Source organism: Osmerus eperlanus, chromosome 5, assembly GCF_963692335.1.
Source record: "Osmerus eperlanus chromosome 5, fOsmEpe2.1, whole genome shotgun sequence".
In the NCBI taxonomy this organism is placed as follows: Eukaryota; Metazoa; Chordata; class Actinopteri; order Osmeriformes; family Osmeridae; genus Osmerus; species Osmerus eperlanus.
In genome coordinates, this window is record NC_085022.1 from 17630272 (window position 1) to 17768162 (window position 137891).

Here is a 137891-nt window from a genome sequence, read left to right on the forward strand (position 1 = left end):
ACAGCTGTACGCTGCATGTCAAACATTCCATTGAATCCATTCCATTGTATATGGAAATGAAAATGGGGTGAATAGAGGAGTGGGATTCACAAAAACTGCTTGCTAGGTGGATTCCACCAGCTTGAGATCTTTATGATACATGAACACTGACTGTGCATCCCAATACCCATACCATATATGTATGTATTTACAAAATGTACTAAATAGTATGGTAGTTTGGGTATTGGGATGTACTGAGAATCTGTACAAGCTGACTAAGACTTAAAACTGCAATGAAACAGACTTAATGAATCAAACCTTTCTGGTATCATGGAGTATTAAAAATATGTAAGTAAATTCAGCTATATGTGGCCAAACATAGCAGGTTAACTCGAGTGTGCGTCTAGTAAGATGTAATTCACTTGATATTAAAACCCCACAACAGATGCTGTTTATATCTATTTATATCAGACCCCAAAAGTGTTTGTGTCAGATACAATACAGCTGAATCTACAGTTAAATCCTAAACACACACAACAATAAAAACGTAAAAAATATTTCAAATTACAAGCTCCATAGGGCATGAATAAATTACATTGCTGGGTCAGTTTAAGGCATACAAAACATTTACACAATAATTCTGAGGTTAATAATGTTGTAAATAACAATCAGTGCAACAATGGCATAAAATATAAGCCCTGTTTTGAGGTACACAAGTTGAAAATATGAACTTGGGCAACAACAACAAAAAACTAAACATATGTTGCATTGCAACCAATCCAAAGTTCTCAGTAGAAAAAGTATTCCATTCAGAGTGTAGCAGATATTGATTTGCTGTCCAAATAAGTCCGAATCATCTCTCTGTGTGACTGACTGAGACAGTACCCAATGACATCGTCCACTTCCTGGATCCGTCTTTGGAAGCGATCCCGGTCTCGGGCCAGCTCTTCCCAATGTCCTTTACGTGAGGCCTTTCGAGCAAAGAGCCAGGTACGCAACACATGGACTTGGACAAGAGGCGAGAACTGCACCTAGAAGTTACAAATAAGGACACACTTTAGTGATGGTAAAGCTTCCTTTATGCCACTCTTACATTTTAATGTGAGATTAGCAGTCAGGTAACACAAAATTCTCAGGAATTTGAAAACTGGACAATATCAAATCATAAAACTAACAAATAAGGAAGTAAAAATGCCTACAATCCTTTGTCATTAATTTGGTCGAGCTTTGCAGGCTTGCATCACATATTTGTAATTATCTGCAACACCATCCCAATTAGTCAATGTGGGGGTGAATACTGTTGACTCTAGTGTCACATGATGGGATTAGTCATGAGTCATGACAACCTCTGTTGTTGCTAGCCAACCCCAAACAAGCACATGAGCCATGGAAGTGTAGGGTTCTGAGGGAGTGCTGTGACATAAATAGTCCTGACTTCACTCTATAATATGTAGTTATAAAAATAAATAAAAATAAACTACTTTTGAAAACAAAATAATGGACACTAAACAGCCCTTATAAAATGATGTTCAATAAAGCAATGGTATTGTGTACAATTAATAGTAAATGTTGTATAAAACTTTGTTCTAACCTTTTTCTTTGGTGGCTTGTCATTGCCCTCTATTCTTTTTGTGACTTTGGATGCGTCTGGCCGTCTCCATGGCACCACTACAGTAGCAGGGTGGCAGTGCTTCTTCAGCTGTCTCTTAGGCCATGTGGGATTGGTGGGCTTAGTTTTCTGGGGGATGCGGGCTATAATCTCCTCCTTTGAAGCCTGGGTGAGTGGACTCTGTTTGGAGTTGTAAGGTCGGGTAGAGTTGTCTGTGTTGCCTGCAGGTTCAAAGGTGGGTGGGTCTGTGATTGTGGTAGAACTCTGGAAGCAGGCACTAAAATTGAGTGGGTGGTAGGGGTCGTTTTTGGGGGAAAGGGACATCCAGAGCTGCTCCTCTTCATCCCCTTTCAGGGACAAAGGTCCCGTGCCATTATCTTTGTCTTTTATGCCAGATTTAGAGCAAGGAGCTGGAACTGCAGCCTTCACAGTCTTCTGTGATTTCATTGGGGATTTGTCTTGATGCTGGGTTGCCGTGACAGCACTCGCTGTAAAGCACATGGGGTTGTAAGGGTCTTCAGGGCTTGAGAAGAGCTCCCAGAGCCTCTCGCTTTCTTCCTTGTCGAGATCTGCACATGAGCCATCTGAACTGCCCCAACTGCTAGAACTGCTTTCGCTATCGGAACGGCTGGACCAAAACTTCAACACTTGAGGCTCCTGGAAGTATTCAGTAACCCTGGAGGTGGAGTTGTGTTCAGGGTCACTGCTATTCTCCATCTTATGTTTGCCCATATCTGTCGTGCTTGACATGTAAGTTGAGAAAAAAGAGAGGTTACTGGATCTGGAAAGGGACTCCTGTAGGGCTTCAGTATTCTCCCTGCAAAACTCTTCAGTGGCTTGGTCAACATCTTTGCTCTGGTTATTTTCTTTATGTTTGGATTCTAAAACTTTCTTAGTGCTCTTGTAGCATGCTTCATCCGTACCCGAGCTGTCAGAGCTTGTCAAAAATATGTTCCAGTCGCCAGGAAAGCCCAGTTTCCAGCTTGGGTGGTGTCCAAGGCAGAGTCCATCGTCGTTATTGGGGAAACAGTCCGCAGCTCGAGAGACAAAGTCGTCCACTAACCCACAGCACAGATCCTCAGCACGTAGACTGGACAGCAGTGCTCCCGCTTGTGAACTCCCGGGGAAGGAGTCGCCGCCGTCGGCGCAGAAATTTGATAGAGGATTTGAGCCACCGACCATGACGCTATTTTCACCATCAAACAATGACGAAAAGATAAAAGACTCGGATGTATTTGTAGTTGAGCTCATGTGCCCCGTCTCGTCCGTGATCCTTAGGTGTACTTCAAATCGGAACATCTGGAAAACTGATAAAGAAATGTATTTTATATTCTCTAGCATCCTAAGTACAAACGCAATATTATAGAACCATGGTTTAAAATTATGACTACAATCCAGGCCATGCTCCACATTCGAACTGTAGAGCGTGCTGACATTTTGTGACGGCTCGCCTCAAGTAGCAATAATTTAAAAAAGAACACAAACAAAATAGGCTACGATGTTGACTCATCGTTCTCACAGCCAAACATGTTGTCTAGAAACTAGTAATTTATCAAATTACCTGATAAGAAGCTGTAGTAAATAACATGGACCAACAACCGAAGTTGTTCCCACAGTACAAAGAGTATCTGCTTAGTCCACGGCAGGAGCGCCATTCCACCTTCGCTAAACCGCTCCATTGTTGATCGGTCAGAACCTCTCGGACCAACAGTTGCCATCTCAAGATTTCCTTGCAATTTCTCACGTATTCGGATATTCTTCGTCAAAAACAAACTGATTACTCTGCTTTATCAGTCGTCTGACATTATGTATAGGCTTCATTTTTTCTGATGTGTCTCTCTCGACCTAACAAGTCTCCAAAACGTAGACTATAGTCTTCATATTCTCAAGTTGTTATGTCGTTGTCGTAGTAGAAATTAGTGAATGTCTAACGATTACAACACGACTCTAAATAAACAGGGATTCTTCGTCAAAGCGCTCCTATTGGCCACGAGAAATGCCGCTCACGATGGTGCCTCCCTTTCATGTAAGCACGCCTTGCAATACGTAGTGACTGATGACGCATGGAAACTGCCCGTAAATTCCCCAAGACACCCGTATCTAAACCAAATGTAGCAATGACAATACCATAATAAAAGATGACCAGATTATTTTTAAATTAAAAAATACAAAAAAAACACGTAAAACTTCCTCAAACTCAATAAAAAGACATGCTTAGTTTAAATTCTTTTTTATTTATCGAAAAAGTGATGATTTCTATGCCACCAGAGCAGAAGCTGTAGAGGACTCACTGTGGATCAGAAACAGAAAGGACATGGTAAGTAATTGGTAAACACCCAGGAACAGAAAGAACTCATTTCCATTTCCTAATCAAATACTCCCTGATAGTTTGTGAAAGTTTTGCATGTGAGGAATCCAGTGACTTGTTTAGGTGAGGTAATGGGCCAGAAGAGACTACATTGCTTCCAGATTCAATACAACCCTATATTTTATTTGCGCTACTGTGTGAAGGGGACTGGCAAAGTTGGCACAGTACAGCCACTCTGTTAATTTACCTTCAGCATTCATCTGGCACAAAAGAAATATCTAAACTCTTACAGGGGAAGAGCAAGACAATGAATTGTGCATTTAGCTACATGTATATAAAAAACAACCTTGGTCTCTGATCTTCTGATTCGAGCATGGTGTTCCAAAGATATGGATTTGAAATATCTTTGCCATTTTAATAGAAAACAACCAACAGTACTTATTTACATTTTCAATACAAATGACAAGATCTAAGCCCCAAAATGCTGCAATTATTAAAAATTCTGGATACATACTACTTCCAGTTGGGGGCCAGTACTCTCTTGGTCTTGTAGTAACGGGCCAGCCTGTGGATCCTACTCTCAGTGAGAATAAGGCGGAACTTGGCATCCTTGTCCTGTGAATGTCATGTAACAAGTATGAGGAAAGGTTGCAAGGAACCGATCAATTATCCTAATTAGTTCTGATGACATACTGTAACATTTCTTGCATTGGCGCCTGACGAATACACACAATTCTTTAAAAAACACGAGTCATATAGGGTGGAAACAGGCACATGTCTATGTCAGCCATGGGGAACATCCCTTTTGCATACACAAGATGGATAAGTTTGTCAAGATAGACTGAATTCAGTCTATTCACCAGGATCACATCCAAAAGCATTCTGGGATCAGGGGCTTTATTGAGTACTGACTATTTAAAATTAGTAGTGAAGTAAAGCAATTACAGCAGACTACAAAGCCCATCCAACTCCTAAAAGCATGCGTCTTGACCCTGTCACTTCACCTTTCTGTTCCTCTCCAGATGCTTTCTGACAGCCACAGCCTTCTTGATGAGGTGATACAGGTCCTCAGGCAGGTCAGGGGCCAGGCCTTTGGTCTTGAGGATTCTCAGGATCTTATTGCCAGTGACAAAACGCACCTGGGCCACACCATGGGAGTCCCTCAGAATAACGCCTGAACAAAAGAAGATGGACCGAAAACATTAGTTCTGCTGTTAACACTTGTTCTGGGAAAAAGTGAAATCCAGGGCAAATGGGCTCAAGATACATGATTTTGGCAAGTATGGGTATGATATGACATCAGACCCTCTTGCAGCCATTATATGGCAATACCAGTAAGATATATCCTATGATAGTTGGTTGACAGAAGCATGTCTGTCCACTTTCAATTAAGATGGGAGGCCCATCAATGAGTTAATGAAGTCGAGGTAAACTTTCGCTCAATCTTGATACTCTTTGCAATATACAGCTTCATCATATCTATACTGCTGAAATGTACTAGTTAGATGCACTAACCAATCTGGGAAGGAGTCAGACCCTTCTTGGCCAGCTTGAAGATCTGGTCTTTGACATCATCAGACGCGAGTTTCAGCCACTGCAAATCAAAACACCGAATTACAAATATGACAATATGGTAGCCATATACTTGTTTAATCATGATACCTGTTGCCACGTCTAGGCAAGCAATATTGGTGAACTAACCTAGTCAAAGATTCAGGATATCATTACTTACGGTGGGGACACTGCGTCTGTATGGCAGAGCGGACTGGGACAAGCCCTTCCTGCAATACAGACGACAAGTATTTGAATAATGTCAACTGGCTTGGCATTAAGAGAAACCATCACCGATATCTGTAAATTACACAGTGCACGTGCAAATACACAATACAGCGTCAACGGACAGTGGCAAGTAGGCTAATAATTCGTTTTGGGAGACCCACTGAAGTTTCTAGATACGTTTCTATACATAAACCCTAAATGTAGGTAAAACGCAAATTAATTCGCTTGGTTTGCTCGTTGCTGCTCCAAGATTGACAAACGAGCTGGGTGGATGTCATGCTAGCTAGCTACACAGCTACTGTAACTTAGCGTACTCGGTGCCAGGTGGTTCGAGAAAATGCAGGGTCTTTACGTTAAGTTTGGGAATGATGTAGACGTATATTTTCAGATGTCGGGGGTATATAACGGCTTCACATACTGTAAGGTAGGTTTGAAAATGAATTTCTTGCTCGTAAAAACACTTTTTACAAACAATTTAGCTCTTACCCGGGAGCGTGCATGCGACCCATGATGGCGGTAGAGGAAGAAAGGCCGCACACGCGACCGGAAAGCCTATTTTGCGAGTGCGGCGGAAGTGACGTTGCTACACGTCTGAAAGGCACCGATTTCTGATTATTTTTGTATTTTTTTTCGATGAGAGTCTATAAATCTTAGATGTACCTAATAAACGACTTTGCATATGTTTACACTTCAGGAATCAAATCATTCCAGTCCATCCTTGTCCATTGGGTCAGAAAGTGCATGAATGTGACATGTATAGACTGGTTTAGCTATATTAATTTCTATTTATGCCTGTTTTTGCAACATTATTATAAAACAGCACACAGAGACACAAAAACCTTGTTCAAAAAAACATTTAATTCGCTTGAGGAAAAGTATTACAGTACACACTGATCCATTCAGGTTAAGTCACCAATTAAGAATAAATAACTGGTCAGGTTATTACGAACTCAGATTGTTTGTCTTTTTACAGTCACTAAAACAGTGGATCAAGTCACTATTCATAATGTGTGAGTGATGCATATCATTGTCCTTCTTGACATTCTCTTTAAAACCCATACAAATTCTTTCTTTATTTAGATTGATAGTTAGCCGAGAAGCAGTAGCACATCTCTGGAGTTCATTCCCTTTTTTGTTGACAGCTTGAGATCATGAAGTTCTCAGATCAGCTTGCTGTATCCCACAGTCACTGAACTGATTTGTAGTTATTACCAGGTAGAGTTAAGACCAGTATTAAAAGGCAACTTTGTCATATGCTATGAAATTCACAGGCAAGAGTGTAGGTGATACAAATCTCTAAAAAGTGTGCTGTGAAAAGACTCAAGTAGAATAACATTGAAAAAACTTGGTAGTGTGCACTAGTTCACCATTCTACAACACCTCATTCTGGTCCACTATCAGACTTGTACTGGAAGAACAGCTGACATCTCTTCACATAATATCAATTTTCATTTGAGTTGGGATATCCCAAAATTCATAAACTATATTGCAATACTAAGTGGAGCAAAGATGGATGTGAGCCCAAACAAGGCTCCCTATTCAGTTCTTCTGATGGGACAGTGGTTTGCCACCATGTTTTGGCACATGATTGGGAAACTTAAGGTCAGGTATTTTTTTCTTTTCATAGGTGGTTTTCAGAACACTCACTGCTATCTTGACTTCCTGGTTTAGTAGTAAACCCAGAAGCTTTCTATGTTTCTAAGTAGAAAAAGTAAAATGTAAAAAAAAATTAGCCCCTTTTTAAAAAATAAACTTGTCAGTCTGTATATACTCTTCTGAAAGTAAGCCATTTTGGTCCTCTAATTTCAAAATGTACAAAACATTACAGCTCTCTGTTATAGTTTAAGAACAGAAAAATAAGTGGAGACTGTTTTACACAGAAACAACCTTGATTAGTGAAACGGACAGAGAGAGAGAAGGAGGGAGACTGTGAGGATTAAGGTGAGGCTAGAAGGGAGTGGAGTTTTGAAGCTCATCTGGCCAGATCCGTTGTCCACATACGGGTGTGCTGGGAGTGCTCAGAGACACAATAGCCGTAGATGTTCCCAAGTGGAGTCTAGAAGTAGGGGACGGCGGTCAGCTTGTACCACTTGACCGTCTCCTTGGTGAGGTCAAAGTCTTTGACTTTGAGCGTGACGCCGCCCAGGTAGCAGTTCTCTCTCAGAGACTCTGCACTGAGCACGCTCAGTTGGAGCTCCCGCAGACCCAGCGACTCCTTGCTGTAGCCGCTGTACACCAGCTGCGGAGGAGAAAGTAAGCATCAGCAACTAGAGAGACACAGACACAATCAGCACACCTACCTACTTATGTACCCACATACGTTCTCTTACTTACCATTTCATTGAAGGTGGGATTCCTTGTCTTTCTGGAGATCTTTGTCTTGCGTTTGGAAGTCTTGTGTGGGTCTGGAAGCAGGTAGGTCTTCACATAGGGGTTAGGGTCCGTTCCATCTTCAGCGACCTAGGTGAAGATGGACAGAAGAACATATCAACGTAGTAAATGGAGTGGGGTTTAATACAATCGGGTAGTGATGAGGGACTGACGACAGGGGTAGCCCTTCTCACCAGGTCTTTAATGTGCATGACCATGATGAAGAGAGTGCTGTTCCTGTAGGACACGGACAGCTTCACCTCCCCTTCCACTCTCCCTGAGGTGGGACTCAATGGTGGTGGCTCTATTGGAAAAGATACATAAAAGACTAAGATAAGTACAAGGGATGAGACAAATTAAACAAGGATTTCCCTTATAGTTTGGTGGGGATTCAAACCGATGAGCGAGTGACTTGCCTAGTGCTTTGGGCGTGGCTTCGAACCCTTCCGTTTTGTCATCTCTCGCAATGGGATGAAAGAATGTGTATATGAGGTCACACTGGAAGGGAAGAATGAGGTTCAAAGTGAGATGTCAACATTGCTGAGATTTATGGCCTGTGTGTGTGTGTGTGTTAATTATTGGTCACCTGGGTGACCTCTGTGGAGCTCCTCATTAGGTTGTGGACATAGCTGTTGAGTTCCACCTTCCTCTTGGAAGCCACATCCTTGATATGAGTGCGGCCCAGCACCATCTTATTCGGGAACCTGCAAAAGACAGGGTTGGGGAGGACTTGTAACCAAGAAAGGTTGACTTTCTTAAATAAACATTACTACTTGTTATTTCAAAGTTAAGAATTGTAATGACATTTAAGAATACTGTATGTGCAGTCAGAGTGTACATTATATTTAAATTTCCTCGAGACCAAAACAGTATTTGCCGACGTAATGGAGTATTTTGAGATTTCACTGTTGGGAGTTCCCACAGAGAACCACGACAGAGGCAGAGAGATGTGAACCAGAGACGGTTGGGTCGTACCCTGGCAGCTTCCAAAGAGGGAAGAGGATGGACAGCTTGTTGTGGAGCTCCTGGAACTCGTCGAAAGTGCGGAAGACGAACTGGGGCTCACCCTGGCCCTCCCTCAAGATCCTCACCACATAGGTCTGAAGCAGGAGGACAGGAACGCAGCATGAGTGGAGAGGGCAAAGAGGCGAGGGGTGGGGGGGAAAAACCACCCCAAACATATTTGAAGCCATAAAAATCCATTAACCAGCCTCATACAGTATATGGGCTTATTATCTTTTCAGAACCCTGCCCTCCTGCAAGTTTGTTTACTTCCAGAATTTAATTAGGTTGTTTGGTATTTGAACACAGTGACATCAGTGTTATGTCTCATGAAACATAATTAACCTACAAGAATAATTGGTGATGTTTTCCACATAATAAGGACACGTTGTTAGCCTAGCTAGCCCTTGTTCTACATGTACAATTGAAAGCACAAGCTGAGGTGTGAGCACTGACGTAATGCTTGTCAGGGTTGTATCTCTTCTGAAAGGAGAAGATGCAGGCGTCACGGATGCGCCCTTCCTGCTTGAGAGTGTAGGTCTTAGGCGAGAAGGATAGTATGGGCTCGTCATTGGACGGCAGTCCAGAAAAACGCAGCTGGGCCAGGTTGTGGATGAAGAAGTTGAACTTTGTGGCCATGCTGCCCAAACTGGACTCTATCAACCTGGGGATTGGGGGAATGGAGAGAAGAAAAATGAGAGAGATAGGGGGAGAAGAGCAAGTAATAAAGATGGATGTAGAGATGAGAATGCCAAGAAAACAAAGTTGTATGGTTCAGTACCTCAGCAGTTTGGCACAGTGCAAAACACTGGCTGTTGACCAGACTTTCAAACAATATGTTGTACTTATTCTGAAAACAAGCCCTTAGCAGACTATCAAATGACAACTTTGTTGTTGTAACATGATATACTGTCTCTCTGCTTTCTTTTTTCCATAGTTTTTCTGCCCCCTGTTGGTGACTGAGGTAGTACCTTGTGAAGAAGATAGTGGCTTCGGCATCTGTGGTCTGTGGCTGAAGAGCGTCATACACGTACTTGAGGTCCTGAGAGCCTGTCAGCTCTGGTAGGCCTGACTGTGTCATCTGATATGCACAGACAGACACATTATCAACAGATACTGCATATAGGTTGATATTATCAACCTCACAGCACTTACTAGTTTATGATGTAGAACATATTTTCAGGAAATACAAACCTAGTTCGTAGCCCACCCCATACAACAGCTATGTGTGTACTCGGAAAGTGTCTGACAGTAAAATTGGGCCATAAACCTGAATGATTTAAGGAGCTGTACACACTGCTAGAGTAAGCTCAAGGAACCCCTCGGCATACAGAGAGGCCATTTACTATCATGGCTCAACAAAAGGACATTTCCAGGGCAACACCAAAGCATCTGCTATCCTGGTTATTTAAATGTAACTGAATAAGGGGCTTTACTGGGCCACAATCATCAGGCAGAACATGAGAACACTGTACAGCTGGATGCCAGACAGCAGTCTTTATTCAATCTCTTTTTCTTTTTTTTTACTTCTTCCATTATGGCAGTACAACATGTTGTGTTAAAATACCACCACACAAGGAAACTCTGTGGGGTCACAGAGTGATAGGTAGGATGTAAGATAGAGAGAAAGACAGACATAGGACGAAAGACTGAGTCATAAAAGAAAATGGAGGGAAAATGGGAGAAGATGGAAGGAGGAAGGAGGAAGGCATTGACTGGGGTCTCACCAGAGAGAGGAGGTTGAGGAAGAGGCCCGAGTGTTTCCTGATAAGATTGTAGGCCTGGGAGCACAAGTCTATGAACAGCTGGAAGCGGCTGGTAGGCCTCTCCCCCCCGTTAATGACGTACGCCATGTCTGAGGTCAGCACGAAAGGAGCGCGGTCCCTGGGAGCAAGAGAACAACGGCAAGAGAAAAGGGAGAAAAAGGTGTCACCTTGTTTCGCCAAAGCATGTAACAGTTGAAGACTTGCTCACACAACACGCACGCACACACGCGCACGCTCGCTCACACAACTCCCCCAACCCCACATCCATACGCGGAGACAGAAAACGCACCTCTTGAAACTGCCGAACATCTGGGCGTGTCCCAGGAACTTGCCAAAGTCGATGTGGAACATGTGGCCGGTGGATCGCAGCATGATGTTGTCGTTGTGGCGGTCGCAGATGCCCAGCACATAGGTGGCCACACAGCAGCCTGCGCAAGAGTAGATGAAGTTCTCGGACGCCTGGTGGGACCAGAGAGAAAGGGCAGGTTTGTCGTTCAGTACCATACTCAGTCTTCCAGAGGCTGTGCTCACTGTCGTCTGGTCCTAAAGGCTTCACGCTGGCACCTTTTCGTACTCGTCCTCGGCAGGGTTGTATTTGCGGAGCCACTCGGCCAGAGGCTTGTCTTTGAAGGAGCCTGTCACGCCGTACTCCACCTGAATCTTTCTAAGCGTGTCTGATGACGGCACCAGCTCCACCATACCTGAAACACACACACAAATAAAGGAATACTTGAAGAATATAAGTCCTATATTTTGGTGTGATGCGAGTGTGTGGGTGTGAGTCAGTGTATGGGTCACCTTTGTCTTTGCCAGTGGAGATGCATTTGAAGTTGACAATGCGGAGGTCCAGTCCTTCCTGTAGCCATATACGGTCCATGATCTTTATCATCTGCAGGGCCAGCATGTCTTGTCTCAGGTCTTCTCCCACCTGATAAGACACATACAAATGATATTTGTAATTTATTAACAGCCCTCTGCTGCATTTGTCAACCGCCATGATTAATTTGTGCCACTTGGTGGCGCAGTATAAATTTGGAGACCCAAAGCAAACCATAAACAGATGTAGGCTATGCAACCCCAATGATTATATCAATTGAGACATGACACATGATGAAAGACAGCTCCTTCAACAAAAGACTGCCACAAAAACAAATCAGATCACAAATAACCAATTGTATAACTAGTAAACTAGTTCTATCCACACACACAGTCTGTCTGGCTAAGTTCTGGGGTGTGTCTTTCCCAAGACGCCCACCTTGAACATGACGTTGATCTCCTCTCCCAGGGGGTCAGCGTTCACCAGTGCCAACCTCAGGGGCACGGCGTTGGAGTTGAAGAAGGAGCAGGACTGTTTACACACGCGCGTGCGCGCACACACACACACACACGCAGAGGGGGTGAGAGAAAGCTTGTGGTTAGTTACACAAGTCTTAGCCCTGGAGTACTGGCCTGCTTTTGAGAGACAAAGGCAGGATTCTAGTGATTGGGCCAAGAGAGCCTGATCTTGAGAGATCGGGGTCAGATCCACATACACACGCACGCACACACACACACACACACACAGCTGGAGGAAACATTGCGGAACTGTGCTGATGGAGCAGAATGCTCCCACAGAAAGAGACAGGAGGAAAAGTTGCAAGCCAGGACAGGGAGGAACATTTCCACATTCCTACACATTCTTCCAAGGTAAACCTGTCCAACTGTAAATGCACCAGTCCTCTAGGTGGAGGGGATTTGTACTTGACTATACTTGGTACATCACTACAACACCTGAGGTTGTTTTATGGAGTTTAATGGTACAATCTCTTCATACAACTTAAAATGGGGCAGAATATTTTTTATATTTTGAGTGTTTTGTAACAAAAGTCTACGATGTGGTGGGATTCCTGATTATTACAAAGATAGAAGTTCTACACAGTCAGCTTAATTTCAGCCATCGGCCATATTAGCTTCCAGTGTAAAACCACAGTTGTGTGCAACAGTGATATGGCTTTAGTGTTCGGGCCGAGGATGAATTGTGGTCGTTTATGGTTGACTCAAGTGTGTGGGTTGTTGATGGAGGCCCACCTTCATGTTGAGCTCTTTGGCCACCAGGCTGGGGCTGAGGGGCAGTCTGCAACTGTTCCTCTGGAAGAACGACTGGACCCTCTCCAGACCCTCCTGGAGCACCACCTGAACACCCATTTTGATAGGTACTTCAGAAGGTGCCCACGTATGGCAAACACAATAAATACACATATATTCCTCCACCTTCTCCTCCCCACATCCCTCCGCACCTGTCGCGCTGACCCCCCAGCCTGCCGGACCTTCTCGGCCAGCGCCCCTAACAAGGTGACCAGGCTGGTCTGCTTGTTCAGCTCCTCCCTGAGCCCCGCCCCGCACAGGTTCAGCAGCGCCCCCAGCACCTGGTCGTAGCGCCGGCCGAAGGCAGGGTCTTGCACTGCGTCCCTAAGCAGCCTGGAGGAGAACCAGGAGAATTAACAAGACCAGTTCAAGCTCTGCCGTACATCAGCTTGTGAGCTACAGAGACGTACCAGTAGAGATAGTGGGCAATGTTGATGTTGCCTTGGGCCCGGGACAGCAGGAACAGCACCAGGGCGTTGTTCAGGTGACACTCAAACTTTAATGCCTGCAGACCAATAACAAGAGGTAAAAGAGGGTCCTTATAGGTGACTCAAGTTTGGGGCACTGCAGGTGAGTGTTAAGTGTGTTTCAAGGTTCTTGATGTTTCAGTCGTGATACAACCTCGGATGTGTATGTGTGTGGATTGTTTACCTGCACTAACTGAGGGAGGTAGTCGGCTAGTTCATCATCACTGCTGGACTCAATCCAACTGACCGCTACTCTCCGCACCTCAGTGTCGGCAAACCTACAGGTGAAGGAGGAAAGGGTACAGTGTTATGTACAGTGTGTTTGTGTGTGTGTGCAGGGCTCGAAATTAACGTTGTCCCGTCGTCCCGGGGAAGATGAAGAAGATGTCTGGGACAGTTCAACACAGACTAGATGTCTGGGACACTGGGACAGTTCAACACAGACTAGATGTCTGGGACACTGGGACAGTTCAACACAGACTAGATGTCTGGGACACTGGGACAGTTCAACACAGACTAGATGTCTGGGACACTGGGACAATTCAACACAGACTAGATGTCTGGGACACTGGGATAATTCAACACAGACTAGATGTCTGGAACAGTTCAACACAGACTAGATGTCTGGGACAGTTCAACACAGACTAGATGTCTGAGACAGTTCAACACAGACTAACTGTCTGGGACAGTTCAACACAGACTAAATTTCTGGGACAGTTCAACACAAACTAGATGTCTGGGACAGTTCAACACAGACTAAATGTCACAAAATGACACTTTTTTCCAACCTTTCGAAAAATATCTTTCAAACCTTTAAAAACATTTCGAAACCTTTTTCAAACCTTTAGAAACGTTTTTTTCCCCTCACACATTGAAAGTAGAGGAGAGAGGAGAGGGGAGAGGATAACAGAGAAGCCTAAAACAAAGTAGAGTAAAGCAGAGCACAATAGCGTTTAGTAGAGTCCTCATCAAGTACTCATCAATGATTAGAAATGTTTTTTTCTAAACATTTTTAAAACCTTTAGAAACGTTTTTACAACAACCACAACAAGAATTGGGTTAGCCCCACCATGAAACAAGCAAGAAATGTGTGTATTATATTGTGTATGTATTCACATTGATATAAACACATTGATTTGAGCCCCACAACTGTATGGATTACTTAAATAGTGTTGCAAATAACCTAGACCCATGTCAGAATGTCAAAACCACAATAATGTACATTTTGGGACAGGTCAAGTTCAGTTTGGGATGGTTAATTTTGCACTTTGGTATGGTACTGGGACAGTGAGGAAAACCTGACATAAGGCAGTGGTGTTCCCTACATATGATCAAAACTGAGTAATGATTTACTTTTTAGAGAGTTCAATAGGTTTATGCTTGGTAAACGATGTCAAGTATAATATGGTATATTATATTGGGTACAGCCCAGAACACGTGACAACTTCCAACAACCAATCTCTCACTGCCACTGCTAACCCTGTTCTCTCTTATACACAGCTGTGCTCTGTCCACACACCCCAACAGCCCAGGACATCTACATCATCTAGCTTCAGAACATAGTTCTATTCAAGGGCCAAATACTGACCTATGTTACGTGAGCCTGTGCACGCTCTGTGTGTGTGTGTGTGTGTGTGTGTGTGTGTGTGTGTGTTTGAACATACTTGGAGTCAAGCAGCTCCAGAGCAGAGACTGGGGTCAGGGGAGGCCAGTGGTGCAGGAGAGAGTGGATCTCTGTCATGCTGCCCCAGTCCCAGCTGGGGGCGCTAGCCAGCACCTTGGGCAGACTGGATATGTACTTCCCACAGTGGAGCCGCTGGTCCCACAGGAGCTGGCGGTCCGCTCGTGTCAACCTAGGAGCGGAGGAGGAGGAGAGGGAGGTGGAAGTAGGGGGAGGGGGAGCAGGAAAAGGAGGAAGCGGAGAGAGGAGATAGAGAGAGGTCTCATATGATAAGGCTGTTGGAATGCAACATTCAAAACAGTCCAAATACATGTACATTTAGCTCAGCTTGATGGAGTATGTTGCTTGGGAAACTATGATTGTGGATTTATCTCCCAAAATACTCAACAAACAATCAACTAATTACACTAGTAACTATGCACTTAACCTAACCAGAACCAGAGGTATTCAACAAGACTTGAACTTGGGGTTTATTGATTGCTTGATGTCTGAAAAGCACCTAGGTCCTTTAAATAGAAGAGTGGTTGTTGACATTAAACAGAAAGTTGGATGTACTAATGTTTGTGACTGCTGGTGGTATGGTGAAGCTGATAATCTTCCACTGAACTCCACCTGTGCTTTGATAAGTAAACATCAGTGGTAGAATGTTGACCTAACTACGTCATGTTACTTTCTGTCCTGAGTCAGAGCATTGAGCAGGTTTTGGGATGAAATGCTTGACTTCCACATGGTTAATAAGGTTGCACTGCGGTTAAGATACCATTATTATTCTTTCATCGACTTGAACCACCAAAATACCATTACCGATTAAACTATACACTTCTGATACTTCTGATATCCCATCCACTACCAGGTGCCATGATAACGAGATAATCAGTGTTATTCACTTCACCTGTCGGTGGTCATAATGTTATGGTTAATCGGTGTATATGCGTGTGCTTGCGTGTCGTACCCAAAGGTCGAGGCTCGGCTGCAGAGCTTCTCAATTTTGCGCCGCAGGTCAGGGTCCAACTCCTCCAGGGTGTCCAGGTCTGGACAGGGGGTCTCTGGAGGCCCCACGTACAGCACATCCACCACCGGGCTAGGAAAGTCCACCTGAGGAGGAGTGGGAAGTGGGGAAGAACCAGTAACGCTGAGAAGTAGAAACATGTTGAGGTGGGGGATATTTGACATTTACCTCTCCTACTGTAAAACTGCAAATTCCCCCGGAAATCAATAAAGTGCTACTCACTCGACTCTCTAGAAAGCTCTGGCTTAGCTGTACACAGCATCTACCTGCAGTATGATCCTCTCAGCCAGGTTCTTCCTCCTGCCTGTGCTGGCTGCAGAAGAGCTCTCTGGAGACGTCCACAGACACAGCAGCTTAGTTCCCCTCGCCAGCACACTGGAACACATACAAACAAAGAATGTTGAACAACATTTTGCAGACATAGCTTACATCACTTACGTTCAAAAGGCACTAATGTGGCTTTTACAATCCACAGGCATTCACACACAGACCGACACTCATGCGCGAGCACTTACACAGACAAACCACCAACATTTATTAAGGCTGCAGTTACGCAATTAACAGACAACTAACAGACATAAACAACACAAACACACAGTAAAATGTGGTGTCCATTACCGTCTGAAATCAAACAGAGGCATGGAGACTCTGGCCAGCAGCTCTGGACCCTTGCGCTGCTTGTTGGAGTCGGGGGAGCTGCTGGCATTCTGGTTGAGGACCCCAAACAGGGAGAGACTCAGCATGGACTCCAAGGGCAGCAAGGCCACCGCAATGGGGAAGTTGATCCTACAGGAGACGGGGGAAGAGGGAGAGTGTGGCCGGGTGAGAGGATGGCGGGAGAGATACAGGGAAGGACAAAAAGTATCGCCTGAACTTGAGGTATAGTGTGATAAAGGAGCACGTGTGGTTCTCTTACAGTTCATCCCATTTGATGTGGTAGAAGAAACTTTTGTAGGTGCCCACTTTCTTGGATTGGACTGGTTTGAACAGGTTCCTGCCATTGTGTGTGAGGGCACACATCAGGTAGTACTTCTCATAGCTGCAGGAGAAAAGAGAGATCTATTGGAGCCCATGAAACTGAATTCCAAAGCAGGTTATGTTCAGTCGAATGAGCTCTCCCTAATTGCAAAGATTCAAATGCAATATGAGAGAAAGGACGTGGAAATGATGACAATGTCATTCAAAAAGATTTCACATTGATCAATACCAGCTGTTTGTATGGCACGCAGACGGAAATAAGTGCCGACAGTGACACACTGTCAACATAACTTCCAGTCAGTGTGATAGCCCGAACAGAGGACAGCACTGAAACCATGAGTCGGTGGACGATTACAGCCAGGCAGTATTTTTGGAAGCCAGTCTGGTTGTTGATTGAGGAACTGTTTTGGGAATTGCGAGAGACAAAATATTTTTTCGGAAGCTCTCTTTTTGGTACGGAAAACGTTCCGGTTGGCAAAAAATAGCTCTTGGCTGAAGCCCCCGCTTGGCAGGATCATAGGAAATAGTCTGTCAGTAACCAGTTCCTTGCTGGGTTCTTTAAGGGTCTACTAGGTCAACCATAAAATAACCATGAGTTCTGTCATGCACCACGGATGGGTACAAGACTGCGTCACTCCCCGGTCTCCCTTATGGGGCGAACGGTGTTCTGTGAGTGGAAACATTGGCAAGCTTATACTGCAGACACAGGAGATGATGTCTGGGGGTGGAAGTTGATACCGTGACGGACACGAGGAACAACACTGGAGACGCTCAAAAGGTTCAAGACAGTGGTGGAGAATCAGTGATTTGAGGAGTTGATGTCTACTTTCACCTCCCTCTAAATAAAGACTCCATCCTTTAAAACCGAATCCCTTTAACGTGTACTACAACCATACTAGAATCAATAGCAATAAAGTGTCAGAGTTCAAGGATGATACAGGAACAATTCAGGACCTACCACTAAAAAGGAGGTCACTTTTAAAAAGTTGTGGTGTAAACAAAGAGCTGACTGGATGAAATCTGGCAGAGTAACCTGACAGATAGCATAGACTGACACTCCAGTATTCTGGAACATTTCAGAACGGAGCTTTGTAAACTGCATATATAATGACAGCTAATTTGTACTACCTTTCCTTTTTGGACCACAAAGAATATATTGAAATGTCGAGAGAAGTGGGAGTAATGGGTAAAGTGGTCAACTCTAACAAATACAATTGAAAGATTCATTAGGAGAATTGTCGTTTAGCTAACAATACTACCATGCCAGAGCAGTGTGTGTGTGTGTGTGTGGGGGGGGGGCACTAGATGCTCACCTGCTGACCCAGTTGGTGGGTATGCCATGCATGGCGAACAGCGTGAACTGCAGGTGGTCCGTGGTTCCCGACGCCTCCTTACTGCTCCGCTCTCCTGCTTGCTCCTTTGCCTCAGTGTTCTGGGTGGGGGAGGAGCTCACGGAGGAGGAGGGAGGGCAGAAGGAGCGCAGGTAGAGATTGGAGACGTCGTAGACGGCCTCGGTCAGCATGGCCATGCTCTCTTCTATGGGACTTAGGTGACCTGTAGGGGGGGGGGGGGGGGGGGGGGGGTGGGGGGGGGGGGGGGGGGGGGGGTTAAAGTAAACCAATACATTTCAAAAAGACAGTGGGTCTGTATGTGTGAACGTGCAATAGGTGTCGTATTTAAATAGTTCTTGTAGCAACTACCATTTGCAGAACCGCTTGTGGAGCCAGTCTGCAAGAGGGACATAAACAATTGTTCCATGAATCAGATCACTTCCCTTGGCAACTTTGATGAAAAAAAAAAAAAAGGAAATGTTGTTTCAAATTGAGCGAGACACAAAGAGAGCCATGTTATCCACCTCAGGAGAGCGAGTCCTGGGGAGGTTGACCGAGCGCTTGACTCTCTTGGCGGCCTCGGTGATGGCCTGGGTCTCCACCTCATCAAGGGCGCAGCACACGTTCTTCACCGTCTGCACCACCCTCTCCACGCTCTTATACTGAGCACTCTGAGGGGCACAGGGAGGTGTTTGAGTGTGTGTCCGTTTAAAGCACATGACCCTTTTTTTTGTTGTTGATCAGACTCCAGATTGTGTTAGAGGATGGAACAATGCCAGGCATTATGCACATGTGTCATTATTAGAGAGCATTTCTTCCAAGACTCTCAAGGTTTGCTACTATGTGTGAACCAAAACCCAACCAGCGGCACACATCTTAATGGTCTGGGATAATGCATCAAAGAGGACTGAGCTCCAAAACTTACCTCGTTCTGCAGACAGATGTTAACTTGATTGTGATAGCCTTCCAGATAGTCAGACAGACCTTGTCTGGAGAAGAGAGAGGAATTAAGAACATCAAGTTAAATCTAACCAATGAAGGCCGTCCCAACGACCACATTGGGTTCCAAAAAACTGGGGTTCTAGGAGGAGGGAGACGTGTTCCTACCTGGTGACGTTCTCCTTAAAGGGCCTCTCCACCTGGCCCAGGTACTTCTCCAGGTCCACAGCCGAGCTGTCGTCCTCCGCCTGGGTGTACAGAACACCAATGAGGTACTCTATGAGTCTGGTGTAGTATGATTGGGGTGAGGTATGTGTGGTCTATACTGTGGAATGGTAAATGCTCTAACTAGGCCATGTCCGTATCCCAGTGGCATATAACTGTAACATTTCCCTATATTGTGTGCAGCAGCAGTAGTGCTTCCATTCAAAATGCCCCAGAATGCACAAACAAGGTTTATTCCAGTAGACAGCTACCGGAATTACATCAATTACCTTTTACATCACTGTAGCCATGTGGGTCTACTGTAATTCAAGCATTGAATTTACCCCATGAAATATGATTACTTATTGACCCAGGTGTGTAGGACAAAATGGACAACTTCTCATCCAACAAATCCATACTATTGCTACTCAGAACATAAGATAATACCGTTTTGTAGGAATGGCTGTAAAATCTGTATTTCAACTAAATGAAGGATGTGTGTGTGTGATGGGGGGGTGTTACCGAGCGTGCCAGGTCCCTTCTCATGGTGCTCCGGGAGAGCAGCTGCAGTTTGATCTCAGTCTCCCACTTTCTGCAGTTCTGGACGTACTCGTGACTGCCCAGGCTGTGCTTACTGTAGGGAACAACAGGGGGCCACAGTCACAACAGGACAACTGGCGTACCAGGGCTTATCGAAAACATGAAGGTGCCAAAATCTGTGACTGTGTTCTACTGAATAGAAGTGGGTATTGGTGGTGGTGGTGCTATGCAGCATGTGTATGTGTCTTGAACTTACTTTTGCATGGCCTCCTCCTGGCCACAGACCTTGAGAACGTAGGTGCCTATGTCCACCTGGCTGAGGTCATCGTGGACCCAACACAGGGCCTGCATGATGAGCAGCTCCACCGGAGAACTCACTAGGGAAAGGGTGGAGGGACGGGTGGGGTTGTATAGGGATAGAAACATGTGCTAAATCAAGCCAACAGGCACACATACTGTACACACATAATTGCCCTTCCATACGGATTTGTGGCATGTGTCACAATGACACTTTCACAATTAAATGTTTTATTGTTATGCATCCACTAGCAATCCCTTTTCATAGTGATTAAAACTTTCACTCAGAACGCCTTCTCATAAGGACTTGTTTAATATATTTTTATCATCTGTCATGTTCCAGTTACAGATCTGGACTACACACAAATTCGTAGGGAATGTCAAGGATGACTAAATCTTTGTTAAATTCCTATACTGCGATAGAGACAAGAACACAACCACATGCCCAGATGTCAATTCAGCCTGAATTAGATTTACTGGATGTTTTTCATGGGGCTAAAAAGAGGGAATAAATTGGTCAATTAAAACTTATCAGGCCAGACACAGCTCAACTTGCCACAGAGCAACTAAACAAGTAATCTAATACTGATTTAATGTGGAAGAACTGAAATTTCGCTTTTTATTCTTTGCGTCATGAGATGAGGACATCAGAAACTTTATACTTTGGTTAAGACCTCTTATATTACAACATTTATTTTCTATATAATTACCATAATCACATTAAAATGGTTCACTACCAGATTTTATGGGGAATCTTGACCAAGGGTAGTACAATATTGTTTTGAGGATAGGGGAAATGTTTAGATATTTATGTAAATGTGAAACATTTCCTGTTAAGGCAATATTTGGCAATGATTGAAACCTGACACAAAACAGACTGTTTTGCAGGGGTCCTTGGCGGGGGCCCAACACACACACACACTTTCTCTAAAAGAGACCACCCCAAAATTCAGTAATAACAATCTCACAACTCACAGTGGAATGGACATTTATACTTGGTGCTAAGAGACATGGATGTAACCCCACACCTAAAAAGCTGTACATGTAGGCAAGTGTGTTTTTAACCTGGTTTTGACCCTGGCCCATTAGTAGGTGCTGTATACAACATGATAGGATGACCTTTTTAAGGATGCGAGCCCCCCCCCCCCCCCTATGTCCACCCCCCCCCCCAAAAAGAACAAATTCACACAAGGAACAGGAATGTTCTTAGGGTTCCGTCACACACAATCACACTGACACATACAGAGACACACAAACACAGTCGGGAAGTCTAAAAGCATAATGTCTATGAGTCGAATATTGGACTACATCTAGCAAAACAATGAGGCTAGGCAACATAGTACTGGAATACCGGTCAATGAGTGACACCGATACAAGGCTCACGTCCAACCAGCTGCCAGAAAGGTGCATGGTCCGGGCCGACCCTGGCAGGGTAAAGCAGAGCCCTCAGGTTATTGTTGAAATAGGAACAACAAAGGAGGAACGGGAAGTATTTACTTGCACAATTTCAATGCTTGTAAACCATTTCTGCTTTGCTGCTGCATGTCTATCAAGGGATCATCAGGACAGGGAGAGAAGGTGAAAACAAGAGACTTAGCAAAAAAAATCAAGCAGGAAAAAGACACACAAAAGGGAAGACAAAGTAAGAACATATTCAAGACTGATTTTTGTTTCATTTGATAGCAGAGGCCTTCCCAACTTAGTAGGTCCATGCCCGGGTCCTCCTCCATCACTCCCACAGCTACTTCCTGATGCCTGCTGCCAATAACCAGGATCTCCTCTCACTCCACACTAAGGTATGCTAGGAATCAGCTACCTCAAATTTGTGGCCCATTATGACGGGAAAAACTAGCAAAGAGCGAAAAAGAAAGGGAGGGAGGGAGAAAAGGGAGAGCAGGATATGGAAGCCAGCGGATTTCTGGTCTGGCTGTTAAGCAAGTCTGAGAGTAGATTAGTGTTGGCCGCCTGGAAGTGCATTCCCGTGTCATTTTTTTCCACACGTCACTGAGAGGAAGCAGAAACGCCGGTGGATGTGGGCCTGAGCGAGGCAGGGTGACATATTACAGGAGAGAGGGAAACGGAAATTGAATGAAGAACACAAAAAGAGACCATCAGAGTAAGAGAGAGTGAACTTCAATCTGGCCTTTCTCTCTCTCTCGTTCCATTTTTTGAGGAGAACTGAGGTTCATTGTTCCTGTGTGCAGATATACGACCTTGGCTTCTCCATTGTGGCCAATCTGGAGATCTAAACACAACAATCTAGGTCAGCAGAGCTGGGTAGAGACAAAGAAGTGAACCTGCAGGACACACAAGCCTGACTGCAGAGGAAAGTGGAGTGGAGAGTGACATTATTAATAAAAAGATGTGCGTATCTCTCAGTAAAAATGTACCTTGGCTTGACAAGAAAGTAGTATTTAAACCACTTTTTAATACTGTACGTATATTTATTTCATGTTTGAAATGGAAGAAATACAATGACTTTAAAAAGCATTACTGTGCTAGCATGACCACAGTCCCACAGCTAGAGCCCTCTGCAGGATTTTTAGGACCCAAAATGAGTGGTAGGGAAAAGCCATCTGAAGTTGGTCACAGTTTGGAAAATTGCACACAAAAGTTTGGTTGAGATAAGCTACAAGAACAGAGACTTAAGTCCAGAAGCCAGTAAAAAAAATGTGGTCACAAGGGGATGGGTGGACCAGAGGCCAAGAAAAAACATGGTCACAAACGGGAGGGTAGAGCCAGGGTCAGACAGACTGGCATTGGAGGGGCAACCCATGGAGGCGGGGCTTTGAGCCAGGGGTCAGCCAATAACAGTGTCCCCAGGGAGATGTCTGTGCAGAATTGGCCAATGGGGGACAAAAAACAGAGGACCTCTTTGCCCAAAACCACACACCCAGGGTTGGGGCACAACCTTCTTTTGTGAAGAGGGAACGTGGCATTCTTCCCACACCAACAAAAAAAAAAGGAAGAGGAGGGGGGGGGGCAGGCAATTCAGATATTTGTTCCCCTGTTGTCTCTTATCTGCAATCTCAACCAGTCTCAGAGGGGAAACGCCTGTCGTTTTTTCCAACTTCTCTACAGAGAAAGTGTAGATGCCAGAGACACATTCATTTTGATTATGAGCCAGATATGTTGGTAGCCTGGCTCTGCCCTCCTACGTACTTCCGCTCAATTTTGATTTTGCTTCTGTACTGCGTCTGGGCTTGAGGTATGTAAGTCAGATGTCTCCGGTTAACTTTCTACCTGTCCAATCAGCGAACGGAGGGAGTGGCTGAGAACGATGACGTTGATGTCATGCGCTAGTTTGTGTTGTAGTTCCGTAATGGCGGCGGAGAAAGATGCGAGCGAAGCCATCCGGTCCGTTGTGGCAACGCTGCCGAATATCCAGAAGTTAAAGCCGGAGCAAGAACAATCTTTGATCCCCACGGGGTTCGTTTTATTTTCCAGCTAGCTCCGTTAGTCGTGAAGGAGTTGGCTAAGGGGAACGCTAGCGATTGGTTATGGCAGATCCAGAGTGGCTCTGGGCAGATCCAATAGTTTTAAACTTCAACAGAGTGCCCGCCTTCAAGGACGTTAACGCTTGTCAATGGAGCGAGCCCAGACTCTCTGTACAAATGAAATGTACGAGATTGTGGTTAGGACCAGGCTAATATGTTGGTGGTGCCTGTAAAACATACACTTATATCCAGGAGGCTTGCCATTTTGATTCTTTAAGAGATGCTGGATAACGAAGGAGGGTTAGTAAGAACGTAGCACAACGTTCTCACGCGCACGCACAACATCCACATCCACCCGCACACACACTCCCACCCGGTCCTTACCGTCGCAGGTGAAGGTGACAGGCTCCTGGGAGTCGGAGATCTCGATGCAGACCTTGACGCTGCAGCCGTTGTCTCCGCCCCCATCTCTCTGGGGGATGACGGCGCTCAGCACGTACCCTGGGTTTGTCACCGGGTCGTCGTGAGGGAACCTGGACCTAAGTCTGGGAAGCAGCAACAGTACTGTCAGTTTGGACTCGATCCATATCAACCAACAGGCGGAATTCCTTTTACATACAAGTTTAGAACTGAGAAGATGGGACAGGTTTAAGCAAATGACTCTTTGTCCAACTAAACAGAGGGCATTGCTTAGGCCTGTCAAGTCCCCTCAGATCTTAGTCACATGGGGTTAAGGTTTTGTCAGTCTGCTTATGTCGTCATGTTTTCCCTCTTTGTCATTTCCGTGACTAGAATATCTGGTAATACGAGATAATTACAGTAATTACTATCGAAAATGATTACATCATAGGCAGTAGTAAACGAATCCTATAATATAATCATATAATTATCCAGGCATTTCCTTATGGGTTCCAATGTTCCACTATCATCCAAACATTTAGTTTTCTTTTGGAATACACTCAATCAGCCAATGCCTGCCTCTATGACTAAATAATATATATTCAGTCAAATGAAATGACAGATGGTAAGCCCTCTCTCTTCCATGCTTTATCAGAGTTTCTAGGTTATTAGTAGTCATGCTCTGTGAGGTTAAATTCTTTAGCATGCCAGAGTGTGACAGATAGGGTGGATCTGAGGCTCTCTGTCGCGGTTTATCATGCTATCCTGTCGGGGATAGATTCCCAGATTCCTCTAACAGCTTTATCATGCTCCACCCAAAGGGACAAAGCACAGACAGGGAACAACTCAACAGGCCATTTCAACATGTATGACTGTGCACAAACAACCGTATAGTTACAGACGCACTCATGATACTGTCGTATCACACATATGTACACACACTCTTACATTGCTACGTCTTCACAGAAGGCTACAACTTCAAGGTTTTGGGCTTCCTTTTCTTCCAGGGCGGTGCACTTGGTGAGTACTTTGTCAATTCCCTTATTGTGCTGGAAAACAATTGAGAAATGGTGAGCAGGCATGAACAGATCAGAGCAACAGGTCACGCAAAACATTCTCAAAGAAGAATTTCAGAAGTTGTCCAGAACATCCTTGATATTTAAAGTCAACATTTTACATGCTGAATGAGATTAATTAAGTTTTTGTTTTCCTACTTAAAGTTTGAATGGCTGAAGTGTTATGTTCTCAAGATGCATGCAAAAATTTGCTTTTTTATATAAAGACCTTAGAGCCATAACTCCTGCTAAGTGAATAAACATGTCAGTAAGGGCAAAGACTAGGGCCGATGTAACTCACACACCGGCACACTAGGACATGCCCCTGGGAACTGTGGATTCCTGGAGGCAGTGCACAAGCTGCCAGGAACTGACAGGAACACCTCACATTCTTCTAGGGTCTGACTACTGGGTCTAACAACGTGTTTCCTGTCCAATAGGAAATGACAAGTAAAAGTCCACTTCCTGATTCACACCGGGTCTGCAAAACTGCTCATTCATCCATTGGAACACAGCAACATCACTCAAAAGATAGATTTTGATTAGAATCTGTGGGAAACGGAGGGAAAAATGTCTGGTATGTTCTTATAAAAGGTCCGTCTACAAGTCCACAAAAGAAGTTTGTTATCTTCCATGTGATATCAGAAAAGCATCAGCTACTAGTGTCACAGTTCACAGATTTTCAGTCATTCAAACGTACACCAAGTCATTGAACCTTGACCTGGTACCTTGTGACTTCTGAGCTATGTTTGTATGAAAAATCATATATTTCTGGGCATTTTAATGTGTCATCTGAATTTGGAGCTGTCAACAATTTTAGATCATGGAGATGTATTTATGGGGGATAAACAGGTTTTGGCCTTGTAACATTAAGAGATCCAAATCTACCAATCAGCATGCAGTACAGGCTTGGCCAGAAGAAAGATCAGTCTCTCCGATAGGCCACCTGCATAACGCAACACAATGTCTTGGCAGGGTGAGACATCGAGCGTATTAGCTGCGTTTGTGTTCAATTCATGATGTTTGCTTTTGAAGAAACAATGAGGCGCTAATCCAAGAGAAAGATTGCTGACACACACGCAGTCCTAAAAGCAGTTTCACACACGCACAGTCACAGATTCAGCACACACACACAGTCCACAAGTCCAGACACCGGGCTGTACAGTTGGACAGTCCAGCCTTTGTTTCGTGTCCTGGGTCCTGACTGGTCCTTATTGGGCTAGAGTGTTACTGGTCCCTGAAGGGACGGGGCTGGCCCATGTGACCGGCTCACACACACCAACTAAATCATTCATCCTCTCTGCTACCATTTTATCAGCCTACTGTTCCGACTCTGATCTTTTCTTTAAAAGAGTCTCTGTCCATTACTGAGTTGGTCGCTAATGTCTCCCCGTACTGCACTGAAGTCAAAATTTGAAACCTAAGTAAAACTGTTATTCAAAGTTTCTCAATGATGTTGTGCATCACTTTACTTGAGTGTGTGCCCTTTTGACTAGATCTTGGCGATTATGCAGTATTAAGATTTAAGTTTGCTCTGATACCAGCTGGGACTAATGACTGTGAAAAATGTAACCCCCATGCAATCCCCACTTCCTATTTATAAACAAGAAGTTATTATTTCTCTACAGATTATAACTTCCACCAGGAACTTTGAACATTGTTATGAAGGTTTGTGGAACATTCTAGGTCTGGGAGGCCTCTAGATAAGAAATATCTAGGACTTCAAACAGTCAAGTCACATGCTCTCTACAGGACACTGCAAGTTATGGCCACTCCTCTTCCCATCTTCCCACAATACCCTTTCAGTTTGTTGTGACTAAACGTGGCAAGCGGCGAGACAAACACAGCTGTTTTAACAGGTGAGTCACTGAGTTTGCACAAGCACTGCATCGCCTATGTGCCCGCCTCTGCCACTTTGCAGCTTCCCTCTCATAAAAAGCACGGTCGGACACGTGGTTATAATTACGCCTTATAATTATCAGATGATTGCACTTAATGACCGTGATTTTCTGAAGTCTGCAGAGGTGTGAAAAGCTTGTTGAATTGTTGAGTGGAATGTGGAAAAGGTTGTCTCCAGCTCGGAGATCTCAGCTCTTTATGTGTGTGTGTGTTGAATATAGTGTGTGTGTGTGTGTGTAGGCTATATATAATATTATAGCCTATATATAATAATAGAAACTGTATACACACATACACCTTTCACATGGGCCTACATATGCTCATTTTAATACACTGACTCCCTGCCCAAAGACTGTGCAAAAATGTAGGCCATCTACAACAGGCATGCATAATGCCTGGCTGCACACAAAGACACATAACAAGTGTGCAAAACAGCGACAATGCATGCACGATGACAGGGCATAAAAATGTGACGATTTCTGAGAAGCGGTCCTCACTGCAGAGCAGATGCTGCTGTCCCTGGAGTCTGGGTCTAAGCCCGCTCCATGCTGGGTACTGGGTAGCCCTTTCAGCTTTTTGACGCAGACTGCTTGGGGAGTTGGCCTGACAAAATGTTGTGCTGTGAGGCATGACTGCTGGAGCAGAAAATGTTGTTTGTTTGACTATGATTATTTACAGGCCAACCGTGGTATTAGCTTGCGTAGGTAGTCACGCTTGACAGAACTGGACAGGAACATAGAGGAAAGAGGAAGAGAAAAGTTCCCTGAAAAAAAGCAGAGATATTTCAAAGTTCAAGATAATTTGTTTGGGTTTTATACGAAGGCTCAAATCCACCCTCTTTCGAAAACCCAATGCCAAGTGTTGGCAACAGTGGGTTTACCTACATCCGACCACTGAACATTCAGACTGTTAATCTCTGGGGTAGTGACAAAAACAAACAGCACTCTGGTTTGAGTGGTGTGGGTGGCACCGGATGGTGTCGATACGCTAGGGCTAGATGACATAAGGCAGGGACTAGGAGTGTCTGATGTCGGAGTCTGTACAGTAACTCTACACCGGCTTTGGGCCCTGCTGGTTAGGGGTGCTGGTTGGCCCGCTCACACATACACACACGCATAAGCCAGGCCTACGTGAGAACCATGTTGTCATGGCAACGTGAGTGGTGGCGCTGAGCCAGTCTGGGGCTTGTTAGATGAGTTGCTGGGGGGCACCAGGGAGTTGCATGGGCTTGCTCCTGCTTATACCAACCCTGCTCCTGGCAATCGGTCTGTTCAACTGGCAGGCAGGAAGCAGGCAGATAGTGTAGACAAAATAAACACGCTGATAAAAACCAGTTTGAGAATAGACTTACACTACTTACACATCTGCGATGTGTAGTGTATCTCCCTAGGCAGATTATATGCAACACAGTAGCCAGACCAGAACACACACATAACAGTCAGCCATCTATGCACAAAGATGACGCTTTTCCAGTCTTATAGGTACACGGGTATTTTAAGAGCCATTTGATACACATCGACGGTAGACACACATACCACAAACCAAGCGGTGACTACAAAGAATCCTGCTATAACCCTTTTGGTCTAGCGCAGCATTCAGCACTCCTCTCTCCACATCCCCAGGGCTTCCTAACGCGCACATAAATAACTGTGCGTTATTTAATGATGAAGACGTGAATCATCTAACTCCTCATCCTTCAGTCTGATTTGTGATGATACTGCATGGCCTTAATTAAGCCTGTGCTAGCTTAAAATGTAGAAACTCCTCTTTAAATCTTTAAAGGTGGAGAAACTGAAATGGACTGATCTGTCCCTGTGTTTTTCTGAGCCAAGGCTGATTGTTGTTTTGCTTCCTATTCAAGATTGTAGACAAACCGATGGTGTAAAAACCTTGTCTTGTGCATTCAAAATATTTTCAGCCTTCTGTGAGAAAAGGCTACATGGATTCTGGTCTGACACGAAGCTACATGATGAGACAGGCAGGATTTCTGCAATGTCACATGAGCACCCAATTACTAAAAGTAAAGCTGCATAGAGTCATGGCTGCATAGAGTCATGGCTGTATAGAGTCATGGCTGTATAGAGTCATGGCTGCATAGAGTTATTGTGCATTACATTAAGATACTGTAGTTTCCGATAAACTCTGCTCAGTACAGATGGATGCTTGGAGGCAACATGACAGTTATGGTATTCTGTGCCCTATCACAAATACAAGAAGGATGAGAACTCTTTAGTGAGAGTAACTTCTGTATCTTTTGCATCTGTCTTCTTCAAAGATAAAGCATTTCATAATTTAACACTAAGGTACGTTTTTATTGGGATCAGTACATATTTTATTACTATTGTATATGGTTTTATTGCACAAGAACAACCATAACTAGTGGTTTGGGCTATACTGACTTAGATGTGATGGTTAGGGTTAAGTTTTGCGTTCTGTGTCAGGACGTTTGTAAAACAAACGTTAGGAGAACTGTTTGATAAAGACATAGTGACCAATGATGTACAGTACCTGATTGTGTGGCTTGTGCTGGGATGACGTCCCTGGGATGTTGAGCGAGTGGCTCCTGGTGACGGCGGCCCCTGTCGATGCCCTCCGAGGCTGAGCGCGTGCCATGAGCTGCCCTTTCACCTCAGTGGGGGGGCTGCTGTTACCTACATTCTCAGGCTCGTCGAGCAGCACCGCATCCCAGGGGTCACTAGCGGGCCCTCCCACTTTTGTCACTGCACCCGCTGAGGCCTGAAGAGTTTCCTCACTCTCGGCCCTGCGCTTGTTGAGGGGGTCAAGATCCAGCCACTCAAATCGGTTGGTGCTCGGTAGATCGGTAGGTGGCGGGGGCGGGTTGGGTGCGAGGGAAACAGTGTTGGCGGGTGCCGAATCCAGGTCTGTGCTGGCCGACCTCCCGTTCTTCAAGTATTCCGAAGTGCTGGCGATCTTGTCAAAGAGTTTGGCCATCTCTGGTGTGACCGTGGGCTGCTGGAAGACCAAGGGCGCTGCCGCCTGGAGGGGAGCAAAGCCCATGAAGGAGGACTGCTGGACACTGATGTTGATGAAGGGAGGCATCGCCGGGGAGAAGCCATTCTGGAAGGAGCAAGAAGGCTTGGGGAAAGGAGCAGAGGGGAAGATGGGACCTTGTGGGTGGGACGGGGAGGACACGTTGGAGCTGGAAGGTGTGGAAAGCACGGGTGTCCATTGGCTGCTCTGGAAGGGGGAGGGGTTACAGACGTGCCCCCCTGGAAAGGAAGAGCTGAGGTTGAAGCCGAGCAGTGAGGAGGGGCGGGATGCCTTGCTGTTGGCCCCAAAGGTGTCGTCCAGAAGGAGCTTCTCCAGCTCCTCATTGGTCAGTTTGTTCACATCAATGTCATGGAACTTGTCCTTCTCTGCCCTCTTTTTAAACTCTGACTCTGGGAAGAAGATGAGGTCCTTCTCTGGTCTGCTGCTGGGAGGAGTGGGTCTGGGAGCAGCAGCAGCGGAAAGAGATTTAGTGGACGAGGGTTTGGTGGATGCCGAGGAGGAAGAAGATGTTGCTGCTGGTAGTGTGTGTCTCTTCTCCCGCTGCAGTCTTGCTAAGGCCTCCGTCTCCATGCGAAGGGCTTCCTCCTTATCCACAACCCCCTTCGGTTGGGGTACGTCCAGCTTAATCCCATTACCACTGGATATCTGGGCCATGGTGTCAGCTTGAGGATGCCATGTACCTGGAGCTTGAAGGTCTGCGTTGGTTGTCAAGATGCTGTACAAGAAGACCAGAATCAAACACCTGGGAGAAGATAGAAAAAGACTTCAGGTCAAAACTAAAACTGATGTAAAATCCAATAGTCTGCAGAAGAAGCAAAGGAAAAGAGAAAAGAAAAGAAAAAGATGGAAGTCACCTGTGAGACGTGAGGTGCAGAAGTGAGAAGGACAGACGTACGGTGGAAAAGAGGAAATTATGCCAGATTTACCTCTTTCCTTATTCTACAGGGAAAGGGAAAATGGGATTGGGCTTACATCAAATGATCTGTATGCAGAAAACACAACAGCTCCTTAAACTCACTTGACTTCCATTTTGGCTAATATTACAGCCAATTTTAAAGCTTGCCCAACACACATCCTGAGGTATCAACATCCATCAACAACAGATGGGAGAAATTGAAGGCTGTTTGAGTCACGCTGCCTCAAGAATTCATGACACCCCTATTTACAAAATGCCCCGTCAGGGTAAAGGCGAGTTCTTAAAACGCCTGTTAAAGTTTAGTGTTCCTGAATTGCACAGGGATTGTCACATGGGTTGCAGTAGCCCACAAATATTCACTATTCAGTACCAGCTATCCAGTATGAGCTTTCCAGTATGATCACAGTCAGTGTAGTGTAGTTCCTGGGACTTATTGATCAAGTTATTGATTGATAATTGGTCTGCTCACGCCTGTCAGTGGTATTGGAGTTAGAGCCGTAAATAAGGGCAACTAACTAGGTCTAACTCTATGCAATGTTCGGTGGTTAACACAGCAGCCAATAGGTTTCCTCAAAAGTTAGGTTGATGACAATCCAGTAGATGGAGATCTGTTATTTTCTGTGCTGCTGTCATTACTGGAAAAACCAATCGCCCACTACAGATGTGGAGCGAACAAGATCTGATGCCATAAGCTCTCACAAGTCTAGTTACTTCCACGTTGACAGAAAGAGCTCAATCATTCCAATAACTGTATTTGTCCTTCCAACTAGACTGAACCTAATTCAAAGGGGTCTTTCAGTGTAAAGAAATCATCCAGTATGGTCCTAGTAAAAAATATACTCATCAGACCAGCACCAATCATTGCAGGCTAATGCAAATTATCTACAGGCTTGTATACATGTAGGCCTACCCACTTCAAGATCCTCAAATAACTTATTGTTTTGTGTTTTCCAACTATTATCTGTAGCCAGTCACACAGAGTCTGACCTCCTTTTCTAAGGCTTCGCCAGTCTCTCCTGAGCTTCCCCTCCTATTGTGGGGACAAAGACTGGCTGTGCCTGGGCTCAAGCTAGCCTAGTGCTTTTGTGCGCTGAGGAATTTGGAGTGTAAGTCAGCCAGACGGGGTTCTCTGTTAGCATTGCGGGTGCTGCAACCAAAGCATGTCTTATCAGCTGTGCTAATATCGGAACCTAGGGAAACTGGAACTCTAGATATTGGCAGAGGCTTAGCTCAAACGTGTCTACTCAAAATACAGACACGCTTTGATAGGTTTTGAACAATCTTTAGGGAGGAGGTCAGATTGGTAGCTATGATAGTTTGCTCTATATTCATTCCTCTTATGGGTTATGGTGTTCAATATTGTTAAATGTGATCAACACAAGCCAAGTAGGTAAGCATTGTTGACAAATGTATATCAAAATGTGTGAAGTGGACATGTCCACTGACAACCTAGGCTATCACAAGAAAAAGTCAACTTAACCCTCTGAACAAAAAGGTCCTGCCCTCAAGACAGGCATGTTTTAAAAGTCCATATAAGGCAATACAATTGTTTTTATAAAGTCAACTTAGAGAAAATAAAAATGAATATTTTGTCCTCAGCAATCTGATTCTGTTCCCAAAAGAATGTTAGTTTCCCCTTCTTTAAGTATGTAGAAGACAGATAATAGGCTACTTGACTGTAAATCTCAAGTGGAAATGTAAGCTGGACTGGAATAATTTAAGGATGGTTCAAGCAAATGGGATGTTGAGTTCTCAGAGACCATTTGTTCACTCAAATTAACTTGAACTACTGTATTTTTCCCATGAATGATTTCCTAAATTAAACCACATTTAGGTGTATATCATGTACCAATATGCAACATTAACAAGCCACTGGACATCTGTTCAAAGTACAAAACAACATGTTTAAGACTGGAATAAGTAACCAGGTCATGTGTGCTTTGAATGGATGCACCTTGAGCAGTAGTGGCGGCTGCCAATCAAGTCAGTACATCAATATAATTTTACCCATGCAGATTTTCACCCAGGAATATTTACCTGGCCATTTAAACAGATTACCCAAACAAATGCAGTGCAGATAGATTCAAGCAAAACCAAAACCACACACAGGCCTACATACACTGATCCAATACCCAAAAGCAACTATATCCACACACATCTACTGTCTACACATTTTCAAAAGACTGCATTTTTATTGAGTGTGCAAAAGAGAAACTCGCTTGTTAAGAAAGTTAGAGGGACACATGAGCATTACCTGGTTCTTCAGTTGGTCAATACACGTTGGCTACTCGATGTGCAGTGGCATGCCTTCTAACGAAATAGCATTTTAATGACCCCTATCATTCTCGGACAGGCGTCAAAATACACAAACAATCTACAAGTATGCCTACTTCATAGTCAGAAATGAGCCATACGCCACACTTTCATCATAACAGCAAAATGGCATAAAAAAATACGAATTTCAATTTAACTGTTATGCTGCCCAGTCAGAAAATATTATTACATTAAAATTATTCCTAGCTTCCTTCAATCCTTAGTGCTGTTCACCAGACTCAAATTTCCCTTAAATAGCCTGTACAGTAGGGTACTTTAACAGTCAAAAATAAAATATTCCCTCAAACCAATGAATGTACCAAAATGACAGTTAACGTGTGCTGTCAAGTCAAAATTCCTAATTTCCTATTCACAAAATAGTAAGAAAAATGTTTAGGCACAAAGAACCAGCTAGCTAGTTGGATTTATGGAAGTTAATGGAACCAAGCAACTTGTAATCACTATGAAGGGAACGCAGAACTGTCACAGGAACACTTTACTAGCCTTATAGACAAAGTATGGCATGCGAAAACAAATAGGTTAATTCGACGTGGGTACAACGTGCATACATTCTGAGCTACTAGCCATCAAAATGTGTCTCTTGTCATACTTAGTCGTTCGAACTTTGCACAACAACACAGATTCAATTATTTAAAACACAGACACAGACCTGCCAAGTTGACAAAGTGAAACTCAAGAAGGAAAAAACTATTTAGACGCTTAATCAAGGCCTAAATGACCAGGACATATATCAGATTTCTAATGTTAAAGGTATTTCTAAACTTTTACATATGACTATCTGAAATTAACACATTTAATTTCATACCTTTTAGCGGTACGATAGTTGTAGCCATTTTCCTTCAGCAGCAATTTTTGTCCCTTAACTTGCGCAGACACAACGTCAGATCCTGTTGAGGTAGAACGTTTGTTATTTGGGCAAGGGTAAAATTGTGAAACAGCGACACCATGTGTTTAAAAGTGTTGCCATAATAACTGTTTTTGTGTGATGAACAGATGAACCAAATGAATATTTGAATAATTAACTTTTGACGATGTCATTATTCATCATGTTATTATTTGAGTGCCTGAAACATTAATTGATTAGTAACGCTTCTGTTTTACAATAACATTTGCTGTGTTAACTGTTGCATATACTATTGCATCTATTGTTCAAGGACTGTATTCACTCGATTTGTTTGTAATTTGTTCCATACTCACATTAACGTTGGAACACAGCGTGTAGCTGTTGATGGTGTACAATCACAATTCTGCGAGAATGGGTGTTGCTCTATTTTGGTCACTCTACTTTTGCTCATTATGTAGGCCTATATCTAAATTGTTTCATCATTGCTTTGCAAAATTGCAAATGTACAAACTTGTATGCTGTTAATTCAATGATATGCTTTTTTTTCAAGAGAGCACATCGTTAAAACGGCAAATCAATCCCTTTGGATCCGTAAAAACGGAAAATGTACTAGTCTACACGCTTTAGCCTATATATTTATGAATGTTTAGGAATCTGTGATGATAATAAAATTGTCAACAAAACTAATGTAGATACACTAACAATGAGTCAGAAACAGTATTTCTTCTATCGAAACTAAAGATTTTTCACATTTTGAGTCTAGAAAGAAAATCGTAGAATATATGACTGCTTGATTATGGTAATGCAATGTGCTTATATAATCACATCCTCATATTTACATAAAATTAACTGAAATCACTGGAATATGGCATAAAGAAACTGCCTACTATTTTTATAATTTAGAAAGTTATATGCGCTTGATTAAAGCGCTCACACTATACCGCTCACCATCCAATTCCCTGCTATGTACACATAGTGTCAAATGTGCTTGTTTCAAACTGATTGTAAAACAGTTATTGTTTATTATATGGTCATGGGAAACATATTGATTCTAGTTAGAATAATTCAAGTGAAAGACAATTTTGTATTTATTCATCAGATCCACCAGACCTTGCACATGATGAACATTGTCATGATGAAACGCCACGTACAGTTTCTCTCAAAGCACCTTTACTTCACCAAGAACTTTAAAGGGAACATTTGATTGACAAATCACCTGCCCTGTAGGCTGCCAACGCGACTATTTATATGTGAGTCTTGAAATTGCCATCCAATCAGAACATGTAAAGGCGGGACGTTGCCATGGTAAACAGCTTCTTTAGGTTGAGCACCAGTCGAAAGAGAGAAAGACATGACAGCAGCTGTAAACTGGAATTAGTCTTATGAACGGTGGTGAATCGAGTTGCGTTTGCTGCGTTGACTGAAGAACTAATGGTAAGTTTTAATTGTGTTATAACACGAACATGGTTTCCTGCATTTCTTGGGAAGAAAGTACTATACTTCTGATTCTAATTTGTACACAATATTTGAACTTCAAGCAATGGTTGTTATTGCCACGACTATCGCATCGGGGCGAACGCTTGACGATACGCTAGCACTAGCAGCTACTGTACTGTATCTATCAAGTATCTTTAGGTACAAAACAGGAGGGAGTATCGAGATGAAAGAAAGACTATTGAAGTCTATTGTATGGTATTTGTGCAAGGAAACATGGACACTTTGCGATTATTTACAGATGTAAAACAGGTGCACGTTGTCATGCCATTAATGACTGGTTGTGTTCTCTTGGAGTCAAATCCTTAACTAAGGTTTATCTGCCCAACACGTGTGGTTACCAGCCCTTGTTTCCTTCTCGTTAATGTGGGGTCTCTTAGTTTAGAGATTAAGATTAACAAGATTAACTTGTCAACAGTCTATTGGGCTGTGCCAGAATGATGCCTCTTGACAAGATCTACCATGGTAAAATTATGGTCAAGAGTTGGACTATTTGTTTTAAACATTTATTGTAACCATTTAGCATGTATCAGTGAACAGTAAGATACTTATCAGCCCCTCTGACATGCTTTCCCTCCCATGACAACACTGTGTATTTAGCCATTGAACGTCATCCTTATTTCTGTGTACACAGATGTGGTGGGGTAAGGTCTTCTGCCACAGGGCCCTACTTATCCTGAGCCTGTGGCTGTCTGTCCAAGCTGTGCCCATCGCAGTTGACAAAACCAAAGTCAACCCCCCAGAGGAGAAACTGGAGGCCCCACAGAGTGCGGTGAGTGCAGGAGAAGAGCGAGATGCAATAGATGTTTGGCTATTTGCCGTTATAATATAATGTGGCATGGCTCATTTCTGTCTGTGAATTGGGCAAACCTAAAGAGGAGGTGAGATGGGTAATTTCAGAAAGAGCCAGGCCCATACATTTACATTTTCATTTAGCAGACGCTCTTATCAAGAGCGACTTACAGTAAGTACAGGGACATTCCCTCTGAGGCAAGTGGGGTGAGGTGCCTTGCCCAAGGACACAACGTTATTTGACATGGCCGGGAATCAAACTGGCAACCTTCAGATTACTATCCCGATTCCCTAACCGCTCAGCCACCTGACTCCCTAGACATCCCATAGACAGACACATAACATATCCATAGGAAATACACCTTTTAAGACATTTGTTTACATGCAGTTATAGTTGTTGTAAAAGCAATGTTTTCTAATGTATTATGATTATCATCATCATCATTAGTTATTTTGTTTATTGTATTTGTTTGTTTTTGGGCACTAGGAGCCCACATCACTCAGGTAGTGTAAGGCTGGTAATTGGGCTATGGTATGTAGCTGGATGGTAGGACACATGTTTTTTTTTTGCCAGAACAACAGAAAGCCACGGTTGTAGAGAAAGCCACAGTGAGCTAGGCATGACTTGTTTTTCTTACATTCATTGATTAAATCTACCCAAAGATGAATCAGTTTGGAACATGAACTTTCTTTTGTCTGCATACTACCTATCTTGATGCATCAGTGGCCTTTGTTATTTTTATTTATTTATTGTGATTTAAGTTAACAGAACACCACTACAGTTCTTCTACTATCATGGCATGACTACCTAACTGTCATGGCAGAGAAGACTTTGTAGGAGGTATTTTGTTGTAAGCACTTTAATGTTGACTTGTGCTTTTACTTGGCTGTGTTTCAGGACACAGGCCTGCACTATGACCGCTACCTCAGGGAAGTCATCGACTTTCTAGAGAAGGACCAGCATTTCAGAGAGAAGCTCCACAACACAGATATGGAGGACATAAAGGTAGGCCAGCAAACTCACAGGTCAATACCCTTAGTGTTATGATTATTACTAGCCACAGGGACACCTTTTATCAATATGTTTGTGTGTTTCCCACAGCTAGGCAAGCTTGCCAAAGAGCTGGACTTTGTCAGCCATCATGTGAGGACCAAGCTAGATGAACTGAAGAGGCAGGAGGTGAACAGACTCCGAATGCTGATCAAAGCCAAACAGGACGCCGAGGGAAAGAATGGTACACAGTCCAAACATCTGTCTTACCCAAATGTGTCACTTCTTTACAGTGCAACATTTTAATGTGCATCCTAGCTGTTTTTATAATTACATTTCAAATTGATCCCAGCAGACATAAATATTGACCACCAATCCCTGCTCAAGCAGTTTGAGTACCTCAACCACATGAATCCACACACCTTTGAAGTGGAGGACCTGGATCGTCTGATTAAATCGGTATGGATGACCGTCAATATTATGTGCTGTACATATCCAAAAGACTATGTTTTGGTCCTATTTTCAACTCTTGAAAGTTGTATTTTTCAGTTGACAAGAACCCCAAACGTGTCAGCCTACAGGAATGTTGCATTCATCTGGCAAATGGCAATTAATAAGTGAACAGGCTGGTTACAATGATTTCCTCTTATACAAATAGCATGATGAACTGTTGACATTTGCTGTATATTGGGGGGCTTATTTGTTCCGAAGCTCTATTTAAATCAATGCCCTGTGTGTGTGGGTATTGACAAACCAAGAGCTTTCATTTTAGATGTAATTACATGGAAGCATTGAGCTTTTTGTTCTTTGTTGGAAAGAACTGGCTTGCCAGCAGTACATTCCAAATCAGCTTTGACAGTGTAGGGAGTGCCTGTAGCATGTAAACTAACAAGGGATTGCTCAATTCTATGTAAAGTTTTCTTCATGCAAATCAAGCTGCTTTTAGGCTTCTAATCAGGAGATTGTGCATAAAAGACACACACAAGTGGAACAAAAATGATTTAATATACTCTGCACCACGTTTTCATATGACCTAAATAATTGCATGTCACAATTCGCAGCTAACTGCTTTGTTTGGACTATTACCCAAGACCTAATTGTAACCAATTCACATAGGCATATTATCTAGTCAAATATTTCAATAATTCACAATCAGTGGTAAATTCACAAATTACACATGTTCTGATCTAACATATAAGGATGTTTACATACCAGTCTGGATAAGGACTATAATCCTAAATGTATTTCAGCCATTGAACATAATGAATTTACAACATTTGTCATTTAGATTTTTTTTCCTCTCTTTTTCGAAGGCTACCAATGACCTTGAGAATTTTGACAAGGAACGCCACGAGGAGTTCAAGAGGTATGAAATGACGAAGGAGCACGAACGTAGAGAACGTCTGAAGTCCCTGGATGATGAGCAGCGCAAGAGGGAGGAGGAGCATTATGAGGAGATGAAGAAGAAACACGCAGACCACCCTAAAGTCAACCACCCTGTAAGAGGCTGAGACTGGACTCATCCTGAAGGGAGAAGACCCTCTGATGTGAAAGATCTTACGAGTTTGTGTGTGTGTGTGTGTGTGTGTTTGTGTGTGCACAGGGGAGTCAGGATCAGCTGAAAGAGGTTTGGCAAGAGGCTGACGGTTTGGATCCAGATGACTTTGACCCCAAGACCTTCTTCAAATTACATGGTAAAGTAAAAGTTGTAAGGTAATATTCAGCTTGATAGCAATGCATGGTGCAAATGTTCTTTAAATACATATAAAATAATACATTGGCCAGATCTACAGTGTACAATATTGATTTTACAGACACTAATGGAGATGGCTTCTTTGATGAACAGGAGCTTGAAGCCTTGTTCAATAAAGAGGTATGTATCACGCCCCCATGTTTTTATAGTACTGAGGATATGTATAGATGATGCACTTTAGTGCATCATCTATACATGTGTGTGTGTGTGTATATATATATATATATCTATACATACTGTGTGTGTGTGTGTATATATATATATATATAAAGAGGTGGTCTAGATATTTTCATATAAATATACAGTATAAAAGTGTGAATGGGTATAGCTCAATGGTAGTGTGTTGGACTGCAGATAAAAAGATCACAGGTTCAAATCCCCCTTAAATGTATATTTGGATCCAAGGGTCTGCTAAATTATTAGATTCATTTATTAAATGTATGCTAGGGAAAACGTATTATCAACATAATTTAGCCTGAATAGGATGGAAAAAATGATACTTAACTACAAAATGCCTCAACTTGAACTGAACAGAACCGAACAGCACCACCTATCAGGCATATTTAGGTTGCTTCCAAGCCTAAAATGACTAAATATCTAGTATTGAGTTGCTGCGTGTACAGTTTAAAGGTTCTGTTCTATGATCCACTGGGGTCCATAGACCCTCTTGCTGAAGTTTGTGTTTGCAGCTAGAAAAGATCTACAACCCCAATCAAGAGGAGGACGACATGATCGAGATGGAAGAGGAGAGACTGCGCATGAGAGAGCATGTCATGAATGAGGTGAGCTGTCAAATCCAACCATCAATTATTTGATGGTGTTGTACTCAGTTCGGGGTGAAATGTAGTTACTGACATGTGTGGTTGGTTCAGTGTGTAGAAGGGGACCATTATAAATATTGTATCATTCTAGAAGCGTTATTGTCTATGTTAACTTGAGTGCCATACTTTTCTGACTTCAGGTGGATACCAACAAAGACAGACTGGTCTCCATGAATGAGTTCATGGTGGCCACCAATAAGAAGGAGTTCTTGGAGCCAGACAGCTGGGAGGTAGAAGATGGGTCACAACTTCTTCTCTTCCACTTCCTGTATCTATCCATCCATTCCAATTTCAAGGAGGCTCTTTAAAACCTCTTCTGCCTTATTCTCTCTCCTTTCCGCTGTCAGACTTTAGATCAGAACCCCACATACACGGAAGAGGAAATGCGGGAGTTTGAGGAGCACCTGGCCCGTGAAGAGAGTGACCTCAATGAGAAGAATGCCAACTTGCAGAAACAGAAGGAGGAGCTAGAGAAACAGCAAGAGCAGCTCAACGCCCAGAAGATGGAGCTGCAGCAGGTATGGTATATCCACCATGTAGTCAGTTGTACACAATGCACGGTTTTGTTGTCTTGCTGCGTATAGTGTTACTGCTTTAGACTGTTAACTTCCATTTTATATATGGGGTTCCATTCCAAAAGTGCTGCATGCGTCAAATAGACCTTTCCTTGCTCATCTCTTCTTTCTTTTTTTCAGGCAGTAGAACACATGGAAAGAATAAAATCTCAAAATGCAGATGCTCCAGTTGAAGTCCAAGGTAGGTGGAAAGTTACCTTCTACCATTAGCTCAATCATAACTGTTTTTAACAAGGAGTGTAATTTTGAACAATGTCACCTACTGTGACCCATCTGTAAAGGTGGAGCAGCCGTAGTACCGCCCCCTGGAGGGAACGGGCTGCCAGTATTACCAGGAGACAGCCAACCTCTACCCCCTGGTCACCAGCAAGACCTACAAGCACACTCTTAGCAGGCCCCTTACACTGTTTGTTTGTATGAGTGTGTTTGTGTGTCCGTATGCTTGCATCTGTACGAGTGGATCTTGCAATGAGTTGGGCAATTTTCATTTCGTTTTATTGTTTCTAGGTTGGAAAACATGCACCTAAAGCTTTTTTTTTAAAGCAGCCATACAAACTGAACTTTTCAACCCACTCCTAAATCATAACATACCATAGCTGGCTGGAGTAGCTGCTTAACCAACCCAACATGATTTGAAAGAATCAATGAAACAGACAAATCTGTGGACTTTTTTTTTTTTTTTTTGTCACAACCAGTGTGCTTTCCTGAATGGAGACTGCACTGGGAAGATGGTGAAGAAATTAGTAATTTCGTGTTTATATATACCGTTGTTACTTAAGTAACTTGTAAGTGTATTTATTTTTGAAATTCTGATTTTAGGTTTGGCAGTGTGGAGGGTGGGGACAGTTCCAGGAATTATATCTATGCTGCTAGATAATATGCGTACCTAGATTGGGTAAAAGCTATATTAAACAGGCACTGTTGTGTTTAGTTGGTCATGCCCTCTTGACGTTGAGGCACAATATTCTGTTTCATTGTGGGGTTTTGTCTATTCATCACAAAGATAAGCATTCACTCACCACATTTTCTGCCACTCTTTCTTTGGAGATACTGCAGTAAAGTTGACTGTATATTTCACATTGATGAATTGTTCAATATTAATAACCGTACACATTGCCTTCCTGTGATAATTGACATGGGCTATGAAGATTGGTTACAAAAATGATTGAATGTTATTTTTTTTTGGTATCTATTGTAATATCCTTTGTTCATTGTGATTGTCAATATACTATATGTTTGAGACTGTAAAAGTAAAGGACTAAATTGACTTGGGCTTTCATAACTTCCACATTAGAGGAATTGTGATGATTCAAAACGTATTGATATTGTAGGACCACTTGCAACCATTCAAAAGAGTATGATAAAAAAAGGCCCAGTTACCAGTACATATTTTGTTAATCCATTTGAACTCCTAGTTGCTTTCCTCAAATCAATATTTCTGTACTGAATATTAAACCAATTCAGCTTACATTTGTATTTGTAGTTATTTAAATGTGAGTTATTCACATTGAGCCTTTGGCCTAAAGTTAAAATGCACAAATCTGGTCAACATTAAGACAGAATATAAAGAGACAATATATTTAAACAACCACATTCAGTAAATTTGAATGTTTTTCAGTATGTAACTAAAGTTGAGGAAGACTGGTTAAATTACTATGGTTTGGTGTCAAATACATAATTAAATGATGTCATTGTAATTAAATTTACAAACTAGTTTAAAACTGAGCCCTGGTAATGTTCAATTTTTTCCATAGGAGTCATTAAAGCGTTCAATGAGGTAGGTTCCAGCCTTGACAGGTGGATACTTATTTGAGCCGTTGCAACAAATCACAAGAGCTTCATCATCCGGCTGCACGAAGAAAGCCAGAGACTGGCGTGTACTGGAGTCTCCAGCAGGAGGAAGCAAAACCCTGTGGACCTGGAGGTCAAAGATGAAATGAAAGACTTTTGATAATATGTCAACTATGTGTTCATTAGCTGTGATAACCAGGGCTAGAGTACTCACTGCTGAGATGAACGTATCACTGGTCCATCTCTGCATCAGGTCAGCAATATTGATTAGGACTGTCCCGGGTATACTGGGAGCAGAGATGTACTCTCCAGACCTACTTAGAACCTGAGGGAAGCAAGGAATGTCAAAATACAAGACTGGAGGGTATGATGGAGTCTGGTCATTGTTTGCCTAGTGGTATGACTTTGTTCTGCAATTAATGTGATCCACCAAGTTTAGATGACCAACCGCCATATCCCATATGTACCTGAGTAAACGTGGCTAAAGGCCACTCACTGGCAAAGATGTTTGGAACCAAATATCTCACTTCTTGTTTACAGCTGGCCAGTAAAAATCACAGGAAGAGAGTCTTCAAAATGGTTCGTTTCTTTTGTTACCTGCAGGCCTCCCTCATGGCTTTGGAAGACCAGTGTGATGCTGCCATAGTCCGAGTGTTCTCCACAGCGCAGCTGTCCCTCCTTGACACTCTCGCTCATCACAGGGGGGTAGTACAGGGACCGCAGGGTGCTACCATTCTCATCACCTATGGGGGGGGGGGGGGGGTGCCATAATTTAGTACCAATTAAACAATTACAATTACTTTTGTCTGCACCATACACTTGTTTGGACGCTGCCTGTCTGCCCCTGCCTACCCAGGAGTCATTGCCTGACCATCAAAATAGTCATTTTTCTTAATTGTGTGTCATGAGAGGTTTAGTTCTGAACAGGTTTATGGGGAAACACCTTTGCCTTGGCCCTATGAATTAAATTATTATTCAAAAGACACTGTTAATCTGCTAAACTATCCAGACTTTTCTGGTCCCACCCTATGTGGCCATACTCACTTCCTATGTATTTGTGTGCACTGAGGAAGACGTCGGCTTCCAGGCCCAAACTGTGAGCCATGACCCTGAGGACACCAAGAGAAAGCTCTTTGCAGCGCAGGAAGAACGATGTCTGGATTTTCCTGAACCCTGTGACACTTTCTGTCGATGGCCATATCTAAACAACAAGCAGGGAGAGTTGCATGAGGACGAGACTAGATCAGTGACTTGATTTCAATTAATTGGTATCGAGAAAGATATCGTTACTATATCAGTCCGAAGAGATGCAGTGTTGAATGCTTCCTTTAGGTCTCCTGGTCGTCGTGGATTTAGCCTTTGGTCAGCGTAAAAAAAGAATGTGTGATTTGTCATAACTGGTGGTATGGCTTATGTAAAAGAGCGCAGGAATTTGGAATAAAGGACTACACCGTTCAGTCTCCGACGACACCCATCCATGGTTCGGGTTGTTAACAAAACTTTTCCTGCTGAAAGGAAGTTTGAATTCTTCTGATTGAAGGAAGAATTTCTTAGAAATTTCCATAACCGCATCCACCTTAGAAGACAAATGTAGTGATACCATGAATACCTCAAAGTGCAATGATTACTCTTATGTATTTTCTAAATGTAGGCTAATAATGCAAATCAGATCGAGAGGAGCAGCTGCAACTCACTTCTTGCTGAGTTATTCCAGTGTTTTTCAGATAGACAAATCCCACTTCAGTGAATGCTGTTCGCAATTCCTTGGTCAAATGTTCATCCAAAGCATCTTTATATCCTAATGTGTGCGCACTAAAATCAATAACTGGTATATTCATGTTGTCAAAACGAAAAGGCAGATACAAAGTGTAAAATCCTTGTGGAAAGTAGCCAACCAGGTGAAGTGGTATCTTCCTTGTGTTGTCGAATCATGTGACATGTTGAGCCAATAGAAATTCCAGTTGATTATAAACAGTTGAGCCATCAACTTTTCACTTACAATCTGAGAACTGAGATAAAGTACTGTGTTGTTCACGTAATGAGACAAAATACGTAGAGGGATGGTTTTTAAATAACTTAAAGATATCATCTCAATGTACTGCGATTTATAAATTTTGGATACTTGACAGGCCATTACCCCAAACTGTTTTACTATAGAAATACATGTGAGCATGCTTAATTTGGAAGGAGAATGGAGTATTTCTTTTGCAGGTTGTGGGTTCATGGGAATCTATTATGTTGGAGCTTCAGCTTGTTTGCTCGAGCATGTCTCCCACCTCGTTCAAGACGCTTCTAAAATGTATGGAGCTTCGTCAGGTGCTCTAATGGCTGCAGTTCTAACCGTCGGAATGCCCATTGGTAAGTAGGCTACAACTACAAAGTTTTGTTTCAAAAATTCATTTAGTCAGTTGGTTGCCAGAGGTTCTCAGCCCCTAAATGCAGTCAAAGCATGTTATCAATAATACATTTATGAATTTATTTTACAATGAGTCATCAAAAGTGCCATTCTTGTACCAAGGCATTCCTATTTTTATTCTAATGAATATTGTAAAGCAGAAAACAAATCTACGCATTCCAGAAAGTTGTGACAACTTACTCTGGTCTAATTGCATATAATGTTTCACTTAAACTAACTTAAGATGAGGCAATTCCCATTCCTTTTGAGGTCACCTGCCACCCTTTGGACATTTGTCATTCCATAACTGCATGGCAGATATCCTTTATGCATCAAAGATAACCTGTTTATCTTGGGGGGGGGGGGGGATTGTATGCCGCAACATTTTGGTTGGCCCTACCAAATCTCACGCCAAGGTTTTTTGAAACGTTGGCAGCCCTGCTTTATTATGGTGCATATTCAGAAATCCATGTTTCCCTCTTATGCAGAGCAGTGCTGTGAGAATTTGATGTACATGGCCAAGGAGGCCAGAAAGCGTAAACTTGGTCCTCTGCACCCAAGCTTTAACCTGCTGAAGATCGTGCGTGACGCTATGGTCCGACACCTCCCAGATGACGCTCACATCCGAGCCACAGGCAAACTCTGTGTGTCCCTCACTAGAGTGTCCGATGGGCAGAATGTGCTGGCATCAGAGTTTGACACTAAGGAGGAACTCATCCAGGTACAGAGGCCATGGACAAAGGGTAGGGGATCAAATAAGGGCCACATATACTTTGCATCTGTAAAAAAGTTTTTGCATCTGTAAAAACGTTTTTGCATTTGTAAAAAAGTATTATGCATACTGTATATTACAGATAGTATGATATGAACAAATAATTAAACCCTTTTTTATTTCCAGGCCCTTCTTTGTAGCTGCTTCATCCCCTTTTACTGTGGTGTCATACCTCCTACCTACCGAGGAGTGGTAAGGGAAACAATGGTCATGCCAATATGGATGTTCTTTTATTTCCTTGATTAAGGGCTCCTTCAATGTGTCCTCCTCACACTCAACACCATCTGCCTGTATTTCAGAGTTATGTGGACGGTGCCATCAGTAATAACCTTCCCCACTGCAAAATGCCCAACACCATCACAGTGTCCCCTTTTTCAGGCAAAAGTGGCATCTGTCCAAGAGACAGCACCATGAACTTCCACGAGGTGCGCTTCAATAATGTCAGCATCCAGGTGAATACTGAGAACATGTACCGGGTGACCAGTGCTTTCTTCCCACCAGAGCCTGAGGTGAGGTTCTATGATGGTTTTATGTTGTTTTTTCAACCTCTGTGACAGTTAAGGTCCTCTAAAAAGCAACCTCCTGTAGTCCCCCTAGTCCCTGTATTAACAGAGAAATTAATTATCCAGTCCTGCTGGATCAGACATGAGTTTATCTCTTTAGAATTAAAAGAGGGTTTGATACGACAATTGAGTAAAAAAAATGGTTATGTAATATACATTTCTTATGAGTGACAGATAATGGCAGAGATCTGCCATAATGGATACATGGACACTCTTCGCTTCCTACAAGAGAACAGTGAGCTCCCCTTCTAACCTTAAGGTTTTGTGTTTCAATTTGGTTTTGTTTCAATGTGGTTTCAGACCTTACTGTATGTGTGTGTGTGTACTGTAAAATATAGATTTAACATGTTGGTTTATAGGACTGAGCGAACAGTATCTTTCATGTTTTAGACCTTCTCAGAACTGGGAGCCCTTCCACCAGTTGGTTGACAGAAGTAGACTCTCCCAAACCTTCTTGTTGTGAAACGGAGTACGATCCAACTGAAGCTGAGGAGACTGAGTCTGCAAATAACTTGTTACTCAAGCCTCAACGCAAGCCGCACTGGTGGCTGGACCCACAGAGAACTGAGAACCTACCAGTCCTTATCAAGAAAGGTATAACATCCGTGATATGAATTACAAGAAATGGTCTTAATAGTGCATGTTTGCAAAACATTTAGTTACAAAATATGTTCAGAATATCTCTCCTTTGTAGTCATTTTTATATATATGCAGCCATGCATCCTGAATGCTCTATCTGTGTTAGTGTTGTGTGAGGCATGCAAGGAGAGACACACGGGTGGTCTGCTTGCTCAGGGTACTGAACTTCTCCCGGGGCGAGTGGCGTCCTTCATGCTGATGCCCTACACACTACCTGTGAAGGCGGCTTACTCCATGACTCAGAAGTAAGAGGCACTAGAGCTGTGATCCATCTACATGAGTACTTACAGTTAGGTCCATAAATATTTGGACATTGACACAATTTTCATCATTTTGGCTCTGTATACCACCACAATGGATTTGAAATGAAACAATCAAGATGTGCTTTAAGTGCAGACTTTCAGCTTTAATTTCAGGGTATTTACATCCAAATCAGGTGAACGGTGTAGGAATTACAACACATTTTATATGTGCCCCCCCCCCTTTTTAAGGGACCAAAAATAATTGGACAAACTAACATAATCATAAATCTAATTGTCACTTTTAATACTTGGTTGCAAATCCTTTGCAGTCAATGACAGCCTGAAGTCTGGAACCCATAGACATCAAAATACGCTGGGTTTCGTCCCTGGTGATGCTCTGCCAGGCCTCTACTGCAACTGTCTTCAGTTCCTGCTTGTTCTTGGGGCATTTTCCCTTCAGTTTTGTCTTTAGCAAGTGAAATGCATGCTCAATTGGATTTAGGTCAGGTGATTGACTTGGCCATTGCAGAACATTCCACTTCTTTGCCTTAAAAAACTCTTTGGTTGCTTTCGCAGTATGCTTCGGGTCATTGTCCATCTGCACTGTGAAGCGCCGTCCTATGAGTTCTGAAGCATTTGGCTGAATCCGAGCAGATAATATTGCCAGAAACACTTCAGAATTCATCCTACTGCTTTTGTCAGCAGTCACATCATTGATAAATACAAGGGAACCAGTTCCATTGGCAGCCATACATGCACACGCCATAACACTACCTCCACCATGCTTCACTGATGAGGTGGTATGCTTTGGATCATGAGCAGTTCCTTCCCTTCTCCATACTCTTCTCTTCCCATCATTCTGGTACAAGTTGATCTTGGTCTCATCTGTCCATAGGATGTTGTTCCAGAACTGTACAGGGTCTTTTAGATGTTTTTTGGCAAACTCTAATCTGGTCTTCCTGTTTTTGAGACTCACCAATGGTTTACATCTTGTGGTGAACCCTCTGTATTTACTCTGGTGAAGTCTTCTCTTAATTTTTGACTTTGACACAGATACGCCTACCTCCTGGAGAGTGTTCTTGATCTGGCCAACTGTTGTGAAGGGGTTTTTCTTCACCAGGGAAAGAATTCTTCTGCCATCCACCACAGTTGTTTTCCGTGGTCTTCCGGGTCTTTTGGTGTTGCTGAGCTCACCAGTGCGTTCTTTCTTTTTAAGAATGTACCAAACAGTTGATTAGGCCACACCTAATGTTTTTGCTATCTCTCTGATAGGTTTGTTTTGATTTTTCAGCCTAACGATGGCTTGCTTCACTGATGGTGACAGCTCTTTGGACTTCATATTGAGAGTTGACAGCAACAGATTCCAAACACAAATACCATACTTGAAATGAACTCTAGACCTTTTATCTGCTCCTTGTCAATGAAATAACGAACTCCCATGAGGGAATAACATACACCTGGCCATGGAACAGCTGAGCAGCCAATTGTCCAATTACTTTTGGTCCCTTAAAAAGGGGGGGGGCACATATAAAATGTATTGTAATTCCTACACCATTCACCTGATTTGGATGTAAATACCATGAAATTAAAGCTGAAAGTCTGCACTTAAAGCACATCTTGATTGTTTCATTTCAAATCCATTGTGGTGGTATACAGAGCCAAAATGATGAAAATTGTGTCAATGTCCAAATATTTATGGACCTGACTGTATATGTCATGTTATGCCACGTTGCTTTGCGTTGTCTTGTCCTAAGAATTTCAGTGCCCAGTCTGACCCTGTGTTGGGCTGTGTACCTGACAATAAAAGACTTGAACTTGAACATGTTAAGGCTTCCGGCATTGAAAATGATCAAACCCAATGTGGAATCGCTTACTTCTCGAGCCTAACATTTCTTATCATGCCTAACATTATTGTTGCTTGCTTTCCTACAGGTACACTCTTGCACTTTTGAGATTTATGTTGTTTAATTTGTAACTTGTTTAACTACTTGCTCTTATGTTTCTTCCCATTGGCACTTGGTTGCTTATCACAGTAAATGCTCATGTTTTGGCTTCCTACAATGTTTTTTGGGCTATCTCGTTGTTTATGATCATTGACTTATGCTCTTTTTGTAAAGCTCTCTCTTGGAAGTCGCTTTGGATAAAAGCGTCTGATAATGAATAAATATCAGTAGAGTCTGTTGATCAAAGTTTTGTGGGGAAATAATTTTATTATGTGCCAGTATAACTCTTTGATAAGTTTGTTATTTTAATGGTTTAAACCTCTGATGCACTTTAGACTGGTGAACTGGATCCCAGATGTATCTTGTGATATGCGCTGGCTCTACAGTATGGCTGGCGATATCTACAAACAGGCCTGGAAGAGCACAGACGATAAGATAAACAGGTGTGTCCGGTCCATAAAGAAATTAATTAATTAAAATATATTTAAGAGTTTGTATACCACTGTACAATGCAGTTATGCTATAGTTCTCTCATTCAGGGCCAGTACTTTTTCCATTAATTAAAATAGTGTGTGTGTATGTTCCAGTGAGGGTCCCCTGCGGCGGTGCTGTAGTCTGCCCTCAGGCCTGGAGGTGTGTGCACAGAAAGAAAAGGAGCAGGATCTGTCTTCCCTTCCAGATACGATCAACACCAACTATTTATATTGTAGCACTTGTGATAACCAGCCAGAACTGCCCCTGACCCCACCCTCCACACCACCCACCAAATCGATGCTTAAAAAAGGGGCTTCACCTTCCAAAATAGGAGGGGGTTGGGGTTCAGGACTGAGTCGAGCTGTTGGCTGGATGCGTGGCAATGCCTCATCTGAGCAGTCGTCAAGCCCCAGTTCCTCTAAGGATAAGCAATCCTCTCCGTGACATCAGACAACCACTTCATAGCTTACTTATGAAATCAGAAGTAAATAAATTGGTGTTTGATACGGTTTTTATCCTTTATTGCATTTATCCTTACTGTTTTTTAGTAGTGTCCTTCCTGTAGCACCAGATTACAGGGTTTTTAGGTTTTGAGCATTAAATACTCAAAAAATAATGACTGGGACCGGGACCGTCCTTAAGATTCCCTGACACAAAAGTAAATTTCTAATAGCCTAAAGGATATTTAGTAATATGGTTTTGAATTGCTTGACAGACGTACTTGCACTAGTTCAGTTTAGTAAGCATTATGTAAATTACACTTAAATCACATTTCCCTCGTGGTATTTTCAATTGAGTGAAAAGAATATAGGCATACTAATACATAATGACATTTTATTAAAACTCCCAACTTCCACAAAAAAAAGGTTCAACATAAGCATACAAAAGATGTAGCTACCTCTAAACTTGCACTCGTTGTCTTGGTTGTTGTTACCTGAACATTCCAAATAAGACAAGACATGATTTCACATACAAGACATGATTCTGACAAATTATTTTACCATATAAGTTGCATTCATAAGTCTGGTTTAAAAGTAGTATCTGAGTGAACATGAACGTTGGTATGCAATGATAAGAGAACTGCTCCTTATTTATGACGTAGGTTTTTCTTTTTTTAATGCAAAAGAGTTGAGCAACAGTTATTGGTGGACCTTGAATCCTGCATAAACATCAGATCTCAAGACAATGTCTTTACAGTTCATCTCATTGAGTGAGCCATAACTACTTTCAGACTGCAAAAGTAACAACCCAAAAAACAATGGGCAACAAAATCTTCATTAACAAAGTTCTAAACATGAGATGCCTATTGTAAAAAAGAAAAGAAAAAGCACCCGTTTGAGTATTGCAAAAAGAAAGTGTTCTGTGAGGACATCCTTGAATCTTTTATATCAAGTGGTGTGTAGTTCTTTCTGATCATCACTCAGTACCTGCTGTCGAAGGCACAGAATTGATAAAAATAGACAAGCTAGCTAAACCATAACACATTTCATACAGTCTTACTGTAATATGTTCAAACATGTGCATTTAGGACTTTATAACTTGTATATGTTAAAAATAAGGGCATTATAACAACCATCAGAACAGTAGTAAATCCAATATGTGTGTTAACACATACTAAATCATTATGCAGTGAAGTACAGTACAAGAAAAAGAAAAATGTTTTCAATAGGTGACCAATTGTCACCTATTTTGGTGTCATAATTGTCAAGTCCCTGATTTCACATTTAAGAGGCTGCCTTGAGGGCAATCTTACAAACACACTTATAAAGAATATATAAAAATGTTTTTTTAAATGTAACGTATTCTCTAAAAACAGGCCCCATGTCTTCTAGCAGTGTATATTAAACTAACTGACTAATAAAAAAAAATAAAAAAAGACTGCAATTTGAAAATGGTCTTCTTCAAACTGAGGTGCAGCTTCTTGTGAAGGAAGAACAGGGCGTTGAGCTCCAGGTGTCCTGATAGGGCCTGTAGTGCCCTTTCCCTCTTGCTTAAACGTTTGCAGGTCAAGTCTGTGGCTCCTTAGAGCCCTCAATGTCTGGGATCTGATCTGCAAAGGACTGAGTCATCCACTGTCCTTCTGGGATCTGCCCCTCTGAGGTGGGGTTTGTTTGGGCTGTGGTCGCCTTCTCTGCCTTATCTGAAAAAGAGGCACAGTGATGTTTGTTTGACATGAAACTTCGGGCGCTCCGCCGGCTCACCGGACTACCGCACCATGTAGGCTGAGGCCTCAAGGTGGCTTGGGTTTGGATCTGGCCCAAGCCCTTTACTCCCTTCTCTTTCTTTCCCCACATTTACTGTCCTCTCCAAACACAGTATGTCCATCATAAAATAATAAAAGGCCGAAATCCCAGCCAAAAATATATCTTTAACATTCAAATCCACAAAATCTCTCTGAATTCAAACTCTCTGGGACTGTTTCCATGATGAGTAAACTGCCTCTTTAGTTTCCCAGAAGAGGGTCCAGGGTTTGTCCACACTAACCTGTGTTTTGAGCTGCTGAGAAAGTACAGTGGCCGTTGCTCTGGCCCTCTGCCGGGGCTTGGTCCTGATTCTGTCCCTGGGCTCCCTCAGGCCCACCCTCCACATAAGTTCCCCCGAAGGCTCCTTCGTAACCCGGGTCGTACTGCTCCTCCTTGATTGCCATCCTCTTGGCATCCTCTGTAATGTGGAAGAAACAATGTATTTTTTACTGAAATGTACCCCAAAATTTAATCTGTCAGGCAGAACATTGTTTTTAAGAACATTTATAGCAAATTTCATTTCTAGCTCTTTGGTTCTAGCGACATCCATCGGCAATCAGGGTGTATTGTGAGTTTGCGTAAGTGTTTTACTTTATAACTTACCCTTGGCCAGACCCAGATCAAAGGTATACTTCAACTCCTCGATTTCATCGCTTCTAGCCACACCCTTTAGCTGGTCCCTAAGCTCTCTCAGCTTGATGTAGAAGTGGACTTTGTCCTGGGCACGGGGAAACTGGGCACAGCGGGCACTGGACGATGGCATCAGATACAAGGCCTGTGGGGGGCATTGGAATGTTTTAGTTTAAAGAAATTCCACATATTTGAATAGGTACGCCTAGGTAGCCCAAATTTACAGTTCATTGAGCACACCGAATGAAAAAAAGTGCAGCGCTCTCACCACTTCGCAGTCAGGTATTTTGTGTGGTTGCAGACCAAATGTAAGTGTCTTTGGCTTTTTACCAAACATCTCTCTGCAGAACATTTCATAAATGCCTAAAAACAAGAAACACCAATTTAGCATTCATGACAGTGATGACTGTGCCATGCAGTAGCTTAACATGTCATGTCAACATTTCCTTACATTTTCCGTTGAAAACAGCTATGAGAGGCTTGAATTTCTTCAGTTTCTCAACAAGAATTTTTCCTCCCTCTCGCAATTCTTTGCTATTTGGGACAGATGAACAGTGGTTGTCAAAATTGAATATGGTTTCATCAATAGCTATTATTCTTTAACTTGCATCAAAATATAATTTCATCTAAAGGGTCTCTTGATTACGTTGAGAGGTCTTTGCTTCCAGGAGTGGCCCTGGCCACCATGTTGGTGAAGCCAATCTTGTACTTCTCAGGTAGTGAGGTGTCGGCCATGTGGTTGAGCAGTTCATCTGTGAACCCAGACAAGAACAGACACTTCCCTGCAAACACAGGGTCAGGATTGAATATTTTTTTTGCCACACACAAATTAATACCCAACTGCAATCTGTCAGTCTTGCACAGGCACAGTTCAGTACACGCTACTACATTTGTTCACACAATAATACATAAATTTACATGAAACTTACAGAAATGGTTTCCTGGGCCAGGGAACCATCGTCCAATATAGGCTGCCATTAGACCTGGGTTTATTCCAATCTGCAGGACAAGATGAAGCTTATTTCAGTATTGACACTTATCATTTGGTCAACAAAACTGTGTTGTAACAGAGTGTCATGACGCCAATAGTATATTCCAACTTACAATCACATAGTCAAGGTTGTATTCCAGGAGGTCTGGTAGTGTTTTTGTCATAACCTCTTCCTCGCTCATCCCCTTGAAGCGGTCTACTTTCCTCTTCACCTTCTTGAAGGTCTCATCTATCTTCTCCTGCTTCCCATCACCCTCTGCCCCCTCCTTTCCTTTCTTGGGCTTGGGGCCTGGTTTGGCCTTGGGAGCATTGGGGTCCTTGACTACCTTAGGTGTCTTTGGAGGCTTGGGTTCCTTTGGAGGCTTGGGTTCCTTTGGAGGCTTGGGTTCCTTAGGAAGTTTGGGTTGCTTGGGAGGCTTAGGTTCCTTTGGCTGTGCCTGCCTCCCTCTCTTTTTGGCTGGTTCTGCAAACGTGGGAGAGAACCTAAAATTAGGCTACTTACTTTGACCGCATTGAGCAAGGTTTGGTATTTTTTTCTTATAAGTAAATGCATGGACAAGCATTTTGTTCCACAAGTTACTTAGTTTGATTCATTTTAAGTACAAGAGGTCACCGAGTACTATAAAGATATATTTCCCAGCCCTTTCCGTTCATTGTCTAAATAAAGCATAAAGTGTTATTAATGTATAATTGTACGTTTGGCTAGGTTGGCAGGCTCTTGCTGAAGCATGGGGTCCTGATTAGAGCCCATCTGGGCCATGGCCATCTCCTCCCTCTGTCCCTCAAAGTAGTGAGGACTGTGAAGCTGGTGGTGGTTTGAATACTGCGCCTGCAGAGCTTGCAGCTGCTGAGTCGACTGAATCCTGGTTTTAAAAGAAGAAGAAAAAAGACAATAGAATATTGAAGCATATGTTTAAAAGCAGTCTTCACACACACATTTCATATTCCCACTCCAAACCAAACTCTAAGTATGATCAGGTAATGACATATGCTTTTTTTTGCATCCCAGCAAATTTGTCACATTTACTTGAAATAATTAAACACAATTGTCCATTATAACAAAACGCTTTGTTACAATGAACCAAAGGGTTACCACTTGCTTCGTAGCTCATAACAACAGAAAACCACTCAATACACTGCAAGAGATGTCTCAGTATTGCATTGAGCTAATAATGATCATCATTAATTAACATTCATTTAGCACCACCGTAACATTTTCTTTTTTCTTTTTTTATACAGCTGCTACAGACTTACAATATTTAGCTTACTTTGATATCTATATTATTGTAAAGACTGGCAACTGCATGGGATTACATTACAGGTAACCTATGCCTAATGTCACTGTCTCAGATAATAAAATGTTCTCACACAGTATCATTTGCCATGGTTCAACACTGCACTGATGCACTTCGCCAGTTAGTGCAATAGAAGGATGCAGGTCAAACAGTGGTGTGAAACAAACAAAAACACATGCTTTCATTTTCAGATTCATAGCACTGGGGCCCTATACGGGAACTTAGTTCAAAATGTGTGTCCTGGGCCATTTCTTACGGGGGGAGTAACTCACCACTGCTGAAGGTATTCCGAAGGGACAGGCAGAGATCCATACAGCTTTTCCTCCATCTTAACGGTTATACTTAATTAAATAGATCAATATTTATGTTGACGACACAGAATTGACGTTGGGCATGTTTTGTAGCATAACAATACTCTGGCAGTGTATGAAACTGAATGCATGTGCACAAACAAGATATTCAAATATTGATTTGATAAAGGTGCATCACAAATGATAAGGGAACATGAAAGAACAGGTTGGTCACACCAATGTTTGGTATAGATTTAGCTAATATTTGACTCAATCTGTTATTAGATAGCTAAAACACGGATATTTTAAGATGGCAAGCTAACGCGTTACGACTTTTAATTTGCATGGCCAGTCCTTAGTCCTCTTGCTAGCATGCTAGACAACGACCATGGTTCATTAAATGATTTTTAGACACGTCTAGGTAGCGCGCTACAGCAACACCCGGCCTTGGTACGTGTACATATATATATATATATATATATATATATAAACCTATAACGTCTCACGTAAAGGAATCGTATTGCATGGATTTGAACGACATTTACATATCTGTGTAACAGACCATATTTTAATACAGACTCATTCCAGATCGACGAGACAAGTTAGTAGCTAGCTACCTACTACTAGCAGGACTAGCTACTCCGCTAATGTTAGCTAGCCAGTTAGCATGGATGAATGACTAGAGCTAGCTATCTTACCTAGGTTCCAGTGAATATCTTTCATATACATACGTATTTATCCCATATCAGACTACATATATACATACCTCCAAAATATATGATAATGAGTGATATTTTCGTCCCAAAAATGATGTAAGCGAATCACTTTCGCGCTCTGTGCATTATACTTGCTGAAGATGCTTCAAACAACAAAGACTTGACAGCAAAGCACGTCAACTTTAACGTAGGGAGATACCATTTGAAGTGTTCAGGTGACACGGCATGGGAAATCTAACATTTTTATGTAAGAAATGTATTTATGTATTGCTGCACTGGCCCATATATAATTTTTTATGTAAAATTATTATTAGTATTGAATCCACAAACATATGTGCGCATGTTTTGGAAAATATTGCATAAAGCCACAACGCACACTCCCATTTCAGAAGTGGTATGTTCCACAGACTTTTAAACTCCTCTAGGTTTCTTCCCATTGGCTAATGTGGACAAAAAAATACTAAACACCTCTACTACTAATTAAGGTTCAACATAGATAACTGCAATCATCAATATAATTGCATAATAGATCAAGTATTCTGTGACTGTAAAATAGCTGAGTGCCTTATCCAGACAACCAGTTTGAGAACATGATTAATGCCATAATATGCTATGGTAAGCTAACTTGCTGTCCCATTAAATGATTATTTTGGGAAATTTGATGAACACTGGTCATTAATAAATTCAACAATCACAAATTTTGTGTCAGTTTTACAACTGATTTAATATCTCTGTCATAAACTTGAAAATTCCAGAGCACAATTACACTTCCACATGTACAAGTGAGGGATCCAACAAAATCCCATTCTTTTCAAAATATAAAAATAAGACACTGGACACATGCTTTATGAAATGCAATAAATAGTTATAAAAAATAAGAAAAAATGGGCTGTGTTCTACAGAGAGAATTTGAAAACGGTAGTCCAGTCATGGTGGGCCGTATCTTCTCTTCCTTTTTCTGGTTGTGTAACATATGCATGCATCGTGATGCCTTCGGAAATGGTGTCCCCAATAACCTTTTCTCTTCTGCACTTCAGAATGTTTCTGCTCCCATCTGAGGTTGAGGTACATTGCTACTGTTACAGCTGATGTCCGGTATTTGGTCGGCGAACGACTGTGTCATCCACTGGTCATATGGCAGGTCGCCTGTTGCAGGGGCATGGTCTTTTCTGGCCATTTCTGGAAATAAATTAAATGTTATTGGTATGTTTTTCAAGCTTCATGAACAAGTACTCTAAACTCAGGAAGGTCAAATACGACTACATCTGTTCCTTTTCGAATTCCATGGTAAAATAGTATCGCTCACCTGTGTCTTTGGTGTGGGGAATATTACAGTAGCTGGTGCTTTGCTTTGCGTCTTCATGTGCCCCACCACAGTTCTCATACTCTGGATCTACATTTTCCTCCTTGATTGCCAGCCTCTTAGCATCATCTGTACAACAGCACAGACAAAAAATAAAATGATAGATCTTATCCGTTTCAAATGGCAGAAAATCACAATAAGGACTTCTTGTATAGACTTTGAATATTAGATGACAAAATCAAGGATCAAGAGACACCAAGTGTTCACCAATCAAATCCATCCTATCAACTCAAGTCATTGTATCCTTTTACCTTTGGCAAGTTGCAAGTCAAAGGAATAGTCAGTCTCCTGCACCTCCCGGTGTGTTGGTGACCCCCCTTTAATCTTGTCTCTTAGCTCCTTCAGCTTGACATAAAAGTGCACCTTGTCCTGAGCGCGGGGGAACTGGGCACAGCGTGGACTCGATGAGGGCATCAGGTAACACACCTATACAAAAGAGGTCACCAGTTGTTTTTTTTGTTTTTCGCTGGTCTCCTACATTTTTCTTTGGTATTTGAAAGATGCTGTTCTGGGACTGGAACTTACTGTTTCTGTTTCTGGTATTTTGTACGGTTGTAGGCCAAATACAAGATTTTTGGCCTTTACGCCAAATATCTCTTTGCAGAAAATTTCATAAATACCTTCCAGAAAAAGATTACAGCAATTAAATAAATATAGTTGGGTTTGTCAAAACACAAGAATAATGCAATTTCTACACCATTTACTTACATTTCCCATTAAACGCTGCAATGAGGGGTTTGTACTTTTTCAGCTTCTCCACCAATTGTCGACCTCCTTCGCGGAACTCTTTGCTGTGGAAGCAAATTATGTGACACAATAAAAAAGATATACATATTGTGTAGATGGATAAGACATCACATTGGGCATTTTTGCAGTAACCATGTTGGTGGGCTAGGAACCTTGACAGGTCTTTGCTCCCTGGCGTTGTCCTTTCCACCATATTGGTGAAGCCAATGCCGTACTTGTCAGGTAGGCTCTGATCATGCATGTGGTTGAGTTGCTCTTCAGTCAAACCAGAAAGGAACAGACATTTCCCTGGGCATAAAAAAAACAAATAAAAAAACATAGCACTCAATACTTTCATTTACAATACTGACAGCAAATCATCCTAACATGCCACAGTGGAGATTGTGTCCAACTCACAGAAATGGTTGCCTGGGTTTGGGTAATGGCGTCCTTTAAATGCTGACAACAGTCCTGGGTTGATACCAATCTGAGATCGAACAAAGTTGTCATTACAATTTATATTAGTTTATAAATGTTTCAAATCCACCTTGAATGTCACCTTGGATAAAGGTGTCTACATACATTTCTATGTAATGTGTTTGTCACAAGCCCAGAATCTTCCCTTGTGTAAACAAAACACATAAAAACTAGTCATATCAAACTCCATGATTAATCTTCAGTAAACAACTCACTATCAAAATGTCAAGATTGTGGGCAATAATGTCTGGCAGGGTTTTGGCCATAACCTCAGCCACTGACATGCCATTGAAGCGGTTGAGAGCCCGTTTAGCCTTCTTTATGGCCTCATTCTGGTCATACTCCTCCTGCTGTTTGCCTTCTTCCAACTTCTGTTTGGGAGGTCTCCCTCTCTTTCTCTTTCCTGGAGTTGGAGCTATGAGAGAGACGTGGAAAAAAGGGTAGAGGCCAGACCAGATTTCAAGAACAAAGACCAAACAAAGAAAGAGGACAGAAGAGACACTACCTTGTGATGGATCTGCAGGCTGATGATGGTGTTGGACAATAGGCTCTTGATGTCCGGTGAAGTCGTGATGGAAGTCCAGGTCTTGGTGACCGAGGAACTCCTGGTGAATGGAAAACTCCTGGTGCACCGGCAGCTCCTGGTGGACTGACAGCTCAGTCATGACCCGGTCTTCTCTAGAACCATCCATGTACTGACCCACATGGCCTGTGTTGTGGTACTGCATCACATGCTGAGCCTGGGGATGCTGCTGGGTGGACTGGTACCTGGGTATCCAATAGAAATGCAGGATTAGACACAAAGAACAGACTGACACCGCATTTCCTTTGGTTGTTATAATGGCGTGTACGTACAGCAGGAGATGACAGTACAAAAAGGACTGAAACAGTATGATGTGATATGAAATCCCAATGCCTTGGTGGTTGTTGATAGTGGACTTTCTCACCTTCTAAAAAGGGCCAAAAGATTATATGAGCTTCAGGGTACCATTGTTGCAAATATTTAACATGTTATAAAACTTATTAAACTAGGTAATTGTGCTGATTGAGTCTTGTGTCTGAACAACTTTATTAGAGGATCCCATCTTTTTTAATCAATTGTGTACACACAAAATATGTAAACATGATACAATTAGCCTACACATATGAACGTAAATGAAAAAACAGGATAATTACACAGGCTCACTAAACATATTGTTGCAAGGGAAGCATGCTTTTCCTGCCTGATATTAAAATATAGTTTGTTCGTTTCTTGGTGGCAGTTATAAAAATCAATTTAAATTCATGCATGAAGATGTAAACGTCCACTGACATTCGTCAATAGTTTCTTTTGATGCCAAACCTCCAACACCAATGCATTCGAGGAGAACTCACCACTGTTGGAGATAATCCGTAGGAACCGTCAGTGACGTATACTGCTTTTCTTCCATCTTTATCGTGGATTTACTTAAATAAATTAATATTCATTCTGCTGTTACAATGATTGCCTTTACTTTCAAAGGCATCAATAGGGGCCATGAATACTGGCAGCTGAATCTATTAAGCGTATTAGATTTGCAATACTGATTGTTATCGCAGGCAGGACCACAAAGACCTCTGGTGAGGGAAGGGTTTATACAGACAAGCATCATTATTTTACAGTCTGCTGCTCTAGCTTGCTTGCAGTTGAGTGGTGTATATTTTTATGTGTTAGTAAAATACAATTTGGTTTCAGACATACCTGTCATACATCTTCAGAATTCTTCTTTCTTCAAATAGGCCGATTGAGGGCGTTCAACGCACCCAAAACAAAGACCATTTAAAAGGTTCAGCCGTTCGGCTCGACTGTCTTCAGGAAGCGACATGTTTGGATGATTTCCCCCTGCTGGGGTGGAATGTGAACATGTTCGACTTGCATAATCATAATTTTTGGCTTGGTTGTACAGATTGTACAGTTTTTTTTAGATTAATTAATATTATATTTTTCACATAACATGAATAATTACAGTAGATCGCAATTTTTATTTGTATTTTTTACAAGTACTCCAACCGACTCAAGGTTTCAAGGTGCACAATAGGTGGCAGCAAAGCGCTTCAATAGCTGTCGAATCCAAGTTCTGAAGAAGAACGAAGGTTGTGTTAGCTAAGTCAAAGAGTATATTCTATAAGTGACCTGCTAGTGCTTAGTCTCCAATTATATTTTGATGACTGGTTGATTGACTGAAAATTTGACCAAAGGCAAGTATCTAGTGATTTGGGCTAGTTTTGGAATCATTGCTCATATTGTGGGTATTACGTTAGTTATCTAGTATAGGTAGCTAATGTGATGCATCGCCTGCTGTGTGTAGTAGACTAGACTGCTGTGACAGAGATGTGTGACATATATAATACTACTGTTTTACTTGAGCAGTGATGACGGTAAGAAAGGTTTCATGTAACATTAGGGATGAATATGTTACATTAATTGTTGTCATTTATTATTTTAGCTATGATGATTAATTTACAAACTATTTAAGTACACCATATTGAGATCAATCCATATGACAAAGTCACATGTTCTGCAATTAAATATATCTATATATTATCTTACTAAGGTTAGTCCTGAGTCCCTGCAGAAGGTGTGAAAATGCCTGCTGGTGTGTCCTGGTCTCGATATCTGCAGATGTTTGGGGCCAGTATGATGGCCATGTTTGTAGGAGCAGAATGTGTCCACCAGTACTACAGGCCTGATTTGGTAAGGGCACAGACAAAATCTCAGTCTTCTATTGTATTAATCTTTGCAGGTTTATATTGTTCAAACTAGAATTACAATAGTAGAATAAATCTCCACTTTATTCGTCCTCAGTGCACTCTGGAGTGTTTCTCCCACTCTGTTGTTTATCAACACACAACACTCATATCATGGTCTGATGTGATACAGTGAACTTTATGAAAATACCAGTGATAAGGCCATCAAACTATTTTTGTCTTTGCCAGAGTATTCCTGAAATCCCACCCAAGCCTGGGGAGTTGAAGACAGAACTTCTGGGATTGAAAGCTAGAAAAGAGAAAGTTTTGCAAAGTCTCAAATCTGAATCTGGGAATTGAGGCACCTCAGTGAGGAACATTGGATTCAGTGGACAAGAGACCTCTTGTTTGTCCAGGTGTGGTGGAGCCCTATCAGGACTTTTTTCCGTATCAGCCTGGCATACAGCTGCAAAGGATGTTATGGAATCGTTAAAAAACCTGGAACACCTTGGTGCTGGATTTATGTTGCTGGAGTGACACCCATCAGTCAAGCCTCCATCAAGAAGTCTGTTGAAACAAACGTACAAAAATAAATTATTAATATTCTGTACTTTGTATGTTTGGTGGATGTTTCAATGCATTTGTGAAAAAGAACCCTGCAATAGATTAATGTACAGCAGTATACCTAACACTGAAGTACATTATACAATAGTTTCTTGCCACCTGACGAGGCCAATACTTTGTAGCCAGCGCATTAATTTAGAACAGTGAACCGACAGTTTCACTGGAACGATTTAGTAGGTGTCCATTAGCCAATCAGAATCGATTATTCGTCCAGACCATACTGATTAACACGAGAACTACTTCTTGTATTCAACAAACCAGATTAAGCCGCAGTGTCTCCTAGCAACCAATGGACAACCAATAAGCACCAGTCTAAACAAATATGGCGACAACACGGGAGCAAGAAGCTTCTAATTATCTTAAAAAACATAAAATTATTGAACTCATGGATAATTTAACAAGCATGCTGTTCTTTTACAGACCAGGTTTGAAGTTCCCATTACATTGGAAACTAATATTTTCAGTGCTTTTTTAACCTTGTGTTCTGTCGATTTGTCCTTTCCTACCGGTTTAGCGCAAACTTTACAAGCTCTATAGTCTAGTGCTTGCTAACTTGACACGTGTATTAAAGCTTTATCATGCCTCTAATATGGACTGCTTTTGCAGAGAGACCACAAGAATTTCTGATCGCTCAACTTGAACAGCTGCAAGTGTCCAAAATGAGGTCTCTTGAATGCCCAAGTTTGTTTAATGACTCCAACTTGGATGCAGTGTTTGGAATTATGGACCCTACTAACCAAGGATACATCACTTTTGTTCAATACAAGGAGGGTGAGGCTCCCTAAAGCATTTCTTCACCTCATAACATCATTGATAGGAAGCCTATAGAAACAAACCCTCATCATACAAACCCTGAATAAACCCAAATCCAAAGTATGGACACTTTAATCACTGTAATAATTTAATTCTTTAGCATTGACAACGCTGGGAATAAAAAACGTAAATGAGTGTCCTGAAGGAATGGTCAAAAACAAGATCTCTCACGATACATTTAAGAGGGAGGCGTAAGTAAATAATATGCTCAAACATGCATCCATCGTTTCACTCATTCATTTTCTAATTTTGTTTTGTTTCGCCAATTACAGGAAGGAAGGACTGCAGCGAAGCTGTGCAACATTTCTATCATAATATGCAGCCTACATCGTTTTTAGTCTATTGTGTACTGAAACACAGGAGACGTATTGATTGTTTCATATTTAGAGCTCAAGGACAGTTATGCTGTTACATTGGTTATTAAACTTCTTGGTTAATATGATGATGTGTATGGAAAGTATGTTGTTAAGCTACTGAACATCAGTCTGTTTGTCTGTGAACATCCAAATAAAGGCTAAACTAAATCACCATATAAATGTATCTTAACAGGAGAAGATGCATTTTCACAATCAAAGTTTATATAAAATAATAAGTTCTGAATTAAATCTTTTATTGTTGATACAGAATTGTATTTGATTCATTTGCAATTACATGCTCCATTGGAGTAGCGTTTGCTTCACTATTACAATTTCAAGCTAACAGGGAGACATAAAGCATCAGTCTTTTAACCCCAATCTTTCATTATATTATTAAATGATATTATTATTTCAGTGTGATTATAATTTATTCACTAAACACGAACATTATTGTTAGGCTCATGAACCCGTCTATGTGAAGAGAACCATCTGAGGAATCTAGCCTGTATGTGACCTTTTACTAGAAGATTTCAGAAGCCCATTAAACTGGCACTACTTGGACGTCCCGGGAAAACTGGAGGCGTGGTTTGAGTGTGTCATGGCGTCAGCCGTCAACAAATCTACAGCAATATTTTTGGAATAGATATTCCTTTAACTCATAAACACCTCTGTGAAGTTCGAGGAACATTGTGCACGAGGTCCAAACATGGGCACCGTTCACGCAAGGGTAAGGACAGCAACTAAAAATCTATTGGTGACAGCATGACCTTTATGTAGGCTACTATAGTCAGTAGCTAGCTAGCTAGGTACAGACACGTACGTAGGGCGGCTACTGATGTCAAAAAAGCTTACGGACTTGGCCATTGGTCAAGCTGACTCTTAAAATAATAGTTTGCACAGTTGTCAGCACTACAAGTACAAATGACAGTCGGTTAGAATACAGCTAATTTGAAAACGCATGGAGCTAGCAATCCATCGCGCGCAATAGAGTTTTTCTTTCTAGTCAGGTCGTTGGAAACCAGTGGTATGCGTGCCATGCCGGTTATTAATGAGAATCTTAAATTATGGCATCCCTGGAACACTAACTCGCTTGCTACACTTGCTGCCACTTGTCTCACCACATCACTGAACACAGCAGACGGCATCATTTCTGTTGTGTTCATCCTATTGCAGAGCCTTGATCCACTACCCATGCACGGTCCGGAGCTGGGTGTTCATGCTGATGACATTGAGACTCCCGACATTGAGCAGGAGTCAAAGCAGGAAGTTCTTCAAAACAAAAATGTAAGACATGACTGTTTAGCAGAACTATACGTTCTCTAGTATTAGTCGTGGCTTTAGCCAGAATTGTATGTCCCTCCTTATTGCAGTTTATCTATGCTGTTTTCCCCCTATGCTCTTTAGGTAGTTGTTCAGCGGGTACACATAGATGGACTTGGAAGAACCAAAGAGGACCTCTTATCATATGAAATAGCTGAAGTATTCCGAGCCAAAAACCTGATTGATGTGAGTGTTTGTCAGTCAAACATAATGTACACATCATACAATAGTTGTTGTTAGTTTATAATTGGTTTAGTGGTTGGAGTCCGAGGCATTGACTGAAACCAAATATGTTTTAGGTCATGAAGAGGTCCCATGAAGCAAGACAAAATCTCCTACGTCTCGGTATTTTCAGGAAAGTGGAAGTTGTTATTGACACCTCACAAGGTAATTTATAATTGAACAACACTCAGGTAATACCCACATTACATGCTCACTTACTTTTTTATGTGCCCAACAGTAAATGTCAATTATAATACAAATGAGTGTTTTATATTAAGATACAGTATATTGTTTTCTTGCAGGGGCAGATGCACTTCCAAATGGACTAGATGTTACGTTTGAGGTGACTGAATTGAGACGAATGACTGGGAACTATAACACCATGGTTGGGAATAACGAAGGTAGCATGGTGAGAATTCCCAATGACTGTCATGGAGGTGATCTGCTTCCTTCTCTCGTGTAGCAGTAGATTACCCAAGTATCCAAAGCCCATAGACAGCCAACAGCACTGTCCTGCTTAGCTTTCCACTAAGTTCAAGTCCATTGTTCGTAGTATGTTTTGACGATTACCTCCTACTGCAGGTTCTGGGCCTTAAACTACCCAATGTGTTCGGTCGAGCAGAGAAACTCACTTTCCAGTTCTCTTATGGCACCAAAGAGACCTCTTATGGCTTGTCGTTCTTCAAGCCCCAACCTGGACACTTTGAGCGCAAGTATGAAACATTGCTACTAAGGTGATGATGTATGTGTGTAATATTGGGTACTCTAATAATCTGCATATGAATGTGATCCTGTTCTTTACAGTTTTGCTGTTAATGTATACAAGGTCACTGGCCAGTTCCCATGGAGTTCACTGAGAGAGACTGATCGGGGCATCTCCACAGAGTTCAGCGTATGTATATATTGCTCATGCAAATGTGGTGGTCCAGTTCGGTGTGGATCAGTAAATTACTCTATGGTTCTGTTACGGTTTTAACAGTTTCCTATCTGGAGGACTAACCACACCCTGAAGTGGGAAGGTGTGTGGAGAGAGCTGGGCTGTCTGGCTCGTACGGCCTCGTTTGCCGTCCGGGAGGAGAGTGGCCACTCCCTCAAGTCATCGCTCTCGGTACTGAGCCTCAGTTTTGCTTTATACACACCCCAAATCCCCAATGTAATACAGAAACTAATTATTTTAGATTGGTATAGTCTACAATAATTACTTGGATACTGCTTGGTTCTTTTCCTCTATGCAATTGTCTTGCTCTGCAGCACGCCATGGTCATTGACACCAGAAACTCAACCATCCTTCCCAGGACAGGCGCCTTGCTCAAGTTCCACCAGGTACATCAAGGCCAAGTGAACCAATACTTGCACCATCCAATCCCAATGAATCCATTCCCCTTTATTCCTACATTGGACATAATGAAGTAAACATATGACTTTGTGTCTGTGGTATTCCAGGAATTGGCAGGCTATACCGGGGGAGACGCCAGCTTCCTAAAGGAAGACTTTGAGATCCAGATAAACAGACGTCTTTTCTGGGATTCGGTAAGATTCAACAGAAATATTTGTGGGTGGTTCAATGGAAATTCTACTTTATTAATTTAATCATTTGTATTTGGGGCTAGTTTTTATCTATATCTAGAGGGTGCATTAAGAAGGGAGTATCAGGTACAACATAGTGGCTTGTGAGAGCACAAGGATCCCATTCAGTGAACCTCCTCTTTGGTTCTCAGTGCAGCAGTTGTTGCTGGTAGAATGGAAATTTAGGGGATGTTTGTGTCCAGAAAACTACATCAACTCCTGAACAATGTTGTGGTTGCATTTATTTATTTATTTATTTTAAATCTTTGCTGTGAATTAAGCAAAATACTTCTGTGAATTCCTTTAGGTCTTGTCTGCCTCTCTGTGGGGAGGAATGTTGCTGCCCATTGGAGACACGCCAACGTGCATAGCAGACAGGTACAGAAGACTTTCACTCTGTATCCTCTGCCATCACTGCAGCCCTGAGAACCCTAGTCTGAAAAAGACTGCATATGGCCCAGTTTAGTGGGATTCCTTGGCTGCACAGAATAATAACAATGATTTAATCCTACAATGTCACACTTTCCATCTGTTTTTTCATAGGTATTATCTGGGTGGGCCTACAAGTGTGAGGGGATTCAGTATGTACAGCATTGGCCCACAGAGTGAAGGTAAGAACGTGATGATCTTCACTGTCAAATTCAGTGAGGGTTATGGTTTATGATTGATGGATTTTTGTGATTTTGTTTTTTTTAATTATGGGTATGACAGGTGACTACCTGGGAGGTGAGGCTTACTGGGCTGGTGGGATCCATCTGTATACTCCACTACCCTTCCGTCCAGGCAAAGGTGGCTTTGGAGACCTCTTCAGGACCCACTTCTTCCTCAATGCTGGAAACCTGTGTAACCTTAACTACGGTGAGCACTGCTGTGCTATTAAACACGGAATACATGTCATGAAATACTGACCTCGGAATCAATAGTGTACCTAGAATATGTCAGAGTGGCGGTGTTCTGAATATGACCGTGCAGCAGAGGTGATGGTTCAAAGTGTCTCCCTAAGGCGAAGGTCCAAAAGCACACCTTACGAGACTGGCAGAGTGCATTCGCTGGTCCTACGGAGCTGGAATTGTGCTACGCCTGGGGAACATTGCTAGACTGGAGCTCAACTACTGCATTCCCATGGGTGTCCAGAGTGGAGACAGGTAAGCCTATGTGGATACACAGGCTGGATGCTTATAGTAAAAGTTTGAACTATTATTGTGTGTAGATGGTGAGTAAAGACTATTTTGAATTCAGAAAAGTTAAAATTTTTGAAAAAGGGATGTACATTATTAATTAAAAAGACACTAGTCATAAAGAGTGCATATATTTTATACACTAGTCAATGAACATTTCATAATTGACTATACAAGTTTAACACTTTTTTTAAACTTATGAATCTCATTTCTAGGATATGCGATGGTGTCCAATTTGGAGCAGGAATCCGATTCCTGTAATATCTTGATGCATGGAATTTTGAGATGATGAAGGACTACAGGCAAATGTAATTTGCTCTGAAGAAAGAATTATGTTCACACACTCATGGTTGCTGGGAGTTGATTTTCTACATTTGTATGTGAAGAATGGAACTTTTGGAGATGGCTGTATAAATCAGAAAAATGTTTCCCAGTGCCCAAGATGTGGAAAACCATAAGAGGAAACCTCACCAATGAGTGCTCTTATCATTGGTCAAATATGGTCTGAAAGAATAAACACAAAAATAAAATGTTATTCAATACACTTGTTTTAATTAGCTCTATATGGTTATCTACTTGTAGGATTTGCCTTAATGACTTTAGATTTAGGTGAAAAACCTGTGTGCTCTGGTACAGTTTCAACATAAAAATGAAATGTATGTACCAAAGGTGGTAAATAACCGAAAAGCTGCTCATTGTATTCCACGGCTACATCTTTTTTCCTCGCAGTGGTTTGTCGAGGAGCTATCGCTCAAAAGTATTACTTCCAGGCTTCCGTTCCCGAAGCTTATTTCGTATCAGAGCGAATGTGGCTGTTGGTTAACATTGCGGAACGGACCAGGCAGTTGGGACTTAGATCATCTCTATAAATTTCCGATCCCCAACCCTTTTCAAATATTCTGCTTTGATAAGACTAGAATCATATGTTTTACGTTTTAACCCAAAAGAGCACATCAGAAGTCTTATTTGCGTAATATTTAGTCGGCGTTCTCACCAAAAGACACTTGGACGCACGCTGATGGCGGTCACTATCGAGGAGCTGTATCGTAACTATGGGATCCTTGCTGATGCAAAGGATAACTTGAAACAGGTACGCGCATTATTGCCTTTTAACAATAACCTAATGACCGAATTGTTCAATGGTTAGCTTTACTGCAATTAGTCCCGAACACGATTTTTTTGAAGTCGCACTTACTCCCGATAGATATCCTAGCTAGCTAGTTAGCCACCAAGCTATAACCCGCTTGGGCATAGGGTTCACTCGTTTGGAATTTTAAGTTGTCTGAATTCCGTCATGGTTCAACTGTGAATCTCGTTTTGACGGTTGCTTGGTTCTTGGGCACCGCTGGGCGCTACTGTGGTAGAAAAGCAAATGATTACTGGCCAACTAGTTACGTCAATTGCTAGCTGCGTCAATTGCTTTACTGAACTGGGGCCCAGCCTAGCATTTGCTAACTTGCTTGGTATCATCATGTAACCTTGTCTTCTGTCAGGATGACCGAGACGTTTTCTCTTAGGGGGTATTTTACCCTATATACAGAACAACACGCGGATATTATTTTGTTAGCTTGCTAGCTTGTTACAGAGCAATGTTAGCTAGATAGCTTTATTTAGCTTTATTACACTTTATTTACAGATATTTACAGTATCAACCCCCAAAGGATAGATGGCAAGCCAGCCGGCTGGTTAGCTAATCAGCTAGCTACATTGCTAGCTAGCAAGTCCTCAGGCCAGGGGTAACAAAACTAAATCACTAATAGGAGCTGCCTGTAGGCTGTTGTTCGCAACGGAATCTGAAGGGACAACAGCATGTTCTACTATGTTTGTCTTTTTAAGTGTGTTTCTGTTGACCTTAATCTGTTCATATTTGCTAATTAGACACGTGTAACATGCTTATTTCTCCTTCAGCACAAAGACGCCTACCAGGCAATTCTTGACGGTGTAAAGGGGGGCCCAAAGGAGAAGCGTCTGGCTGCACAGTTCATTCCCAAATTCTTCAGCAGCTTCCCAGAACTGGCAGATTCAGCCATCAATGCCCAACTGGACCTGTGTGAGGATGAGGACGTATCGGTAAGAATGACTTTCATACATTATTCTCCAACACTTATTACAAAGCAGTTAACATACAGTCTCTGGCCAAGCTTTCACTATATGTGGTAGAGATGGTATACGTTCCACACTCACTTGACATCCTCTCTGCACTCTTTCTTGTCTAGATTCGGAGGCAGGCCATCAAAGAGCTCCCACGTTTCGCTGCGGGGGAGAACATTGTCAGGGTCGCGGACATCCTCACCCAGCTTCTACAGACAGGTAAAGACTCCTTGACTTACCTACTCACTAGCAACAGGTTCAGGTTTCAGAGATCTTTGCATTATGTATTTTTTTTTAAAGTTTTGTTGTTTCCTGTTTGTTTTGAAACAATGATATTTGTGCTTTTTAGACGACTCTGCAGAGTTCAACCAAGTTAACACTGCACTGCTCTCCATCTTTAAAATGGACGCCAAGGGTAAGTGGCTTTCTATTTATTTTATTCAACGTACTAGACAGCTCTGTATTTCCTTAGTTATATGTTCAACAGGTTTGTGTAGTTGCTGTGATAAATTAATCACAAAGCTAAGTAGACAAAGTAATTGGTGTCTAATCTTCCATTGTCCCTCTTTCACCCAGGTACTCTGGGAGGGCTGTTCTCTCAGATCCTGCAGGGAGAGGACATAGTGAGAGAGAGGGCCATCAAGTTCCTCTCCACCAAGCTGAAGGGCCTGCCTGAGGATGTCATGACCAAGGAAGTGGAGGACTACATTTTTACAGAGACCAAAAAGGTCTGTTAGGTCTCTTCACTGAATGTTGTTTCATGTGGTTGGATATATTTTCTTCCGTTAGTGAGGTTGTGGAGGTCTTGCCCTGAGAAGGCTTTAAGATTTGGCCTTTCATCTTGAAATTATAATTTGGAAAATTGTTGTGTGCATTTGTTTTCCATCAAATGGCCATATTTGGGTGTCAATCCTCTAATCCTGCCCCCCTTTCCCTCCTAGGTACTGGAGGACGTGACTGGGGAGGAGTTTGTTCTGCTGATGCGTGTGGTGTCCGGGCTGAGGGCGCTGCAAACAGTAAGCGGACGACAGCAGTTGGTGGAGCTGGTGGTGGAGCAGGCCTTTCTGGAGCAGGCTCTGAACCCTGCCGACCCCGACACGGTGGACCGCCTGATGCAGTGCACTCGCCAGGCCCTGCCCCTCTTCTCTGTAAGTGAAGTGAAGTGGATTGCTCAGACCCTCAATGGATTGTGCACACACGTTCCTATTCTCTCACAAACACACTCGCACGTTGCCCATTTCTATTTCTCTCTTTCAGAAAAATGTGCATTCCACTCGTTTCTTGACGTATTTCTGTGACCACGTTCTGCCAAACCTGAGCTCACTGACCAGTCCAGTCGCAGAGCTGGACATTCAACTGGAGGTTAGCCACACACACACACACCCGACTTAATGATACGGTAGAATTTACAGTAGAGCTTACCCGGTCTTATGTTGCCGCTCTATACCGTAAACCTTAAGTTATATGTGACAAATGCTGGTATTTTGGTCCATATGTACTGTAGGTCATCATTTTATCGTTTTTTACATGTCAGAGAAGTTCAGAATGTAAGCTTCCAAACATAATTTGTTCATTTAAATCAGGCATTTATATTTGAACAACATATTTGACTGTTGGTACCCCCTAAATAACTAGCGGAGAAAATCCCCTTAAAATGTTTTGAGCTTTTTCCCCACTTCCCACTGGCAGGTAGTGGGTGGGAACAATAGTTGGTCAACTCCACCCCAAACCATATGGACCCACCTTGCCGTAAACCAACACCACACATCTTTGTTTATGGATGGTGGCTTGACCGAAACTAATTGACAATAGCCAACAAAACCAAAGATGTTAATCAAACTGCACCCGTATCATGCCCCCAAAACGAGAAAACATGCCAAGTTTTGATTTGCTAAGTTCTGATTGATTTAACAAATTGAGTATTCGTATCCCCAAAAAATCCAATTATTTTGAGGGATTTCTTCAAAACACTTACTTTTGTGATGTGATAAAAAAGTAATACATATGTATTAGTAACTTTTGTGCATGCTAGCGCGATTTGAAGATTCCTACATGCTGCCTTGTTTACCAGCACCTGTCACATGAACCATGAAACTTTTTTTGTTACATGACTTGCAGGAATAATGCAAGGAATACTTACTGTTGCAGAATGCATTAAGATCGTGTTGGCTATTCTGTCGATGTGCCTCTATTAAACGGGTGCAAATCAGTCTGCATAGGGTAACACTGCCTTTCATTACCAGCATACACAGATTTGCTCAGCTGAGAGTGTTGTGTGTGTGTGTGTGTAGGTGTTGAAGCTGCTGGCTGAGATGAGTCCGTTCTGCGGGGACATGGACAAGCTAGAGACAAACCTTACCATGCTGTTTGAGAAGCTTCTGGTAAGAACCATACTGGAGAGAACCACAGCAGCTGTCCTCACAGGATTCAGTTTGCACACACACTGCTTTGTTGGCATAACATAATGAATGCGTTTTCACGCAGTGAAGACTGTGGCCGATTTCTGCTGCTTTGTTTAGATAGCCCTTTATGTTATATTGGAGCATTGATGACCAGACTGGTATTCCTGGTATATTTCTTATAAATGGCTTAATGGCTGACCTGCTCTTTCATTATTGTCCCCCCTCTTCCTGTCTCTTCTCCTACAACCCCCCCTCCCTTACCCTCTGTAGGAGTTCATGCCCCTCCCTCCGGTGGAGGAGGGGGAAAACGGGGAAAATGCCAGCGGTGAGGAGCCCAAGCTGCAGTTCAGCTACGTAGAGTGTCTTCTTTACAGCTTCCACCAGCTTGGCAAGAAGCTGCCTGACTTCCTTATCGACAAGATCAATGCAGAGCGCCTCAAAGATTTCAAGATCAGGTAAAGCAGATGGGTGTGGCAGGGGCTTTTTACTTTTATTTGAGCTTTTCTTCTGCTTGACTGTATATTGAAGCGGGTAGAATTTTTCTCAATTATTCTGACCCACTTTTCTGTGCACCTCACTATCCCACAGGTTACAGTACTTTGCCAGAGGACTGCAGGTGTACATTCGTCAACTTCGGGTAGCCCTGCAAGGCAAGACAGGAGATGCACTGAAGACTGAAGAGGTGTGTGTGTGTGTGTCAGAATATTCCAAATGTTTAATTTGATGGCTACTGGGGGAATGCACATGAGTTTTTTTTCCCCCATCTCATTCAATGTCGCTAACCTGACGATGTCCTTCAGAACAAGATGAAGGTAGTGGCTCTGAAGATCACCAACAACATCAACGTTCTCATCAAGGTACAGGGCCCTACGAGACGTGTGTGTGTGTGTGTGTCAAAAGGCAATGTTCTGTCAATCTAAATTTACACGCGTTTGGTTTACAGGATCTCTTCCATAATCCTCCGTCATACAAGAGCACAGTCACCCTGTCCTGGAAGCCGGTTCAGAAGGCGGAAGCTGTAGGGTAAGCCCTTTACTCTCATATCAGGGAGTCAGATGGCTGAGCGGTTAGGGAATCGGGTTGTTAATCAGAAGGTTGCCGGTTCGATTCCCGGCCGTGAAAAATGACGTTGTGTCCTTGGGCAAGGCACTTCACCCTACTTGCCTTGGGGGGAATGTCCCTGTACTTACTGTAAGTCGCTCTGGATAAGAGCATCTGCTAAATGTAAATATCAAGTAGTTGCCTTTATTGCCTTCTTGTTCTCTTTCTCTTGTAACCATGTCAAAAGAAAGCATATATGTACCGTGCCAATCACTCATTGTCATGATTTATATTTATGACCCTTGTAGTCAGAAGCGCCCGTCGGGTGAGGAGATGGGCGCAGGCAGCGCCATGAACAAGCAGATCTCCCCTTTGCCCAGGAGGGACGCACGGCAGATCTACAACCCCCCCAGTGGCAAGTACAGCGCCACCATCGGCAACTTCACCCACGGTGAGGGAACCCCCCAAAGATGGCATCTTAATGTCATTCCCATTGGCCCAACAGCTTACTCCCTGTATACGTTTTGGTCATCTTTCTTCTGAATGATGGAAGCTTAAATGCAGAAATCATGAATGTGCTTAGCATTGGCGTTTTATTGGATGTGGGTGGTGCCTCTTGTGTTGGGGGATGCATTTAAGTGGAGGATTTGGGTTCAGCGTTTTAGAAAGAAACATTCTTCTAACGCGCATATGATGATATGCTGACCTCATCTGTGTTTCCCCCGCACGTCTGCTTCCAGAAAACCGTGGAGGCTTCAGGGGAGGCCGAGGACGAGGCTTCGGAGGCAGGGGAAACCGGAGCCGAGGCCGCATTTACTGAGTTCCTTGTATGTGCGTGTCACACACACACACACACACACACACACACACACTGAACTGCAGCACATCAGGAGCCTTGCAGGAGGCATGCTGTCTCTTTCATCACCATGCCCCCCCCTGGTCCACTGTACTATCCCCGTTTCATCTTCAGCTACCTGTGTAAAAGTTGTCTCTCCCCACCCATGAAAGTATGAATCCACTTTTTAGAGAATGGGCTCTGACTTTTCTACCTGACGTTTCTAGTTCCTCCCATTCTCCCTAGCAAGGTGATGGTTCAAGTAGATCATATTGTTTTGGTTCATTTGTTATTTTTATTAAGTGTATTTCTGTCAAGAAAAGACTGCCAAATTGTACCTGATTGATATTTTTGTCAGATTGTTGGGAAAAAAAGTTTTACAAACTGGTGACAATTGCATTCTTTCTACCTTATGTAATCCAGAATTTCTTTAATGTCTTTTTTTATTTTTTTAGGAGCTTTAATTGGATTGGCTGACTCCTGCTACTTTATATGAGATGATAACGTTTTCATCTGAATTTTATCATAAACTTGTGCTGAAGTCTCAACTTCTTTCCCTTTTTTGTTTGTGTAGCCTCCGGTTAATGTTGTAGTGAGTTTTACTGTTAAGCATTGGTATATAAACTGCAATATTTTGACAGGTTGTGATGCTAAAACACAATATTAAGATTTATGAGATCAATTCATTTTAAGGACAGTCCTCAACCAGCATTGGCAGCTATACTGTAGTTTATGGAGGACAATAGTCACTTTTCTACTAATGAATGGTAGCCAGTAGTATGACCACAGCATGACAAGTAGCAGAACAGTGTGTCACTCTAAACCTGTTGATTGTTTATACTTTGTGTCATATTGCTGGGTCTCCTGCTTATGTTGTGCATGCCTGGGACCCTTACATTATTTGTTAAATGTTTTGGATAAAAAAAATTAAAAACCAAATCTCTGTGGACATGATATAGTAAGTCTAGGTTGTTTGCCTTAGGTTTGATGTGTTCTTGTGGACAGCTCTTTCATTTTCGGACTCCTAAAGAACATTAGGTGGTATTTATTATTCATTTCTACTTGAAGCCTAATGAGGAAGGAGTTTGGAGAGGTGACCAAGTAACCTTTACTTGGGGTGTGTTCACACTTGGCAGGTTTGATTTGATTAAAACAAACAATTCCTTTAGTTTAGATTCAGTGATAAAAATGCCAGTGTGAACGGTAAGAGAACCAGGACTAAATGTATAATTTTCTGTACAATTTATGTATTTTGATGTACAGTATTGGGGCTGTACGAAGAGAAGGTCTGTTTTTGGAGTTGAGATCAATTTTGAGCAATCAAAAGTCTGACTGAATTTGTTTTTGCGGGTAAGCTGGGTGGTCACTGGATGGAAAACTAGCATACGTTTTTCTGTACTAGACACCTCTCACATCCTGGTAATCCATTCTCTTCACTTCCACTGTGTCAATCTTATCTACCTCCTCATCCTCGTCTATGTGCATGCCTCCACGCTCCTCTTTTCAGACTGTCCCTATAACCCCCTTTTCCTAAATTCACCTTTTCCCCCTCTTTCTCACCTCTTCCTTCTCCACCCTGATCGCCCTTTCCACCCCTCTCCCCCTCTTCGTTCTGGGTTTAGCTTTCTCAAAGTTTTTCATCAGCAAGGCAGAAGAGGGGGAAAAAGAGGGTAATTTTAGCCTTTGCTCTGGGATGTGGTATCCACATTTAGCTCTGACTCTCTTTTGTCAGCCCCCCAGCATGCTCTTTTGCCTTCCTACTCCCCTGTATTCATTCCTGTGTCACCTCCATTCACCCATCTGCTTACTTTCCTCCCTCCCATTCCATCCATCCATCCCTCTCTCTCCCACTGCATCAGGACTAGGGGGGAGAAGTTGCTTTGAAATAGGGAAACTAGGCACTCAATTATTGAGGAGGCTAAAAATAGGGCTTTCCTTATTTAGAAAGCTCTAAATTTCTCACACCTGGATGGAGTCGGTCTAGAGTCTCTGTCTCTCCTCATGCATGGCACACGTCTCACAAGCTTACAGTGGGGGCCATAGGTTTCCATGTGAGGATATGTGTGTGTGTGTGGGTGTGTATGTTTTAGGGGGAGGGACTCATCTCTTAATTTTCTGAATTGCCTTCTAGGTTTATCATTGGTTTTGATATAAGTAGGTATCTTTATTCATTTGTAAACTCAGTACCAGGCTGAGAAACCACACATTTCCATGTATTTCAGGTATTTTCTGAATCGTGTTAAATCAGAGTCCAGTAATTGAGGCTTTAGCATGTGGATCATAAATATGAATAATTAATGAATAATTAATTAGCATCAATCTAACACTGCACTGCATGTAAAGCACTTTTCAGTTGTTTCTTTTATTGCACCTGCAAGAGGCCAATTGTATTATTTACCACTTAGATACTCCACTAGGTGGCGACACAGACCAACATATTCTTCACCCAATCACTGGGTCTATTTTTATCCCCAGCAAACAAGCCACTTTAGATTTAATTAAGTATTTTTGTTTCTATATGATGTTCTGGATAGATTCCAGTCCACTGTTAACACTGATACGAGAGCCCTCTGTGAAGCTGGACTATTTGCAAAATATTGTAAAATTCCTATCATCCTGACCTAAAATGAGTTGAATTCTGCTAAATGATTAGAGACTGGTGTATTTGTCAAGTAGTGGTTAAGTATGATAAAGACAGTTTGGCCCTCTGATCTGAAATAGCTGCATTGGGCATGGGTGTACACCACAGTAGATTTGATGTTTTTTCCAGCTCTTTATTAAAAGGTTGAGTTCCATGGTTGGGTGGGATGACCCTAGGAGTTTTTTTTCCGGGGCTGATATGAACTGCTTCCATTGAATGTGGATGTGTCCTTGGCAGGGTATGTCCCGAAGGAAGCAACTGTCTGTCTTTCAGTGTTCTGTCGGGTCCTTAGAAATGACGTTACAGAAATCCTTTATTTTTCATCTCAGCAACCCTTTTTTTCGACCCTCTACCTTAATTTCTTATCCAGTTGTAATGAATCCAGGACCATTTCAATCTTTCACTTGACATATAATGTAGGTTTATATACAGTATGTTTTATTCCATTGTGACAGTACACAAAGGAATGTAATTCTCATTTCAGGTCAGTGGGGGGCGAGCTACTGGTTTTGGCTTCTCTTGATTGATCGTGACCAGGTATTTCCCAAACCAGCCAGCGCCTGACACACGCACTCTCACACACACACATGGTGATGCCAAAAATAATCTAGAGATGGAGGAGGAGTGACTGGCAGCACCCAGAGAGGAATAGAAGACGAGAGAGAGAGAGAGAGAGAGAGAGAGAGAGAGAGAGAGAGAGAGAGAGAGAGAGAGAGAGAGAGAACGTGATGACGTGTCTGAAGACTAAACAAGTCCAATCCAAGAGTGGTGGAAACCACACAGGACCTTAATGGACATCCTCTCCTGGATCTATGACATCGAAATGTTAGTTTGCAACATCTCTCAGAAATCATAGCTCCGTGTTTCAGTAGCTTGGTGGAAAGTGAAATAGGCCCTCTATCCCTTTTGCTCATATCATAAATGTATAAATTGAGAATGGAATAGGCACGAGCTGTATTGTCATTTCCAAGATGTCCTTTCCATGACTTTTGCTTCTCCCTCACCAGTCCTGTCTAGATCAGTGGTCTCAGTACCTGATAGACTAAATGTACTGTGAACAAGGTTCGCTATGCTTAGGAAGCATTGTAGTCTACTTTTTGGCACCATGGACAGTTCCTCGCCCTAACTCAGGGTCTTGGCCTCTGTAGCTGTGTGTCGTAGGCTAGTAGGCTACCACAGACAACTCCCCTTGTTTATTTCTTAACCTGTGTTTTGGTAACCGTTTTCAACTTACGTCATGGTATCATTAAAAGCTGTCAGTGGTGTAAGAAATACACCACAATATCGTGCAACTACATTGCAATACTAGACCTAAGTTAAACAAAGGCTCATATAAAATCTGTTCATTTTATGATTTATCATATACAATTATGTAACGTGATTGGGTAGGTTGACAGACACGTTTTTATTGTTGACTATTAATGGTAAAAGTCTTAGAAATCATGATGCCACAACATGTTGCGTGGTATTGATAATTGAACGTATAGCTTGCATACAGACAAACAAACAAACAGGAATGCACGGACAAACAATACACGGTGAAATATAACTTTGTCTTCCCTTTCATAAATACACCGTCTGCCCCCTCATGTACAACGCTGGGAATAGTAACAGCACCGCGAGTCTTACTAAATATAGCAGCAGTGAGTGTTAGCATGTCAACTTCAGCAGGAGTACGGAGAAACGGACTGCTACACGTGTGACCGTAGTGTACATACCGATCGCTAAAAATATCAATATGACCATGAATAATAGATAGACCAAATAGCTGCTATAATCCTTAGTTTACCGTAATAATTTTACGAAAAATATAAATGGTGAAATTATTGCAAGAACACAAGCAGGGGCTTTTTGTTTAATGTTCTCCAACCGAAGGTTTAGTTACATCATCAATGCTTTGTTGATGTTTTGATTAAACTGTTGATGGGGGATCGTTTGGAATTCACATGAACCATCTGGGTCTGAAATCGGTAAGGGGGTTCTTATTTAGATCGTCTACCTCTATTGAGAAGTAGTACAATAGACTGAGAGAGTTCACAAACTAAGACTCTTGTTCAGCAAACGTGCATTTTATTTGTGATGGAAGGAGACTTAAAGACTCGTTATGTAATATAGCATGTGAACAGCGAGAGACAGACCGGGTTGGAGGGGGTTGAGGAGAGAGGTGTGTGCGCGCGCGCGCGTATATGTGAGAGAGCGAGTGGGCGGAGGAGGGGGGGGTGAGGGGGTAGTGATGAGAACCATGCTATTTGGTCTATGCACAGAGCTCCAAAAACTCATAACGCAGGAACACTGTGTACTCGGTGTCCCCAAAGACTCGGTTGTTTGATTTTCAAACCCAGCAGTATTTTTTTAAACTGTACTTTCCACATAGGACACAAGTGTACTCCCATATTCATTCATTACTGAAAGACCATAGAAAGAATTATATGAATCAGTGAGTTAAAGGATGAATGAATGAACAGAATGGCAGGCATATTGGACATGAGTGTCAGTTGATTGCGTTGAGCAAGTTGAGATTAGACACCAAGTGTATAATTAAGCCTAAATGTTTTGGGTGCGTCGACAAAACACCAACCCACATAAACACACCTACGCGCACATATGCCTAACTGAAAAAAAACGGGTGTTGCGCAGCGGGTACATGTGACAAAGCCAGCGCACCCGTCCGTTCATAAATTTTCACCGCCTCTATTCATGCAGACTCTACTCTTGGGGTGGTTAATGTGCGGTAGCTCTGAACCATGTGATGCTGTGGGGGAAGGGAGGGGGACTTGTGTGTAGGGGTGGTCTATAAATAGCTCTATAGCTCGGCTTCCATTGACATCATTTAGACAGGAGAGATGGAAAAATAAACAGGGAAAAGGGGGGATGGCGAAGGGGAAGGGGTAAGGGATCTTTAATCTGAGCTCGAAATTCAAACAAACCTCCCATCCATCCGTTTCTCTCCATTCAGTAAACAACCAAAACACTGTCCGTTTCCTAGAACGACTAAGCGTCGCCCGATACGGGATGGAATGGAAACCCACAAGGCAGATGGGAGGGACATCAAACAAATTAAAAGGACCCATGTATACACACACACACACACACACACACAAACACACACACACATCTTATACGAGACGGTGGTTGAGACCAAAGGCAAATGTTTTGGAAGGCTAATAATGGAAATTGAAATTGAAACCAATAGTTTTTACATAGGCCTTCAGTACGGGTCAGTCAAAGAGGCTGTATTTTCGTTTCAAGTTGAGTTTTCGTTTGGACTGTTTTTTGGGGGGGGACCAAACGGGTGGTTGGGGGTTGACTGGCTGCCTACTGTGTTTATGTTTTCATAAAGGAGGACAGCACTCTGTTTCCATGGTCGGTGTGTCTTAGTCACTTCCGGAATCGTTCGCTCTAGCCAGCCTTGGCACTGACCCCCGAGTGCTGCGTGACTCCAGATGACGTCTTATGATCCATTTCTCCTCGCGGGTCCCCTGTCCTATCACACGTCTTCACGACCACAGCAAAGGCAAAGACATGACAACTCAGTGGGTTTGAAATACTGTGAAAACATATACACACGCACACACTTACAAATACACCAGATTGATTTCGAGTGTTATGACTTACCAGCCTAATTACGTTTTCAATGATACATTCTTGCTTACGGTTTTTGTTTCGCTAAACACCAATTATAGTATTTAATTTGGGTCTTGCGTGTTTTCTATCCATGGACATTTGTAAAGTTAAATCATATTTTATATTTCTGTGCAAAGCCTATATGGAATTTTACGTTGCACACCGTTTATAGGACTTAGGTCGTGCATGTGAAATGTGTTTCTTTCCACTCCATAATGTCAGGTAATAAATCACGGGCCTAATGCGGTCATAATGGAGATTTTGATTTGCTATTGTTTTAGAGCTCTTGCTCTCCTACAGGACATGGAAAACAAGGCAACACTGACGAGAGAGAGAGAAACTTGGAATGTAGTCTTGACATGTAATAGTGGCAATGAAAGAGCATTTGTGGCCGCCTTCGCCTATACTTGAGTGTCAGCACCATGGACAGCGCCACAGACGTGTGTAACGGAGAGGTGACAATGGATGTCTGTAGGGATACGTGTTCGTTTGCTGTTTTTGGATCACATGCATCTTCATTAGTTGCAATGAAATATGGTCACATTTTTACTCATTTTATAAGGCATTGGATCTGGACAAGAAAATATTGGTGTGGTTGTCCTTGGTTTGCTAAATACGTGTAGTCGTACTTGGTCAGGGGAGCCAGTGCTTTGCTCGTTGTTGTTGTCCGTTTCTGTATGAAAATGATGTATGAAATGTAGATTGTACAAGTCGACTGACTGTGATTTATTTGTGCCCCAGGGCTAATACCTATATGTACTGCTGTGCGATGGTGAAGGGCCAGTGACTTACTTGGGCCTATTGGAAGCAACACGTTGGTCATTGCAGCAGAGGGATGACTTTATACGTTCGAACCTAGTTCGAACCCCTGCTTGGTCGTCCGAGGCTTTCCAGGTTTGAGCAGGAAGTCTAGTACAGATTCGTGACCAATTTTAAGGACCCTATTTTTCAGTTCACCCACATCATCTGAGAGAGGGTCCCGGAATAGGTGTATTCGACAGATTGTCAACACGTCTGGGTGTATCTGTAATCTACTTGAGTAAATGCTCAATGTTTTAATACTGCATTGATATAGGCCGATGGCAAGATACAGGATTACACTTTATTTGAGCTGATGTTTGTACAGGCTATAAGCAAATAATAACGCCATTCTCAGATTAATGCTACGATTGTGACGTAATATCGCTTTGGAAGTGAGCATCCAGACCGAATGTGTGAGTTTGGTTCTCACGTCGTGTTCTCTAGTGTGTCCCCGTTGTCTTTTAAGTGTAGTGTTTGAGGTCTGGGTTGCCTTGGGTTAAACGGGGAAAAGGTTTATTTTAATATACTCGCCAGTCAGCTGGAGGCGTGCGATATTTTTAGATCGGGGTTGAGGGAGGGCGGGGAAGGAGAGAGAGAAAGAGAGAGAACGAGAGAACGATAGAACGAGAGAGATGTGCCTTCTACTCTAATGATCGAACATCATTTATTTCACATCTTTACAAATGTTATTGGGGCTCTACTGACATATTTAAAGTACAGTATCCTAGCCTGACAGAATAGCATACATGCACTTTGCCCGCCAGCTTTATTGGTTTTCAGTGTTTTTTTTATTTTGCTAGTCTTAACATGCCCCCCTTTTATTCCTCCTCCCATTTAACCTCGTCCCAGCCATTACCCACTATTTCTCCTTGCCAGATGAATTCATTTTGTACTATTTTTGAAAGTCAGTGTTTCTAAGGGATACCTAATGACGCAATGACGTCAATGCAGGTCAATAGCACACTGGTGGAGCGGACTGGCGGATGACGGGAGGCACAGTTTTACTCCCGACTACCCAGGAACGGTTCTCGGTGTTTTAGACCACCTTGTACAACCTACAACTTCCGTAGCTTCAACTGAATCAATTTTAATTTTGTTTTTGCTTTTGAATTCTTGTTGCATCATAAAGATGAGGGTGACAGATTATAGCCTTATCCACAGCTCTGAATTGAGCAGGACTCACAAGTCCCCCTCTTGCTCCGCAGCACAATCAAGTCACTAGCTCTTTCATACCTTTCTGCTCTTTAGAAGTCATTCACATAATAGAAAAGTGGTTCGAATGTATCTTGTGATGCAAACTACCTCGTATGCGCAACTCCCTTGCCGGGCTGCTTTTATGAGCTGGCTCACGTGCGTAACTCTGTTTACCCTTCCCTCTTTGGTGCGCTTCATGCTCCTGAATGGCAACACAAAATATTTAGTTTCAGACAGAAAACTGAAACGACTCACGCGTCGTGTGTCTTGCGTCTCTACTGACGCAAGAGAATCAGACTGTCCCGGTTCTGGTGCTGTTATCATCTTTGTCTGAAGAAACGCCTTGTAATCACACTGTACAGGTTAATTGTTCTGTATAGGCAACTCGTTCCCTTCCAGACAAGAATTGTTTGAGAGGTAAGTGATTTATTTTGGGTGAGTGTGAATCGTGACTGTTCTGGTTTTGGAAGTTACCTCGAGGCGATGTAAACGCACAGCCTACACTTAGAAGCTGTATGTTTGACTTTCTTTCGTAGTTTAAGGCTTGATGATTGACGATGATTGATATGACAATATGAATGGGCATTTTGCATTCTTGGTCATTATGGCAACACAAACATTAAGCAAATATTAAGAGTCTCTAATAATTCCACTTCGGGAGAACACCGTGAACAGAGGGAGTCTAGAGACGGTCATGAGTGCGGTCTGCGCTAATGCGTAGGCGTATTCACGTGGGAACGAGTGAACCTGCCGCGCTCTACTGATGTGCCTAGTAACAGCTTTGTGTGTGTGTTTATGTGAGTGACTGAGATGGAAAGAGAGAGAGAGAGAGAGAGAGAGAGAGAGAGAGGGAAAGGGAGAGAGCGGGAACGAGTGAATATGTGTGTGTGTGTGTGTGTGTGTGTGTGTGTGTGTGTGTGTGTGTGTGTGTGTGTGTGTGTGTGTGTGTGAGAGAGAGAGAGAGAGAGAGAGAGAGAGAGAGAGAGAGATCATGCAAGCTTCCCATTCGTCACTTCCACTTTCTTGTGGCCTGCTGGCCCTACATTCTACGTTTAGGGGGCTTGGGGACTTACGTCAGTGAGCACTTGCAAGTTGTACATACCCGGTTATGCACGTCATCCGAATTAAATAGTGGGTTATTCCTTTTGTCTTTTACCTGTGAATCGTGTGTCAGATAATGTGACCCCACCACTCCTTCCCTTTTAACATGTCCCTATTTCACTGCGCGCGACGAGGAGGTAAGGACAGTTATACTATACAGTCGAAAAACAAAAGGGTACAACTTTGTAACAATAAGTGTTCTCGTTAGAATTGTTGGAAGCTCATTGAAGTGCTGTTATGATCTCTTAAAGGTTCTTTTTGACATTAAAGACTTCAATAAGTAAAACGTATTGGTCCCAAAAGGCCCATCTCAAGATCTCAAGGTTTCCTTGTGCCCATTTCAAGATCTCAAGGTTTCCTTGTGCATGTATAACTAGGTAAATTATAGCCATCAGTAAAAGACCATAGTGTACTATGGTGAAAGAAACAAATATCTAGGCATAGAAAAATCAAGACACTTTAACAACAGTTTGTTGTCAAGTGCAACTTTCATCTTTTCATTCCCATGGACGGTTACTTTGGCGCCAGTCCCAAAACGGTCGCACAAATGATTTTTTCGAAAGTTTCGTAGGCTATATTTGTTGAAAAGTGAAAAAGGAAACAAAAGTGTATGTATCTGGTGGATGTGGGGTTAAATAAATGGGAATCAAAGAAGTCTCATTGTGATTCTCCCAGGTTAACAAGCAAGGGTTTATCACTTAATCTACAATTATTAAGAATCATTTTTAGTATCCTTTCACCAGAACACGACCAATGACGTTGGTGTCATTTCATTTCCATTGACAAGTACTATTATGACAAGGGGTCTGTATTTCTTTCAGTTGTCTCCAACTGTTTTCTTTCAGCACGTCACGAGGTTCCGCGTGACGGATCTGGCAGGATTTCAGATGCCACATAGACCTGCATAGTACCGTTTATCGTCTGATACGTAGATTATGGCAGTCGCTGCGGTTCCACTAAAGTGCACGCCATGTGTAACCACCTTCTCCGTCATTTCCTTTTGGTAAACCATAAGTCACGCCACAGTTTGTGTTTAGGGTGAGAAGTGGCTCGAAATGTTTGGCCATTGGCCGCTAGAATGGGAGACACTAGCTCTTTAAACCACAGTGCTCCAGCTGACATTTTCATTAATCCAAGAGAAAGCTTCATTGAAACTCACAGAAACCGATGCTTCGAGGAGGATTCGAGAGAGGTCTCTGACTGATGCTGGCGGCGCCGTGCGGTGAACTTGGAGCACTGCACATCACTAGAGTCTCCCTGTCTGCCCATTGATATTTGTTGCTGCTTCACTGATTGCAAGATTCGCCACTGCAGCAAAGGTGGTGGTCAGACACAGAAATAGAAAATGAGAAAAAGGAGATATGGGGGCGTGAAGGGGTCTTCCCCACAATGGTAAATGTCAAAGGAGGCATTGAATGAGGAAATTCGACTTTAGGGGGGGAATCATTTAAGTTTGTATACTCAGTGTAAAGACATATGGGCCTATTTGAGTTTCTCGAGCGTAAAACGGCCATACTACTCTATTTTTGCCTCTCGTGTGAAAGCCTGCCCCTGTGTGCACTCGCCAACGGGGCGAAGCCTGCAACGATAGGCATACAGTACAGTACACTACACCATACGAGATAAAAATAGCATCAACCGATGAGACGGGCGCAGCCCTTTTTCTCGCAGATTACTTTTTCGAGGTAACTTCAGTGGGCAGTAAAATACCCAGTTCTCCGAATCCACTTTCGCACACATTTCGTGACAAGGTTATAGCACGGACTCATTGAGGAAGGCTATGAAGGATCGCAGGACATGAATGAGCGTATTAAGTTTATAATATTTAAGTCGTATTGGAGTGCTTGTGCGCTTAGTCGATTCCGTGGGTGAGCGAGTCTGGCGCGTGGGCACAGGCAGCAAACAGAAGCAGTTCATGTTTAGATCTCCCATTATCATCCCTCGGTTGAGAAATAATGATTGCCTGGCAAACAATGATTTGAATCGACTATAAAGACTACACTAGCTCACACTAACGTGGATTCAAGAAGTATCCCATGCTAGAACTGGAGAGGTGGGGGGCATGGAGATAGATTTCTTAGACAATAGCTGAAATCTGCGTTTATTGATACACATATACACATGATACACATGACCGTAAGATTATGTATTATTTTAGTAGCGCCCTCTTAATATTGTTGCCTGTCAAATTCCAAATAACATTTCATATTGGCTGGACAGCGGATTGAGCGGCGGTTCTTTAATCAGGCTCTATAGGCTGTAAACTGGGAGAATCTAAACGTGACGTCAATGCCTAGTAACTGACGCAGCCCCTCAACAAAAATTGGGATTAAAACATTTTTTTCCGTCAGAATGCGACTTTAATTATTAGTTTTTGCACTGCTCTGTCGACTATAAGCAACCCCACAAGGAACATGTATCCTTTTTATCAGAATGGACTTACATGCTGTTTCGTGGTTATTTCACCAACTACCAGCCAACCATTGCATTGTGAGTTCCTCAGCGAAAGTTGCATGGAGACAAGATAGCTGAGACGCCAAGAGAAGATGAAGAAAGAGATATGTGAAATAAAGCATCAACACCGATAAGGCTACAGGTCTACGAGCACCGAGAAAAATAATTGAGTGGGAGGAAAAGTAGCCTGTGTTTTGAAATGGGCACTCAGTAAACCCAAAACACTGCAATGATGCAACGACGGGGAATCGGGGCTCTTGTGCAGAGTTGGAGAGGCAAAATGAATGTACATTACATGCACTTCACGTAACGTTCCTGAGCGATGCCTTTGTGAGTGTTTTTTTCTTACTGCGAACTAAAAATAGCACCAAGGGTTTTGATCGTGATCCAGAAATAGACAGAGGGTATCACTTGTATAAAAAGGAAGGTGATCCCGAAAAACTTGGACGTGTCGCTGAGGCTAGTAACGAATCGAGGACTGAATGCATGTTAATATCCTATTCTATTGATAATTTGACAGCATAATACAGGGTTATTTGTTTTTGAATTCAACCTAAATGCTTTTTGTATATCTTCCGTTTCAGCAAGGGTTGCCTGCTATGGTAAGTAAGAATTTGCACGTGCACTGTTCAATTCAATGTAGTTTCTTGTGTGACATTTCTTGCATGCTCTGGTACTTTCCATCACTTTTCAACCATGTAGAATAGAATTCCCTCACGGTGTTGAAAGATATTTTTTATCATGCTTTACCCGTTTGTGGATGATTTATAATATATCAGCCTCTTTCTGCAAAGCAGGAATCTCCCCGTCGGCAAATATGCAAGTGCGAACTCCTTTGTCTGTTGGCGCTGTTGGGTCTATTTGGCACATATTTTTCTCTTCGATAAACGTAAAAGCTTGCAAGGGGGGAACCCTTCTCCGATGGGCGTTGATGAGCGCTCATTTTATTTTTTTATTTTTAAGAGGAGGCATGTGAGGGGAACGGTGGTGAAGGAGACGGATATTTGAAGAGGGCACACGCAGACCAATTTCGAATTGGAGTTGCCGCACCAATCATAGCGCGGACTGGGGAAACCCGGTAGCTGTCCAGCAGTAATGGTGCTGAAAATACAACGAGTGGCACGAGGGGGTTCCGTGTATCACATCCCGCTCCCCTCCAGGCGTGTTTGGAAGGAACAAATGCAGGTTGCCAAAATTCCAAGCCAGATTGTGTAGCGATTGCAGTAGTCGGAGGCTCCTCGTTCAATTGAAAGGCCCATGACCCGATAAGCAGTAGGCAAACGGAGAATGAATTTGGAAGCAATATTCCCCCTGAGTGTGTTATCTTCCCGCCTGCACCGTTTGAACGACTGTAGGTAATGTGCATTGCATACACTGCGAAGCCATAGGCAGATTGACATGAATGACCCCTTCTGCTCACGTGATCCATTTCTTTTATCTATAACACTAGGAATGGAGTTGATTTCTTTATTGGGTTTGTAAACCAATGAAAGCCCGGTTGTCACGTTTTTGTCAACATCGACGTTTCATTGAGCGATTGCGGGAAAAATCGTAGAATTGGCAATTCGACGCAACAAAAGTACAAAAGTCACCCTTAAGGTCAGCACTATGGGAAATCTCGTTTTATCTTTGTTGATTCAATTCAGCCAGTCGTGATCTGAAGTCGAAAACATCCATCGCGCGAGTTTTGCTTTCGGTTGGAGTTCTCCTCGGTAACTTTGCGTTCTACGTGTGGCTTCGGAGGGGAGGGGTTGAGGTTGTTTAAGACCAAATGAGCATGAACTTGATTTGCAAATCGGTCAATAAACCGGGTTTTCAATAACTTCAGCCCATTTGTCACATAACCTTTGTGACAGCGCGCCTAACGAATTGCAGATTCCAGAGTTACCACTCGTTTATGGAGGCTAATTCATTAACGTCACATAAGGATCATGCATGCTTGATAGACAAATTGATAGCTAGTCCTCGCATGACTTTTAACAGTGTCATTTATTGTTGTCGCTTTAGAAAGCACATATTGTACATTGTACCACATATAACACGATTGATTGGCTTTTCAAGTGCTAGTGAGCTAACCCCATAGACCTATTCACCTGCGCCATTGCCTCCACATAAAAAATACATTGGTCTTCTTTTGCCAAAAACGCATATATACCAAGCCAAAGCAGCCAAATCTTCAATAATTCAATGATGGCCATGTAATTTCAGTGGAAACAACACAAATTCTTGAGTCGTGACTGCTAAAGTGAGTAATGCGCGCGTTGGATGCGTCAGGAGAGGCAGTCACTGTGCAGTGCAGACGGAGCGGGAGAATCGTGACTGACTGGAGACGGTAGCAAATGAAAGGACCACCCAATACAAATCCACAGCAGTGGCGACATAAGGGGTTGCAAATGTGGATGCAGTTGACAGTTCTGGTCTCCGAATACCACGTTTTCACTCTTTGTCCTTTCTTTATGTACCCGGGTTGCCAGCTTCAATGCAAACGTTTTAGTGATGTGTGTAGCGGTATAGGATGGGAGGAGGAGTGAAGATGCGGGTGGGGGTTGCTTTGGGATAAATCCAGATAGATATGGGATGAAGGGGGGGGGTGAGTCTAGATATAGATCGTGACCTGGTCTCATCTGTATCTTAACTTGCATGCAAGTCAAGTGTACAGGGTGTCTGCACGGTAGTCATGCATTTCAGACAGATGTATTCTCATAAAGGAGACATGGATAGGAATGTGAGAAAGATATCCTCAAAGGTAAGTAGAGTTATGAGTTTTTTCGTGTTCTCTTGATCGATCTTAATGGACTTCATTAAAGAATGTTTGACTAATGGCGTGTGAGTTCGAGATGGAACTGGATTGTTATCAATTACAATCAGAATAATCATTTGTTGTGACTGTAAATGTGTTTTGTGCTGACAATATAGTAGTTATTGCAATGTTCTGTAGTCTTTCTATATAGCTCAGATTCTTTAACATTTGGTATAGTTAGACAGGTGTATAAAGTTTAGAGACCCCCATGTCCTTGCTGTAGTGGTATCCTCCGATGAACTCTGGGTGGTCGTGCAATAGAATCGCCGCAAATGCGTGTTCATGTTGTGGAGGGTGGTGCAAGCCTTTTGAAAACATGAATCTTTTGGCATTATATTGTGCAGCTCAAGCGTTATCATTTAACGTTGCTTTGCATCTTATGCTTACATTAACACAAGAATGGACATGCATTTTGGTACGGCTGAGAATTCCAATATCTAACATCGCTGTCAGTGTGGTTTAGTCTTTTAAGCCACGACACGAGTCAAGTGATCGGGATCTGTGCAGGCTATTGTGACTGCTCATGAACAAGAATAGTAGGGTATTTATAATCTATGAATCTTTAAGTAAATCAACAACGACACTTTGTGTAGTAGGCTATTTAAACCGATTTCTTAGTAATACTTTCCCGGGATAGAACACTGTTTGGCTTTCCCTTTTTTCTTATTTTCTTCTTCTTATTTTTTTCAAAAAGGGGGGTCCCTATAAGAGCAAGACACCGATTGGTCAATGACGAGTTTTCGTTTTCTCCAATAAGATCCCTCGCTTCTCTCTATTTATTGCGAGCAGATTACTGCTTGCTCCCTCCTTACCCACAGCACTCGAGAGGCTAGAGCGAGCCAGTTCTCCACTAGGCGACATTACGAACCAGGGAATTTACAGAGACATAATAACAGAACAAAAACAGTAGGCTACTACCTCCGACAAAAAAACAACGTTGGCTAATACATCTGTGCATTTGGACAACATAAATCCTAGCAAAAGAGAGCGAGACGCGTACATTGAGAGGGAAGATTTGCTATAGCCTACGATAGGAGATAGAGAAGAGAGTAAACTATCGCAAAGGAGTGAAATAAAGCAGAACCATGGACAACGCTAAATTGCAGTAGCGTTGGTATTCGGTTGCTGCCTATCTGGAATCCCCCTCCTCTAGTGTGTGATTGAGTTGGTGGCATACTTGCCTCGGGTTGCCGATGGCTGGATACACTCAATTCTGGATGGGAGATCACCAAGAAGAAGCGATCACACTGGGTGTCACTTTTTAAGTCTGCACGGACTCCACAGGACGCAAAGAAAAACTGCCGTTTTGTCCTTCGCGAATCTTTTTGCGGTCTGGGCTTGCTGTTCATAACTATCAAGCTGGGAAGCCCTTACCCCAAAAAGCATTTGCGGAGGGCGCATTCGTCGAATTCACATCGCAAGACATTTTGCATGCTTCCCTTTTTTTCTTTTTTTCTACATTCTTCCTATGCCATTTAATAGGATATATTTTCCTTTAGATTTCCCGCATTACAATTTTTTATATTACAATTTTTATCTGTATTTATCAAACACTTTGTACTGTAATTAGAATGTTGTTAAGCTATTGTGTCCATCACCATCTGTAGTTATAGTCGAAATTGTAATACAGTTTATAACGTCGTTATGTGATGTGAAGCCCCTTCCTTACAAAGTTGAATGCTTCTAACCAGCAGAGTAACCTGCAATTTCTTACTGTACGAGAATATGTTGGAGTCAACTTTGAGTAATGTTATGCCACTAAGTCAATCCACCACGCCCTCCGAGTTCCATTAAACGGTGACAAGTGCCCATAGCAGAACACCCTCACAAGAATGAGTGTAAACACGGGGAGACCCTCGGAATGAACAAGTTGCACGTGGCAAAACAAAGTGATTCCATACGGAGACGAGGGTTGGGTGCTAGAAAGGGGAGGAGAGAAACCATGAGAGGGGCCGCCACTTTGCTTGGACTTCTCTGCCCCGTGTGCACTTGCGAAATGAATCCATTCAGTAAACGTCCCTGTGCCCATTAAGTGGTCGGTGTGAGAAATACACACACACCTCTACGCATAGGTCAAATGATGTAATTGAAAGAATACGGTCGAAATAGACCGATGGGCAGGGATAAGAAACATCTGTAATCGCTCCCCCTTAATGCTGGCCGTGCAGCGACAGCGTGTGTCTTGTGAGTCGCTCTGTGTGTGCTGCCGCCTTCTATGATTATCGGAGAGCTTGCAATGCTTTTTCCAGCCCATCCATTCTCTGGGTTCTCTCCCTCGCTTCTCTACTTTCCTCTCTTTATCTCTCTCTCTCTCTCACACACACAAACATATACGTGCCTCCCCCATTTTTTTCTGAATAGACGCAATCCACTTGAGCCATCTTTCACTACTTTACCTGTCACAACAAACAAAATAATAGTTTACGCCTATAAAACCGAATTACATTGACATAAAAATAACCGATGACCTCTGCTTTTCAAATGTCGACTTTATTTAAGATGCACCATGAATATACAACAATCCATATTAAACAATAACACTGGCAACTGCACACTTGACTTCAGCAAAAAGAAAAAACAAACTTCACAGGTTTTTACTTTCTACCTTGTTCGTGAGAGTAAAAGAGTATTGTGACGACACATGCCAATTTGCCCCATAGAAAGAAAGTGAAAAGCACACACGCGGAGTCACCATTTAACTAAACAGGCCTATATATGTTTCCTTAATTTCGGACGAAATCCCTGTAATCACATGTTTGCGTCATTCAGTCTAGATAACTCATAATGACGCAATCCAATTTGAACACATTTCTGGTCAATTTCAACACAGCATAAAGGTTGATCACGTGGACATTGTTACAGGTTATTGTAAGTCGGCTCAGGAAACGTGGAAAAAGCACACCTAAAGTAAATTTGAGTTGGGTTGGAAGTGACTGATTTAGGCCAATAAGATTTGGTGTGGTCTGGCACAATGACGTGTCTTTTATGAATGCGATAATGACCCCACCAAAAAGCCTGTTCCGCTGGATAGCCTACTGATGTTTTGACGATGGGTCACGTATATCAATACAAAATATGAAAAGGGTTGGGTCAAGCTACTTGCCTCAGAACATGGTCTCACATGTCAAATACACATAGTCAGCCTGTCAGATGACAGGGTTTAGGTTGGTTGAGGGGCAGTTCTATGGGCATATGTGAAGCCCTCTGTGACATGCTTGCGTGTAAAAAGGGCTATACAAATAAATTTGATTTGACTTGATGATGGCACTTGGAAACATTATTGCGTTTTAGTTATAGTTTTGAAAGTTTCAAATTCAACGACAAACCCTAACTGTAAAATGGGGCCTTTAATGTTGAAGACACCTCACTGCACTTCGACTATAGTTAACCTTTTCGATTTATACCCTGTGGTTGCTTTTAAGCGCATTGGGCCTACAGCTGAGTCTGCCTCGTATATGTCATAGGGCCTATGTGTGTACTGTTGTACGCAACGAGATCTTCTTTGTTCCCCAAATATAAATGACAATGTGGCATAGATTCCTTCACCTTAATGGTTTGTGTTTCTCTGTTTTCCTTCTTTGCAGCTAAAGTCATCGACGTAGTCTGTACCCCGGGGGATGGGGAGGGGCGGGGGGGGGGGGGGGTATTGGTGAAGTCCCACCTGTAAGATGAGAAGAATAAGATACTGTACTGGACTTTATCTCGGCTAAAAGCGTTGTGAAGAATTAATCTGATTCAAACGTAGAAGAGGCAGTCGTCGCTCCCTCGTCATCCCTCTTTCCCACTTTTCATTCAGCGAAAGGTAATTGTAGCATGAGTGTGCGAACAGAAGCTCCTGCAAGGATGACGTCAAACTAAAATCACTTCCTTTTGAAATTGCATTTGTGGGTGAATAATCATTTCTGTGCACGTGAGAAAAAGTTGACCACATATGAACGTAGCCGTTGCGTGTACATATCTTACCAGCCCTAAACACTGTCATCTATGCAGTACTGTACATATTTAGTGAATGGTAATGAATCTGAAGTTTGAGCCATATCACTGGACAAAAGGTCAGAGGTTTCTTAAGTGTACTTCCAGAGTTTTTTTGTTGTTGTTGTTTTTGCCAGTTTAGGAATTGTATTCTTTGTCCAGATCCCTCATCAGAATACATTTTTTTTTTTTACTTCTTAAAGTTGGGAAGATGATTGCAGACCAACCATATAATTTATACAGTCTGCAACCATAATAATAAGCTATTACATTAACTGGTAACTAGATATACCACTACGTTTCTGAGCAACATCGCTCACTGTGTCTAAACCAGGGCATTATTTTAGAGTTATAAAAGAGTTACCATGCCAATTCTTCACAGTGAAATTGAGACCGTAGACCTGCATGATGTGTTTGATAGCATTTTGTTTTGTTATTGAAGGTGTGTATGTTTCCCTCAACCAATGTGGTTCATAGAATGAGGTACATACAAGGATCAAATCAGTAAATAGTGTCTTTGGATAACTTACACCATTGCATACTAAAAGTTGGCTCAAACAAACAAAGCAGAACACTGCACCTTGCATAGGTTGACGTTGAGGTCCCATATCTAGTTTGCTTCATGATGATTTACAAAGGTTGAGTTCTTGAGTTTCTTGAGTTTGTGAACAAACACAGGTGCCAGTAATCTTCATTGGCTGGGTATATCGGTTATGTCTACATAAAGTTTGTGATATCTGTGTAGTAGGTGTGAGTAATACAGAGTAATATTGTTTAATGCCTCGTTTGGATTTCTCCTTGCCTGTTTGCTAGATAGAGAAACACAAGAGGTTTTGTGGGAGTGGTATAGATTTAAAAAACGTTTATTTTCTTTTGGCATATTCTTCAACTTTAGAAAATTAGTATAGTTTATAACTGGATCGTTGTGTACATCTGGATATGCATGTGAAGTGCAGATGTGGTACATGGTTACTGAGACCAAGAGCCAGCCAACATAGTGACAGAAGGGTTGGTGTGTTTGAGTTCTAGCCTTCAAACGTGGTTCCTACACCACATGGTCACTTAGAACAGTTTACTGTGCATTAATTCTAGTCATGTTGATTCGTCAGTTCATGTGTCACTTTTAATATCATACCTCTTCAGCATCAAGAAAAGCCAGCCAGTGTTTGTCTGGTAGGGGTGAAGGGACCGTTGAGCTCTCTCCACAAAGATAAGAATGGGACTCTCTTTTTGAATGGAGGAACGTCATCACTTCTGTCGTGACTCATGTCCCCCAATGCATTGTTCTCATTCCAAATGTCTTTGTTTATTTTTAGGAAAACCTTTCTTTTTGCAGTACTTACTAGCAGAAAGCATGTACTTGTCCATGCGGATGTGAGCATGCAAACATGCGCACACACACAGGCTTGGGTACTTGAAGTAATGCAAACACACACCTATGCCCATACCTACGGATTTAAGCACAAACCATACACATACATAAACACACCAATATATGGAAGGACACACTGACACATTTCAGACATTTTCAGAAATGACAATCTGTTTCTGATACGGCAATGGGCTTCTACACTGGGACTACTTCTGTTTCTTGAGTTGTAATTATATAATTGTCTAATCTTTAATGACTCATTACATGAAGGACGCAAACAGCAACATCTCTAACTTTTGTTTAACTGGCAACACACACATATACGCCTTTGCTCATGCTGTTGATATTTCATAATTGTGGCTAATCATGATTTACTTAAATTCTATTAAATACATTTTGTACACTAAAGCAGTCACAAAAGGGTGTTGGTGGATGTTATAACATACACTTTTCAGAGGGAACTTTAAGACATCAGAATGTTTTTGCTTTTTGTCTTAACTGTACGTCTCTTTTTTCCATCCAGTTTTTTCTTATTGTAAAAAACTTTCATTCATTATTTCTCATTTTCTTTTGTATCTCACTCTGTTCATCCTTCTCTTTACCTTGTCTTGCATGGGTTTTCTCTCCATTTGTTTGTTAATTTCTTCTTTCTCTCTTTGAATCTCTAGAGTCGGTCCTGGTTAAAAGTAAGCTGACAGGGCCTTTCAGCTTACGTGCTCCTCCTCACCAGGTACAGAACCATTACAGATTCTTGCAAAGTCAAGCGCATGTCCGTGTGTATTAGTGTGCGCAGTTCTGTGCGTTTGTGTAGGTGTGCCAGTCCAGACCTAGAACTTAAAGTGGTCCTTTTTGTGTTCCCTGCACTGTAGTGAGTTATTTTGTAGTACGGGTATGCAGTTTCAAGAGTCAATGAAACCCTCTCACCATGTTCAACATAACAGAGAAAGACTCATTCATGATTCACTGCCTGGTTCTGGTAAGTGTTAAACCTTTACTAAACCAAATCACCAATGTAGGTGTACTGCATCAAATTTAGCCTCCCTTATCTTGTGATGAGTCTGGGATGAGGTAACACCTTATCCATAAAAAGTACAGGGGAGTGGGTTGTGAGAAAACTCCGCCTGGAACACGGGGTACTTCTGGCCAAGCCCCCCAACTCCACCTTTCTGCTCTACCTCATTTTTTTTCTTCTTGTTCCCTCACTACATTTTTGAGTCAAGGAGAGTGGTCACTGGCCGGTGGAATGATGCTAGAAAATGGGCCAGGGTGAGAGATGATTCAGGAGGCTAGTGAGACAAAGGAGGATTACCGCCATGCTAACTCTGGGTCTGGCACGAACACACACAGACGCAAATACACAAGTACAATTTCTGCGGTAAAGTTACCACTGTGTCTCCTCTGGTGTTTATGATGTCTCACACACACGGACACACACAATTCATTGTCAGGTTTGCCCAGATGTGTGTGCTTCCCCACTGTTCATAGACCTTTGTGTTGTAACAAGTCAGCCCCTTCTCATAGGAAACCACTCCACACATCCTACACACATTTACAAACACACCCACTCTCTCACGCTATTGGCACACACACATAGGCATACATCAGAAATATGTTTCACACAATTATTCATGTTCATTCACCTGATGACGCATTCATGTTGTTCACATACACATGTTGACTCACTCAAACTCTTGCACACACATTCTCTGCTTTTTCTTAGCCTCACTCTCTGTCTATTGCACTCTCTCTCTCACACACACACACACATTTTAAATGCTCAACTGTGAACTTGCACTTGTTAGCATTTCAAATGAACTCACACGAAATCTACTAAATACTGAATGTACTCATGAAGCATTTTATTGCCCTTTTTATAGAAGCAAATTAACTAAACTGTAAAGTAATTTAGTCAGAAATCTCACTACTTTGAGAACTATATGTGAATGCAAAAATACACATTTTATATAATGCTACATAACTTGATGAAAACATTTATTTGATCATAGATAAAAGTGTTCCCATTTTAGAGAAGTTAAATGTTTTATACGGGTTTAAAGAGCACACATACATTTGCATATTTGCATCCTTTTCATGTCTTGTTAGTTAAATGAAATGATCTTTTGCAGATTGTAATAATTTGCATATTTGTAAATGATTTTCTTGTAAACAGTATAAATGTATTCCACATAAATTAAAATCCTGGGGAACATTTAACATTTCTTAAATTTGTGTTAATTTGTGGCAAAATACAGAACCAGATATGGGATATAATCAGGGTAGAGCTAAATCTTAACATTGTTTACACTAAACAATAATGCACGTGTCTGAATTCACTGTTTTTGTTCAAACTCATGGTTGAGTTAGAGCAGACGGTTACAGCTATAACATAGATCAATCTCAAATCTGACTTCAAGTGTTTAAATCAACATGCTGCATCTATGCTGATATAGAACAATTGACTTGGCTTCCGGTGAAGGTTAGTTTAGAGAAAAGTATCGATAGTAAATTGAAAGTCTGTAGAGCATCAGGGGACCTTCTAAACTTTATTGAGGAAAACTACCACTTGAAATATTCTGTGCAAGCAATGGATGCTTAAAAACAACAACTAGGTGAGGCATCCTATGTCAACCTAAAGTCCAAAACAACTTTAACTCTTGTGATTGTTGACTTGTTGTTTTCTTTAGCAGAGGAACTGTGTCAGGTATTCTGACCAGGCTCCGAGTCTGAAAAAACAGAGCCATCTCCAAAATTAAACAAGGCTTCTATTTTTGGATGACCAAAGGTAAATTGTAGCTGTAAACAGTTTTAATGAATGTGTGTGTCTGTCTGCGTTTCAGTCTGTCTGTGCTTTTGTGTGTGCGCGTGTGTTTTTGACTTTGTCTGTGTGTCTCTGTCTGTTTGGACAGGGCCTGGAGGTTTTTGCGTTCAGCGGATGGATGCCCTGTCCAGCTGTAAACAATGCCAGAGAACATCCTTTCAGTGACCAGAATGTACTTGACTTCCTGAGTACTTATGTAAGATCATTCAATTAACGCATTTGACAGTTCTATTGCTATACCTTTTACTTTTATACTTTTGTCAAGGAAAAAATGTATGTATGGACTATATTTCTTGCCATGAAGGTTTTAATATAATTGGAAAACCTAAGGGATCCTAATTTGTTAGTTTTTTTATGTGATAAAACACTAACGCAGGAATCATTTGAAAACTCGACGTTGGGCATTGAAGTGATATGAAGTCGATCTCTGAGTCCAAATTTTGGCAGGGTGGCCATTTTGTGCTTTCCACACATCAGTAGTTGCAGTATATGGAGATTGTGCTTAAATTAGGATTTTTATGGTTTTCTCTGTGGTGACATTTGATTGTGCTATGGAAAAGAGTCTGACAGTATTATCTCACGGATAAGTACACATTTTACTATTGCTAACATTTGACTTTGGAGTCTCACTTACTAGTTTAAATTGAAATAAATTGTCAGAAAATGGCTGACCAGAACTGTAAAAATCCTGAAGGCTATGTCCATAACTCAATATATATAGTGGTGCATTTGAATACAGAGTCAAGAAGAGATGGGGTTTAATGTTGAGGTTTGACATTTTAAACTTTGGGTGTTTTGTCCAACATGACATTCAATGTATATATTAATAGAAAGCATATCAAGGATTAGGTATAGGAATGTATGTATGTTTGTTTGTGTGACTGTATGTACTGTATGTGTAAGTGTACTTCTGTGCAAATGTGTGCTTGTAATGCATGCACCTACATGTGGGTGTATAAATAACGCATTTTTATCAAATGTTTGTTGTTATATCTTACACCTAAAAGAGAGCCGCCGCACCTCTTCTCACCTGCACACACAAAGAAAGAAGTTCTGATAATTACTGTCCCCACAGTTGCTCTGCTTGGGGCTATGAGATGGCTCCTTTGAAGTACTGTCCAACAGACTATGATGCAGTGCCATATGTGGGACTATAAAAAATTATGTTCTTTGAATTGAGACCAGCTTGAGGGAGAAATAGAGTTCTTTTAGACTTTTTAGACTAATTTCAGGAAACCAAGAAGCGAACGCGGAAATAAGTTACAGATATAAAGTTAAGGTGTGTTGTTATGACATTTTGTGTGAGACTGTGTGTGTCTGTGTGTACTGTATGTGCAAATGTGTATGTTTGTGTATGGGTGTGTGTGTGTGTGTGAGCATTGCTGTGTGTGTGATTACTACTGTAAAACAAGTCATTTAATCTCTCTTTTTCTTTATTTAGGAGCTTTAAAATACTGAAAGATGCTGAGGATACAGTGAAGGGAAAATGAACAGACAGATGTGTCTCCATAGAAAAAAGAGGGGCCGGAAATGTGCAGTGAGCAGGTATCAGCCAACACCATATCTGTGTCTCATCCTGACAAATTGAAAGTCAGCCATTTTAGGTTGGGTACATCTTGGAAAACAATAGCATAGAAAGAGAGAGAGACAGAGAGAATGAAAGAGCTAGAGAAAGAAAGGGAGAGAATTAAGCACACATTGAGAGAAAGAAAGAGGGGAAGAAGAAAGTGGGGTGGAGACAAGATTGGGAACAGCAGACAGTTATGTGTCATACCAGCACAACTGCTTACAACACAATAGCTGTGGGTCTCATCTAATAACTGTGCATTGGTTGTGTATGACACCCAACCCACGAAGTCCCCAATTTTTTGGGGGGGTTGTTCTTTTTCATTAGGAGCAGGTAAGATGTTAAGTGCACTAACTTATTGAGAAAAAATAGGAGCAGGCAAAAGAGGGACCATTTTTTTGGTAACACTGCACTATCATTCTGAGTTTCCACAGTGGAGTTAACCAGAGCTAATGAGAAGCAATAACGAGTCTGAGATTTGAGTCCCACTGATGTGTGTTCGTCATCGTGTGTGTGTCCTGGCACTGCGAAGGTGTGGTGGCGGTCATTTCAGGTGTTGTAGTGAGCATGTGCGTCACATCAAGTTCCTGTTTAACCAGCAGTGGTGATAGGGTTGTGATGTGTGTTATGGTTTTAGGTAGAATTCAGATTTTGTGTCAATTGGTGATGATCAGCTGATAAAGTTTGATGAAGTTGTTGCTGTTATGGGTTAGGGTTAGGAGGAAACTAAGGTGTGTCTGCGTGTGAGTGTGTTTTTGTTGTGTCTGAGAGACAGAGTTGTGTGTGTTAGTAAGTGCTGAGTGTGTCTGCCTGTGTGTTTATTGTGTCTGAGAGAAAAAGAAATGTTTCTGAATGTGTCTGTTTGGGAGAGCATGTGTGTGTTTTTTGGTGTTTAAGGGAGAGAGATGGAGGGACAAAGAGAGAGAGAGATGTGTGTGTTTATGAGTGTGTGTTTGCTTTTCTGTGTCTGAAAGAGAAAGCGAGTGATAGAAAAATATATGTATGTGTGTGTGTGTAAAGAAGAGTACTGTTTGAGAGGATATGTGAACATGTGTTACCGTGGAAATCTGGTTTGAGTGTGAGTGAACAGAGAAGAATAGTGTGTGTTTAAAAGAACAAAGAGTGAGGGAATATTTTGACCCAAAAAAACACCAAATTGTCAGGGAGTGGTGTTTTGTCTTACATGGCTACACAGCTGTAAGAAAAATAAGAAAAAATAAAAAAAATACAGGAAGGACTTCGTATTTGATCAAGCAAATTAATACTTTTTTAACATTAACATTTTTACATGCATTGATATGTTTATACACACATGCCAATTTGATATTGTCATATACATGACTTTGACACATTTGGAAACTGTGAACCTGTATTGGTAGTCATAAGTAAAGGTGTTTTCCCTGTCTGTGTGTTTACATACAGTGTACATGTATATATGTATGTGCGTGTGCGTTACTAAAAAGGTAGGAGAAATAGAAATTACAGAAATGTATTAGAATGCCAGTGGGAAAGAAATGTTATGTGAACGCATGTGTATGAACAAAGCATGGGCCGACTGTAGGTGGGAGACGATGTGTGTTTGTTTGACTTAGTGTAAGACTATTAATTGCCATGATACAAACTGCATTGGTGTGTCTATGGGTGATTAAATGTGTAATGACTCAAGGCATCCTCTTTGCTTCTTCTCTAAAGTAGTTCCACATTTTCATAATATTTCAGATGTTTTCTTTACAGAAAAATTGGCCATGTGTATATTTAAAAACTGAAATTCCTTGACATTTGTATCGCACAGAAGGCAAAAGTACAGGTTAAAGATTTTCAACATGTTTCAAGACATGCTAGATAGAACTTTGTATAAAAATGGTACAACCCTCAGAAATGATTTGTAAGGTTCTGTTTGTAACTTTACTAGGTCTGACCTGAATATTGTTTAGATCTGAAACCATATACACCTGATAAGGGTTGTATCTAAAAACTTGGGTCTTGAAAAGAGGTCTCTTAATGGATATACACTATAAAGTGACTCAAAGAAAATGCATGGACTGTAGCCACAATTGTCTCATTCTGTTCTGGTTTTAATTATAGGAAGCATGAATAATATTTCACCCTTGAGAGCAAATATCCCAAGAACATTAAGGATACATTTCAATAATGTTGGATATGCCATGTGCACTAAACTGTGTGGAAGTTCGGAACTTGTATGGGTCATGGCGTATTAGAATATTAGGATTTGGATGCATAGATAGAACATTATGTTGGAACGACAGTTTGTAAGGTAAAACAATTGAGTAACAAATGTTAGTCGTTTTCAGGGGCCATTTCAACAAAAGGATGTGTGTTATAAAAACATGGTAGCAAACAGTTTAATAGGCTATTAATAAATGTTTATACTTACATTTTGTAAACAAAAAGAAGAAGATGAATAACTGTTCGGAATATCACACTAAATGACTAAGAACTTCTGAAATAAATAATCCACGTTGTCTAAAACCCAAGGTCTTTATTGCTTCTTTCCAGATATAATATCTTAACAAGAAAGTTACTATCACCGGATGTCCACTGTGTGTTCAATTGAGATTAAAACAGAAACTAGGTATGTATTCAACCCCATGATTACTCCATATAACTTGCATGTGGTATAACCTGTATGCATGTGTTTGGACAATGATTTGGTTCTATCAGATTCCACGCAGATTCTCAAACTAATTTGTGATTAGTTGACCGTGTGTTAGTGTGTTTATTTTAGGCATTTGTAAAACCACTTTAAAACAGGAATCTTTTGTGTGTGTGTGTGTGTGTGTTAATCCCTGTTTGGTAGACACACGTACCTTACAGTCGTCTCCCTAACAATGATGCTCACACGTCATTTGAGAGAAAACAGAAGCATGCACAGCTATTTGGAGGCAGTTTCACATTCGCACTTTAAGTGAACATATTTCATTGGCAGTGTTAGTCAATGTAAATGTTATTGTGTGTCACGATGTATTACTTCAATACGATACTTGCTGTGTACAAGCAGGTCTCCAGAAACTTGAGGAAAGTTGTTGGAGAAATTGTATTATTATTCCTGTTAACACAGAAAGCTTTTCCAAGGGGGCGCAAACTGTCGCTGTCCGTTACTTTGTGGTGCTGAAATGTCGCTTGTTCGAGTAGAGACTTTGGCAAGACACAAATGTATATACATAGGCCTAAATACAAACATACAAAATCATTATTAATAGTAATACTGTTTCTATTTCAAATGTAGATCTGAAATAGGAATTGTATAATTTGATAAAACACATATTTAGTTAAAGTCAATGCAAAGGTGCAAGGACAAAGGGGAGGAAATTTGGTTGGATTTGCTGGATTTCCAGTGCGTCACTTAATGGCGGGAAAGGGCACATACCTCTATCTGTAATCTGTGAGAGGCAGAGTGCTTCTGTACATTTAACATACAAGCTGAAAGTTCGTATGTTTTTTGTAATTCTTCGTGCACAGCTACATCACACGTAGCCTAATGTAGATTGTAACTGTCACCTGGATTTTCTCTGGCAAGTTATGAGTGTCCTTCTGATGTATGATCTTGGACTAGCCTCTACTTTCTCGGTGTGGGGACTAGTACACCAACATTAAAGAGAGCTCACCCTACACATGGACGTGACTTAATTATGTTGAGAAATACAATTACTGTATGTCAATTAGAATGAATGTAATTTCATAAACTGCTTTCAGTGTTTTGTCAAATTCAGTTAGTTCGGTTAGACAAAGTTTGACGTCGATTGATATCCTATGGTAAGCTATAGGCTGTATGTTATTTGTGTTGTTTAGAGTTTGAGCCTAAATCTGAACAGAAGTTCGGTTATTAATTTCAACAGACAAGTTTAAACTGCTAAACAAAGTATAGGTTGTGGTCACAGTCAAGTCACGTATGCTTCGAAGGCAGACTTCCGTCAAAAAGATCCAATGGTTGTATGTCAATAAGGACAATGGGTTTCTTTTTTTACGAAGAAGGGTATTGTGTTAAGTATACAACATCTCTTTGTTTCCCACAAGGACCTGTAGTTCGTCCTAATTTTATGTTTAGTTTCAGGGGTCTGTGAGCATCCCGTTAGTATGGCGACAGAGACGTGTCTTGAAAACCTATATTGTTTGAAATGCTGGATGCTAACAAAACTAGCACACTCACTGAGTACAGCTGACATCAAATGTTAGCAGTCTCGATTTTCAGGATTCGTGACACCCTGATATTGTGGTTGGTATTCTTTCTGTAAGTTTGTCCGAGTAATATGTCTGACTGTTAAATATCAATTAAAAAAGTGCTAGACCTTAACTTATAGTCTCTGTGTTAATGTAACCATCACATCATCTCTTGGTTTTGGGGGAACTTACTACACCAAGCTAGTCTCGCGAGCCTATCAAAATCCAAGTAAATATGCAAGGTTGGTGGGACTTGTAGTTTTTGGGAAGATGCGCGATGCAAGAACCTGGCTCTCGCCATATACATTTAGGTAAATGCGCATACATGCACACTTGATTTAACGTAGGTGGATTGTTAAAGGCAGTATATATGTTTTTGTATCTGTTTGTTGCACCAATCATTGTATGTAACTGTTTAACGACAAATGTACCTAAAATAGATAAGAAATGAGTCATCTCTAGACGGATGTGCGTTGATTGCACTGACTGACGTCGCCTAAACGAATGGCGTTGTCCCAAAACCCGTCTAAAAGGCGGGTGGATAGACATCCCCTTGTCCAATCGGAGCATATTTCCATTCACAAAGTGGTGTGAGCTAACGCGTGGGTTTGGAGGGTTTCATAATCATGACTGAAACTGAAAAACCTGTTTTAGCCATAACCAATGACAGGCTGTGTGAAGAAGTTGCTGTTAAACTTGCCCAATCGGTATTCACCAAAGACCAACATTAGACCAACCCTCTTTCATACAAAAAACGGAATGAATGAGGAATCAGTTTGTTGATCGACACGTAAATTTACCAAAGGGTGTGCAGTTTCTGTAGTTCGACCGCTGTTACAGCCAATGAAGAGCGGAGTCAGATTTGCTGGGAGGCGATAGAGTAGGTGGTGGGCGTGTGCTTAAATCAGGATAGACTAGTGTTGGGGGAGTTGTGTGAGTGTGATGCTACAACCTCCTTATAAAGGGACTCGAACGTTGTGTCTCGAAAATTAGAGAACATTTCCTAAAATTTGGGTCTCCACACAATCCCTGAAAGCTGCTGTCATGATTTCGTTAAATGTGGAGAACATGCTTAAAGCCGCAGAGCTGCCGTTCTTCTGGGTCGGTGCGTTCGCCGTGGCCTCACTATCGTTGTGGGTGCTCTACCGACTGCTTTCAGGTTTTCGGATTTGGGTATTGGGAAACGGACAGTTGCTCTCCCCGAAGCTGGGCAAATGGGCAGGTAAGTGAGTCGCTTCAATTGCACACCAAACATGCGAAGTCACGAAGTAGACAGATCTAGAACCCTGTTGATTCGATTTGAAATTACTAATTTAGCTTTAGGATCACAAACTTTACCAAATAGGAGGAAAGGATGGATTATCATCAACGTTGATTGTTATTTATTGAATGAAAATGTTATTTTGTGTTGTATGCCTTTTGCTAAGTGAGCTGATTGGGAAGCTCATTCCTATTAGCTAAATTTGATTTCTTTTGTGGAACACGCACCATCTCTGGCACTCAGTCCAGCGTCATTGACACCCACCTTTACAAAAAAAAGACAAAGATGTCCAGTATGAACAAGAAAGCGAGTTGTGCACCCTTATAGATCTGCATTTTAGGATGACATTTAGTCATCACACTAATTAACGAGGTTATCCCATCATCATGATATAGGGCAAACCCATATGCCCAATTAAGACGTGACCTATATTGGAAGAATAACCGTTTATCGTTCTGTCTATCAGATATAGCCAACGTTTAACAACGCAAACACTTAGATCATGGGCACAACATGTAAATGTGGTTGGAATCGATATTTGGATCATCACAGACTAGGGGTTTATTGTTTTATGTTATTGTTTGCGCAAGATATTTGTAAATATAGCCTAAAGCTTCGAAAATAAACGTTTGGCAAGTTTATTTGGCAAATTCGGCATCAGAGTTGTCAGGTTATTGACATTTAGAGTTCCACATAGTTTCTTTTCCATCTTTGGTTAAATATAACTTTATATTGGGTGTTTACTGGGTGTTCCGATTGTTGGATTGCTCCCTAAGGGGACTCTTTATAGGCATAGGTTTGGCCTAGCTTGACCCAAATATCCAGTCTCCTCTTTCGAGAACACTACTGCGTCTGGAGCTGAAGCGCGTTCGCGGTTTGCTGCGCAATTTACAAAACGCTCCTCGCGGCATCCGGATAGGCTGACATCAGCCTTCTTTTTTCCAAAACGACAATCCGTATAATCTCTTGTTCGAGATGGGAGATTCCTGTATCATGACACACTTATGTTAAATCGTTTTCAAGTTTGTTTGGAGAATACGTTATTGCCATGTGCGCCATATACAAGAATAGAGTAGAATGCTTAGGCACTTGAGTATGCTTCATGACATTTATGATGTCGTGTAGAGTTTTTAGGTGTTACAGATTTTCGTTTAATCAACCATCATTTTAGATTGCGACATCTGAAAGTTCCTGTCATAGCATAGTTATTGCAAACGGGTACAAATCTAAGCCTTACGTAACCACGCGGCACTCCATTGTCGCGGAGGATAGTTTGCAGTAGACAGCAGTGAGCAGCAACACTTATGGATTAAGATTCTCCCCCCCCCCCCACCCCCCACAAACCATGACTATCTTTTATTGGTTAAGGCCACGCCTTGAAACTAACTGACTGACAGCATTACCAGTCGAACCCGTCCCTCACATTCATTACCACTGACGGGGTTCATTTCTACTGCGCAAATGGTTGAGGTGAGGTGGAGGGTATAAATGTGCCAGTGTGTGAGGAACTTGTTCTTCGTCTTGCAGATCTAGATGTGCAGGTCCTACCAGGTTGTGCAACCCTGTGACTCACTTTCAAACACACACACACACATTGTTTTAGTGGAGTCCTTCCCACCCCCCCACCCCCCCACATGTGTCTGTATATATCGACAGGCAGAAAGTTCACACAGGACGTCCAGATATAGTTTTACAGTTGCACAGAATTGACCCCACACTTTAAGAATACTATAAGCATAGTTCATTAACTTAAGGCAGAAACTCTAACAGTAAGAAAACGTTCCTACAGCTTTGATGCCTATTTTGTCCTACAAAATCTGTTGTCCATCGGCTTGTTTGTCAATTTCCTTCTGTAATTAAAACCTACAATAACTCAGTGCAAGTTTAGCTGCTGAAATGATTGGGCTAAGTTCTGACCAATTTTCTTGTACCAACACACGTGGTTGTCAATGCATCCAAACTGGTTTCCCCAAAAGTCTTTGTGAGTGACTGCAGTACGACGCCATAGAGACAATATGTCCCAAATCTCTGTAGTAGGTTCTGATAACATAAAATCCCCTCAGAACGTTATGTTTAGGGACGGATTACTCTCTGACCCTGGATGGGTTAGGCAACACAGACAGGATCATTCATTTTCCATTCATCTGAAAAGTTGGCATTTTGAGTCGATAATGAAGTGAAACATTGCTTTTGTATTCGACTCCTCCCCTTCGCTAAATGTGCCAATGTCATACATGTATTTATTTATTCATTTAGCAGATCGAAAACAAGGTGCAAAGTGTAGAGTAAGTGTGCACAAGGCACAGGAAGAACGCCTTAAAGTAGAACTGAAGCCTGTACTCCCCTCTGTCTCTGTTCCGCATGCTTGCCACAGTAAGAAAGGCGGTGCATCCCATTACCATACAATTTAGCATGGTAGATACTAGATACTATGGAGGTGTGGGTTTTGGGACAAGTACATGTTGTGGTATGTGCATTTTCCCCTTGTGAAGGGGACACCTGGTGGTGCATGATGGTACTCCATCTAGTCAAGCATCCCCCCTGTTGTTGTGTGCTTAATCTAAGATGTTACATTACATTTACATTTAGTCATTTAGCAGACGCTCTTATCCAGAGCGACTTACAGTAAGTACAGGGACATTCCCCCCGAGGCAAGTAGGGTGAAGTGCCTTGCCCAAGAACACAACGTCATTTGGCATGGCCGGGAATCGAACTGGCAACCTGAACCACCTATATATCGCATGATATAAAAAATAAAAAAAACTGTATGTTATGCTCTCCTTCAACTGATATGGGTATATAGTTGGCCTCGCAGGTGAGAAGTTTCTTTCATTTGTGAATTTTAGAAGCATTTGCTTTGTGCAGCAGCAGCTAGGATTATATAAGGATTTCAGTGTCTGTTTCAGGGAGGGGGGGGGGGGTCATGGGTGCTTCTGTTTCATGGGTTGCGGATTGAACCATATATTTGATTTTGTAAGGGGGTTATAAGGAGAATGCATGGTGTAGCCTGTGCATGTGTGTCTGTCGTTAAGAAAGTCTATTCTGCTCCATACTTGTGAATGTGCTTCCCCCTAGTGCTGAATGGTGTGTGTTTGTGAGGTTGGGGGCTCTGAAAGGGCGGGGGTGGGTAGTCAGAGACAGAACGCTGACGTTCATGTGACTAACACGCTCTGTGACACGTGCTACAGCCAGGGCTGCTGGGAAAAAACTGCAGCTCCTCGTTTTATGCCCCCCCCCTCAACTCCTTATCCAGTCAGCAGCCTATCTACATCCTCCCTTTCTCTCTCTCTCCCTCCCTTTCTCTCCCCCCTTTTAGCTCTCATTCTCTCTTTTGCCATCTCTTTCATGCACGTTATCTATACCATTGCTCTGCTTTCTTTCACTCTGTTGGTTCCTTTCCACAGTCTCTTATCATCCCTCCTTTCTCTCTCTCTCGACTTGCTTTCAGTGAAATCTTCCATCTGTCTTATCCTTAATTTAAATCCTCTATTTGCAATTATTCACAAAAATAATGTTACGTTACACATGTTTTAGTAAGCCAGTGCTAGTTTAATATTCTAGATGTATTGGTATGTGCTTGTAGCGCCATTGCTATTCAGTTAACTTGTCTTACTAGTTCATGATGAGTAGAACTAAACAACGAAACAAATCAACGAAACAATAATGAAGCTCTGGTTTCCATCGATATGCTGTAAGCGTTCTGTAGTGACATATTCCTTTTTCTTTCGTCATGAGGACATTCTTTCACCCTCCACCATTTTAATATCAGGAATTTGTTCTCATACTCTCGGGTATCACTGTCCTACGTGTGTTCTGCTAGTCTTAAAACATCTTGCTCTGTGTCAAAGCTGGTCTTCATTGATACTTGGCAACGCATCGTACAAAACGCATCGTACAAGTATGTTGCACAGCATTCTTCAGCCAAGAAAGGCATTTTAAAGACCTCTCATGCAGCTTTGGGCTTAAGTTTGGGTTATCTGTCCTAATCTTTGTAGGACACCCTCGGGGCCTGGTTGCTAGCCCTGGGTGTTAAAAAGTAATTGTCTTTGACAGACATATTAGGTATTCACAACTTGATGCCAGAGGCTCATAATGTTGTCTAACTGGGTTTTCCTGCTGTGTTAGTTTAACTGTTGTTTCTGGAGCTCAATCAATTTTAAAATGGAAGTTATGTCATTCCAATAGGATTTGCATCCCATTCTTATAGGACATGTGTCCATAAAATAATGTTGCTTTTGTGTCCTGTAAATGTCATGAGGATAAATGAATGCATTTTGCAACAAATGTTGTCAAGGTTTACCCATTGAGACCTACCGGAACGATTTGATTTAAGATTTTCATTCTTCAATGTGAAATCCTACATTTATTTTACTACTTTTAGATGGGAAACAAACTATTGATTCTTAAACAAGCATATGACCTTGAATGGGCTATTTTCACCCCTCAAACCCAAGTATACACACCACTTCGGTCTCGGGTGTTTCTGAAGTACCTTTTTTTTTGTCTTCACCCACTCCCTCGGTCAGATTATTTAATTTTTTTGCTGCCAAATTTAGTTTGCCCATGTGACTTCTTCCTAGTGCTATTTAAAGCCTTGTGTGTATGGTACTGTAGGTGGGTGGATCTTTTGGATCATCTATTGCTGCAGTATTCCCCCCCCCCACACACACACACACACACAATTTGGAAAGAAGGGGCTGCTAGTTGATGGTCTGAGCAAGGGGTGCGACAGATTACATAACGCCACGTAACAAGAGCGGGGGCATATGAGGACCGCCGCCTCTCCTTACCGAGAGTCTTAATTGGGAGGATTTATTGGAGTAGTTTGCCATTATCAGTATATGATCGCAATAGAACAAACGTCCACTCGCAAACATTGTGCCATATGGTGTCATGCTTGCCAAGGTAGACCACCATTGGAGCAGATAGAGATGGGCTCAGATAGAGATGGGCTACCCTTCAAATCAATCTGCTCTTTATACTTCCTCTTTGGTTTCCTCCCTTTTTCCAAAGTGGTCTTTTTCCATCCATGTGAATATTCTCCAGTGTGGCAGCTTTGATTGAACATTCTTTTCTCTAGGGGGGGGGGGGGGGGGGTTGGGTTGGGTTGGAGGACCTCGCTGGGGGAGGGATGTTGTTGGTATTCAGGTGCTGCAGCAGCCTCCAGACGAGGCAGTGCAGTGCTATTTTTACTTCGTACTGTTGCTTTTTTTAGCCTATGGAATATTGAGCAGGCAGTGGCAGGGGCAGATTCGCAGTGCAATGGGGGCTTGGGAGGGGAGGGTGAGGGGGTGGGTTTCAATACTTTCTGAATCTGACATGCAGTGGAGGGAAGGAGAAGAGCACGCACGCCCCCTACAGGACATCACCGAGCCAGATGTGTTTTTTTTTATTTTATGTCGGAGGCTTCGGAAGGAAGGGGGGTGGGGGTGGAGAATGCTTGCACAAAATGAAAATGGTGGGGCTTGTGTGTAAATACATAACAATGTATACAAACACACACATAGAAACATGAATAAACTTACCCACTTACACTTGGGTTATTTGTGTCTTGTTGTACTCAAACGCACACACACCCATTCCCTATTGACTCAGACGTACATGCGCACACACCTTTAGTCAGCTCCTGTTTGTGTGTTTGGCGCTAGGCGGATGATACAGTGCTATCATTCACGTGCTTGCTTGCGTAGCCCCTATCTGTGAAGTGTCATCGACGTAATACAAAACTCACGTGAGGGGAATATAAATCCTGCTGGGAGGTACATAGAGCTTTTTTTGTTTTACAAATCACTGAACACCTTTAAGAATATTTACTGTTAATTCAGTATTTTGGCTGTGATTTGGACAGGCTGAGCTATATTGGCTTTGCAGAATATACTTGTAGTCTTTTCTGAATGTAAGGAGAGCAGCCTTTTAGTGTATGGAAGATTCAGTCACCACAAGATCTTTACCTCCTACCTGCCTGACAACAAATTAATTTGAGAAAAATTACTTGCATGAATGCAGTTGCGCGGCATTAGTAAGTTAATTCATTAGTACAACAGTATGTAACGAAAAACACGTTATATGAAGAAAGCCAAGGCTTAAACACATTTCTTCTATCCCTTGTCTCTCTCTGTCCCTGTGTCTTTCTTTTTTTTATCTCTCTCCCTCTCTGTCTCAGTGAAGCAGATTGAGCATGTATGCAAAAACACGTGTACTCACACAGTCCAGTATGCAACTACAATATGATCAGTTAAAATGATGGACTTGTCCATGCATACGCACGCATACACTTACACAATGCTCAACACCTGTCATACAGGTGAGTATGTTTGTACGTGCCTGAACCCAAGACAGGTAAGGTTTTGTGTTACACTGATGGTCGGAATGCAGTCAAAGGAGATAGAACCAGAATCTCAGACGACAACAAAAAATGACCAGGAATTTTGCGCCTTCACTTGACTCTCTCTCTTCTCCTCTCATCCTGACTCCTTCGTTCACTCACTATTTATTTTCCTTCCCTTTCACTCGCTCGGTTCTTTCACTCTCTCCCATTTCTATTTTTAGCCACCCCCAGGATCCCTACTCACCCCCTCCCTCCACCCTTTCTCGTGCTCCACGTTCGTCATCACTCCCTCCCCTCTTTCATTTCTCCTCTTCCTCTCTTCAGCTCGGTGCTAGAGAATGGTCTATGGTCCCGTATTAATCTTTTATCAGTCCTGGGTGCTGTGCCACACATGCTGCAGGAGGGTGTTTGTGTATGAGAGCCGAATGCGAATACTTCCCCTGAATCCTCTCCTATAACTGTATAAATGTTGCACTCCGCCTCTGTCTCGCTCGGTGTCGCTCTCTCTGGCTTTGCCTCTACTTTCTTCCTTTAATATACTATCTTTACATCAGTGAAAATAGCTGACTGATTGGCATGTCTTCCCCATACAATGTAAAAATCCAGACTTGCCAGTTTCAATGTTCCTAATTCGTAAAAACTTAAACTTAGGCTAACATTATGTACGTAAACTATTATTGTCATTGGAAGCCACGGTGTGTCCAACCAAATAAGAACTTAGGGAGTTGGATGACTTTGTCAATGGTACTTCTTTTAACATGTGATTTTATTATCAAATTATGTTTGGTGTACCCGATGCATGTTTGGTGGTGCCTCAGGTAGACCTGCATTAAATGCAGCTGTTTGAATATGTTCAATTTATAGTGTGGCTTATAGGATCAGTAAATGTAAACCTTGAAGCAAAGGCTACCCTTTATTGACCCCTTGTCCTTCAAATCTTTTGTCTTTGTTTCTCCAGTTGTGACGGGAGCTACGGATGGAATCGGGAAATCCTACGCGGAGGAGGTAAGGCTTCTGGACCTTTTATTTATTTATTTTGTTTTCTTCATGGAAAAGCTCTGTGACTCATCACCACTCACACACTGCACTCACAGGTCACAGTAGGGAGGACTCTTAAAGGCCTATTAATGTGGGAAAAGGTACACACACACACACACACTTAAACAGAGGCTCACTTACAAGAGCAGTGGTCCCAAGTTTATAAGCACCATTACTGCATACATACATGCACGCAGAGCTGGCACTCCCCTTACATTAGAGTATGCATGTGACTCATTCATAGGGGCTTGCACTCAATCCTAACCATCAGAGGCTTGTACTGTAGGCTTGTAGACGCTTTCCAACGTAACATTACACCCTAGCTGCTTTGTCTGTAGGTACAGAAGATCTTTAAGTTACCATATGCTTTCCACTCTTGGTTGGTGTGCTGACCGTGTCCCTTTTTCCCCCCAGCTTGCACGGCGAGGCTTTGCCATGATGCTCATCAGTCGCTCTCAGGATAAGCTGGACGACGTGGCCAGGTCACTTGGTAAGTTATCTCTCTGTACGTGTGTGACTTGTAGTGTGGTTTGGCAGAACCGAGGGTGATGCTTGCCATCTGTTGTGCACAGAGCCCTGTGGCTGGCGAGTCCATCCACGTCATCACTGAGATGTTGACGTGGGGGAGCATATTTTTGTTTACTTTTGCCCCCCCCCACATTCCATTCTGTGTACAAATGCTCAAATGGGCGTGTAGTGTGTTTTCAGTTTTGACGATTGTGCGGACAAGGAAGGGCGCTGTTGGGATAAGTCCGTCTGGGTTTGTCTGTTTGTGCCTTTAATTGTTGGTGTGAGACACACAGATGTTTATTGCCTGTTCTGTCCATTCCTCACACACTCTGTATGGTAGAGTGCAGCCATACACACGCACGCCATCTCCATCCAGCTTATTGAGAGAGGAAGATGAGTAACTAGAACATCAGCTGTGTGTGTGTGCCTCCGTACTCCGTCTTCCTCTTCCACTGTTTCCTCAGAGTGCTGCCTGAGCCCTGGTGCTCCAGTCACTGAATGATTGCTTCATTTTCAGTGTGTGTAACTTTCTTTATCTAAGCATGTCATTGCTCAATTTTTTTGACTTTTAAACTCCAGGTATAGGTTTCAAAGGCTTGAATAGAAAGTCTAGAACTTTGGCTGAAACAAGGTGTATAGCATAGCTTCTTTTTTGGGGTAGAACATCTGTTTATAACTACAGATAAAACATTCACTTAACCCTTGTGCTGCCTTCGGGTCACATGACCCAAAGGTTCATAACGAACCATCGTTGTGTTTACCCAATTTTACCCAATACAAAAACAAATAAAAATAATTTTCTTTTAACCTTCGCAATGTGGGGGGTCTGACGCATGCTTACAAAAATACAAAATTGCTTTACTTTGTTTTTGTATGCGGTAAAGTTGTCGCAATACGACGGTGGGTCACAACGACTGATGGGTCAGAATGACCCGAAGATAACACAAGGGTTAAGTGTTGATTTCAGGAGCACAAATGAAAATAGTTCTTTTTACATTTGTCAGTATTTCATTTGACATGCTATAGCCTTTTTTGATGGCTGATGCTGTTTCTTTTAATTGATGGTTTTTAAGATCAGGTCTGGTTGGTCTGTCAGCTGTTAGCCAAAGTGCAATTGTCCCCTGTCGTGCCTCAACCCAACAGGGGGGTGAGGGGTAGTCACGAGCAAGGGGCGCAGCATACCAAAATCCGGTGTAACCTGGCAACCCACCTCACCCTTGCAACCCCAATCCCTAAACTATCTTTGTCTACACATAAAATCCCTAACTCTTATTTTGTACCTTTATAAATATTGAAGGAATATCAATCTCAATTGAATTCTCCTCAATTTGGTAACCCAAACTCACTAAACCAATCTGGCAAATCTGAGTTCAATTTCTACCTTTTGTCCTGCTGCGTCGATCTTTGGAGATTCTTTTCCAACGGATTCTCAATGACCAATGACAGCACAGGCTAAATATAGATTCATGAATAGGTTGTCGACTTTGGGGAGGTTTCATACAATCTACCTTTCTTTCCTTCTCTGTGGTCTGATTCCTCCTCCTCTTCTTTGCTTGCTCTGATTTCCTCTTGCCATGCCCTGAAATGTAATTTCTGCTTCACTGCCGCCCCTGCCTGTGAACAAATATTCCTTACCGAGGCACATCCGAGGATTTTTCCTCTCGTAATTCTCTCCGCCACTCATCATCACTCAACGAGTCTGGACAATAAATTCTAATTGTGGCAGGTGGAACGAGGGAGGGAGGAAAGAGAGGAAGAGGGGAAGAAAGAACAAAAAAAGGACGTTTGTGCTTATTTGTTGATGTACAGTGTCCCCTCCTGTTTGACTGGAGTAGTGGTGTTTGTCCAGCTAATTTGTTTCAGTGTCATGTTTTTTGGGGGGTTGCATATTTGATGTTGACACGGGACACAGCCCAGAAGGGGCTGTGTCATAAGTGTAGCATATCCATTGCACTGCTCACATCCTATGCATGTTTGGTATGGAAGTATGTGACCTATGCTGCAGAAGAAGTAGATGGTTGAAATGTTTAAAATGCATACAAACCACTTCATGTTCAACAGGCTTTCTACTCCTCTGTATTGGTAAGGCAACATTAAGGTTTGTTTCTCATAAAGTGATTCATATGTTCTCCTTGTTTCTGCTACACAGAGGAACAATACAAGGTGCAGACCAAGACAATTGCTGTGGATTTTGGGCAAAGTGACATCTACCCCAAGATTGAAGCTGGACTGGCTGGGCTGGAGATTGGAGTGTTGGGTGAAAATCTCTAATTTGCTTTTAATGGCTAACCTTGATTTATTATTAAATCCCCATCACAACGACCTGTCGGACTTGTAGTCTGACTTCAGATTAAGAATAATTCATTAGGTTGACATGTTGCCTCTCAGAACTGCAAACCAATTTATCAATGATTGACGTGTAGTATTCCAAACATTTTTAGAGAAAGAGGGTGCGTGTGTGCATCTCTACGCCACATTTGGGTGTAACAGTGGAATGTTCAGGGAACTCCTTGTTCTTTTGTGAGCGAACCAGTGATTAGTGAATGTGCTTCTCTAGTTTAAGGTGTGGTTGTGTCTATGAATGCCCTGCTCTCATTTATTAACTTCTGCTGTCACCTGCAGGCAAACCATAGTAACTGCACCAATTCTGATTCAGCAGGAATCAATGCCATTTCAGAACAATTGTCAAAATTATTTTCATGATTTTTCTTCGTAAACAGTTAATAATGTTGGAATCTCCTACCCCTATCCTGAGTACTTCCTGCACATTCCTGATCTAGACAACGTAAGTTTCTAGACAAGTTTCTAACAATTCTTTGATGAAATGGTGGGGAACCAATCTTGAACACCTGTTGGGAACAAGTTGGGCTCCCTTAATGTGACTGAAATAGCATTATAGAGTTTAGGAATGCTGCACACAGACTTAAGTATCACTTTATTTAGGAGACAAGTTCTGATTTGTATGTTTTGCTCTTTATTCCAGTTCATCACAAACATGATCAATGTCAACATCACCTCTGTGTGCCAGGTAATCATGTCATTCATGTACTGAGGCAGTTCTATGCTTGAACACATGTATATTGAAAGTCTTTAGTTTTTGGTGCTATTTTTATTTCCAGAGCTACACATGTTTACTGCTGAGGTAAAAAAAAGAAAAATGGTGTATTCCTCAAACTTTTTTTGGTTGAGAATGTTCATGCGAACAGTTTGTTGTGGATGTCTCTCTTTTTCTACCTCTTCACCCCCCTCTTTTCTTCTTTTCTTTCACTGTTGCTGCGATACCTGCAGTTTCCCAGTGGTTCCCAAAGCAACGGTGAAGAACACCAACGCTGTCTGTACTTTCCACCCACGCTCCCTCTCTCTGTCTCTGTCTCTGTCTCTCTCTCTCTCTCTCTCTCTCTCTCTCTCTCTCTCTTTCTCTCTCTCTGCGCCCCCACCTCCCACACAGCTGATGTATGTACGAGTATGAAGAAATCTCCCATGGTGCCCCTGTAGTTAATCTTTAAGCAGCATCTGTCTAAATCTCACCTGGCTGGCCCTTGTGATACTGTTATTGTTTGTTTTCCTTATGTCTATTACGCCTGGCTTTGGCTAACTTTCTACCTGCAATCGGTTATACTGAGCGATGGAATTGCATTCCATACATCACCATCTACCTGAAATATTCTGTACTTTGTGTGCTCATTTTTCATTGGTTCATGTTAATGTCCGCTATCACATTAATGTTTGTCTCCTTGGCCTTTTAGATGACCCGCCTGGTGCTGCCTAGGATGGCTGAGAGGTACGTTAACACTAACATGCTTCTCCCTTGGTTCTGTGACATGGTGTGCTTGAGTCCCACTACTAAGAAATGTGTGTACTGCAAACCTGTTCGGCAGGTCTGCTGTCAGACTGTACAAAGAGGAAGGCACAAACTCCCTTCATTGGAACTTTAAGTTGACAGTTGAAGGGCTGATATCTTTCACAAAACGAGTATTTCAGAGACCTATATTAGATACGACACTTTCACCCAGCCCAAGCTTTTCTCCACCTCTTTCCTTCTCTCTTTGTTCCTAATTCTGACAAGCTTTCAATTCACACAAATTGCACTCCTTCCCTATTGGCTGGGTGGGGGGTCACATGGTGAGGTGGGAGCCAATCACAGCACTGGCACATTTAGTGCCGTGTGAGGCCCCTCGTTCTCTGTCTCTCCCTCTCTCCTCCGCGTCGCTCTGCTACATCACTGCAGCAAAAAGGGGCGCTAAGCGAGCAAGCGGCTGCCATGGCAACGCACATGACGATCGTGATTACGTTAGTGTTTGTCCACTGCCCTGTGTGTGTGTGTGTGTGTGTGTGTGTGTGTGTGTGTGTGTGTGTGGGGGGGGGGGGGGCGGGTAGTTTTGACCATCATAGAATTGAGGAGAGTCTTTCCTTACCTGTTTTCCTCCCTGGTGTTTGTCCATGTTTCAGGTCAAAAGGTGCGGTCCTGAACATCTCCTCTGCCAGTGGCATGTACCCTGTCCCTCTGCTGACTGTGTATTCCTCCTCCAAGGCAAGTGTACCTAGACGCTGACTGATTCACATGGTCACTCACTCATCTACCTGCTGTCGCTCACTCACCAGGTTCCCTTACTAAACCACTCACTCACTTCACTTATTCAGTAGTTCTCACGTGCACTTACTCAGAAACCCAGTTCACCTGCTCATATGCACGTCTCACACGCTCATTAGAACGCAGACTTGCAATTGCATGGCAGAGTTTTTTGGCAGTGTCGTTTACCTAGAATTTCCACTTTTCTCTAGGCGTTTGTGGACTTCTTCTCTCGTGGTCTGCAGGAGGAGTACAGGAGACAGGGACTTATCATCCAGGTAAGATGCCACTTTGTTTTCCTATTTGCCCGCGCTGCTTGCTGATGGACATTTTTTGTTAGCACATCAGATCACGTTTAAGCTTTTGGCTTTTATGTTCGTTTAAGTTTAATTCACACAGTACCCCCTCTTGTGGTTTTATTTGGAACATACACCGTACATTTTAAGAACCCTTTTTATTTGTGTACAAGATTGTTTACATTAGGAGAGGAGGAATTGCTCCTTGGTCACCTATATAGATGTTGGGAAGTCATTGCAGTTTAATACCCCCCCAATACCCCCCATCGGTTTTACATATCAACAATGTGACTCCTTCATACTGTGAGCTAACTCCGAGTCTCGCTTTCCCTCTCAGAGCGTGCTGCCGTTCTTTGTGGCCACCAAGATGACCCGCATAAGAAAGCCCACTCTGGACAAGCCCACCCCCGAGCGTTATGTGGCGGCCGAGCTCATGACAGTGGGGCTGCAGAGCCAGACCAACGGCTACTTCCCCCATGCCGTCATGGTGAGAAATACATCTATCTTTTGTGTCTCTGAAACTGCTTTCTCAAATTTACGATATTTCCATTTGAGTGGTAAATCCCTTTCTTGGACATCCAATGTGTTTCGAACTGAGTGGTCCTTTTGAAAAGTTTTAAAATGGTCAATCAGATTATTGTTTTGGTGTCCTCAAACCCGTGTCTCTCATTCCACTACTTCGAAATGCTCGTATCATCTTGACTCCTTATCAAGTTTCACTACATATAGGCTATTGCTAAAATGAATAAGGATGTTCCTGTAATACCGACCTCCCCCGCAACTGTTCTTCTTAGGGTTGGCTGACCACTGTCCTGGTGCCCATCCATCTGGTCATTTTCTTTGGAGCCAGGATGAACCGTCTGCAGCGTACTGGCTACCTGAGGAGGAGAAAGCTGAGGGAGCAGAACAATGGAGGTTTAAAAAGCGAATAGGAACCTAGAACACTAGAGGAGGAAGTTTCCATGACAGACGTTCTGATTTTCGGTCTATTTCTACCAAAGTGTATGTGTTTGAAAAAGAAGGAGTATGTGAGTGTTTAGTTCTCTTAATATTATGAATTATATCATTGTTGGGGCCTCTAAATATGGCTCCTTAATGTCTGTGTGTTTAAGAGAGTACCATTGACCCTGCGATGTAACGCAGCACATCTTTAAATGAAGTGGTTCCAGAAATGGCTATAGCCCAAATGGCCGTGCCTTAAGGGATTTAATAAAAATGTAATTTTTCTATATGATGCAATTGAGGTGAGAATTCTTTATATCACGGTGATTTGTGTTGACCCTGCTGTTGTAAGCAGAGGCAATCGGTGGTGGGTATCTTTAAAAAAAAACAAAACTATTTATTTAATTTTTGTTTATGGATGCCCTACCTGCTGCAGTTGACACACAAGTGCTAAATTATCGGAGAAAAAGGGCTACTCTGTCTCAATAGTTTATCAACATTATTGTTCAGTCATCTTTGATCATAAGTGTTGGCATTTTGTGCATATTTGTGAATTTTATATTTGGGAAGGGGGAAAATGAGCAATGTGGTGGGATTTGTTGCACTGATGTATTTCTCGCTTAACTCCATATCTGTCAAACCAAGTTTTATTAGGTTTCTTTGTGCACCGTAACGTAAATGACACATTGTTCATTCATCATTTACGTATTATTCCATTTACAACGTGTTGGTACAACCAATTCATTAACAACCATGTTGGTATTGGTCATGTTTAATGAGAGTGACTCTGACAGAGGGATTTATGGAGTTATGAATAACCCCAAAACATGGTCTCACACACACATTGTTGCCTGTTACTACCAAATAATCTATGACTGTATTGGTAACTTTACTCTGCTTGCATTGGTGTATTTATGATTTGTTTTGACCAATGATCAACCATATTGCCTCAAATGACGAGTTATCAGGTGTGGAACTGTACCTATTTTTGTATCATGAATTTTTAGGATGGGAAACAGTGTGGTCCTTGGACCTGGTTGGTACCTGTAGGATGTTTCTACAATAAAAATGCTTGACAATTAATAGTTCTTTGTACCTTATTTTGCGTACAGGCTGTACAGTGGTTGATATAGCCTACACACAGGCGATTTTACCGCAGATGCAGGGGGTGCATTTGGGATACATTTTACATTTAGTCATTTAGCAGACGCTCTTATCCAGAGCGACTTACAGTAAGTACAGGGACATTCCCCCTGAAGCAAGTAGGGTGAAGTGCCTTGCCCAAGGACACAACGTCATTTTGCACGGCCGGGAATCGAACTGGCAACCTTCAGATTACTAGCCCGACTCCCTCACCGCTCAGCCACCTGACTCTCTGAATTCATGGGATGAAAACATTTACATTTTCCAACTAATGTAAAAAAAAACAATTACATGTTTAGAACTTAAGTGATGTCAGAGTTGTATGTTCTATCATGGTTTGTTGTACTCTAATGATTAATTTGACATTTCAAGATCTAGTATTAATTTTGAGCATGTTTTTGTAAGCAAAAAAATAAATCACAACCCTTTGCACCCCCAGCGTATGTATCCATATAAATTGATGAATGCATTATGTATGTATATGTATTCTATCATTAGACTATAGAAGATGTGCTATTGGACCAGTATTATAGGCCTATATTTAAAACAGGGCTCTCAAGTTTTATCAAAAGTTTGGCGTGAGATTACGATACCTGTAACGTTCTGGTACAAAAATCCGGAGACCGGGGGAATAAATTATCCATTACTTCTCAGCGTGAGAAATACAAGGTGTTGAGTGAGAGCGTGAGAAATAGTTGAAATGCGTGCGTCTCACGGTGAATGCGTGAGACTTAAGAGCCCTGCTTAAAACATGTAAATTATGGCAACTGACAGTGGAAACTTTATTTGTAGTTCATGTTGCCAGACGGACATGTTTTTCAGCACATTACTTTACTGTCACGCAGTTTACAAGCAATCCAGATAATATTTGCCCCTGTAGCAGATAGGGTGAGTACGGTGGATGTCTCCATAATATCGCAACATTTACAGTCTTGACTGTTTTGTACACAACTCATAGTTACACTGCAGTACTGTTTGGATTGTCATATTTCCAGCACCGTTTCAAGTTTGTTTGCTTGTTCGCTAGCTACCTGACGCAAACAGGCTCTTGCTGATACTTTCGTCAATAACATGTCATTTGTTATTTTTTGATATAATCGAATGCAATCACTCTGGGTGAATATACAGTGTATAGGTTAAAAGGCTAGGGTCTCTTGAATCTAAATAACACATTGAACGTATCAAACACTCACCCACCCGCTACTGCCACTAGGGAGCAGTGCAAGCAAACAAAACGTAATGGTAACACTTTATTTGGATAGTCCATCTGTTGACACACGATGTAGCTACTCAGTAGCATGTTAACAGTGTATCAGTTGACATTGAACACTGTTTTAACAGACAAGTAACATGCGTTCAACTAACTCTCAGTAGACACTGTTTAAACAGTGGTTGACATGCTGCTGACAAATCTAATGAGTAGCTACTTATAACTGTTATTGTGTCAATTGTCTACAGGTTTCGGGTCTTGACCAGACAGTGTCCTTAACCCGATGTGATGTCGGATAAACGTCAGCGGGCCAGGGTCCAGGGCTCATGGGCCAAACCACTGCCAAAACAACCTCAAAGACCTACTGAAGGTAATTTGCCAATTAGGCTACCCATTTTACTGTCTGCTTCTTAGAGTATCTAAGTGTGATTGATCTTCCACAAAGTCAGCGTTTTCTTTATTTTTGGGGTGGGGTAGGATGTGCATTTCCAAGCAATCCTGTTGCCAACCTTAAACCATCTTGGGGTGTGGGTCAGCATGCATTTGAGTTCCATCAATCCACCCAGGTAAAATAATTTATTATTTATTATTATTAGGCCTCATAATAGTATTACTGTACTCTTTGAGTGAGAGTTAAAAAAATCATACACACTGGCAAAGTTAAAATGTCCTCCCTTTCAAAACAGCCAGTCAAGCTAATACCCTCAGAGAAGGTGATAGAGTAAGTAAAGAGTACTGCACTCATCTCTTCTTCACTTGAAATACGTTTATACGTAACCCTATTGTGAAATGTGACTGAAGACCATGTAAGATGACACCGATAGTATGGCATTTATTATACCGCATGTTGTTTGCCAATCATTTAGCAATGTCTTCTATGTAGTGGAATAGGTAGCTGTCTTTTATACGTGCCGTCTATTCTTTCCATGGTAAGGAAAGATGGTGATCATGAGGTCAGCAATGGGCCCTCTGGAGTGTCAAGGTGAGTGTATTCTATTAATATGTCATACATGTAAATTGGCCTCCTCTCTTAGTTTCTATACTTAAATGTGACACAGTCGATGAAACACAAGTAGATGTCAGTATAGTGTTTTTGTATATGCAAGGATGCCTTTTTTAAAATCCACATTGCAAGGCTTTTGGCCTCATCATTGATGTTCCTCAGGTCACTGGGTGTTTTTGGTCTTGTGACTCACCCAAAGATCCCCATCTTGTGTCCAACAGACAGTTGGTAAAAGTATGCTAGTTGCCATGGATCTACTGAATCCCCCATTTGCCACAATCTGTAAAGCAATAGTATACGGTGTAGCCATGTGTCCTCCTACCCACCCATCCATAGCTCTCCCTCACAACTGAGGGCCTTGTCTCCCCCAGACTGCGTCTGTTCACTGAGTTCCTGCCAGTGGAGGAGGCAGACTGGATGTTTAGTAAGCTGTTAGCCGAGCTGCCCTGGTCCCAGAAGACCAACTACAGACAGGGTGGGTGAAAGGCACATTTCGGAGAAGTCTTTATAAGGCATTAGGACTTTCATGTTTTACCCAAACAGTACTTAAATATACAAACACAGTGCCTAGTACCAAGCAAACCAACATCAAACCATCATACACCTCTTATTGGGGTTTAATGTTTGTATGGATTACTTTTCTGTTGAACTCAATGGGCCAATTAGCCAGGATATCCAACTACTTTACTGCTCCATACGTACCACAACTCTCAGTAGCAGTATTGTAATGATTTGATGCCAATTTGCTTCCTAAAAAAAAACATATAATTAAAATGTTGCTAAGATTTTATGTTTAAAAGATAAATTGTTTTAAAGTGTGACTTTTCTGAAACTCTGTACTTACTAGTATTACCTCATTGACTAACATTATTTCAGTATCTTAAGGCTTGTAATGTCCTGACCATAATGATTATTCTGGTCAAAGACCAGTTATGACTGTTCACGTCTCGAATGAGTTATAACATAACTGCATTGGGACTCATCCAAATAAAGTTGAGTCAAATATCGCCCACCCCAGCCCCCACCATTTAGAATCCAACACAGACATGTCATTGAGCAAAGATCAGTAGCAGACAACCAACAACAACAAAACATGTGACACAGACTATCCCTCCCTCCCCCCATCCTTTTCTTTGTTTATAGACCTTTGGCTCTAGCCTGGCATCGCCGGACCAGTTTGTAAATGCGTGTTAGACTGGAACCTCTGACCATGTTTATGTAGTGATACTGTGCTGGATGTTGTGGCAGGTGAGTCGTATGGGGAGCCTAGGCTGACCTGCTGGTATGGAGAGCTGCCTTACACCTATGCCCATTCCACTATGGAGGCCAACACACAGGTATGGAGAGAGAGAAGTTAGAGACAGAGTGAGTAAGTAAGAGAGATGGAGAGACAGAATATATATATTTTTTTAAATGACAGATGGGAGTTCGCCCAACCAGTCTACACATGTTTTGTGGATTTGGAAAAGGCGTTCGACCGTGTCCCTCGGGGGCTCATGTGGGGGGTGCTCCGGGAGTACGGGGTACCGGACTCCCTGATCGGGGCTGTTCGGTCCCTGTACGACCGGTGCCAGAGTTTGGTCCGCATTGCCGGCAGTAAGTCGAACTTGTTCCCGGTGAGGGTTGGACTCCGCCAGGGCTGCCCTTTGTCACCGATTCTGTTCATAACTTATATGGACAGAATTTCTAGGCGCAGCCAGGGCGTTGAGGGGGTCCGGTTTTGGTGACCTCAGGATCGGGTCGCTGCTTTTTGCGGATGATGTGGTCCTGATGGCTTCATTGGGCCGTGACCTTCAGCTCTCACTGGAGCGAATGCGAAGCGGCTGGGATGGGAATCAGCACCTCCAAATCTGAGGCCATGGTTATCGACCGAAAAAGGGTGGAGTGCAATCTCCGGGTCGGGGAGGAGATCTTGACCCAAGCGGAGGAGTTCAAGTATCTCGGGGTCTTGTTCACGAGTGAGGGAAGAATGGAGCACAAGATCGACAAGCGGGTCGGTGCGGCGTCCGCAGTCATGCGGGCTCTGCATCTGTCCGTCGTGGTGAAGAAGGAGCTGAGTCGAAAGGCGAAGCTCTCTATTTACCAGTCGATCTACGTTCCTACCCTCATCTATGATCACGAACTGTGGGTAGTGACCGAAAGAACGAGATCGCGAATACAAGCGGCCGAAATGAGTTTTCTCCGCAGGGTGTCCGGGCTCTCCCTTAGAGATAGGGTGAGAAGCTCGGTCATCCGGGAGGGGCTCAGAGTAGAACCGCTGCTCCTCCGCGTCGAGAGGGGCCAGTTGAGGTGGCTCGGGCATCTGATAAGGATGCCTTCTGAACGCCTCCCTGGTGAGGCCCGTGTGTCCCGGGGAAGACCCAGGACACGCTGGAGGGACTATGTCTCTCGGCTGGCCTGGGAACGCCTCGGGGTCCCCCAGGAAGAGCTGGTGGAAGTGGCCGGGGAGAGGGAAGTCTGGGCCTCCCTGCTTAGGTTGCTGCCCCCGCGACCCGACCCCCGGAAAAGCGGCAGATGATGGATGGATGGATAAATGACAGAACCTTAAAAATGGTTCAACACGTCCATCTGCCATCATGGAAATCTTTTAGTTTTTCCTCTTTGCTCCCACCCATCCCCTACCCCCATCCCCTACCCCCTCCTTCCCCCCTTACAGTGGCATCCTCTGCTCCTTACCTTGCGACAGGCCGTGGACAGTGCAAGCGGATCCTCCTTCAACTCCCTGCTGTGCAACCTGTACCGAAACGAGAGCGACAGCATTGGCTGGCACAGTGACGACGAGGCTTCCCTGGGCATCAAGCCCACCATAGCCTCGCTCAGCCTGGGAGACACCAGGGTGTTCAGCCTCCGCAAGAAGCCTCCCCCGGTAAGGGTGGGAGTGTGTGTTGTTTTTGTTTGTGTTGTGTGTGTGTGTGTGTGTGTGTGTGTGTGTGTGTGTGTGTGTGTGTGTGTGTGTGGAGAGGGGCATTCAAGTGAGCGAAGTTTTGGTTAGAGACAAGTTCACTCCTATTAATTTGAAGAAAAACATTTCCAGTTAAGGTCAACTTTATTGTTCTTAAGGTTCTTTTTTTGAGGGCTGAACAATTTTTACAATTTATCTGGGACTGTTAATAGTTTTGTCTGTAATGTTGTCCTCAACCATGTTTAGACCAGAATACCTACTGACTTACGGAAATAGGGTTTTCCTCTTCGTAGGTGGCTGTGAAACATTGTCGACCAGTTCCAGTGATATGAACAGCTACAGCATGTACCTTTGAGACTAACCTGGTACCTTCATAATAATCCTGTTTATGTGTCTGTGTGTGTGTGTATGTCTTTGTGTGTGTGCACGTGTGTATGCATGAGAGGAGGAGAACGGAGACTACACGTACATGGAGAGACTGCGGGTGCCTCTAGCTCATGGCACTCTGCTTCTGATGGAGGGCGCAACACAGGACGACTGGCAGGTGGGTCTGACCAATCAGGTACAGGAATAGGAACACGTCCTCAACAACACCATACACGGGCCTATCATCAGGTTGGCAATGTGTCATGGTCCACCCTAGCAACTGAGCCAAAGACGGGGTTTACAGTTGTACTTCACTCATACACAGCTGTTGTCTTAGGGTAGCTCAATCGGTAGATCATGGGGCTTATAACACTGGTTTGGTTTGATTGACTGGTCATCCGCAACTCACAAAGTACATACTGAAACTTGCTGAATGTTGCTGTGGCTCAAAAGCAGAAATGATTACTTTATTATTATGGTATGCTTTACTGTAGTGAAATTGCTACGTGGTGTTCATGAACAGACTGTGGGTTTAATTAAAAAACACTGTGTGTTTGTGTGTGGTGATCATGTGTTAGTCCACAGTGGAAGACGTATTAGCCCTCACATAACTGTCAGGAAAGAACATTGTGTTTTGTCTCTGGTTATTGTTTTTGATCTGATTAGCAGAACTCACAGTGTGAAGTATGTGTGTCGGGGGGAGGGCAGGTTATTTGCAAACAGAATGTCCTGAGTGTAATTCCGACCAAACACACACTCGCACACCACTCCCCACCAAAGCTCAGATGCTGGAAGCTTAAACTGACAGGAAGTGTCTTCTCACGACCACCCAGCACAGTTTTCTCCAAGTTATCTGCAGTGAGGGAGTGACCTGTATCCAAAGAGCCGAGGTAAGAAGTTATGAGACCAACAGATCAATAATGAGTAGCCATGAAATTGTAGAACCAACACTTGAGACATAATAGTTGTAATTTGTTTGCAACAGTTAGGAGGTCATGTATGGCTGTGTGTCTGACATGTTTGAGAGTTGTTGCCTTATACTGTAAATCTGTCACTGTGTAGGAGATGGTGGTAAAGTATGTCTGGGGATAAATATTGTTCTTTATGACACACACCTTTGCTCTATTTGGGTGTAGTATATGGAAGTTGGAAAGTGTAATTGTCAAGTAAAGTCTGTCCAGCCTCATGCAAAAAAGACAGTGTACATGTGTTGGTCACATTCTCATACAGCAATTTGAATAACCTTCTGTGGTTATTCTTCTTAAATGTACACTTGTATGCCTCCCCCCCATACACACACAGACACACTCTTAATTTTACTGGTTTCTTGGACACCAAGCACTTTTATGCTTTTACACCGAGAGGATTATTTCTTGTTTTATGGGGACATCTGTCCGAGAGAAATCTTGTTCCCATCTCATCCCAAGCCACACCCAAAACAATGAAGTGAACAACAACACCCAAAGTTCACCGTAACACACCTAGTTCCACACAGCCGAGCCTTTCACCAACTTCGGCCCCCTATTGCGATTCAGATTGTTTTGAAAAGACATGTTAAATATTTCAACACAACGCATAGATCTTGTTGCATAACCGTCACTGTGACTCCCTAAGCCAGATGTATCCATTATTTTTGTTCAGAGTGGTTTCCTTGTGACCGTTTTATATCAACAACTACTTGTGTGCCTTTTGGTTGGAGGTGAAAAGTGTCCCCCACTCAGCAATCAGGCATGGAAGGAGTGACAGAGAGAAAGGAGATAGATATATGCTTGGTTATATTATGGATAGATTTAGAGAGAGAGAGAGAGACGATAGTCTCCAGTATTTTAAGCAGCTGGCCAGAGACTGTGTTGAAAGAAGGCATAAGTGGGCCAAAGGATTCGTCTGTCTGTTTGCCTCGTGTATCGTGTGTGCGTGTTTACAAACAATTTTATGGCCACCGGAACAGGCAAACACTGTCGGGAAGATTTGGTCAAGGTTCAAATATATGTGACATTGTACAAAAACAATACGGTTCTTAATCCTTAAAATCCACATGAATTGCTACAAAAGTGTATTTTTTATATACAATAAATGAAGTAAATACATTCTTTTAGATGTGACTATGAGTAGCATGATAGTGATTGTCACAAAATAAGTAGCTTAAATACTATCTGTAGTGCAAGAACATGGACTCCAGTGTATTGTACGAGTTTCACAATCATGACATCTTTCATTTTGCAACATTGTTTTGTGTTTGCCTCAAACAGCATCAAGTGGCTAAAGAATACCACAGCCGTGGACCCCGCATCAACCTCACCTTCAGAACCATCTACCCTGAACCAGCAGGATGTAGACATGGGGGACAAACTCTGACCTCGGGTACAGCCCCAGTGCTGAGCACACAGCATCACCAGAGACTTTTATAAAAGAAGTAGTGGTAGGTGAATAGACTAGAATCTAATGATGGAGCAAGAATGAAGTTCAACAAAGCCTGGAAAACCATGAATTTTGACTTGAAACTAATGAAAGGACATGTTATGGATCATTGAAATCAGGGGAAGCATTATTACAGAACACTCACATAAGTTCAAGGATATTTTTCCTCCATTATTATTTGCCTTATTATTAGGAACTTTGCTGGAATCTGCATCAGTCAAGTTGTTCAAATCCTAACCTTTTAAATTGCAGAAATTCATGTTGATAATGGTTTATACTGTCATCATTCATATGGTTTACAATTTATTCTCAGAAATGATTGGACTAGACTGTGAGAATGTCCGAGGTTTTCACATTTACAACCCCTCATTTGGGAGTCTAATCGGGATAATAAAACTCCTATAAAATGTAGTAACTATTAAGGTGGCTAATTCAACCAAATATGGCCCTTACGGGAGTTGTTATTATTTATTTAGTAACACAGGGAAATCTTTTTCTTGTTTTGGATGCTTGTGAAATAAAGAGCACAGTATTTTGCAACTGAAATATCCTTGACTGTTGATACCAAACCATGAGAACATCTTGTAAGATTAATGTAAAATCTTTTAAAAATCAGCTAGTTTGAACAATGTGGTCCATTCTAATTCTTATAGGCCAACGCCTGAGTTAATATATGTTTAAACACCTCCCTTTGACATAATTGCAGAAGGGAAGTACATACCCTGTCCTACACGAACTGCAACTGGACTGGCATACAGTCAAGTTGTTTTGATATGGTTAAATTAGTCTCGTAAAGTCTTATTTCAACTCTCATTTTCAAGTAATGAAAAGCCTGCTCTTAGAGACTGGTCCAGTATACAGTATACCAGTAAACTTATATTAAATTACAGAAAGTGAAGATTCGCCTAGATTCTCTGCCTGCGCTTTTGTGTGTAAATCACAATCAACCTGTGTAGGTTTCATAAAGTCATAAATCCAGCCTTTCTGACTCACTCACATGTAAGCAGGGATGTGATGCAGAGATAGGCAGTTGCAGGTCATATTATGTTCCCCAAATACTACATTGGTAACTGATGTGACCAGAAGTACTGCCCAGCACTGGCCCCTCTTCCCCTGCCCCCCTGCTCCTTTCCTCCCCTCCTCAAGGCTGACCTGAATACTGGACGTACTGCATGGCCCTCTTTGTGTTCTGATTATGGAGAGGGATTGAGTCTCCAGCTGTGTAATGGGTTTAGTGGGCACCTCCTTCACTCTGTAATTAATGACTGGAGGGGGTGTGTGCACCTTTGTCTGTAGGTGAGTTTTGTGCATTAGAGTTTGTACGTGCATATGTTTTTTGTTGGGGGGGGGGGGGGTGGAGGGTTGCAGAAAAAGGTTGTTTTGGTCGAACTGGGTGTCGAAGTCTCTTTGGGAGTCTGTGTATGTGTCTGAGAGACAGAGAGAAAACCAGGCAGTCCATGCTATTCTGGGATTGTTGTTTGCTTGATGTTACCAAATTTAGACTTGGAGGGATTTGTGTTGGAAACTGTGTCTACAAGACAGATAAGGTCCAGTACTTTAGCTCCAGGAAACCGTCCCCAGTGTGTAACGCCGGGATTGGGACTGTTTGCCGTAAAGGTTAACAGCTTCCAATGTAGCTCCCAGTATTTCGGTAAGAAGAGAAATGTTGCATAATCTTTCACCAGCTAAGATTTGCTTAGTAGTTACAAGCCATGCAAATGTGGTTGGTTAAATACATTTCATTTGACTGTAGACCTTTATTGATCTGTTTATTTCACCACCCTGAGGATCAACTAGAACCTAGCCCGGTTTTAGAACAAAAAAGTGGCTTCGTCCCAAAATCTCTACAGACCGTGCAGCTAATTTAATGCTCAACACTTATTGCTTATTAATTGAAAGAGGAATTATTTCTACTGTGTCAGTTCCACTATTAGGTCTTGGAAATACAGTGACTTGCAAATGGCTAGTAGAACATAATTATTTCAGTAAATCAAACAGATAGGGTGACCAGAAGCATGACCCTGAAAAGGAGGACACTTGGGTCCAAAAAGGAGGACAAAGGGTCAAAAAGGAGGACAATCCCAAAAAGTTGTTTGATTTAGTTAAGGGGAGCATGTTCTGTCGCCGTTTGGCTGACCTAGGTTAAACTGCAGTGGATTTTTTTTTCTTCAGTGTCTCGTCTGTAGTTTAGATAATTTGAGTGTTCACCCTGATTGGGAATGTTGTCTAGTTAGATGGCTATTCAAGCTGTCCAATGGAAAAGTGCTATCGGGGAATTAAATAGTCGTGAGCATTGTTACGCTCAACGCTAGCCGGCGCTACGGTATCGTTGTTCCCAATTAAAGTGCGGCCTATATTCCAGTGCGGCCTGTACTCCGATTTACAAACATGAAGCTCCCATTCTGGTGGGTTGCGGCTTATTTTCCGAAAAATACGGTATGCAATTAAAGCACTGTTGCAAAGGGTTAGTTCTCAGAAATGTGAAAGATTAAACCTCATAGGCACTGGTCAAAAACTGAAACAAAATCCAATGGATGATTACTACACCCTTAAAAAAAACAGAAACCTTTTTAATACTTCTGCAGTAGCCTATAATGTTGTTGTCTATATCTTGCGCATGATCTGTCAATTTTGACACCCTGTAGGCTATCTACTGGGAAATACATATGTCGTAAGGTTTCCCATAGCTGGATGCCTCGCATAATTACGGTACTGACACGCTGCTCAAAGCTCCTGACGCCTGTTTTCAACAATATCCTTGTGGGAGAGTTTTTCCGCTAACCCTAATTAAGGTCCATGCGGCGCACAATGGATAAATTATGTTATAAATAAATTAATATGTTACACTCCTATGTAGATTATAAAACTGGGTAGACAACAGTTTGCAAGAATTTTGTTTTACACAGTTCAATATGCAACAACTAGGTGATTCCATCACTTCAGAGTGGACTAACACCCATGTGAAATATTTCCCAAAGCCCCTAAGAATTTAGGCTCTTTTAGAGCCAAAGGAGGGTCTCTGACCTGATTCAAGATCTACCAAATAAACTGGCTGCAGAGCATGTATTGAATGTGGAAACTGTTTGGTACCACAGGTCTGTAGTACAGGACTATCAAGTTTTTATGTTTTTTATTGCAATCCACACCTTTGTTTTGAGCTTAAGGGCTGTTAGCTATGCCAGGAAAGCTTCAAGGAGAGCTTGTGATTAATGTAGGCCAAAAGATGGACGGCGTTCATTTAAGTGCTGTAAATTAGTGGTGAGATGTTGGCTTAAGATCAGCGTAGCCCCAGGGGGTGTTAGTGTTGAACTCTAGTGTTAGAAGTGAAAGTTCTGACTATTGTTTTCACAATAGTCAAAGGTCAGTGTTTGGTTAGATACTGTGTCAGAGAATTCTATCAGGACTTAAACACTAGTGAGGGTACCTGTAGTTTGTGGATCTTTGAGTAGGTTTACAATAAACAGAAAGTCGGTCCTGCTGTGTTAACCAGAAACACACTATAAAGTGCTCTGATTCATATACTGTGTATGTCTGTATTCTGTGCTACACTGGCACTTGGGTCCGTGTGTGTGTAAGGGTGAAGGAGAGGGCAAACAGGCAAGTGTGTTACTGTACAGTATGTGCGTCCATGCTCTGTGGCCCACGCTGTGTTTTGCTGGGAAGCTTGTCTGGGAATGTGGTGACCGATACGCTTTAGTATTACAACTACCCCCTTTAGGCCTCATGGCTCTTCTCAGCACTCCCTTGTTGAATTCAAGATTCAATCCCAGGTCTTGTCAATCAACCCCTTTAATGTTTGATGACCCCAATGCCCCTGAAACCTGAAAGAACTGGATAATTCAAACAGCTGAACTGAATAGTTTGGGCAGAGGTTCTACCCACTGTGGGGTTTTTTCTGTGGTTCGCAAAGCCAACGGTTCTTTAAAAATGTCAATCCCAGGCAATGCAGAGGAACTTCTGTTGAACCACGTGTTCCTTGAGAATAGTAGATTGTTCTTCTTGTTCCTGTTCCTGTTCAAATGATTTTGATTTAAAAGGCATATTGTAGCATTTGTGGGGAAAATTTAATAATTTGTGTTTATGTGGATCACAATCAGTAGAGGAGCTATTGCTTTACTAATGCATATATTATATCTTACCATTCATTCCATGTGTTCCTGCTGTAACCGATATTGTTACTGATGACAGTGATGTGTCTATGAATAATGAACATCTGTTGGGTATATGCTATCTGTGTTTTTCAATATTTACAAAAAATGATGTCCTCTCTGGGCTTCATACGGGAGAGGGGGACTAGTACAACTGTAAGTGATCTGGAAATCATTCTTGTCTTGTCGAGGTGCCAGATTATTTTCACTCCAATCTGATGGTTGTTCAGATTTTGTTATAAACTGTTTGATTAATCTTTATCAAGTAGAGTCGCTGGAGTCAAGGCAGTTTATTTACTTGCGCATGTAGCAAGGAGACATGGTATGGTACTACAAAGTTGTTTCCCGACCAGTCTCCATGCAAGACCATTTATACAACACAGTTCTCAATAGTCATTGGTCCATCCACAATCATGCAACTGTCCCATGTCTCTTCTTTCATTGACTAACTCCCCTGCATAGATCCTGCGCGTGTGTGTCCTTCTCTTTGAGTGGAGGTTTTGACCCTCCTAGGCTAACCAGCTGGCTTACTTAGTACAGATAGCTAAGCATGTTTATGGCATCCCTAGTAAGATAAAGATCAGCCTAGTGTTAGTCAGGTGGCTGAGCGGCTAGGGAATCGGGCTAGTAAACAGAAGGTTGCCGGTTCGATTCCCCGCTGTGCAAAAAATGACGTTGTGTCCTTGGCACTTCACCCTACTTGCCTCAGGGGAATGTCCCTGTACTTACTGTACGTCGCTCTGGATAAGAGCGTCTGCTAAATGACAATGTAAATGTAATGTTACCTAGAGTTCATTTTGGGGGGTTCCCCTTTGTGCACACAAGGAATGCCGATTCATTTATACAGAATAAATACAGAATAAAGATTTTAATCCTTTCTTTAAATTCTTCTTTAAATCAATTTCTCTGACATAAACCCAGAACTTGAAGTCACATTGTTTTAACGGAGTCAGACTATAATTTCTTCCTCACATATCCTGTAAGGCTTCCAATCCAACCCGCCTCCATGCATTAAATCATTGCATCGTTTGGAAAAGTTGTTTAGCTCTACAATTAATTAAGCATGCGCATGAATGTGTGATTTATAATCAGACTGACTGTGCTTCATATTATTATATTGGATGTACTGTATAACCTGAGACAGTCTTCAGCAATGTCGTCTTCTGACAGTATGTGAGTGATTCAGTTTCCTGTGTGAGTTTTGGCACCTTCCCACTAGCCATACTCTGATAGAGTGCTCATTAAATGACTTGTTGAGGACTTGTGGTGTGGCGTCACTCTGACACTGATCAAGAATTTGGTTTCCTCAGAGGTGTAGTACTGTATGTGTTTTGTAGAGTAGGTACAGATTTGTATAATGTATTCTGGCTTCAATGGAAAGCTCATTAGACAGCTTTTTTGATTAATGATGATTGAATTGACGTCAGGATGATGTTACTAGAATGTGATAATATACAAAGCTTTTTACGTACACGTTTTTAGTTTTATACATCACCAAAGTAGACTTTTTATGGCACAGCTTAGGTTTAAGGTTGTTTCTCAGGCGTGGGAAGGTCCTTCTTGACCTCAGATCTCCATAAATATGCCTGACTCTTGTGCCTACAATTTTTATCAGGGCAAGTCTCAGGGGAGGACGATACCCAAAAGCACCCTGAAGGAGCCATATTTATTTACCCATTCCTGGACTTCCCTCTATCCGTCGCCTTAATAGTTTTCCTGCAAAAACATTTGGACATATAAATACAAACTCTTTAGAATAGCTAGACGACAGTTTTAAAATGCTCTTTGCGGGACAAATGCGTACTCTTTAGCACACGCCTACACGTACCGCTCAGAGGTAGCCTGTACTGGCTACAGTTTTATACTGTGACTGACACCCTTACAACCCCCACCCCACAATGTTTGGCCCCCTGTTACATTTTAGGAACTTGCCATGGTAACATGCTCGGATCACTACAGTGGGTGCAGGGGGACCCCCTGGGTCCGGAATGTGGCCTGTCTTCTACTCCTGACCTTATGGACCTGTTAAATAGCTTTTTTTTTCTTCCTTGCACATGCTAGACTGGATAAAAAGCACCCTGTGCTTCTGATTACCTACAAATTACTGGACTAACAAGGTACAAAGATGGTGTTGCATTCCATGGGTTCAGCAATGCTCTAACCTTGACAATGACTCAGCAAAAAGTCAGGCTGGTCTTTAGCACATCAATATCTTTTGTTTCCTTTGATAAAATCATATCCATATTTAACTGCGGTTTGGTGAGGTTAGGTATTAGACATTAAACTTAATCAATAACATTTTCAGATGTTGAGCTGTGTTTTTTTTTGCTTGAGTGTAGTCTGTGATGTCAAAGCAAACACTCTTACTTTGACATCACTGGATCCTATGCATCCATCTAATTACCACTGTACCCAGACCCCCCCCCCACACACACACACCCTCTGCCTGACCCTCTCCAGCCTTGAGGTGACATGACAAATAAAAACAATCCTCTCTGCCCCCCTGCTGCTATTATCTTTTCCAGTTAGTAATATAGCTATGTAACTGTACCCTCACATACTGTAGACCACCAGCCCACAACCCTCCACCCAGTTTCCATGCCAACGGAATGGAAAATGAAAATCTAGACCCCATCCCCCCCTTCACAAACAAAAACAAAAAAGAAGCTTGATTCAGTTTCCATCCATCTGTCTGCCTGGCTGGTTGGCTTTTAAAGAAGTTTCATAACTCTTCTGCAGGGAGAAGAGTTCAAGGCCCTCAGCTCAGAAAGGAGAAGCTGCATGATATCCTTGCTCCGAGAAAATGATCAGTACCCAGGTTTTTATTTTATTTATTACTGTATTTATTTGCATACATTTGGTTGGCTCTGTTCCGCTGCTGAACTTGACCTAAATGAATAGAGATTTGAGATCCATAAATGGGGATCAATAGATACATATAGGAGGACAACAGAGTCTATTTAAAGAGACTTGAGAAAAGCGCTGAGGATTACCCAGCTGTCACTGCTACTAGCCCAAGGATCCAGACTTTTTTTCTTTGATTTGCTCTTTCAGTCTACTTAGCGAAATACTGTGAAGCAAAAGGCAATAGGTGTAGTGGTATCAAATAGAACTGTCTCTGAGAAGACCACTGATTTTAGACCTCACAAACCATATCTTTTAGACCCCTTAACTACACTGCTGTCAACATAAGGCTGGCCATGTTCTTTTATAGCTTCATGGATTTCTATGTAGACATTGCTTAAGATTTTATCCATGTAACAATTGCATGTCAACTTGTCACCTTCATGGCGGAGAGACCATGTTTGGCACAGTCCAAGATTAGGTCTTTGTTGTTATGTTCACAGCAGGGTTACAACATCTCAACAGCACATGGAGCCATCGCTAAGTCATAATAGAAAAAAGCCATGTGCCACAGTGGAAGAAACCAACCCTGTCCCAATCCCCAGGACAGAGCGGAGCCACTGCTCCATTCGTCCACAAGTGTGGGTGGTTACGCCATAAATTCAAGTGTTGACATACAGTATGCGCACATGCGCACACACACACATACTATTCCCATGCAGTCAATCACGTGCGTGTGCACACATATGCTCAAATGTATGTCATTTAAGAGTGTCACACACTTCCTCTTGTCATATCATCTGATGTCACTTGACAACTGGTGACTATTGGTGGGAGATGGAAAGGGGGGGTAAACCTTACTACTGAGGCACCAAATATAGAGCATGGGGAGGTTATTTGCAACTTAACACGAACTACTAATAACCCCTGTGGCATGTCTGTTTATTTCTGTTTGAGACTGACGGTAAAGAAGCCCTATTAGACGCTGGCATTATCGCTGTGACCCTGCTTCCTGGACAGAGAAACCCTTTGGAGGTCAGCCCTTTAAAAACATGTCACCTCTGCTCTGGCAAACATGAATGGAGGCTGATTTACATAATCCAGGCCCAAAGATATAGTCGTCATCACTATGTCATACTATGGGGGGGGGGGGGGGGGGGGCTCCAATGTTTGTCTGTGGGTTGCCATGGCAACATTTAATACATCCCAACGTCCAGGAAGTTGGAAGTTCTAGAAGTCTGGAAGTTCTCTGTGTCTGTCTGTCTTTCTATGGTGTGAGAGATAGAGATACATAGTGGATAAAAAACTACAACTATTGTATCTTGTGGTCACTAAATATGTGGGTGCACTCTAATGGCACATTTAGCTGATATTCCATGTGGGTAAGAGGAAGGTATAGTCCATGTTCATGAGTACCTTCCAACTACACAGCTGACACGTGGCATGTCCCATGAGTGTAGACTGAAGGACTGTGTATGCACCTTGAGACAGACTACCCAACCATGGCTTTGTGTTTGTTACAGTATTTGTTCCCCCTTTCCTCTTTCTTTTTACCCCTCTCTCTCTCTCTCTCTCTCTCTCTCTCTCTCTCTCTCTCTCTCTCTCTCTCTCTCTCTCTCTCTCTCTCTCTCTCTCTCTCTCTCTCTCTCTCTCTCACACACACACTTTTTTTTATTTTGGGAGGCTGACACTGACCGTCTGCTATGGAAGCCGGAACCATGACTGAGAGTGTTGGAACGAGGGAGGGACTCTAAAAAAGAGAGGAGTGGGAAGAGAGAGGGAGGGGTAGAGAGGCACTATAAAAGCATGCACTGAAGCTTTCTGTGGCAGTAGCATTTACAAACCAAGACAGGGACAACTTGGAACGGAGAGAGAAAGGAAGAGATGCAGAGACAGAAATAACGTGGAGGGAAAAAGATTCAAAGATTCAGACCGGTTCACATTTACGAGGACTGAACGATTTGAAGAGCAGACCGTGACACCTAAAAGCCTTTCTCAGTACAGGCACTGATATAACGTTACCGTTTGATGTGCTATTACTGGAAACTTTCTCGCACTGTCCTCTAAGATAGACTCAGATTGAAGCGGAGGCATCTGAGAAAAGAAACTGCAAGAAGTAAGTGGGGGGAAAAAACAGAAATTGTTTGTTTCTGTTTTCTTATTTTTTTTTGTGTCTCATCTGAGACCTTGTTTCACTCCCAGTTTCAAACCTGAGTGCACACTTGATCTTTTGAAATTTGGTTCAGAGGCCCTTTTGCCAACATGGCCACTGTGCGTCAGATACCCCTGGGCACTTCCAGCTTCCACGTACTTCCAGCCCATCTGCTAGCCTCAGCCATGGAGGAGTTCCCTCAGCAACTGCCTGTCCCGAAGGGCCCAGCCCGGGGTAAAAGCCGTCCTCGCCGGCCCCGGGAAGCCCGCTTTAAAACCCAGCCTGTCACCTTCGCTGAGATTGCAGAAGTGGAGGAGGAAGGAGCATCCCCGTTGGAAGAGGAGAGAGCTCGCCGGTCATTCCTGCAGTCGCTGGAGAACCTGAGGAGGAGCACACAGGCGCTCCACTGCTCCGCCACCCTCAACAGCCGGACCACCACATCTACACAGGCCAGCCTGGACTCCAGTGACTCTGACTCCACCCAGTAAGGGGAAAGCACAGGCCCACTTCCTGGTGGTTGCACACTCCCATTTTATCCCTTCTTTCAACATTCACCTGATACCGAGAACTAACTAATTAGCTTAACAGTTAATTAACTGAACTGAACTGTTGGCCTATCCGCTCCAGCAAGCGTAGATGCCATTGGCTTAAAAAAATAAAGGCCACTTTCTACAACAAAACATATATATATATTCTCATACCAATGTATATTACTGTATTTTGCATTTGCGTTCTTTTGTAAATAACTCTACCAGTAATGCTAATACTGGCTGGTTATGTTGCTAAAGCTGCATATAGAGAAGTGTTACCAGAGACACAGTGTTCAATACACCACTGAGATGTATTCCTTTGCTATCTTAGATTACTTCAAACAACAAAATTTAACTTGAAACAGTCTTGAAAATGCAACGTGTCCTTGGATTTTCAAAAGGATGGAAATGGTCAACGTTTATTTTCATGTCTTTTTGTAACAGTATATTCTGCTTCTTATCAGATTTTGTAGTTACCACTCATCAAAGACAGGTGACAAAGAGGTTTTTGAAAAATCATAGCACGCACAAGTTTTACAGAGCTTCGTCAGAACTCTTCACTTTGATGTCTATGCTCTACACTAGTATTATGTTCTACACTATTGTCAACTCTTAAGAGTAGAAACATGATATGCTTCCAGATATGTATTTTCTTAACATAACATAGTGAAATTATCAATGTTATTTTGCTCATCCTTTTGACTTATAAAGTCACCTGATTGATTTCAGAAAAAATATCTTTATACTCTTGTTTTACAGATATGTTGATTGTGTTGTTTCTTATGTATTTTAATAAATATTTGACAATATATACCCTTTGTCATCCATTAATTAATAGATATTTTCTCAAATATCTTCATGCATCATATTCTGCCCCAAGCAAACTATATGTAAATAAATACACATGTTCACTGTCAGCAGCCGTAACCCCTCCAGTCTTATACATTTAGTAGCCACTGTTATCCAGAGCGACTTACAGTAAGTACAGGGACATTCTCCCCGAGGCAAGTAGGATGAAATGCCTTGCCCAAGGACACAACATAATTTTTCACGGCCGGGAATCGAACCAACAACCTTCTGAATAATAGCCCGACTCCCTAACCGCTCAGCCATCTGACCCCCGTCTTGTACTGTAAACATTTCCTGCTCTTCAAACATGAGCTACTTCCTGGGCTACAGCCAGAGACACTCAGAGGAGGAAAGACATGGGCCAGCTGGAAGTGTTTTTAAAGGCCAGTGCCTCAGCACAACTTTACTCAAGGGCACAAACACTGGCCCATTGTGTTGAGCAAAGACTTCAAGTGATGCTGCAATTAAATGTGAACGCACAGCATCTGTTGCTCATTTTGTGTGACAATAAAAGTATGGATGTATACGTCACACATGCACACTAGCTGGAAACAGAGAGTGAGATGAAAAAAAAAAAGATTGTGTTTGTGTGTGAGAAAAACATGGAGAGAGATGAAAGTATATTTTATATTATATATGTGAAATGTGCTTCTCATCTCCTGTGCCATGTTTGACTGCCTTCTCCACGTCATCCCTCCTGTCTCCCTTGTTCTCCCGCAACCTACTTCTTATACTGTTGCCATGGAGATGGGACAGCGTGAACAAACTGTGATGGTCAAAATTGTGTCAGCAAAATGCACCTTATGTTTCATTATGTGTTCACCCGACCAAAATGTTTCCTTTACCAAAACACTCACTTCATTGATATTTTGGCCCCTGTTAGGTGTTATTGCTGTTTAGTGGAGGTGCTCACTCTGCTCTGTGTCTGCTGTTTACTCATTTACTTGGTCCCTTTTCTGGTTGCTTCTCTGTTTGCCGAGCCTCGATTAAAATATTTTATGTTTTAGAGAGCAGGAATATTTGAAAAAGCTTCCCAGTGTACTGCTTAGGTAACATTTGGTGTTCTTACATAAACATGCTATTTTCAGTTTTGATCAGAGAGACAGACAGATTTGAGTCCTGGATATCCATGCAAACAGATGGATAGAGATCAAGACACAGAGTACCATCATTCAGCCTCATTATGACTGCTCAGGTCTACTGTGTTTTTTAAATTTATCTTCCATTTTCAAACAGCCAAACATTTCCCAATAAAATAACTTGAAAAGACACTGCAAAGTCCGCAAAATACCAGCCTTGACAGATTATGACACAGTGGTACTTCTTGAGTCAACCTTTAATGACCCCAACTGGTGTAATGGGCTTCCTCTCTTTTTTGAGTGGGAAATCCATCTTCCCTTTACTTTTTCCTGTATTGTTTGTCTGGAGAAAGGCACATTCAAAGGGAAG

The 137891-nt window shown here is 42.2% G+C and overlaps 14 protein-coding genes, 2 long non-coding RNA genes and 1 other non-coding gene across 28 annotated transcripts; 10 read left to right on the plus strand and 7 right to left on the minus strand.

Moving 5' to 3' along the window:
- Positions 1–425: 425 nt before the first annotated feature.
- Positions 426–3644, minus strand: ppp1r15b (protein phosphatase 1, regulatory subunit 15B). Its single transcript, XM_062462081.1, has 3 exons — positions 3150–3644; positions 1571–2895; positions 426–1010 (listed from the first exon to the last, which is right to left on the minus strand). The coding sequence occupies exons 1-3, from the start codon at positions 3304–3306 to the stop codon at positions 789–791; spliced, it is 1704 nt and encodes a 567-aa protein (XP_062318065.1). The 5' UTR covers positions 3307–3644; the 3' UTR covers positions 426–788.
- A 158-nt stretch (positions 3645–3802) lies between these two features.
- On the minus strand, positions 3803–6278 carry LOC134021351 (small ribosomal subunit protein uS15-like). The gene is made up of 6 exons (XM_062462082.1): positions 6162–6278; positions 5629–5677; positions 5412–5490; positions 4901–5070; positions 4411–4511; positions 3803–3878 (listed from the first exon to the last, which is right to left on the minus strand). The coding sequence occupies exons 1-6, from the start codon at positions 6182–6184 to the stop codon at positions 3845–3847; spliced, it is 456 nt and encodes a 151-aa protein (XP_062318066.1). The 5' UTR covers positions 6185–6278; the 3' UTR covers positions 3803–3844.
- On the minus strand, positions 4088–4216 carry LOC134021783 (small nucleolar RNA SNORA19). The gene has a single exon (XR_009930568.1). It is a non-coding gene; the product is annotated as a small nucleolar RNA SNORA19 (small nucleolar RNA).
- A 235-nt stretch (positions 6279–6513) lies between the features above and the next one.
- On the minus strand, positions 6514–34336 carry pik3c2a (phosphatidylinositol-4-phosphate 3-kinase, catalytic subunit type 2 alpha). Of its 3 annotated transcripts, none has more exons than XM_062462083.1 (34): positions 34241–34305; positions 31040–31124; positions 29682–30927; positions 25168–25268; positions 24205–24365; positions 20343–20463; positions 20069–20180; positions 19511–19590; positions 19329–19392; positions 18928–19074; positions 18773–18800; positions 18386–18626; positions 17011–17133; positions 16713–16880; positions 16361–16469; positions 16038–16180; positions 15069–15257; positions 13589–13682; positions 13348–13442; positions 13090–13270; positions 12881–12985; positions 12069–12161; positions 11612–11741; positions 11378–11514; positions 11103–11272; positions 10775–10931; positions 10019–10128; positions 9504–9711; positions 9021–9145; positions 8632–8749; positions 8462–8543; positions 8240–8349; positions 8010–8135; positions 6514–7914 (listed from the first exon to the last, which is right to left on the minus strand). In XM_062462083.1, the coding sequence occupies exons 3-34, from the start codon at positions 30837–30839 to the stop codon at positions 7732–7734; spliced, it is 5169 nt and encodes a 1722-aa protein (XP_062318067.1). In that variant the 5' UTR covers positions 30840–30927; positions 31040–31124; positions 34241–34305; the 3' UTR covers positions 6514–7731. The 3 variants fall into 3 exon arrangements, with proteins under 3 accessions (XP_062318067.1, XP_062318068.1, XP_062318070.1); XM_062462084.1 differs by having other exon boundaries at positions 31040–31167; positions 34241–34275; XM_062462086.1 differs by lacking the exon at positions 31040–31124 and having other exon boundaries at positions 34241–34336.
- A 1253-nt stretch (positions 34337–35589) lies between these two features.
- nucb2b (nucleobindin 2b) lies at positions 35590–41972 on the plus strand. 2 transcript variants are annotated; one of them, XM_062462090.1, is made up of 13 exons: positions 35590–35713; positions 36408–36545; positions 37464–37571; positions 37668–37800; positions 37909–38015; positions 38870–39055; positions 39160–39250; positions 39371–39429; positions 39999–40091; positions 40271–40360; positions 40478–40648; positions 40826–40886; positions 40987–41972. In XM_062462090.1, the coding sequence occupies exons 1-13, from the start codon at positions 35711–35713 to the stop codon at positions 41094–41096; spliced, it is 1350 nt and encodes a 449-aa protein (XP_062318074.1). In that variant the 5' UTR covers positions 35590–35710; the 3' UTR covers positions 41097–41972. The 2 variants fall into 2 exon arrangements, with proteins under 2 accessions (XP_062318074.1, XP_062318075.1); XM_062462091.1 differs by having other exon boundaries at positions 37912–38015.
- Positions 41169–44418, minus strand: si:dkey-10o6.2 (uncharacterized protein LOC100124608 homolog). The gene is made up of 7 exons (XM_062462092.1): positions 44191–44418; positions 43948–44072; positions 43787–43853; positions 43541–43697; positions 43094–43239; positions 42711–42821; positions 41169–42623 (listed from the first exon to the last, which is right to left on the minus strand). The coding sequence occupies exons 1-7, from the start codon at positions 44332–44334 to the stop codon at positions 42444–42446; spliced, it is 930 nt and encodes a 309-aa protein (XP_062318076.1). The 5' UTR covers positions 44335–44418; the 3' UTR covers positions 41169–42443.
- A 13-nt stretch (positions 44419–44431) lies between these two features.
- Positions 44432–50989, plus strand: LOC134021353 (patatin-like phospholipase domain-containing protein 2). The gene is made up of 9 exons (XM_062462087.1): positions 44432–44854; positions 45380–45612; positions 45790–45855; positions 45963–46172; positions 46401–46461; positions 46617–46820; positions 46972–47110; positions 49386–49493; positions 49638–50989. The coding sequence occupies exons 1-9, from the start codon at positions 44668–44670 to the stop codon at positions 49966–49968; spliced, it is 1539 nt and encodes a 512-aa protein (XP_062318071.1). The 5' UTR covers positions 44432–44667; the 3' UTR covers positions 49969–50989.
- LOC134021354 (G/T mismatch-specific thymine DNA glycosylase-like) lies at positions 50849–55860 on the minus strand. 2 transcript variants are annotated; one of them, XM_062462088.1, is made up of 11 exons: positions 55740–55860; positions 54956–55024; positions 54085–54251; positions 53502–53851; positions 53327–53396; positions 53044–53179; positions 52849–52931; positions 52666–52760; positions 52371–52542; positions 52009–52185; positions 50849–51664 (listed from the first exon to the last, which is right to left on the minus strand). In XM_062462088.1, the coding sequence occupies exons 2-11, from the start codon at positions 55009–55011 to the stop codon at positions 51531–51533; spliced, it is 1440 nt and encodes a 479-aa protein (XP_062318072.1). In that variant the 5' UTR covers positions 55012–55024; positions 55740–55860; the 3' UTR covers positions 50849–51530. The 2 variants fall into 2 exon arrangements, with proteins under 2 accessions (XP_062318072.1, XP_062318073.1); XM_062462089.1 differs by lacking the exon at positions 54956–55024 and having other exon boundaries at positions 55740–55847.
- A 534-nt stretch (positions 55861–56394) lies between these two features.
- Positions 56395–60104, minus strand: tdg.2 (thymine DNA glycosylase, tandem duplicate 2). Of its 2 annotated transcripts, XM_062462094.1 has the most exons (12): positions 59976–60031; positions 59630–59701; positions 59111–59205; positions 58761–59023; positions 58471–58670; positions 58196–58265; positions 57952–58087; positions 57761–57843; positions 57578–57672; positions 57304–57478; positions 56996–57121; positions 56395–56868 (listed from the first exon to the last, which is right to left on the minus strand). In XM_062462094.1, exons 4-12 carry the CDS (start codon positions 58981–58983, stop codon positions 56723–56725), a joined length of 1254 nt encoding a protein of 417 aa, XP_062318078.1. In that variant the 5' UTR covers positions 58984–59023; positions 59111–59205; positions 59630–59701; positions 59976–60031; the 3' UTR covers positions 56395–56722. The 2 variants fall into 2 exon arrangements, with proteins under 2 accessions (XP_062318078.1, XP_062318077.1); XM_062462093.1 differs by lacking the exon at positions 59111–59205 and having other exon boundaries at positions 59976–60104.
- Positions 60105–60307: 203 nt separating this feature from the next.
- On the plus strand, positions 60308–61571 carry LOC134021359 (ubiquinol-cytochrome-c reductase complex assembly factor 6). Of its 2 annotated transcripts, none has more exons than XM_062462096.1 (3): positions 60308–60398; positions 60829–60968; positions 61211–61571. In XM_062462096.1, exons 2-3 carry the CDS (start codon positions 60861–60863, stop codon positions 61319–61321), a joined length of 219 nt encoding a protein of 72 aa, XP_062318080.1. In that variant the 5' UTR covers positions 60308–60398; positions 60829–60860; the 3' UTR covers positions 61322–61571. The 2 variants fall into 2 exon arrangements, with proteins under 2 accessions (XP_062318080.1, XP_062318079.1); XM_062462095.1 differs by having other exon boundaries at positions 60320–60472.
- A 1750-nt stretch (positions 61572–63321) lies between these two features.
- samm50 (SAMM50 sorting and assembly machinery component) lies at positions 63322–67575 on the plus strand. 2 transcript variants are annotated; one of them, XM_062462099.1, is made up of 15 exons: positions 63322–63481; positions 63928–64038; positions 64159–64260; positions 64374–64461; positions 64599–64705; positions 64879–65009; positions 65101–65188; positions 65276–65404; positions 65548–65619; positions 65740–65826; positions 66170–66240; positions 66406–66473; positions 66574–66720; positions 66866–67007; positions 67256–67575. In XM_062462099.1, the coding sequence occupies exons 1-15, from the start codon at positions 63461–63463 to the stop codon at positions 67299–67301; spliced, it is 1410 nt and encodes a 469-aa protein (XP_062318083.1). In that variant the 5' UTR covers positions 63322–63460; the 3' UTR covers positions 67302–67575. The 2 variants fall into 2 exon arrangements, with proteins under 2 accessions (XP_062318083.1, XP_062318081.1); XM_062462097.1 differs by having other exon boundaries at positions 66406–66472; positions 66564–66720.
- Positions 67576–67833: 258 nt separating this feature from the next.
- On the plus strand, positions 67834–74358 carry api5 (apoptosis inhibitor 5). 3 transcript variants are annotated; one of them, XM_062462101.1, is made up of 15 exons: positions 67834–68130; positions 68949–69110; positions 69257–69350; positions 69481–69546; positions 69708–69859; positions 70073–70279; positions 70389–70493; positions 71423–71512; positions 71804–71988; positions 72122–72215; positions 72334–72390; positions 72477–72556; positions 72883–73025; positions 73315–73405; positions 73865–74358. In XM_062462101.1, the coding sequence occupies exons 1-14, from the start codon at positions 68059–68061 to the stop codon at positions 73392–73394; spliced, it is 1587 nt and encodes a 528-aa protein (XP_062318085.1). In that variant the 5' UTR covers positions 67834–68058; the 3' UTR covers positions 73395–73405; positions 73865–74358. The 3 variants fall into 3 exon arrangements, with proteins under 3 accessions (XP_062318085.1, XP_062318086.1, XP_062318084.1); XM_062462102.1 differs by having other exon boundaries at positions 73315–73401; XM_062462100.1 differs by having other exon boundaries at positions 73315–74358.
- Positions 74359–85006: 10648 nt separating this feature from the next.
- LOC134021363 (uncharacterized) lies at positions 85007–91639 on the plus strand. The gene is made up of 3 exons (XR_009930500.1): positions 85007–85554; positions 85809–85826; positions 91609–91639. It is a non-coding gene; the product is annotated as an uncharacterized LOC134021363 (long non-coding RNA).
- Positions 91640–96156: 4517 nt separating this feature from the next.
- On the plus strand, positions 96157–101058 carry LOC134021362 (uncharacterized). Its single transcript, XR_009930499.1, has 3 exons — positions 96157–96382; positions 97628–97731; positions 100271–101058. It is a non-coding gene; the product is annotated as an uncharacterized LOC134021362 (long non-coding RNA).
- A 1780-nt stretch (positions 101059–102838) lies between these two features.
- hsd17b12a (hydroxysteroid (17-beta) dehydrogenase 12a) lies at positions 102839–117324 on the plus strand. Its single transcript, XM_062462103.1, has 11 exons — positions 102839–103154; positions 110480–110526; positions 110974–111049; positions 113219–113326; positions 113790–113854; positions 114053–114097; positions 114816–114850; positions 115519–115600; positions 115852–115917; positions 116273–116422; positions 116730–117324. Exons 1-11 carry the CDS (start codon positions 102977–102979, stop codon positions 116865–116867), a joined length of 990 nt encoding a protein of 329 aa, XP_062318087.1. The 5' UTR covers positions 102839–102976; the 3' UTR covers positions 116868–117324.
- Positions 117325–118794: 1470 nt separating this feature from the next.
- alkbh3 (alkB homolog 3, alpha-ketoglutarate dependent dioxygenase) lies at positions 118795–126465 on the plus strand. Of its 3 annotated transcripts, none has more exons than XM_062462104.1 (10): positions 118795–118908; positions 119479–119600; positions 119708–119796; positions 119917–119951; positions 120165–120212; positions 120605–120708; positions 121482–121570; positions 122890–123099; positions 123581–123679; positions 125751–126465. In XM_062462104.1, exons 2-10 carry the CDS (start codon positions 119519–119521, stop codon positions 125907–125909), a joined length of 915 nt encoding a protein of 304 aa, XP_062318088.1. In that variant the 5' UTR covers positions 118795–118908; positions 119479–119518; the 3' UTR covers positions 125910–126465. The 3 variants fall into 3 exon arrangements, with proteins under 3 accessions (XP_062318088.1, XP_062318090.1, XP_062318089.1); XM_062462105.1 differs by lacking the exon at positions 118795–118908 and adding an exon at positions 119368–119390; XM_062462106.1 differs by lacking the exons at positions 123581–123679; positions 125751–126465 and adding an exon at positions 123194–123419 and having other exon boundaries at positions 122890–123153.
- Positions 126466–134678: 8213 nt separating this feature from the next.
- On the plus strand, positions 134679–136402 carry c5h11orf96 (chromosome 5 C11orf96 homolog). The gene has a single exon (XM_062462107.1). The coding sequence runs from the start codon at positions 135174–135176 to the stop codon at positions 135549–135551; it is 378 nt and encodes a 125-aa protein (XP_062318091.1). The 5' UTR covers positions 134679–135173; the 3' UTR covers positions 135552–136402.
- The last annotated feature ends 1489 nt before the right edge of the window (positions 136403–137891 follow it).

Excerpts from the sequence above, each read along its gene's own strand:
- ppp1r15b (XM_062462081.1), bottom strand. The coding sequence starts at position 3,306 with ATGGCAACTGTTGGTCCGAGAGGTTCTGACCGATCAACAATGGAGCGG. Across the intron at positions 2,896-3,149 it reads TTACTACAGCTTCTTATCAG|TTTTCCAGATGTTCCGATTT; the intron begins GTAATTTGATAA and ends TTTCTTTATCAG. Across the intron at positions 1,011-1,570 it reads ACAAGCCACCAAAGAAAAAG|GTGCAGTTCTCGCCTCTTGT; the intron begins GTTAGAACAAAG and ends TGTAACTTCTAG.
- LOC134021351 (XM_062462082.1), bottom strand. The coding sequence starts at position 6,184 with ATGGGTCGCATGCACGCTCCCGG. Across the intron at positions 5,678-6,161 it reads GGTCGCATGCACGCTCCCGG|GAAGGGCTTGTCCCAGTCCG; the intron begins GTAAGAGCTAAA and ends TCTGTATTGCAG. Across the intron at positions 5,491-5,628 it reads ACAGACGCAGTGTCCCCACC|TGGCTGAAACTCGCGTCTGA; the intron begins GTAAGTAATGAT and ends TTTGATTTGCAG.
- pik3c2a (XM_062462086.1), bottom strand. The coding sequence starts at position 30,839 with ATGGCCCAGATATCCAGTGGTAATGGGATTAAGCTGGACGTACCCCAA. Across the intron at positions 20,464-24,204 it reads TGTCACCTTCACCTGCGACG|TGAGTTCTCCGGTGGAGCTG; the intron begins GTAAGGACCGGG and ends CCCTTTCCCTAG. Across the intron at positions 16,881-17,010 it reads CACATCAAATGGGATGAACT|GATCAACTTCCCCATTGCGG; the intron begins GTAAGAGAACCA and ends CGTCTCCTGTAG.
- nucb2b (XM_062462090.1), top strand. Across the intron at positions 39,251-39,370 it reads GACCTTCTTCAAATTACATG|ACACTAATGGAGATGGCTTC; the intron begins GTAAAGTAAAAG and ends TTGATTTTACAG. Across the intron at positions 40,092-40,270 it reads GAGAGCATGTCATGAATGAG|GTGGATACCAACAAAGACAG; the intron begins GTGAGCTGTCAA and ends TTCTGACTTCAG.
- si:dkey-10o6.2 (XM_062462092.1), bottom strand. The coding sequence starts at position 44,334 with ATGAATATACCAGTTATTGATTTTAGTGCGCACACATTAGGATATAAA. Across the intron at positions 42,822-43,093 it reads GCCATGAGGGAGGCCTGCAG|GTTCTAAGTAGGTCTGGAGA; the intron begins GTAACAAAAGAA and ends TGCTTCCCTCAG. Across the intron at positions 42,624-42,710 it reads GTGATACGTTCATCTCAGCA|GTCCACAGGGTTTTGCTTCC; the intron begins GTGAGTACTCTA and ends TTTGACCTCCAG.
- LOC134021353 (XM_062462087.1), top strand. The coding sequence starts at position 44,668 with ATGCTTAATTTGGAAGGAGAATGGAGTATTTCTTTTGCAGGTTGTGGG. Across the intron at positions 45,613-45,789 it reads CTAAGGAGGAACTCATCCAG|GCCCTTCTTTGTAGCTGCTT; the intron begins GTACAGAGGCCA and ends TTTTATTTCCAG. Across the intron at positions 47,111-49,385 it reads GCTTACTCCATGACTCAGAA|ACTGGTGAACTGGATCCCAG; the intron begins GTAAGAGGCACT and ends GATGCACTTTAG.
- LOC134021354 (XM_062462088.1), bottom strand. The coding sequence starts at position 55,011 with ATGGAGGAAAAGCTGTATGGATCTCTGCCTGTCCCTTCGGAATACCTT. Across the intron at positions 54,252-54,955 it reads TCGGAATACCTTCAGCAGTG|GATTCAGTCGACTCAGCAGC; the intron begins GTGAGTTACTCC and ends TTTTAAAACCAG. Across the intron at positions 51,665-52,008 it reads CTCAGCAGCTCAAAACACAG|ATAAGGCAGAGAAGGCGACC; the intron begins GTTAGTGTGGAC and ends CCTCTTTTTCAG.
- tdg.2 (XM_062462093.1), bottom strand. Across the intron at positions 58,088-58,195 it reads AAACCCAGGCAACCATTTCT|GGAAATGTCTGTTCCTTTCT; the intron begins GTGAGTTGGACA and ends TTTTATGCCCAG. Across the intron at positions 57,673-57,760 it reads TGCAGCGTTTAATGGGAAAT|GTATTTATGAAATTTTCTGC; the intron begins GTAAGTAAATGG and ends TTTTTCTGGAAG.
- LOC134021359 (XM_062462096.1), top strand. The coding sequence starts at position 60,861 with ATGCCTGCTGGTGTGTCCTGGTCTCGATATCTGCAGATGTTTGGGGCC. Across the intron at positions 60,969-61,210 it reads AGTACTACAGGCCTGATTTG|AGTATTCCTGAAATCCCACC; the intron begins GTAAGGGCACAG and ends TGTCTTTGCCAG.
- samm50 (XM_062462097.1), top strand. The coding sequence starts at position 63,461 with ATGGGCACCGTTCACGCAAGG. Across the intron at positions 64,039-64,158 it reads AAGTTCTTCAAAACAAAAAT|GTAGTTGTTCAGCGGGTACA; the intron begins GTAAGACATGAC and ends TATGCTCTTTAG. Across the intron at positions 66,241-66,405 it reads CCAACGTGCATAGCAGACAG|GTATTATCTGGGTGGGCCTA; the intron begins GTACAGAAGACT and ends GTTTTTTCATAG.
- api5 (XM_062462100.1), top strand. The coding sequence starts at position 68,059 with ATGGCGGTCACTATCGAGGAGCTGTATCGTAACTATGGGATCCTTGCT. Across the intron at positions 69,111-69,256 it reads GTGAGGATGAGGACGTATCG|ATTCGGAGGCAGGCCATCAA; the intron begins GTAAGAATGACT and ends TTTCTTGTCTAG. Across the intron at positions 72,216-72,333 it reads ATGCACTGAAGACTGAAGAG|AACAAGATGAAGGTAGTGGC; the intron begins GTGTGTGTGTGT and ends GATGTCCTTCAG.
- hsd17b12a (XM_062462103.1), top strand. The coding sequence starts at position 102,977 with ATGATTTCGTTAAATGTGGAGAACATGCTTAAAGCCGCAGAGCTGCCG. Across the intron at positions 111,050-113,218 it reads CGACGTGGCCAGGTCACTTG|AGGAACAATACAAGGTGCAG; the intron begins GTAAGTTATCTC and ends TCTGCTACACAG. Across the intron at positions 116,423-116,729 it reads ACTTCCCCCATGCCGTCATG|GGTTGGCTGACCACTGTCCT; the intron begins GTGAGAAATACA and ends TGTTCTTCTTAG.
- alkbh3 (XM_062462104.1), top strand. The coding sequence starts at position 119,519 with ATGTCGGATAAACGTCAGCGGGCCAGGGTCCAGGGCTCATGGGCCAAA. Across the intron at positions 120,213-120,604 it reads GGGCCCTCTGGAGTGTCAAG|ACTGCGTCTGTTCACTGAGT; the intron begins GTGAGTGTATTC and ends TGTCTCCCCCAG. Across the intron at positions 123,100-123,580 it reads TCCGCAAGAAGCCTCCCCCG|GAGGAGAACGGAGACTACAC; the intron begins GTAAGGGTGGGA and ends TATGCATGAGAG.
- c5h11orf96 (XM_062462107.1), top strand. The coding sequence starts at position 135,174 with ATGGCCACTGTGCGTCAGATACCCCTGGGCACTTCCAGCTTCCACGTA.